The sequence below is a fragment of the Pan paniscus genome, chromosome 19 (assembly GCF_029289425.2).
Source record: "Pan paniscus chromosome 19, NHGRI_mPanPan1-v2.0_pri, whole genome shotgun sequence".
Lineage (NCBI taxonomy): Eukaryota > Metazoa > Chordata > Mammalia > Primates > Hominidae > Pan > Pan paniscus.
Window position 1 is genome coordinate 86,114,153 of NC_073268.2, and position 144,179 is coordinate 86,258,331.

The 144,179-nt window shown below is 38.1% G+C and overlaps 2 protein-coding genes and 1 long non-coding RNA gene across 6 annotated transcripts; 2 read left to right on the top strand and 1 right to left on the bottom strand.

Annotated features, from left to right (window-relative positions):
• Positions 1-11,362: 11,362 nt before the first annotated feature.
• On the top strand, positions 11,363-43,520 carry KCNJ16 (potassium inwardly rectifying channel subfamily J member 16). Of its 4 annotated transcripts, none has more exons than XM_034942792.3 (3): positions 11,363-13,032; positions 38,804-39,400; positions 39,916-43,520. In XM_034942792.3, the coding sequence occupies exon 3, from the start codon at positions 40,009-40,011 to the stop codon at positions 41,263-41,265; it is 1,257 nt and encodes a 418-aa protein (XP_034798683.1). In that variant the 5' UTR covers positions 11,363-13,032; positions 38,804-39,400; positions 39,916-40,008; the 3' UTR covers positions 41,266-43,520. The 4 variants fall into 4 exon arrangements, with proteins under 4 accessions (XP_034798683.1, XP_003808993.1, XP_008959344.1 ...); XM_003808945.5 differs by having other exon boundaries at positions 39,273-39,400; XM_008961096.4 differs by lacking the exon at positions 38,804-39,400 and adding an exon at positions 16,258-16,338 and having other exon boundaries at positions 39,916-42,233.
• On the bottom strand, positions 42,894-76,178 carry LOC129394445 (uncharacterized). Its single transcript, XR_010110578.1, has 6 exons — positions 72,830-76,178; positions 65,809-66,815; positions 65,003-65,163; positions 58,940-59,034; positions 46,269-46,404; positions 42,894-46,153 (listed from the first exon to the last, which is right to left on the bottom strand). It is a non-coding gene; the product is annotated as an uncharacterized LOC129394445 (long non-coding RNA).
• A 108-nt stretch (positions 76,179-76,286) lies between these two features.
• On the top strand, positions 76,287-99,780 carry KCNJ2 (potassium inwardly rectifying channel subfamily J member 2). Its single transcript, XM_003808946.5, has 2 exons — positions 76,287-76,477; positions 81,593-99,780. The coding sequence occupies exon 2, from the start codon at positions 81,810-81,812 to the stop codon at positions 83,091-83,093; it is 1,284 nt and encodes a 427-aa protein (XP_003808994.1). The 5' UTR covers positions 76,287-76,477; positions 81,593-81,809; the 3' UTR covers positions 83,094-99,780.
• The last annotated feature ends 44,399 nt before the right edge of the window (positions 99,781-144,179 follow it).

A 144,179-nucleotide genomic window follows, 5' to 3' on the forward strand; every position in this document is an offset into this window, starting at 1 on the left:
TCATTCTTAACACAGAAAAACGAATGCTACACAACACCAAAAAGGCTAAAATTTGTTTTGCATTATAAATAACAGAATCCTAAAACATCTACCTAAAAGCACATTGGAATGAACCATAGCAAGTTCCTAATTTTGTTTTTCATTGTGTTTTTATTGTTTTATGAGTCTTAGTTTCCATACAGGATCAAAATGACTCAAATCACATCTTTTACATAAGTGTTTTCTACTTTTAGCCTGTATATTTACAATTATGGAATAAACCATATATGCAAGTTTACCTTCCTCCAAGAAAATATGGATCTGTAGATACCATGTGAAGTCAAAGAACATCATTTTAAGATTTTTATCACTTCCTGCCCATGGGATGTTTTACAACCTAAGAATAGCATTTCTGAAAAACAAACTCAGAGCATGAGTTATGTAAGAGGCAGTAGGTTTTACAGTTCGAAATAACTGAAATATGTACTAGTCCATTGTATTAGTCAAGGTTCTCTAGAGAAACAGAACAGATAGATAGATAGATAGATAGATAGATAGATAGATAGATAGATAGACAGACAGACAGATAGATAGATAGATAGATAGATAGATAGAGATTCATAATGAAAATTGACTTATTCAATTATGCAGGCTAAGAAGTCCCACAATATGCCATCTGCAGCTGGAGAACTAGAAAAACTGTGCTGAAATTCAGTCTGATTAAGAAGGTCTGAGAATTTTGGGAGCCAATGGTATAAATTTTATTTAAAGTCCAAAGGTCCAAAAACCTGAAGCTCTGATGGCTGAGGGCAGAAGATGGATGCCCCATCTCCAGAAAAAGGAAAAAGATGTTTGTCCTTCCTCCACCATTTTGTTCCATCCACACCCTCAGCAGATTGCATGATGCCCCCCACATTAGCGAGGGCATTCTTCTTTACTCAGTCTACTGACTCAAATGCTAATCTCAAATGCCAGACATCCTCACAGACACACCCAGGAGTAATGTTTTACCAGCTATCTGGCCAACCCTTCGCCAGTCAAGCTGACACATAAAATATAACCAACAAGTCCATCAATTTGCAAAGGTTGAAAGTTAGTAAAAGATTCCTCAGAAAGGAAGAAATGGAAGAAAACCTAAAAAAGGTGAAATAACCTTTTGGACACAAGTGTGGATGCTCTATAGTATTATTTGTCTAAGGCTGCTGTGACAAAGCATTGCAAACTGGGTGGCATAAAACAACAGAAATGTATTTTCTCACAGTTCAAGAGGCTAGAAGTCTGAGCCAAGGTGTAGTGTTGGGAGGGCCTTGCTCCTTCTGAAGCCTCTAAGGGAGAATGTCCCCTTTCCACTTTTAGCTTCTGCTAGCCCCGGGCATTCCTTCCTTGTAGCAGTGCAATTCATCTTCACATGAATTCTTCTCTGTGTGTGTGTCTGTGTCCAGATCTCCTGTAAGGACACCAGTCGTATTGGATCCGGGCCCACTCTAATGACTTTACCATAACTTGATTACATCTGCAAAGACCCTATTTCCAAATCAGGTCTCATTTGCAGGTACTAGGAGTTAGAACTTCAAAATTTCTTTTTCTGGGACACAATTTAACCCATAATAGATAGTGATGACAAGAAAATGAGAGACTCCAGGAGATTCCATGCTTTCCTTATAAAAGGGTAGAGAAACATAGTGAAATGAAGGATGGCTTTGTTTTCATTTTCTTACTAATAATTCTTTCTTTTACTGTGCTTTTAGTTTTTTATGGCCATTATGGGGAGGTAAGATAATACCACATGGAAGCACTTATTTTTCTACTTATTATTTAAATCTTTCATTCTTTTCAAGAGGCTTGGCCAATTGTTCTGTAATTTGCCATAACTATTGGAATATGGTTAGGTGTCAGCAAGCAGGTGATCTTAGTACAGATAACAAAAAATAGAACATGTTTCACAAGGAGTAAGGAAAAAAAACAAATAAAAAGGGCAAATAAGGGGAAGAATTAATGATGGATTAGGGAAAGGTGAAAGACATGAAGCATTGTCAAAAATATTTATCCTATAAACTTGGTTTAAATTGCGATTTGGTATTGACGCAATGGCTCATGACTCAGGTTTTCTTCCATAATGTCTCTTGTGCCCCAGACAGCCCTGTGTTCTGAAGCTTCCTTTATATTTTCCAGAAATCACAGCCTAAAGAGAAATAACAATTGTGACATTTGCATTTAGTTAAGGCTTTGGAAAAACTCAAAGTGAAAATAAAAGTAACCTTCAAGAATTGTCTCCATGGAATAACTGTCTCAACTATTTTGGCCAAGACTGTCTTTAGGTCTTTATTTTCATGGCAGGAATAGCAATAGTTTCAAGCTTTGGAGGGTAAGAGAAGTGGGAAAGGTGGGAATATCAATTGAATCTTTCTACAAGAGAAAACATCTACATGAAGAAAACAGTAGTAAGTGTTGCAATTAGAAATTTGAGAAATTGTAAAAGTTGAAAGAACTTGAACTGCTAACAATTAATAAAAGTATGTATTTTATCTACAGATATCATCTAGAATGAAAGGATGGGAAGGTGAGGTATTTAAATTATTGTAACCATCCATTGCACTTATTTATTAGTCAATGAGGTGAAAGGTGGAGGGAATGATAACATATATTTTCTTAATTTTTTGTGATTAAACAAATTCGAGGTGGTAGATTTGATAGGGCTGAAATTTATTATACCACTGTCCCCCGCAGGTTTGAAACAATTTAGGACGCTACATAGAATTACACTGGAAAGTAAATGCACTGTAGGCAAATCATGTTTCCAAGAACATGACATATCTTACTGGCTAGAGTTAACCAGTCCTGAGAAATGGCAGGAACTCTTGCTCTCCAAATCCTATCTTGCAAGGCCATAGAATTTGTCCACAGAAAATCATCACCAGTCATCACTGAGCATTTGTCACAGTAGGTTTTATTAAGTTCAGACAGATTCAATTATAATTAAATCAATCAACCTTTAATATATTGGCTAACAGACAGACTTCTAAGAAAACCAAGCTTCCCTAAGAAAAAGCAATTAGATATTATTTTCTTGATTCAACTTATGTGAGCATCTGAGTAAATTTACTTTTAATTCACAAATAGCTCAATTTATAAGTATTGGTGTGGGCTATAGGCTTAAGAAACATGTTTGTGTAAAGCTGCTGTCCCACATAGCATTTACCAACATACTATGTTTTTTATCTTGAGAGGCTGAATATACAAATAAATACTGGCCAGACCATGTAAGACAAAACAACTCTGACCATAATCTCTGCAGGAACCAGCCCAGGAAGCCCAATCATAACCTTTGTAGCCATTTGGCCCAAAATGGTCAGAACTTGGTCAATGACTCTCAGCTTTCCTTATGCTTGCCTTCACTTCTAACCTAGAACCAACCAGAGAAAGAAAATGTGCTCCTCAAACCATTTATAGAGGAAGCCCGGCTTCCACATAGCCTACCTCCAGCTTCCTCAGCCAACAGCTTTTGATCAGGGCAAACGTGAAGCTTTTCTACTTTTTCTACTATAAAGATTTTCCACTCCTCTGCCTGCCTGTGAGTCTCTGGCAAACAAAAGTGATAGTGCCTGTCTTCCTTGCAAGCTCTGGATAAATAATGTCTGCTTGTTCTGGTTCAGATGATCATTGTTTATTTCCACAATCTTTATTAGGATCTCTATACAGAATCTTTTAAATGGCAAGATTAGCCCTGCCCAGATTTAGGAAATCATTTAGGGCCACTGGATATCAAATGTGGTACCAAAAAAATGTTGAAACTGATTCAAACTTGGGTCAAGATCCCTTTGATCTAGCTCAAATCTGTGATAATTTGGCATTTTATATTACTCAATCTTCTTTTTTTTTTTTTGAGATGGAGTCTTGCTCTGTCTCCCAGGCTGTAGTGCAGTAGCACTATCTCGGCTCACTGCAAGCTCTGCCTCCGGGGTTCAGCCATTCTCCTGCCTCAGCCTCCCGAGTAGCTGGGACTACAGGCGCCCGCCACCACGTCTGGCTAATTTTTTGTATTTTTTAGTAGAGACGGGGTTTCGCTGTGTTAGCCAGGATGGTCTTGATCTCCTGACCTCGTGATCCACTCACCTGGGTCTCCCAAAGTGCTGGGATTAAAGGCATGAGCCACCGCACCCAGCCTACTCAATCCTTTTTCCAGTCCATTTCAGCAAAAGCCTCACTGCTTGTGAGTGTCCTGCATACAGTCTGATTTGGGTGGTTGTTTTCTTTGTGGAACTACTTAGAGGTCATATGACATTTGCCTGTGGATAGTTCAAATTGGCTCTATTTTCTTAGGTCCATTTTGCCCTTATTCACTGAGAAATATGTGGTCTCTGATATAAGATTGTTTCCATTGAAATTCTGCCAATACCTTTTATTCATCTTGTAAGCATGGAAAAGTATTATGAACTTATTTAATTTTTAATTTGTTTATTTAAACATTTTTATAGTGACATTAGCACCTACCTTCTAAAGTTGTTTGAGAATTAAAGGATAATTTCTGTAAGACAATTACCGAAGTTCCAATATGTAATGCTTATTCAATAAATAATAACTATCATTATTATTATTACATCATAATAGGTGCCTATATTTCTAAATTAACAATCTTTTGTACTATTGATGTGACAATATGTACATTAAGTGGGGTGAAGAATTAAGTCATTCTCTTCATAATCAGGTGATAACAACCTTCTCCTTTATTGAGAATCAAGCATCTCAGAGCGAGTGTGAATGGATATTAGAGTTTCTGCCTCAGTGTTCTCAACAGCTTCTACTGGTAAAGCAAGTTACAGCTAGTAACTTGGTCAGGGTTTTTGGATATAAACTTTATTGTTTAGAGTGTAGACCAACCTACATTTAAAATGTGATACTTCAGAAGTGCAGAAAGGTACGTGACACAGCCAACTGAAGAGGTAACATGTCCTAACATATTAAATTTTCTCTATTCTCTTTTGAACCCTATTACAATCAAAGAAATCTCCATGGTGAAATGCTCATTTTGCAGACACGATATTGTGTAAGTTTAATTTCATAATCACACAAAGGAAAAATTCCTGGGCATTTTATGTGCACTTTTGTTAATGTGATCACAGATACAGAGTTAGCCGTTCAACCCCAAACGAGACATGACCTCACTGGGAGGTTTGTTCGTTCACTGCATTACGGGGATCCACACAAAGGACATGTCAATGGCACGACCCATGCGCCCCTGTCTCCCCACTCTTGTCAGGATTTGTCCTGGAAGTTTCTAGCAAACATTTTTGGAGCAAATATTTTGTGAGAATGTCACTGTTTTTGTTAGAAAGGCCATTTAGGGGTCTAACTAGGCACCAAGAATGGAATGAGTTACCTTATTAAAATTTTAAATCAAAAAGTGTTTATGTTGTTTGGTGGGTTTCAGTAGAAATTAGAGGAGCAGGTCAGGAGCAGGAGGATGGAGAAATAAGAGCTCCATCAGGAGCACCAGGAATGCTTTTTAAAAACATGCATATTCTATTAGATTCTCAAGGAAATGTGACTAAGAACAGGCCCTCATCGTAGCCCCATATAGCATAGTTTTCAATTTTTCTACAGTGACTATTTCAAATATTTTCTGTTCTCTTCAAATCTCTACTCTTGTCTCCTTTACCCACTACCCTTATTTAACAGGGAAAATAAAATCACAAACTTCTTGTCTACCATCCATAGACCTGATTGCATCTGTATCCACTCTTTCCTTGCAAAGAACCTTGACTCTTTCCCATCCTTCTACTCTGCTCCTTCACCTCCATTTTCTTCTCTTTCCTTCATTATGGATTTCTAATTATTGTTGATTCTGACTTCCAAGTCCCTCTTGAATCTGTTCCCTAGGTTATGACCTCCTCATCACTTGTCTGGCCAATCTGTTCTCAACACTAGAGCCAGAATCTTAAATACAGATCTTCAGTGTTTTATCTTTATGCTAATCAGATTGTGTTAGTTTCCTGATCAAAGCTCTTTAATGCTTTCCTAGAATAATACAAATTCTTTAACATGAATTACCAGATGCTGCTTACTACTCCAGCTCTATCTCATACTTCTCCCCATTTTAGATCCCAGGATGCAGCCAAGTAATAATTTTTAAAAAATTTTCCTGCTAACTCTCATTCAGTGTGAACACAGTTTGTCTCAACGAGTTTGGTTCAGTATGAATAGAGTAAGGGTGTAAATTGCACCCTTGGGGAAATGTGACTCAACAAGTAACTACTGCAGAATGGATTCACTGGAGAACAAAAGCAAACATATTCGTGCTTTGAAGAATTTAGGAGTCAATCAAGTGTGGAAAAGGCTAAACATAAAAATAATTTTATTCATGAGTACAGTTCTAACTTGAATATTCATAACATTTTATTATCATAAGGACTTAAATGCTGAGTTATAGGAAAACAATTTAAAAATTTAAGATAAATCATTTTTGCCATATGCCTCTTAACAAGACAGCAGTTGAAATCTTCTTTCTTTTCCCTTTGATTAAAAGAAAAAAACCTTTATGGCCTAGTGGCATATAATAATTGTATTACGTGTGTGTGTGCATATAGATATTATTAAATTATAATGTACACTGATATATGGGCTTTCCCCAATTTTATTTCTAGCACTGTCATCGAAGATTAATTTTTTTCTGACTCAAATATTAGAAGCTAGAAGCTTTTTCTATGACTTTATGTATTTCCTCCACTCATAGTAGCTTTGAAGTTGAATTTTGAGTGGAATGGAACCTTTGAAGTGGAATTTTGAACAGAATCTGGACTGATATGGGGCTGGTCAAACAGCACCTCAATAATTATGAATTAAAATATATAACATTTTTTAAAGACATTCAAAGAATAACCAGGTGTTGAGCAAATTCTAAGTGCCTGAGCCAGCTCCCACTAGCTCACAAGAGCTAACTGTTTACACGTCTTATCAAATCCACATTCTGAAGCCTCATATCAGTGACTTGACATCAGCCATGCGTGGAATATTTACACCACAGAAATGGGAAACTCTACAAATCAGTCCTTTTATTTCCTCCAGAGAGGCAGTTAAAATGCACCAGCACTCTGCTTCCTATGAATAAGTTGACCATATATCACAGCAGTATTGATTGATGCCAGTTGTACTTCTGACCCATGATTTTCACTTTTGTCCCCACCCTTTTCTCTGTCAAAAGTGACAGATTCAACAATCACTATAGATATCAAGGAAAATAATATAATGGAGATTTTTTACTGCAAGAAATGAAGACTGGGTTAGAAGGTAAAGAAGCAACTACAAAATGTTTATCTTTATGTGAAGAACAGGCTCCTGGAAGTAGTACGAGACTTGTTTTGCAGAGCTTCAGGGGACAGCATGAGGACAGGAAGATCTTGTGAAAGCTATAGGGAGACACATTTTTATCTGAGTTTAAGGAAGGACTTCCTCATGGGTAATGTCGAGTCATCATAAAATAGGAATAGAATGCATTTAGGGGTGAATGAGGTCTTAGTCCACAAAAACAGTCAAGTAGAGACGGACAGCCACCTTGAGGGGTGTTGTGGAGGAGCTGGGGCAATAAATGCTTGGGTGTTAATGCCTTTCTCATGATTCATATTGTGGGTTGAATCTTTCTCATGGCATTTCTTCACTCAGTCATTTTGGCAATCCTCAGAGGGTCTTTGCCTGGTGCTATGTGTGTTTGGGAGTAGATACAAGGAGAAGAAAAAAATAATTCACTCAAATTCACACAAAAAAGTGACCCAAACCAAAATCCTTATTAAGCCTCACTGTTAAGTTTTAAAATGATATGATGATCACTAATTTGAGAGGAACTACATGTTAGCCAACCCATCACTGATTTATTTGTGATTTCAGATTTTGAAATCTATTAGGATAATCAATTTCACTTCAGCACGGTTTGGTCAAAGAAAGGAAAATACATCAGAGGGATTCAAATAACTTTAGAATCATACGTAGTGTGAGAGATCTACAGGAGGAAAGTCAGTTTAGCAGTGAGAACTTCAGACACTTCCTCTATATCCTATGGTAACCAGGCAGTTAGAATAACAGGAAGCCCTCAGGCCGGCAAAAATGGCACCTGTGAAGTTTGTTTGGGTCTATCTGAAGGCAGGATTTTAGCAGGGGCTGAGGCTGTACAGAACAACTTAAAAATTTCAGTTGGATAAGAAAAATCGGTAAAACTTAAAAATTGTATTCATTTCCTAATGCCTACATGGTATTACATATAAGTCAGACAATTGTTTTCTCTATTTCAAATTACTGGATTAGTTTGATTATTATACGGACTATCAGAAGAATAGTGGTACAGCTTTTCTCCAAGATCAACGCCTTTCATTTGTGGATCTTCCATCTTACCTGATACTTCTCTGCCTGTGTCTTCAGTACTGGAATTTACTCCAGTACTTCTTATTTTCTGTTTGTCTTTTCACCACCCGAAAAACATTACTCTCACTCACCAAACTATGTATACCTCTCTTTATATTCTCCCAATCAGACTTAACAAACACTTAGATGACATTTATTTTTGCCTGGTACTGTTTTAAGTGCTTTACAAATATGAATTCATTTACTTCTGCTAAGAGCTAATATATTTCTATTATCTTCCTTTTACAGAATGGGGGATTGAGGCACAGAGTGTTAAAGTAGTGAGACACAGGATTCTAACTGGCAGACTGGCACTTTATCTCAAGTCTTAACCACTGTGTTGCCTCTCACTTTAAAGATAAGAAATTAAACCAATTTTAACATGATTCTCTGAAAAACCAATACTTGCACTCCCTCCTCCATGAAAATGTGCTTTATCCCTATGCATTTTTCCAGAAGTCCAGCTTTCTACTTATACGTTTATATTTTCATAAACTTTGCTACAGAGCAAATTCGGTGTTACAAACATTGCTTCCTTTTGTTCACATTTTACACGTTTACTGCCTCCTTAAATCATTCACCTTCACTGTATTTTAGGAAAGAAATGTTATTTATATATTTTGTGAATCCATAGTCTATTATACATTCTGCTAACTAAGAATAAAACTTGTCTACTTGGTTATTTGGGTCTAGAGAATGATTTTCAACCTGGAGTGATTTTGCTCACCAAGGGACATCTGGCAATGTCTGGTCACATTTTTGGATGTCTCTACTGGGGTTTGGGGTCATACTGGCATCTAGTGGGAAGAGTTTAGGGATGCTGTTAAACTAAATGCCATAACCAGAGGTCATCTTCCTGGTTAGGAAGAATTTTCTGGCCCTAAATAATGAAGTCGAGAAACCCAGGTCTAGGATATTCTGTGCATTTAAAATGATTCCATTCAGAACAATTTAGGTACTTTCTCAATAGTACTGCAAAAGCTATATGAAAACTATATGTATATAAAAATTATATCTATCTGTCTCTAGCTACATTAACATATCAATCTGCTAGGTTAAGTAGACTCAATTTAACCATCTGGTGTTTCATGTTTGCTTTTGATTTGTAAAAGACTCAGACCTATAACACAGCCTTAATGCTAATATCATTCTTGAGATAAATGATTATAATTGCAGATTTTTTTTTTTTTTTTTTGAGAAAGAGTCTCGCTCTGTCACCCAGGCTGGAGTGCAGTGGCACCATCGGCTCACTGCAAACTCCGCCTCCCAGGTTCAAACAATTCTCCTGCCTCAGCTTCCTGAGTAGCTGGGATTACAGGTGCCCGCTACCAATACTTGCAGATTTCTTCAGTGTTATGTTATTCAGCCACTCATCCATTTTTTTAAAGAATTAAGTATTAAGCATTCACTGTACACCAAGCAATGTTCTTAGTGAACAAGTAATTTAGAATTAGATTACAATTAAATTGTGGGTTTTAGGACATTTTAGTTAAGGTTTACTGAAAAGTATTATCACAGAATTTATATTTTCTATACTTCATGTTGTTTTATATGATTATAAAAGCAATGTTTTATTTAAGAATAAATTAAGTGAAGTATTTTACATGATGTGGAAAAAATGAGAGAAAAAGATGAAAAAGAGTTGATTGAATTATTCATTTTCACCTGATTAGTTGAAGCCAGTGGTTAGTAACATCACATGCACAAAGGACCCAGTGGCTGATTCAAAATAGTATTCCATTCTCTCCCCATGATTTTACAATGAAACTACGAGACCAATTAGGACACCTTCTTCTTTCTTCTTGTTCACCAAAAGTACTTTTGTGGTTTTTTTTGTTTTTTTGTTTTGTTTTGTTTTTTGAGATGGAGTCTCTCTCTGTTGCCCAGGCTGGAGTGCAGTGGCACAATCTTAGTTCACGCAACCTCTGCCTCCCCGGTTCAAGCAATTCTTCTGTCTCAGCCTCCCGAGTAGCTGGGACTACAAGCATGCGCCACCACGCCCAGCTAATTTTTGTATTTTTAGTAGAGACAGGGTTTCACCATATTGGCCAGGCTGGTCTCAAACTCCTGACCTCATGATCTGCCCGCCTCAGCCTCCCAAAGTGCTAGGATTACAGGCGTGAGCCACCACTACCTGCACAAGTAGTTATTAATAGCAATGACACACAAGAGTAATTGCAGGACATTTACTTAACTAAAAAAATTAATCAGTTGGCAAAATCTTATGTGAAAAATTAAAACAAAACAAATAACCATTTCCCTGAAAAATTAACCCCACTTGGACCTCCACATCCCTTCCCATCCATCACCACATTTTTCTACCCCATTTGACAGCGGAACTCTCTGTAGGCTTTCTGCATGCTTTCAACACTTCCTGTCACCGTTTTTACTCGTCCCTAGTCAAATCAGGCATTTATCTCCAAAACTCTGTTGTGACATCTTTCATCAAGGTCACCAGTGACATCACACTGCTAAATCCAATGGTCAATTCTTGTCCTTATCTTGACTGATTGTTAGTATCTAACACACATGATCACTGACTTTTTCTTTTTCCTTTCCCTTTTTTTTTTTTTTTTTTTTTTTTTGAGACAGGGTCTCACTCTGCCGCTCTGGCTGGAGGGCAGTGGCATGATCAGGGCTCACTGTAGCCTTGACCTCCTGGGCTCAAGTGATCCTGCCGCCTTAGCCACTCAAGTAGCTGGGACTACATGTGTGCACCACCATCCAGCTTATATATATTATATATATATATTTAATATACATATTTATATGTGTATATATATTTAATATATATTTATGTGTATATATATTTTTGTGTTTATATATTTATATGTGTATATATATTTATGTGTATATATGTGTATATGTGTATAATATATGTGTGTGTGTGTGTATATATACATATATATACACATATATATGTATATATACACACACACACACACATATATATATATTTTTTGTCAAGACAGCATCTCACTATTTTGCCCAGGCTGATCACGAACTCCTGGGCTCAAGCAATCCTCTCGCCTTAGTCTCCCAAAGTGCTGTGATTACAGGGGTGAGACACCATGCCCGACCACACTGCCTTTTGCTTCTAACACTTTCTTTACTTCGTATCACATGTCACAATTTTTCCTCCTACTTCAAGCAATTCTTTTTCTCAGTCTTCTTAGTTATAGCCTCCTCATTTTCCCAGACTTAAATTAGGCTGTCCCAGGCCTTCGTCATTGGAATCCTTCTCCTTTCTAACTACTCTGACTCTTGTATTGTTTCATCCATGTTCATGGTTGCAATTACTCTATGTACATTGATAACTTCCAATCTTATATTTCCATTCTGAAATTCTCCCCTGAGCTCCAGACTAATATATTGTCTCCTTGACATGTTCATTTGGTTGTCAGAAAGCATATCAAATTTTGCACAATAAAACACCAATTATTGATTTCCTCACTCCAAAACTCCTTTTCTACCAGCTCCATTATCTGAGTAAACAGCACAAGTATTTACTGTGCTATTTATTGGGTAATGGTTCATTTTTATTTTATTTTATTTATTTTTTTTTTTTTGAGACAGGATTTCATTCTGTCACCTGGGCTGGAGTTCAGTGGTGTCATCCTAGCAAACTTGCAGCCTCGATCTCCTGGGTTCAAGTGATCCTCCCACTTCAGCATCCCAGATAGCTGGGACTACAGGCACATGCTACTATGCCCAGCTAATTTATTTTTTATTTTTAGTAGAGATGAGGTTTCACTACATTGCCCAGGTTGGTCTTAAACTTCTGAGCTGAAACCATCCTCCTGCCTCAGCCCCTCAAAGTGCTGGGATTACAGGCATGAGCCACTGCACCCGGCAAGTAATGCTCCTTTACAAGAAACTTGCTCCCTCTCTAATCTGAAATTTAGAGGAAGCAAATGAACAAACAGCAAAACAAGACCAGCATGTTGAAAGAACATCTAAACTTTGTCCTTGGAGTCACTACTGAGGTTGTTGATAGTCTTTCTGGGGGCCCACGCTTCCTTGAAACCCAAATGAAATGATGTTGGGCAAGATGCTGTTTGCCATAGGTATAGGGTTACATAGTCAGACAAAGTGTGCATTTGCATAGAAAAATCTTTGCTGTCACAATCACAGAGCACCTACACTTAAGAAGAACACACTTGGAAGAGGTTGTACAAGACCTGGAGGTGTCAGTAAGAGAAAATCCAGCCTTCCAGGACAATAAGAAATTTAGGGGTAATGTGTGGCCACTTTTGTGATATGGAAAGATTTTTATTATTATATAAGCTTCCAGAGGTTTGATCAGAAAAAAAAGATGTAAATGGGCATGGAAGAAGGCTATTCTTGGTTCTTGTTTTCTGTCCGCCACCATTGGCAAGACTATCTACTATGCGTAGGCATGGGAACCAGTTAAAGAAAGTGTCGATTCACTAGAGCGAAGCTGAGAACTCAGTGGCCTTTGTCTGTGGTGAATGTATCCGGAAAGGCAAAGAAGAGAGAGATTCTCCTGTGGGGTTTCTCATCTCCATGGCGGTAGGTGCTGACAGCTTCAGAAGGGTACTAACAGGGCCAAGAGAAAAGGGCCCTGAGATGCTCAGCTACAGTGCTCTTACAAGATGAAAAGGACATGGGGTTCAGATCTGCACTTCATCATCTTTCACTAAGGTAAGATCGTGTCGTGGATTAAAAGTGTTCCAAGCCTGAACTAATTGCTTGTCTGCTCTTTTAAGCTCATCCTTTTTGCATGTATCCCCGCTAATATGCATCTTTATGATGCTTTTTTTGGCTCAGCAGTCATGCTTTATGGAGGCATGCTCTATGGCTGGGAATAGGTTTTCTTTCTCTCATATATCTCTGGGGAATGCTGAGCCAAACAGATTAAAAATGTCAGTGCCATTTGCAGATCCATTAAGGGAAGTAACATTCAGAAACAGAGAGAAACTAAAAGGATGATGACTTAGCCAGCTGACATAACTTACTGACGTGGAGCAACGTGGAAGAGGTGAATCTTTCATTTCCTGTGGAAAACAGTCATTCATAAAACCATCTTTTTTGTATGTCTTTGTCACTCTTCCACTGTTGCAAAGTGACAGCAAAGTAGCATCGCAAATTTGAAACTGTGTAATAAAATACGTTGACATCAATTTGGAATTACATCTTCACAACTAAAAATATAGACAGAAATGCCGTAAAGACTCTTTAGAAAAACAACTGCTAAAAGGTAACTTCAATAAATAATAAGCCCTTCAAGCATTGAAATCTGACTAAGTATAAAAGCACGGGGCTTTTGAACTTTTAATGTTTTTCTTCTGCTCATTGCTTTCTTTCAATTTGTAATCTGGACTGTTGCTATGGAGTAAATAACACCTACTACATTCCATGCCTTCAGGTTTCCATTTCACTAGAAGAAGTGGCACAAGTTGAAGTAAGGCAGCTTATCCATGTGAAAATTCTAAGACAGTATAGATGCCTGGCCATGGGTTTAGCCATAAATGACTTATTTATGAAACATGTTAAGCTTTTCTGTTTAAAATCCCTCCCCTACCTTTTAAAAAATTTCCCATGAATCTTGAAATAATCCTGAGAATTCAGATGGAGTGCGGGTATTTTTTCTAATTGTTGCTCAGAAAATCCTTGATCCAGTCTGAGTGTTTTGTTATCATTAAGCCATATGCAGAATTACAAAATGAAAATGAAAACAGGTCAGCTAAAATTAAGAAGTCAATGCAAGGAGTAAAGGCACAGATAGTACCAAAACATGAGTCAGGATGATCTGTCTTGTTGGCCTGACAAATATGGCTCAAAATTATTTTTTTAAAAAAAGATTAGAAGTTCTGAAAGTCTACAATCTGCAAGGTAGAGACCAAATTGGCTATGCATTGGCAGTGTGACCTTCCCCCAAATTACTAAGCTTCTCTCTGCCTCCTTTTCAAAAGCCTTTACTAGTATCTATATCTTAGATATTATTTAATTTCATTTGATAATTGTGTACCTGACACACAAGGAGCACAGAGTAAATGGAGACAATTATTGTTAGCTCCATTTTAGAGAGGAGAGAAACTGATATAGAGAGTGATGGGGGGTTAATAGCTAAGCTCTCAGTAATATACCAAGTGGTGCAGTTCCAAAGAATACATGTTTTGCTCTCAAGTTAAGAAAACACAAGCCAATTGCGATTTTGTGATGAGGAAGATGGAATACAGTTGCAATATCAAAGCTGCCTCTGACAACTAATACCAGCCCTGACCTGCTTCTGCCATGGTTTTCTGACCTGCAATATTTAATCTTCAGCTTTCAGACATCCACATTCCACCCCGGACCTTGCCTGTCTGGTAAGCCCAATCTCTGCAGGTCAGCCATGCAGCTGAGGTGAGGGAAGGTATGTTGGGATGGGCTGGCATGAGGAGTCATGGGGGTCGAGAAGAAAGTTATGGCAAGAGACATTCTTTTGTGTGTGCATAGTTTAACAGAGACAAATAATGTTCATTTTGATCTTTATTAAGAGGTGGCCTCTTAATAGGCCACCCCCTTATTAGGCCTCAGAATATCTGCTTTAAAGTGGCTTTTTCCTGATGGTTTCTTCTGCCATTGTTACAGTAGCTGCCTCAAATCAGCCAAAGCAGAAGTTCCTATTTTGCTTGAGAGCTTAAGCTTCAGGCAAAAACTACTGACATTTATGAGACACCTAGTATTTTACAATGCTATCTGGTTAAATTCTTATAATTGTCCTTTTAAAAAGACAGAGAACACAGAGGTAAAATAACTGCTCTGAGTTCACATAGGCAAATGTTGGAGACGAGATTCAAACAGAAACCAGACTGACTCAAAAATCAAATCTAAGTGATGAAAGTAAAGGTACTGTTTTGTTTGCATCACTTAATAATTCATCTGGAATCACAAGTCATGATAAGAACCTAATAAGCCATATCATCAAAACCTGAGCTTGGGTCACCTTCAAGATGCAACACACCCAACATCACAGTGGATTCAGGGGCACCCTGAAACACAAGAGTAAGAAACAGAAACATCTATCCTTAGAGACTTCCCTTGTAGCCATTCTACTGAGTTGTATTTTTTTTTCATTGTTGCTTAGAAGATCCTTGATCCTGTCTGAGTGTTTTGTTTTCTTTGAGCCCTATGCAGAATTACAGAATGAAAATGAAAACAGGTCAGCTAAAATTAAGAAGTCAATGCAATGAGCAAAGGCACAGACAGTACCAAAACATGGGTCAGGATGATCTGTCCTGTTGGCATGACAAATATGGCTCACAATTTTTTAAAAAAAAAAATTAGAAGACTCAAGTCTTTTGACTTTATTGAGAAGATGAAGCCTGACACTGTTTATTTCCAATCTTCTTGGAAAGACTTTCACCACTGTTTATCTCACAAAATTGGAGTGCTATTTACCAGTTAATAAGAAAATGGCATAACATAAAGCCTTTAAATACTAATGTTAAAAGAGAACTTCAGAGTTTTCTAGTTCAACCACCTAGCAAACTCAGGAAGCTCTTCCTTAAATTCTTCAAGTTGATTACCCAAATTCAGAGTTAATACTCAGTAGATTGCTTCTGTTGTAAGGTACTAACAATAAAAACATTCTTCATGATACAGACATTAAATCTACATCCCTGTAAAATTCATAAGCAGATTCTAGCCCCGCCCTTTGTAGCACCATAGAGCAGGGCCCCTGTCTCTACTGCATGAATACAGACTATTCGTAACTGCATTCAAGGGTGTGAACTAATTGCAGCCAGGGCCATGTTTTGACTATCTCAGCATACCTAGATCACAGTACAGGGAACATAGCTGGTGTTCAATAAAAGCTTTGAATATGCGAGTATATATCACCTTTAATAGTTTCTTCTGTTTTTTTCTTTTTCCTGATTTCAGACATCCACATTCCACCCTGGGCCTTGCCCGTCTGGTGAGCCCAATCTCTGCTGGTCAGTCACGCAGTTGAGGTCAGGGAAGGTATGTTGGGATGGGCTGACATGAGGGGTAATGAGGGTCAAGATGAAAGTCAAGGCTAGGGACATTCTTTTGTGTGTGCATAGTTTAATAAAAGACGAATCAGTCATTTTGCATGTTGATCTCTATAAATGACCACATCAACATATCTGCTTTAAAGTGGCCGTATCCCAGTGGCTTCTTCTACCACTGTCACTTTTGAAGGAGGGTCCTGTTCCACTCCTTCATCACTATAGTGACCTCTATTAAACAAAAGAGGTACCAGGAATCAAACATTACATTTCAGATGTGAAATATCTCCCAATAAACCAGCATTCACTACTTCCACTGGGAATTCTCTGTGGCTAGAAAACTATTTTTGTTGAATCTTTGCCTTGATTTTCTGGGAAAGATATATTTTTAACCCCATTCACCTTCCTCCCTCCCTTTCTCCTTGCCCGTTTTTGCTAGCCCTCTGAGCTTGACATTGATAACTGTTTAGTATAATCAGTTGCCTAAATTTCCCTGCTTGTGAGTTTCTCCAATCCCTAGAGCTGAGGGCATTTGATTCCACACGCACGCCCCTCTGCTCTGGGCCGTGGGATGGGTCATTCCTAGAACTCCTAAGTGAGTGGCTCTAAAACTCATCTCAGGTGACTTAGTGAGCATTTCTTGCAGTGAGTTCTGCTCTGAACCTGTGCTCCAGTCCTAGTGACTGAGTGTTGTTTTTTCCTGAGTTCAGGTCCAAATAGCCACCATCACTTGATTCCATGTCCAACAGTTCCTTTTATTATTAAGGCTTAAAACTTTAATAATAACATGAGATAAATTTCTCATGTTTTTTTTCCCCCAACATGTATTATCCTGTGACCCTGAATAAATATCCCAAACTAGTTAAGCTTCAATTCTTTATCTTTAAAAAGGGGATAATATTGATCCCTTGTTCTCAGGGTAACTGGGAGAATTAAACATATTTCATGGGCATAAAATGCCTGGCACTTAAGAAGTGTTTCTCTCTGGCTGATAATTGTTATCTGATTATCCTCTCTCAGTTTGGAGGTCCTAAACCCCAGCTCCATATCTGGATCTGTTACTTTTTTTTGCCATACCTATTTGATGCAGACTTCTTACCTACATAAATATCTACATGCTGCCTATTATCCCTTTTCCTAACTTCCCCAACACTGGGTTTTCCCCTCTTTCTCTTCCCCTGTTCTCTCACTGGGTGCCTGTTAAGCTGATTAACTAAAGCCCTGCCCCTCTTTACTCCCTGTTCCAGCAGCTCAACTGAATTTCCGTCCTTTCACAATCATAGCTGGATGCGTCCCAAGAACAGAAAATGCCACACTCCAGTGGGCAATCCTAAACTCTTGGCTTTCGACCTTAGAAGTCTGGCCATTACATTGCCTTTGAATCCACATGTGTCAGATCTAATAATACTTAGTTGAAGATTTACTATCCTCTCCCTAAATAACTGCTCCCGGCCACTGGGATGATCCTCTCAGCTCCCCAGCCCCACAGTCTGCTAGCATGGAGCTGTGAAAGCTGTATTCCATCAGCAAGGATCTCCCAAGGCTAAAAGATCCAGAAACCTTGCCATCTGCACCTACAATGTCAGGAGATATACCCTCTTCAAAGGGGAAGGCACTGCTTCTACTTAAACAGTTCTCAATTGTGATGACAATACATACTTCAATCCTGTAAAGTTTCTCCAGACACGAAGATGGAAATGTGCTTTTCTGCTTCCCAGTCTCAGGCATTCTTTTATCTCTAATTTGACATGACAAACAGACTCTCCATCGTCACCTGTTATGGTGTGAATGTCTCTTCATTTCATTAATGCAGGGCTGCCACTGACATAAAGGGCTTTTTTGTTTTGGGTCACTCTTCTGTACCCCTATCCTTCCCATATCTAATAATCACCATTATTATATTAAAAGGCAAATTTCTGATCACAGCTTGATAGTGTCCTTGAAGTGAACAGGACGATTTTCTGTCTACCCAGTGAAAACAGCCTTTGGTCCTTCACAGTGATTTCACAGACAACCTAGAGCCTACGAGGAGACTGGAATGTTGATCTCTCTCAGGTCAGGAACCAGACTTACACACCTACACACTTCGTGCGCGCGCACACACACACACACACACACACTCATTTCCGGCATCCAGTCTTTATGATGAGAGCTAGTTCTTCAGTAAGAGTCCAGCTTCTGGCTGCAGAAGGAATTAATGCCAAGATAATTCTGTGTACTTTGGATCCACGCAGTAGGAAGCTTCATGCTTGCTGCTTTCCTCAGGATGCCCTGTGACATCACCCACACTGGATTGTTTTTCCTTTTGTGTTAAAACACTTTGGCTTCATTCCAAAGGGTGTCTGAAGACAACAAGCCTTCCCTCCAGTCTACCCACTGGCCACGTAATCCCACAACTGGAAACATTCTTCTGCATGAAAAGGCATCACTCAATTAGCTCTCACTCAGAGCACCCCTCCCACGTCTGAGCTTCCTTTGACCTCTTTCCTTGCCGATGTTTTAGATTCTTAATGGTTTGGTCTGGTGGAGGTCTGCTACAGTCACTTGATACTCGTACTTGTGTCCCCCAGTGTGTATATCAAGGGCTGATATTATAAGGAGAGTGAGTAGATGTATCTCAGGAAAAATTAAAAATCACTTCAGATGCTGAAATAGTTCACTACAACCCTGGTGTCTGGAGTTGCAGGGAATAGGATATAATCTCCTCAATTCTAGAAAACATGGTTCAAGCTGTATACAAAAGATATGCACATCTGAGGGTATGAGTGTGACATTAACCATTATGCACCACTCACACCAGTTACAGAGATCTGGGTTGCAATGCTAGTTTTTTTGCTTAGCTTGTTAATTTGCAAAACACAAAAGATATAATACAACCTGCTTTTCAAGATGGCTATTAGGATTATGGGAGAGTGACACAGCACTGAGCCCCAAAAAGAGGAGATGGAGCTGGGCTAAGGGGAAGGTGTCACTAAAAGCAGAAGCGGGGAGCACACAGAAAAACCTTGATTAGCATCATAGATTGTCTGCAGGCTGGACCTTCAAAGTTGTACCACGCTGAATACTTGGTTGCACTATTAGACTTCCTGGCCATTACTGCTTGGATAGCTGAGATTTTGATTAGTGCTATTCTATTAAACTGGTAGTAAAATATCTTTGGGGAAAGGAATGGGGTACATATGCTCGCAGACAGGCAAGGTCACTGATATGGTTTGGCTGTGTCCCCACCCAAATCTCACCTTCAGTTGTAGCTCCCATAATTCCCATGTGTGTGGGAGGGACCAGATGGGAGATAATTGAATCATGGGGTAGTTTCCCCCATACTGTTCCCATGGTAGTAAGTCTCACGAGATCTGATGGTTTTATAAGGGGAAACCCCTTTTGCTTGGCTCTCCTTCTCTCTCTTGCTGCTGCCAAGTAAGAAGTGCCTTTAGCCTTCCACCATGATTTTGAGACCTCCCCAGCCACGTGGAACTGTGAGCCCATTAAACCTCTTTTTCTGTATATAAATTACCCAGTCTCAGGTATGTCTTTATCAGCAGTGTGAAAACTAACTAATACGGTCACCAATCTCAATGTGTTGCTTTCATACAAAGAACATTCTTTGATTCAAATGAGAAGAATATACATCAGAGTGGTCCTGCTCAGGAGAGGAAGTGGAGACCCGCTTTGCTTGATGGCACAGCATAGATGATGTGTTGCCACACTCAGGTGCCCCTGGGACCAAGAACCCAAGAACCAAGTATGAGTCCTGGAGGGCTAGGGGTTGATGGGCAAGGCCTTGCACTCCTTTTGGTTTTCACAAGGTTTTAGTGACATTTAGCCAAATATGAATAACAGGACAAATATTCCTTCAGCCTATTATGTCTTCTCTCGTAAATGTTTCTGGATAAGGGAGCTGGCAAGGGCATATTCACAAGTTGTTGACAATCTGTCTTTGAGGACTGGTTTCTAATTTTTTTTTTTTTTAATGAGGGCATCCAGTCTATGTTTCTAGGGGAAAATTACATGAGATTTGGGAGTTCAAATGCCAATGATGTTTATAATTCTCAGCTAAAATGCCAGTATTTCTTTCTCTTGTCTTGAACTCTATGAATGAAAAAAAAATAGTGTTGGTTTATAGTATAATCCTTCCAGTTATGTTTTAAAGCTCTGCAGTACTCCCAAACCCATCAGTTGAATGATCTTTTCATAAATATTATCTATCATTTATGTGTACAAAATGGCATTTTGATTAAGTTAAAGCAAAAGGTAATTTTATTACCAGAGAAAATATTCATCTCATCCCTGTCCCCTTCTCTAATCAACCTCAAATAAAACAAGGCCATGTGGTCTACAGTTAAAATTGTTATAAATAATATTTAATTAAATCAGTATCTAAAATTATTGATTTTTAAATACATATTGGAAATCTTTCTCCATGTAGCCATACCATACACATTCTTGGCTAAGAAATAATTTTGTTTTGGATGCAGGAAACCTACTTGTTCAAGGCAAGCACCACTCAAATTTTCATAGGCAGATTATCTGCCAGATGAATTAGCCCAAGGAATTAAAATTAAAATTCCTAAACTTCCTTCTGCTCAACAACCCAGAATGTTCTCCTTGGTTACATCTTTCTCATCTGATAGCTTGATTTCAAGGGAACAAAAAATCAGTTTTAATGGGGCATTCTTTTCAAAGCATATAATTTATTCCAAGTCAAATGCAAATTGATTTCTCACTACTTTCCTTTTATGGCTTATCTATGGCACCAACTTCCTTCATTCGCCTAGAAAATCAAGAAGTAACCACCCAAGCCAAATACCAGGGAAGCATCTTTGTTCCTTAAATGCTGGGAAAAGTCTTAACCCTAGTCACCTTTCTTTTGGATCTAGCAGCGTCTTTTTCACTTTGATATTATTCCACCAGAGAAGTCTATATTCTCAAAGAGCTGTACTGACAGCAGGGCTGTGGTTTACTTGGCAAGACTGAACTTCTCAAGGGCAGTAATATTGCTCATAATTCTTAATCATAGTCTTCACAATACTTCAGATATAGTTGAATGTTGATTGAATTTAAAAATACACAAAGATGTGTCCATAGTTTTTTCCAGTCCCTTACTGTCATTGGTGTATTTGGCTGAATGGTACAGAAACTCTTCCCGTGAAGGTTTAAACACCTTACCATCACGGTTTCAGGGAAAAGTGCTCCCATCTTCCCCAAACTCAGTTCTTAGTTGCCCATCAACATGAATATTCCAGACTGAGAAATACTGGGAAAGTATCACTTTTCTTTTTAAGGAAAATATTACTAACTTGGGTTGCCGCTGTGTGTATAGACATTCATGGATAATAAAATTCCAAACTTCCAAATCAGGACAGGATGATTCATTCTTCTTCTATAGCACTATCATGGAGATAAAAAGTGTGATTGGAAGAGAAAGTATTAAAAAAAACATGGAAATTCAAGATTCTATCAAATACACTAACTCCTGTCAGCTCTCTAAATCTTCTATTATCTGTAGTAAGTGGTAATGCTTCCCTGCTAAGAGGCCTTGAGAAGGCACACACTAATAGAAAGTTAATCTCATGTGACAAGCAACATATAGCTTAAGGTATTGTCTCAAGATGCTATCTATCTGGATCTTCCTAGGAAGATCTTTTGTCTTGTATTTTAAGGCCTTCTTAATTTATCTATATCCACAGGGAAAATGGGAATTGAGCCATCAGCCAATAACACTTACTTTATTTTCCTTTCCAGTAAAGATGTCCTGAGTTTTCATTGCAACAGCTTAAAACAGAAACCCAATCACTTAAAGGTCAAAGAAGTTGTAGACACTATCCAGGGAGTTTCTGGTCTACGAGTAAATCACATCTGTGAGTTCACTGATTCCCAGCAGATTGAATAGACTAATAAATAGACTCTCTGTAAATTGCCAAAGAGGACAGTTTGCAGGCAGTTCTCACAAATGGGAAAATAGCAACAGAGAGACAGGAGTTGGATTTCTGTTGGCATACCGTAAATACCAAATTTTGAGAAGGTCAAAAGTCATGACACATATGCCTTCCATAAATTACATTTGTTTTGAAATGCACAGTTAGGTTCAACCAAAGCAGCTCCCATACAAAACTACATGGGAGCTATTAAAGATTAGTCATAGGTAACCTGGCATTTAGAAACACCATGGAGAGTGTTATCATTCTGTTGAGAAACACAAAGCAGGTAACTAGTACAAAATGACTTCTATTCTTAGCAATACTCGTAGTTCCTCTGGGCAGTTCTGTCATGTCTCCTTGAAGGTAATGAAGGTCAAGGCAACTAGATGCTAAAACAGAATTCTGAAACAAGTCTGGGAAATTGCCAATTTTATAATTAATGGTGGGGGAAAAAAAATGCCAGTTAACTCTCTCCTCATTTGGGTCTACACTTGAATGATGATATTAATCTGCATAAGATAATTCCACTTTCCATTCGTTATTTGGTTTGGCTAAGACTGTAGTCATAGCTACATGCACTGTGATTAAAAACTAAACAATACCACCTAGTATGAAAGGAGGTTTAGAAACACAGCTTCTTTTTATCCTCATAGCAATCCACTGATGTGCATTTTCAGATGGGTAAACAGAGGCTCAAAGAGGTCGATTAGTTGGTGCAAACGTGCACAGTCTTACTAGCAATCAAGCAGGTACTTAAACTCAAATCCTTATGTATCAGAATCTAGGTCTCAATTTTTGAAACTTAAGGTCTCAATCTTCAAAACGCATAAGAATCAATTGAGGACCAATCAAATCAGGATTGGGGTGAAACTCAAGAATCTACAAGTGCAAGATGTTCTCCTAGAATTTGAAAGCAAATAGTTGACTACACTTTTAAAAACACCACTATACTATACTGCTTGTAGGGATATCTACATGAGGTGTTGGAGGTTATGAATATGTAGCTTGAGGTTATGAATATCTAGCTGGGGACAGCTATTTAGGTAAACCTGCATCATGAATACATAATTGCCCTCCTCAGAACTCATTCATTTAAAGGACCATTTACTTGAGTTTTGTACATCTAGCAATAGAGACCTCAAAGTAGGAAAGCTGCAAAATAGCACAATGTTTAACATTTTCTTTCCAAAGTTATTGAAAATATTAAGATAAAAGAAAGATTGTTAAAACAGACATTGTTATACAAGCCAAGAAATAAAGGTATTAACAGTTTAATATGGTTTGGAATGGGAAAGAGACAAAAGGAGGCACCAAAAAGGGGAAATGCATTTGGTGCCCATTTAATGCTAACTCTGCTTCATCCCTGATTTGTTACCCACTGTTTTCATGATTTCTCCAATTGCTCTCCAGTGGCCAAATGTGATCTGACTCCCTCTTCCTCCCACCTCCTTGTTTTAAATGAGATCTGGTTTTACTTAGATGAATTAAATGTCACTATATTTGTTTCTGTAAATTGTTCCAGCAAAAATTACAGCATCGATGTCTGACTTTAAATGTCTGTACGACTGTCTGCCTTGCTGGGCTATTTATAGCTGCCTTTTAAAAAGTCTAATAAATGCTTTTAGATTGCTATTGATTTGTTTCCCCTTTACAAAGCCTCAGAATTAATATTCTTCAAAGTATTAACTGAAAATACCTTTTTTCTTTCTGCAAAAGTCATGCATGTTTACTGTTAAATTTTAGAAAATATAAGTATGTGAATAGAAGAAAAAAGAGAAAACTAATCACATCAAAATTAACATTTTGTTGTATATGATTCTGTTTTTTCTCCATTTTTAAATATATTTAAACTTAAAAAATTTTATGGTATGAGAGTTTTTATAGCCCTGTTTTTACTTTCATTTAAAAAGCCCACATTTTTTTCCCGTCACTCTTCTACTCCATTACTTTTAATGGCTATAGAGTAATCATATGATTGTACCATTACCTATGAAATCAACTTCTCATTTATAAAATAGCTAATTCACATCCAGATTTTGTCCCTACAAATAGCCCTCCAATGTAGTCATGTCTTTGTATTCATCCATAATAATTTCTTTAGAAAAAAATTGCTGAGAATGGAATTGCTGCATTGGAGGTTGTACCAGATTCATAGACTATTGTCACACATAGCTAGCTTACCTCCAGAAATAGTTCAAATTAAATGTATACATTTGAATATATCTTTAAAGTGACAATATAATAACACATTAATATTGGGGAAGTCACATTTCTAGTAATTCAATTATAGACTTAACAAATTTAATTAAACACTTTTACACAAACAGACACTTTTCAAAAGAAGACATACAAGCAGTCAACAAACATGAAAAAATGCTCACTATCACTAAGCATCAGAGAAACGCAAATCTAAACCACAATGGGATACCATCTCACACCAGTGAGAATAGCCATTATTAATAACTTTAAAAACAACAGATGTTAGCGAGGCTGCGGAGAAAAGGGAGTGCTTATACAGTGTTGGTGGGAATGTAAATTAGTTCAGCCACCGTGGAAAGCAGTTTGGAGATTTCTCAAAGAACTTAAAACAGAACTACTATTCAAACCAACAATCCTGTTACTGGGTATATATTCAAAAGAAAACAAATCATTCACCAAAAGTTTCATGCACTCACATGTTGATAAAGGCACCATTCACAATAGCAAAGGCATAGAATCAACCTAAGTGCCCATCAATGGTGGACTGGATAAAGAAAATGTGGTCAATATACGCTATGGATTACTACACAGCCATAAAAAAGAACAAAATAATGTCCTTTGCAGCAACATTGACGTAGCTGAAGGCCATTATCCTAAGTGAATTCACATAGGAGCAGAAAACCAAATACTGCATGTTCTCACTTAAAAGTGGAAGCTAAACATGAACATAAACATGGCAACAACAGACACCGAGGACTACTAGAAGGGAGAGCGGGCAGGGCTTCAAGGTTTGGAAAACTAACCTCAGCATCACACCAAACCTCAGCATCACACAATATACCTGAACCAAACCTCAGCATCACACAATATACCTGAATAACAAACTTCCACATGGACCCCAGAATTTAAAAGCTGAAAAAATAATAATAATATAAAATTTCATACTGAGCTCTGTTATCAGTCCTGAGGAAGACGATACATAAAAACAAATAGTATCACCTTTGTGTTTTCTGTTTATAAGCTGGTATCTGCAACGGGGAGATGTAGGATAAATGGGTGTTTGGAGAACTGTCAACACTGATGTTTTTATAGTCTTAGGAGTACTAACTCTCTTATGAGTGATGAAATTTCCTTGAGGATAAATATCATCTTTGTATTATTCAATTATTTATTCATCTATTTCTTCAAAATATAATTAGTAAGTGCCTATACATCACATATTGCTTTAGCTGTTAGGGATACAGTGGTAAATAAGACAAGTATGGCCCTCGTGGAGCTTACAATTTATTTCACAGAACAATCTAATCAACAAAAAAGTTAATCAGTAGCAGAAACATCCTTAGGCTTTAGAGCAGGGTGTGGCAAACTCTTCTGTAAAGACTCAAAGAAACTAGGATAATATTTAAGGTAGTAAATATTTCAAGCTTTGTGGACCACATGGCCTCTGATGCAGCTACTCAACTTTGTAAGTTTGTGTGATGTAGGGGAGGGAAGACTTTCCCTCTAGCCTCAAGTTCAGTAATTCAGTAGAACTTATGATTGTTCAGAACTTGAGTCTATAAAATAAGCTGACAAGAGGCAGATTTTATCAGTCCATTTTTACATTGCTATAAATATCTGAGACTGGGTAATTTAAAACCTAGGTAATTTAAACCTGTTTTAAAGAAAACAATAAGAACACAGGGACACAGAGAGGGGAACATCACACACTGGGGCCTGTCGGGGGATCGGGGGCTAGGGAAGGGATAGCATTAGGAGAAATACCTAATGTAGATTATGGGTTCATGGGTGCAGCAAACCACCATGGCACATATATACCTATGTAACAAACCTGCATGTTCTGCACATGTATCCAAGAACTTAATGTATCATTTAAAAAAAGAAAAATAAATAAATAAACAAATAAATGCTGAAAAAAAAGAAAAGATGTTTAATTGGGTCATAGTTCTGCAGGTTCTCCAGGAAGCATAATGCCAGCACCTGCTTCTGGGGAGGCCTCAGGAAACTTACAAAATGGTGGAAAGTGAAGGGGGAGCAGGCACATCACATGGTGAAAGCAGGAGCAAGTGAGAGGTAGAATTGAGGAGGGAGGTGCCACCATTTTTAAATGACTAGATCTCATAAAAACTCACAATCGTAAAGACAGCACCAAGCCATGAGAGATGCGCCCCCATGATCAAAACACAAAACACCTCCCACCAGGTCCCCCCTCCAGCACTGGGGAACACATTTCAACATGAGATTTGGGTGGGGACAAATACCCAAACTATATTATTCTGCCCTGGACCACCCCAAATTTTATGTCCTTCTCCCATTGCAAAATACAATCATTCCTTCCCCCAAATTCCCAAAAGTCTTAACTTATTCTAGCATTAACTCAAAAGTCTGAAGTCTTATCTGAGACAAGGCAAATCCCTTCCACCTATGACAGGTTAGTTACTTCCAAGATACAATAGGGGCATTGTACAAACAGGTGTTGGATAAACATTCCCATTCCAAAAGGAAGAAATTAGTCAAAATAAAAGCTCTCCAGGGCCCACACAAGTTTAAAACTTAGCAGGGCAGTCATAAAATCTTAATGCTCCAAAATAATCTCCTTTGACTCCATGGCCCACATCCAGAGCACACTGGTGCAAGGGGTTAGGTTCACAAGGCCTTGGGCAGCTCCACGTCTGTGGCTTTACAGGGTTTAGTCCCTGAGACTGCTGTCACAGGTTGTTGAATGCATGTAGCTTTTCCATGTGCAAGGTAGAAGTTGCTGGTGGATCTACTCTTCTGGTGTCTGGAGGATGGTGACCCTTTGTCACATCTCCACTAGGCAGTACCCCAGTGGGGACTGTGTAGGTGGGCTCCCATCCATGTTTCCCCTCTGCCCTTCCCTAGTAGAGGTTCTCTGTGGAGGCTCCACCCCTGCAGCAGGCTTCTGTCTGGGCACCCAAGCTTTCCCATACAGCCTCTGAAATCAAGTAAGAGGCTACCAAGCCTCATAACTCTTGCATTCCATGGACCTGCAGGCTTAACACCACAGAGAAGCCACCGAGGATTATGGCTTGCACTCTCTGAAGCAGCAACTCAAGCAAGCTGTGTCTGGGGCCCTTTGAGCTAAGGCTGGAGCTGGAGTGACCTGGATGCAGGGAGCAGTGTCCCAAGTCTGCACAAAGCAACAGGGCCCTAGGCCCTGCCCACAAAACCACTATTTTCTCCTAGACCTTTGGGCCTGTGATGGGAGGGGTTTTCTAGAAGATTTCTAAAATTCCTTTGAGGCCTTTTCCCATTGTGCTGGATATTAGCACTTGGCTCCCTTTTAGTTATGCACATATCTCTAGCAAGTGGTTGCTCCACAGCCTGCTTGAATTTGGCTCCCCAAAAAGCCTTTTCTTTTTTGCCATGTGGCCAGGCTGCAAATTTTCCAAACTTTTACACTCTGCTTCCCTTTTAAATATAAGTTTCAAATTTAGGTCATTTCTTTGCTCTTGCCTCTGAACACAGGCAGTTAGAAGCAGCCCTGGTATATCTTGAACAATTTGCTGCTTAGAAATTTCTTCTACCAGATACCTAAATTATCACTATGAAGTTCACACTTCCACAGATCCCTAGGGCAGAGGCACAATGCAGCCAAGTTCATGCATGAGTCACCTTTGCTCCAGTTCCCAATAAGTTCCTCATTTCCATCTGAGACCGTGTCAGCCTGGACTTCATTTTCTGTATCACTATTGGCATTTTAGTCACAACCATGTAACACTAAGCAATTCCAAACTTTCCCTCATCTTTCTGTCTTAGAACTTCTGAGTCCTCCAAACTCTTCCACCCTCTGTCATTCAGTTTCAAAGCCACTTTCGCATTTTCACGTGTCTTTGTAGCAATACCCCACTCTCAGTACCAATTTTCTATATTAGGCTCTTCTTGCATTGCTATAAATACCTGAGACTGGGTAATTTATAAAGAAAAGAAGTTTAATTGGCTCACGGTTATGCAGACTGGACAGTAAGCATAGTGCCCGCATCTGCTTCTGGGGTTGCCTCAGAAAGTTTACAATCATGGAGGAAGGTGAAGGGAGAGCAAGCACTCCACATGGTGAAAGCAGAAGTAAGCAAAAGAGACAGAGAAGTGTCTGGGGGGAAAGAGAGATGCCACACACTTTTATATGACCAGACCTTGCAAGAACTGGTCGTGGTCATGAAGACAGCACCAAGCCATGAGAGATCTGTCCGCGTGATCCAAACCACCTGGCCCCACGGCAACCCCACCTTCAGCATTAGGGATTACAACTCAACGTGAGATTTGGGCAGGGATAGATATCCAAACTATATCACAGATTAACAGGAGAAAGTGTATATGCATTTATCAAGTGCATTTTCTTTTATAGGAAAGAAAAGTGAATACTCAAGAAACCAGGTAGACTTAAAAGCTTATTACCCCTTTATAAGGGAGAGGAGAGTGGGGATGCAGACAAGTTAGGGGGTATAAATGATTTGGGGGAAAGATGATGGGGTCCATAGAAGAAGAGGTGACAGTCTGTGACAAAGTTTGTCTGGGTGTGGCATGAACTTCCAGTTACCCCTTCTGGGATATGAGTTAATCTCTGGTTGATAAAACTGGGGGATGGCAGAGGTATCAATGACAATTAAGAAGTTCTTTTTGGAGGATCTGTCCCTAGGCAGATAAGAGGATCCCAGAGAAAGATTCTGCCTGCATCTGTTGTCCCACAGAAACTCCAATTTAATGTAATCAGCTACCAAAGTGGCATATTTTGGGGTGGCATTTCCTGAACATTTTCAGGAACAATATGTAGCCACAGACCTTAAACAATGGTCTGGCTGTATTCCAATAAAACTTCATTTACAGAAACAACTCAATACTCAGATTTGGCCCTCAGGCTGCAGTTTTCTGACCCCAGTGTTTGTTAGTGAAAAAGGAAGATACGGTGAAGATCTCTACCTATCACAGAACAGTGAGAATAGTAGTAGGAAATACTTTAGAGAGAGGGCCAGATGTTAGATGTATCAATCTGCTTACCATACAGATTATGCAAATTACTCTAATTGCAATGGAAAGAAACTGGAGAGTTTTAAGCAAAGAGTGACACGTTTTGGCTTTGTTTTAAAAGAGGGCTGCGTGTAGTGGGTCACACCTGTAATCCGAGCACTTTGGGAGGCTGAGGCCGGCAGATCACTTGAGGCCACAAGTTCAAGACCAGCTTGGCCAACATAGTGAAACCCCTAGTGAACATTTTGCTGCTTAGACATTACTGAAAAAAAAAAAATACAAAAAATTAGCTGAGTGTGGTGGCACATGCCTGTTGTCCCAGCTACGAGGTTGAGTATGAGAATTCCTTGAATCTGTTAGGCAGAGGTTGCAGTGTGCCAAAATTATGCCACTGCACTCCAGCCTGGGCAACAGAGCAAGACTCTGTCTCAAAAGAAAAGAATAGAAAATAGATTGACGTGTAGGAAGGGTAAAAATAGGAGACCTCTTAGGAAGTTGTTGCCATGGCCTACTGAAGACAGTGGTTTTGACAACAGTGAGAATTGAGTAGATTTAATATCTACTTAGAAGTGAACTAAAGGGCTTGCTGGTAGTCGACATGATGATTTAAGGGAGAGTCATGAGACCATATGCTTGCATATCGGATACTTTTTTTTTTTTTTTTTTTTTTTTTTTTTTGAGACGGAGTCTCGCTCTGTCGCCCAGGCTGGAGTGCAGTGGCACGATCTCGGCTCACTGCAAGCTCCGCCTCGCAGGTTCACACCATTCTTCTGCCTCAGTCTCCCAAGTAGCTGGGATTACAGGCACCCACCACCACGCCCAGCTAATATTTTTTACTTTTTTTAGTAGAGACGTGGTTTCACCATGTTGGCCAGTCTGGTCTCGTACTCCTGACCTCAGATGATCCACCCACCTTGGCCTCCCAAAGTGCTGGAATTACAGGCGTGAGTCACCGCGCCTGGCCAGAATACTTTTTAAAAAGGTACATGTAATTAAATTTTAACTGATTTTTGTTGTTGCTATTGTTCAAGCAACAGAAATTATCCCTGGTTAACACCAGCAGAAGAAAACATTATTGGAAAGATAACAGTTTGGCTTATAGCATCAAATATAAGAAGATACAATCTGATTTGAGCAGAAACAAGAGGAAAGGCAAAATAACAATCTTGTCTCAAAGACTGCCTCGTACGGAGCTGTGACTTGCTTCTCTCTTTCAACACCTAGATGTACACCACCTCACCACTGGCCTCTTGACTGCCTGCCAGTCCCTTAAATAACAGGAGTCAGCAACTCTGGATCACTTCCTCAAGATTCAGCCTAGTTCGTGAAGTTCTGATTGGGCACTCCTAGGTCATGTGGCCCTGCCGCACATGAAGGGTGAGAAAGCACTGTAGTGAGAGGTGGCTTCTGATACCTTCTCTGGCCTCATCCTAATCCCAGTCATGATCATCTCTTACCTCATTGTTGAAACAGCTTTCTGGTTTACCTCCCTCCTTCTGCTCTTAAATTTCCCCCAACTGATTTTCCAATGGACAGCCGGCATGATCTTGTTCAAATGCAAAAGTTATCATGCAATGCCCTTGGTTCAGATATTTCAACAGCTTTCACTGTTCTTGGGAGAAATATCCAAATCTTTACCTACGAGATATTTTATGCTCTGGCTCTCTCTTTCTAGCCTCAATTCTCCCTCATTTCAACCCACGCCCACACTCAGGTCTTTGGAAAGCATGTCCTATGCACCTTTCAAAAGATATTGAAAAGATAACCGTTTAGCTTATAGCATCAAATATAAGAAGATAGAATCTGATTTGAGCAGAAACGAGAGGCAAGAAACCTTTGCATGAGTCATGCAGCCTTTGCAAATATTGTTTTCTCTGCCTGGGAAACATTTTTGCTTCCTCTTCTTATTGAGTTAATTCCTCTTCCTCTTTCAGATTATAGCTTGGACATGCATCTCTCCCAGACTAGGTAAGGCCCTGTATGATAAGCTATCAGAGGAGAGAGATTTATTGAAGTTAAGGGATAAGGATGACTATAAATAAAAGAGCTTCCCAGGTGCTATTATGCGCTTTCATTTTATGTCATTTATTCCTCACAAAAACATTTTGAGATAAATTGACTATTGTCCCCATGATTTCAATAAATACAATGAGGCTTACAGATGCTGATTCCATGCAGCTAAGATGTGGCAAAAAATAATAATAATAATGAGAATCCAAGTCTTTGATCTTCATATTCCTGCCCTTTGACTATTCTGCTGTTAGACCACATTCTGGAGCTTGGACTGTACCCATGGTAGCAGGAGGAGAGATACTTACATTTCAGGTTTAGAAATGATCGCTCTGGATGAAAGAGGAAATAAATGAGTTGAAAGGCTGTTATGTAAACCAGGTGAAGCCAGGTGAGAGATCAGGAAAGCCTGCATTCAATGATAAAATGCAGATGCGTTCCTGTAATGATAACTTCTTATGAGAACCAGGTCTTAAAATTAGCTTAGAAAGAGGGAGGCTGCAGCCAAATCACACCTATCAATAGTGAGAGCCTTAACAACCAGATAGTGACTGTACCTCAAACAAATAAAATAAGATAGGGAGCAAGGTCTGAGTTGAGAGCATTTTAACCTAAGGCTCGGAATGAAGAGCTCACTCTGAACTTGAATGTCAGGCCCTAGGCCAAACCTTCTTGGATGGCCCTGGTTCAACAGTAACCTCCCTCCTTGCTCCAGGCCCTTCTCCATAGTATCACTTTCTTTTGTGTCCTCCATGATAGTTACTGCTATCAGAGATTGTTCCTTTGTATGGTTTTCATGTTTGTTGATACCCGCCTCTCCAATGTAAACTGCAATTCTGTTTTCCGGTGCCTAAAAGTGGATGGGTCTGTCACATAGTAGGAACTCATTTTTTTAAAAAAAAAAAAAAACTGAATGAAAAGAAAACAAGAATGAAAATAATTAGTAGCAACTACTCCCAAGGGGAATGTAGAGGCTGTTGGGGGAAGTGGTTTCCTTATACAACGAAAGGAGACTGAGCTGTGGTCTTTTAAAGGAACGTCAGATCTCATGTTATCTGACTTCTTTGCCAACCCAGATCCAGCTCAAGGTAAAAATCTAAGCAACTTGGGCTAACATCCAACCAAGACAGGGATGGGCAGGCTGATTGTCAAGATAAGAATAAGAGAAAGTTTCAGAACCGTCTTAGTAAAACATGTACACACAATTTAAGACAAAGAATAAGCATGATAATCACTTTGTGGATTTCTTTAGCCTGTTAACTTTGCTAATCTTGTCAGTCCTGTCTCCTTTAGGCTCGTTCCTAAAGTAATACATAGCAAAGGAGTAAGCAGTGATACAATTTTTAAACTGAGTTGAATAGATGGGTGTGTGTTTGTGTGTGTGTGTGTGTGTGTGTGTGTGTGTGTGTGTGTGTGTGTGTTCAGATATGAGTGTTGACAACAAGGAGCTGGGGATCTCCCATGTAGTGATGGTTGTAAAAAGAAAGGAAAGTTGGCTGGGCACAGTGGCTCACATCTGTAATCCAACACTTTGGGAGGCCGAGGCTGGAGGATTGCTTGAGGTCAGGAGTTCAAGACCAGCCTGGGCAACACAGCGGGACCCTATCTCTAAAAATAAATAAAAAATTAGCCAGGCATAGTGGCACACATCTACAGTCCCAGCTACTTACTTGGGAGGCTGAGGTGGGAAGATGGCTTCAGCTCATGAGATCAAGGCTGCAGTGAGCTCAGATCATGCCACTGCACTCCAGCTTAGGTGACAGAGCAAGATCCTGTTTCCAAAAAAAAAAAAAAAAAGAGAGGAAAGAAATAAAAGTCACCTTGTCCCTGGGGCTTTGAGGAACTAGTGAAAGGACAGAAAAGTGGCCCAGGTTGCTTTATGGTAGGAAACAGTGGTACTATTCCTGAGCTTAGATAGAAATATATACTGGGAACCACAGGCTCTCTGCCAGTGTCCTGCCAGTGGAGCACCCTTTGAGAGAGTGAAAGCAGGTGTTCTGATATTCTACAGAGGATGAAACTCAGTTCTCAGGGTGTTACTGGAAAAGGCTCCTGATCCAGACCCCAAGTGAGGGTTCTTGGATCTTGCGCAACAAAGAATTCGGGGCCAGTCCACAGAGTAAAGTGAAAAAAAGTTAATTAAGAAAACAAAGGAATGGGCCAGGTGCGGTGGCTCACGCCTGTAATCCCAGCACTTTGGGAGGCCAAGGAGGGTGGATCACGAGGTCAAGAGATCGAGACCATCCTGGCCAACATGGTGAAACCCCGTCTCTACTAAAAATACAAAAGAAATTAGCTGGGCGTGCTGGCGGGCACCTGTAGTCTCAGCTACTCGGGAGGCTGAGGCAGGAGAACTGCTTGAACCCGGGAGGTAGAGGTTGCAGTGAGCCGAGATCGCACCACTGTGCTCCAGCCTGGAGGCAGAGCAAGTTTCCGTCTCAAAAAAAAGAAAAATAGAAAACAGAGGAATGAAAGAATAAAGAATAGCTACTCTATAGACGGGGCAGAGCATTCCCAAAAGCAAGAGGAGGAACATGCCCACCTTGGGTGCAATGCTTTTATATATATAAGATAACAAAGCAAAAAAATCATGGGGGAGATGTGCTTTACTACAAGAGCTTTTGATAAAGAATTGTTAATTTTTGTGTAACTACAGTCTTCTGCAAGAATTTATATTATTATCTTTAAAGTGAAACTGATTCTTAGTTTAAGAATGCTTTTGTTCTTAAGATATCAGGACATCAGGACATTTCCTGGGTCTGTTAGGTTGTAGGTCTGTTCAGTAAACACCATTAACTTATTCTCTTAACTGTAAATATCCTGTTAACTAAGAATGCCTAACCTCCTGGGGAATAAAACCCAGCAGGTCTGAGCTTCATTTTACCCAGCTCCTACTCCAAGATGGAGTCCCCCTGGTTTGAATGCCTTTGACAATGGGGTTCAGATTCAAACAATAATTATTGAATGACTCTTGTGTGCCTGGCACATTAAAAGGTGGCTTCCCATTCATTATCTCATTCAAACTTCACAGTAATTTGGTGACATAGGTATCATAACCTTATTTCATGAATTAGTACCATGAGGCTCAGAGAAAAGTTATTTCCACAAGATGCCCAGGAAGTTGAGGGCAGACCTGGAACTGGGGTCCGCCTCCTAATTCAGGCCCTCTCTGCAATACCGAAAAGCATTTTATTTTAGACTATTTATTAGATTGGTGCAAAAAATTGTGATTTTAAGTTTTGCACCAACCTAATATTAAGGGAATTTGATTTCTAAACTCGGTAACTTAAAATTATAATTTATATTGTTTTGGTGCAATCCTGACATCCAGAACCATGGAGAAACGTAATCCCAGATTCTACATTTCTTCTACTTCTTTATAAAACAGCATTTGGGGAGAGGTAGGATTTATAATCAGATGTAGATACTACTTAAGGAAAAACTGGGCTAGAAACAGGATCTCCAGATAACGTTACTAGTGATGCTGATACACTGGATTTCTTCCCAGCTCCAGCTTTCATTTAGTTGTTTGCTCATAACATATTATAACCCCTTTCTATAGTAAACTGGCACAAGGTTTTCTTAAATTGATTCAGGAGGAGAAATTGTAAAGTTATATCAGGAGAGGGGTAAAATCCACATTTACCAAAATGGAGGATTAGGGTTAGGGGTTAGAGCTGAGAGGGAGAAGAGAAAGAAAGGGAAGAAAAGGTGGAGGACACCCTGCTCTGGGGATGAGAAGGGAACCTGAGAATGCCATTGACTTGTCACCAAAGGAGAAACTGAAGTTAGAGAGTCAGGGAGTATTTGGAGAAGCGTGGACAGTTATCTAGTAGGTTCTGGGTAAAGCAAGAGTTCAGTGGCCGAATGAAGAGCTCCACCTAAGCGGGTCTGAATGTCTTAGGAGGATTCCAGGCCTCAGGCTCCTGCATAATCTACGGCAAGGGCAAGAAGTTGTAAAACAGGTTTTGAGCAAAATAGCCACATAGACTAATTTGGCCTGGCATTGTCCTAACTCTTAATACCTCTCTCTCTCTGCTCCTCAGCACCCAAAGCCCACCCAAATGTACCAACGAACCGCACCTTCCTCTACCGGCCTACTCTTCATCTACCCCGGGTCCCATCCTCCCGTCTCCTCCTCCTCCTCCCTCAGAGCTCCACCCAAGCCTGTCTTCAAAGGCAATGACCTGCATACAGAATTAGGCCATCTCTTCTACTCTCTACCCCATCAGCTCTCAAATTTCCACCAAAACTTATCTCATCTTATAGTCGTCAGGAAAGCAACTTGAATAATGATGACTTCATGTGTTAACTACCTCAGGTCCTTTACACGGTAAAGAAGGCACTCGTTACCTCAAACACCACAGACATTCAGAATTGAGTTTTCTGAAGAAATTTTAGACCTTTTTTGTGGTGCATCTCAAAGTATACAAAGCACACACTTCATATTAACATATTATGTTAAGTAGATGCTAGAGGAAAGATCCAGTTTTATCACCAGTGTCTTAACCACTGTGTTGTACCCTCGGCATGAGCTTACCTTTGAAGAGCAATCTACAAGAGGAGTTTACCTGGTAAGTCGCTGAATTTGAGAGGAGGTGGCAAAATGGCAGAGGAATTGCTTCAAAACGGATGAGTCTGATTGAGACGCTTTTGTATATTGGAAACGGGGACAAATAAGCAGGATGTGCATTTGTTATGTTGAGAATGTTCCTTGCTGTGTTTATAGCTTATTTGAAATGTACTAAATTATTAAAAGTTTCTCCTTAAATACAAAGATTTAGAAAGCTGAGGCCTAAAAGTAGATACTACTGGTCACAGTAGATTAAGAAATGTTTCTGTATCTGAGCTTAAGACAATGAGTAAGATACGAGAAAAGTGGTTATCAGGGTTGGGGTTACTGACCCTTCTAACTTCCGCTCTCTCAGACCTCCTCGTGGGATGAGGTAAATCAGGGAGTCTCTCGCTGCTTTCCTCAGTGTCTGTGGGTATTTAATAAACGTTGATGGAAACGCTTCACCAACCTGAGTGCACTGCCTCTCTTCTCTAGCCTCATCTATAAAAGAACTCTAAGTCATTTCTAAGCCAAGAAACGGCTGTGCTTTTACTACCTTTGTCATTATTATATGTCAGAATAGACCTTACCTGATTCAGCGTTTTCCTTCGAACTTCATATTCTACAGCTTTGTAATGATAGTTGATAGTAATTTTCATTTGCAATAAAAAAAAAAAGTTTAAACCAATGAAATAGCTGCAAGCCTGCTGTATCCGTTCGAACCCCAAGAGCGCGGTAACAAACACCACAAGGCGGTGTGGAGCAACACGCTGTTCTAATGAGCGCCTGGGTACAGACGTGCTGTCGTCTACAATGGCGTCAGCACCAAATGAGTATGCGGCAGGGGTTTATAGAGTCTACCGTAAAGAGGAAGTGCCTCAGTCTGACGTAACTGCTACGCAGTACGCGGACGGCCTCTCTTTCCGTCTTCAGCGGGTGCGTGTCTTCCGGGCAGCCCTCTTCCTGCTTCTGCTATCTTGCTGACACAGGCTGCTGACTCAAGTGGTCTTGAGCCTTGGGACTGGGCCTGAGAAGGGAGGAGTTATTCACCCTCCACCCCGCAGCTTCCAGGCCCAGGTGAAAGTCTTTCAATAGCCACCATCAGTTTCTACGGAGCAACATGCAGAAAATTACAAAAGTAGGAACATTGCAAATGCTTTCTCATGGCGGAATTAATGGCGACAAGAAAATTACGAAAGCATCGAAGCACTTTTAAGGCTGAGTTTTAATCCTAAGAAACACAAATGCTAAATATAAAATTCCAGTCAATCAGCAAGTGCTAGCCTCGATTATTTAATGGTAAACAGTTGGAAAAATGCTCAAATTAACACGAAATACTAAATAAGAGACTAATAAATATTTCATCTAGTTAGTGTGACAAAAAGGCCTCCATAAACTTCTTTGCTTATTGGGTAGGCTGAGAAATGGGTCAGATTGGATATGGTTTATTTGGTTACAATTGATCATTTGGCCTAAAGACAACTGTCTTTTAAAAAATGCGTTATTTATATCGTTGGAGAGTCAAGAAAAGGATAAGTGTATAGACCTAAACAGAATCTGAATGCTTGCCTTTGGCTAAGTTGAAGTTAATGATCACAATAATGAACCACATCAGGAAACATGGTGAGCTTGGGGCCGAATTTTCAGTTGTAACTTGTACCTCTCAAATTGTTACATTATTCAACAATACATTTTCCACACACTCAAATTTGTTCACTTGTAACTTGTATTAATTGAAAATTCATTCACTTTGGAAGGTGTTTTGAAAGAGGCTTGTGTATAGCAGTTGCTGGTACCCCTGGAATTCAAAATGATGCCAACTGAATGCCATTTCAAATAAAACCTTTTATTTATTTATTTATTTATTGGCAGAAGAAAAGAGCAGAGTCACACAGTAGCTCTCGATTTATGAACAGTGTTTTCTAACTCTCAGACTCCCACCGTGTGTGTAGTTCCCTTGAAGGAACTAGGTTGGACACATTTAAGAAGAAAATAATTGTATCTCCATATCTGCTTTTTAATTTGAAATCATATGGACCTTTGATTATACTTCATCCCATTTTCATGCCTCCTATGACCAGTTGAGAGGGTGGACACTGAGAACCCTACAGCACCTTCTTCTGTTTGTAAAATATTGTTCAATGACAAGTCAGACAGATAGAAACCTCCAAAGCATGGTGGCTATTGTGGACAAAATTTGTGAAAATATTTTACATTGGACCTTCCAGTAAGCATTTTCGCAGCCCTAGGTCACATCTTGAAATTATACAATTGGATCCCCCCAAATTGGGTTGAAGTGCTGACAAAGGAGAGGATGTAACAGATCAAAACTGATCTGGATGATGGGTGAAGTGCAGGCAGGTAGAGGACAGAGATAAACCCATACATGCCTTACGGGAGTTTCTGGCTTTAAGTGGAGTCCATCCTTGTAAGTGGTGCATTAAACAAAGAGTTTATTGTAAAGTGGGCCTGATCCCTGGAGGAAAAGAAAATTGATTCTTTTTCACTGGAGGGAAGTTAACTCTTTCTGTCCTTTTGCAGCAGAGAAGGTGCTGAACACGTATTTAGTGATGAATTTCCCTGGTTCGTTCCAAGGGGTCTTTATGTCAGGAATAGTATTTATTCATACTGCATTTTCTATGTAATAGAGAGGCAGGATTCCCTAAAGTCCCCCGTTATAATCCCTTCATCCCATCTAGCACAGGTAGACTGTGAAAAACACATATTCTAATAGTTACTAAGCTGTTAAAATTGGCTACAATACTTTTATTTTTGTTTGTTTTGCATAGGAGTAACTCAAGATGATTTTGATGTTGCAGTTTTAAATTTCACTTTGACTTGAGCTGGGAAATCCTTTGGCCTATTATACCATGGATGCTAAAAATGATAAGAGCTGCATGTTCTGCCTTGATGTTTTCAAGACTGAATTTGGAGGGAGAAAAATTATTTTGCCTAAGGATGTCCATGAAAGTATCAGGAAAACACTGAAAAGCCGGAGAGAAGGGTTCAATTGTAGCGTGCTCCCTTTAAGAGGGAAACGAGATTAGCAACTTTGGCAAATTTTTGGGACTCTATTCAGAGGGAAAGAGAAGAGCTGCCAGTGTCAAAAAAAAAAAAGAAAAAAAAAGAAAAAAAAAAGGATGAATGTTATGAGACAAAGGCAGAGGCAATTTTACACCTTTCTGAAAGCTTACCTGGGAGTAGTTTTAGTTCCGTTGAGGTTAAGAAAGATGCATTTTTTTTTTCTTTTCTTTCAAGACTAAAGGTGGAGTTAGGGGGAAATGAGTTTAATGTGAAGTAGTACCCCTGTCAGTTCTGTTTGTCCTGGGAAGTATACAAGGAAGAAAGGCCTCCGTGGAAGAGAGAGCAAGCACCAGGTGCTGAAGGTGAGGGATTACCTATTACACTAACAATTATGAAAGTTACATTATGATATGAAAGTATAAACTCTTTATTGCATCCTTCTTTTAAGGAAAAACCTGATTTAAACAGTTAGGAAGCTTATGACTGCTAGACACATATCTGAATTGAATTTTGCCTTTTCATATTAGCAATTACTTTGTTTTCTAAATGCCCTCATGCAAGAATAGTTTACAAAAATAAAGCAGATTTTTTTTTTATATCAGGTCAGAAAAGTTAGTGAGGCATCATTTGGGATAATCACAGTGTTTACCCAAGCCTTATTCATATATAAAAATGTTATTTTCTCTAATTGCATATTTTGCCTCTATAATGACTGGTTAAATTCTAAACTGAAATGAGTAATCAATACTGTGCAGCTAATGTTCAGATGAAGTCGTAGCTATTTTAGATGGTATGACACTGCTCCAAATTTGGCAAATTGCTATAAAGATGGACATTGAAAGCTAAAAAGTGTGTTTTTGTTGTTGTTGTTTTTTAGGTTCAAACTGAAAACCCAAACCAAGAAATAGCAACAAGTCTAGAATTCTTACTACTACAAAACTCACCTGGATCCCTAAGGGCACAGCAAAGAATGAGCTATTACGGCAGCAGCTATCATATTGTCAATGTGGACGCAAAATACCCAGGCTACCCGCCAGAGCACATTATAGCTGAGAAGAGAAGAGCAAGAAGACGATTACTTCACAAAGATGGCAGCTGTAATGTCTACTTCAAGCACATTTTTGGAGAATGGGGAAGCTATGTGGTTGACATCTTCACCACTCTTGTGGACACCAAGTGGCGCCATATGTTTGTGATATTTTCTTTATCTTATATTCTCTCATGGTTGATATTTGGCTCTGTCTTTTGGCTCATAGCCTTTCATCATGGCGACCTATTAAATGATCCAGACATCACACCTTGTGTTGACAACGTCCATTCTTTCACAGGGGCCTTTTTGTTCTCCCTGGAGACCCAAACCACCATAGGATATGGTTATCGCTGTGTTACTGAAGAATGTTCTGTGGCCGTGCTCATGGTGATCCTCCAGTCCATCTTAAGTTGCATCATAAATACCTTTATCATTGGAGCTGCTTTGGCCAAAATGGCAACTGCTCGAAAGAGAGCCCAAACCATTCGTTTCAGCTACTTTGCACTTATAGGTATGAGAGATGGGAAGCTTTGCCTCATGTGGCGCATTGGTGATTTTCGGCCAAACCACGTGGTAGAAGGAACAGTTAGAGCCCAACTTCTCCGCTACACGGAAGACAGTGAAGGGAGGATGACGATGGCATTTAAAGACCTCAAATTAGTCAACGACCAAATCATCCTGGTCACCCCGGTAACTATTGTCCATGAAATTGACCATGAGAGCCCTCTGTATGCCCTTGACCGCAAAGCAGTAGCCAAAGATAACTTTGAGATTTTGGTGACATTTATCTATACCGGTGATTCCACTGGAACATCTCACCAATCTAGAAGCTCCTATGTTCCCCGAGAAATTCTCTGGGGCCATAGGTTTAATGATGTCTTGGAAGTTAAGAGGAAGTATTACAAAGTGAACTGCTTACAGTTTGAAGGAAGTGTGGAAGTATATGCCCCCTTTTGCAGTGCCAAGCAATTGGACTGGAAAGACCAGCAGCTCCACATAGAAAAAGCACCACCAGTTCGAGAATCCTGCACTTCGGACACCAAGGCGAGACGAAGGTCATTTAGTGCAGTTGCCATTGTCAGCAGCTGTGAAAACCCTGAGGAGACCACCACTTCCGCCACACATGAATACAGGGAAACACCTTATCAGAAAGCTCTCCTGACTTTAAACAGAATCTCTGTAGAATCCCAAATGTAGTCCTAAATTGCAATTATGAGGGCTACCACTGAATCATTTTATCTTTCAGCCAATCAAGTCGTTGTAAACGTGGCTTTTTTGAAAGTGTTTTGGCTATGTTTTATGATGATGCTGGGTAAGTAGAGTAAGTTAAACTTGGTAAAAGATAATCTAAAAATTCCATAGTTCTCAGTTATTAAAATTTTTCTTGTTCGCCAATTTTGTATTAAGAATGCTATTAAGCCTAATTGATTAAAATTTATCTTTTTTATTATCTTACATGCTTGTATCTTCAGTTGGAGGTGTAGTATTCAAAAATGGGGAATGAAGGCAGGAAGGAGGCTGGAATAAATAAAAATAAAAATAGACAAGTAAGACAGCATAAATAATACATTTTTAAATGTGTCAACATTGATAATACAATGAAGATTTACCATAAAAAGTATCATATCTAACCAAGATATGCAAAAGATGCATTCAGTAAGCTGTAACGTTGAGAAATGTAACTGTGAAATCAGCTCACCAGTTCAAGTCACTAGGTTCGCCACTTGGACTGTCTTGGTTTCAGCAAGCATAGCGAGTGGCTGTAAGAAAGTGTCCATGCCACCAATTCCACTACCACTTGCCCAGGTAGTGATCAGAGTTAGAAGCGATTTTTTCTCTAACCGATGAGGCAGAAGAAAAGTTAACAGTATTTAAAGCAGCATTTCTCTCTTAACGTCCCTGGGAGACTCCAACAAATGGAGACCAGAAACAAGGCAACCACGACCTTGCTAGGTTCTCTGAGAAGGGGACTTTCTATGTTCACGTCCCACCTTCTTCCAGGACATGACCAAGGGACAGGATCATACAGATGAGGTGAGGGGATGGTTAGCAGCGATAAACATTCTCAGACCCTCGGAGAGAAACCGTTGCTAGCTTGCTGGTCCCGAAAGATTGCAACTTTGGCTGCTACAGAAAGGATAGAACCTTTTTGGGGGGAGGGTGGGGAGGGAGATATTTATTTGTGCCCAGAAGCAGTTATGTATGCTTCTTGTCTTGGTTACCATACAAGATACAAATGACTCGAGTTGTGGATTGCAAGAAACTCTTTTATTAAACTTGGAATAACCATTTAAATGAAGGATTTTGTGAGATAGAATTCAATTAAAGTGATTTGAATGCACAGTAAGTGGATAATCTGAGTACAATGAAATTTCTTAAGTTTTAGAACATGAGATAAAGTTGTATACTTTCATGTTAAAATATGTTAATCATGATTACTTTAAGCCCACATCCACTGAGTCGAGTCACTTTAAACTTTATAAATCAAAGAGATATTAGGAACATTCAGAATTATTTGTGTTTTGTTTTTGTTTTACATTGTTGCTGCACTGGCAATAAGTATGTGGCACTGCTTTTATTTGTTTATTTTATTTAAATACACACCCAGACACACACACACACACAGTTTTTGCTTTTTCTGGAAAATCTTTCTTTCTCTCTCTCTCTCCATGTAAATTAAAACACACAAGCGAATGAAGTAATTACATAGTCCAAGATTAGAAATACAAGTAAAATATATAGGTATAGGTAGATAGAGTGCCTTTCTGTTTCTTTTCTTTTCTTTTTTCTTTTTTTGTTCTTCCTTCCTTTCTTCCCTCTTCCCCCTCATCCTTCCCTTTCTCCTTCTTTTCCCTTTTTTTTTTTTGACCTGGGAGTAATAAAGTTACTTTTTAAGTGCGCATATGCAATCTTTTATTCCTATTGTTTTATGGATAAGAGATTTGTTCAGGTCAAAAGTTGCAAAACTGTTCTGAAGCTTAATATTAGAGACCCAAGTAAGATTGTTTTTAGTCTTGCTTGAGGAATGCACACTCCATTTAAAAAATTGTGCGCTCTGTAGATTTGGATTTTACAGCAGCAATTACTTGGCTAAATTAGAGTACTGCAATCTTGTAAGTAGAAAACAGCCACCATGACAATAAACAAAAACACTTAAAAATATTTTTAGCTTGTTTTACCTACATCTAATTTCATTTCATCTTGCTTTGCTTTGTTGACTCTGCTACCGCTGATGTTTGCCTTGTCAATATCAGAATAGGGGCATCAGTGTCCCTTGAAATACATTTTGTTGTGCTATAAGCCTCTATAATCAAATGCTTGTACTCAGAGAGTGTAAAATCAGCATTTCTATGTAATATATATCTCTAATTATCTGTGTAATTTTATAACATACTTTGACAACCCCAATGAGTTACTTAATAATAAAGATCTTAAAATAATGCAAAAACTGTGTGCATATACCTATATTTTCAGTGGTATAAGTTCTCTCTGCTGATGTGGTCAGAATTGGGTACAGTGCACCAAAAATAAGAATGCTGCTTCATAGAAAGAGAACATAGGCAGCATTGTAAAGCATTTTTATGGGTTTTTTAACAGCTTGTACAACAGGTATAGCTGAAGTAAAAATTAGTTGCTTCTGTAAGTATCACAAGCAGGTTCTATGTAAAATGGCAATTCTAGTTTCAAATGCCCTGCCAATAACGAGAAGTTGGTTGAATATTTTTTCCTATGCCATCCACTTTTTCCCCCAAAATGAAATTATTCAATGAAGGTAAATAGATTTAAAATGAATTGTGGCATCAAGGTATTGCTCTACCATGTGCTATAGTTTCTGAAGGGGGCCCTGGAGAAGTGAGTAAGACTAAGGAGAGAGAAGAAAATATTATTTTCATGTGCCACCAGATTAGTGAGTATTATCAAGTGATTGATGCATGGATTTAATCCCCACAATAACATAGTAAGGTGGATTTTTTAAATTTCCATTTCATCGACTCTCCCATCATCTTCTTTTCCCTAACAAATTCCTAATTGGAAAATAATGTGTTCAGGTTTTTTTTTTTTTTTTTTTTTTTTTAAATACAGCTGTATTTCCAGTCCTGATGCAGGTTGCTGGAGGGTAGGGTTAACTGGCGTAGTTCTGGCACATAAGATGTTAGCAGGAATCTATGGGTGCGGCTTTTATGAAAGCTTTTAAGCTGACTTGGCTGGCTCATGCCCTGTTCCTCTCCCTGCTCACCTTTCTCTCCATCTGGACCTCTAACTTGGTAGCTTATGCTCTTGAAGCCACCTTTTAAGAATGCAAATCAAGGACACCCCCTACAAGGGAAAATAGAAAGGTAAGAAAGACTGCAGCCCTAGATTGCATATCTCCAGACGTCTTTTTCATAAGTGAAAATAAATATGATTTCTAATTGACACAGCAATATATCTAAGGGAAATTATCCAGGAAACAAGGCTGGTAAAAAAAAAAAAAAAAAACGATGCACGGCTTAGGTCCAACTTGTACTTGTCCATGACAGTTGATGGAGTTGATCACTGTGGAAACAGCTAGCTTTCTTTCGTGCTTTTTTCTTTCTTTCTTTCTTTCTTTTTTTTTTTTTTTTTGAGACAGTCTTGCTCTGTTGCCCAGGCTAGAGTGCAGTGTCATGATCTCAGCTCACTGCAACCTCTGCCTCCTAGGTTCAAGCCATTGTCCTGCCTCAGCCTCCCCAGTAGCTGGGATTACAGGCTTGCACCACACTCAGTTAATTTTTGTATTTTTAGTAGAGGCAGGGTTTCACCATGCTGGCCAGGCTGGTCTCGAACTCCTGACCTCATACTTTCAAAGGAGTTGAGGACATGCCACTATTGTGAGACACACACAAAGGATTGCTTTTGGCCTGGAAATCCCTCTGAGATGCTGGTGGTGGAGTGACCTTGATAAAAGGATTAACCAGGCCCACTGCTCTTTTGCTTCTTTCTTCCCCCCAACATAATTACATTCTGTGTTTTATTGGGACTTTCACTAGGGTGAATGGTCTAAAATCCACAGAAACCTGGATAAAGCAGGCAGTGTACAACTTGGGCAAAAAATAAAACTGCTAATACTGTCTCAGACCCTCTATCCCTCACCAAGACCAAACTGCATCCATTTAGAATATTTGAGAGGATTTTTAATACACACAAAGGAATCCAGATTTTTCTTTAAATATTTGTATTTCATCATTTCTGAGTTGGCCAGGACATGTGCTGAGTGGATTCTCTGGGCCACTTTTATGTAAATTTTTAGGCAACAGATTCTACTCAGTTTAATATATTCTATCTATTAGTCTCATCGGTTACAAGCCTTGATTCTTCTGTTCTGAATGTTCTGTAAGGCGTGTGCAAAGTCCTGTGTCTTTTAAGGTAAGACTTGCCTGTGGATATCTAGAAACCACGCCTATCCACCCTGGGTACTCTATAAATCACAAAGCCCTGACTCAATTCTAAAATCAGCGTGGCCTCTCTCTCTCTCTCACTTTCATTTTTAAAGGAGCAGTATGACCCAGGCTCCCGAGAAGAGAGCTTCTGGCTCCACATGCAAAATGCAAGTTAGTGTTAACACAGAACACACAGATTATGCAGCAGGCAAGCACTTGGTAAATTCTTTTCAAATGTTCCCCTAGATAGGAGGTCTTTGAAAGCAAAAACTAGTAACCGAGATTCAGTCCAGATAAATCTGTGGGCAGACAGCAAGTAAGGTCCCCTAGAAGGGGCATTTTCCTAAAAAGACATAATCATAATGCTGCCCAGAAACCATCATTGGTCTGCGTTACTTTGTACCTTTTCTTCAATCAGAAAAACCTTATCTACCAGTAAATTCCCAAGTGTTTTCTTTCACGGCTCTTGGTTTCCTAAAGCAACTGAACGCACTCCTCTTATGACTATGCGGTTGGGTCATGAGATTTGGCTTGGAGTAAGCAGCCTCTTGCCTCATCCTGCCACCCTGTGCTTCTTTCCTTGGAAATGTCCAAGCTTGTGGTTTGGGATTCTCTGTGCAGAGTTTTGAGACTTATGTCGACACCTCTACATGTTTTGAAATTCGATAGATTGAGTTGCTGAGCACCTAGCAGGGATGGTAGAAAAAACAAAAATAGAATGAATAAAATAAACTATGGCCTTTTCCTGTTGGGTCTCATTGATTTATTCTACTTTGTAAATATTGTAACGTAAAAGGATACCATGTCCAGGGTCTGTCTGCTGTCCCAAGAAAAAGCAGCTGGACTGAGCTGGAGAGTCTTCCAAATAAATAAGACAATCTGTGCTGGGTAATCACTCATCTCAGGCCTGGAATGGAAACTCTGGGGACGCTTCAGGCTGCAGAGAAACAGGTTAATTATTTAAAGTATTTCAGCAAGCCCGATGGATGAAAACTCAAACAAATAGATTAAGTCTTGCTAAATTACATAGCCAAAGAATGCTGGTTTTTGTTTTTTTTTTTTTTTCCTCTATGCTATCATTTACCACAGGGGCCAATAAAAGGTCTTTAATCACTGTCTAAGTAACTTGAACTTGAGATAGAAAGGGCCCCTGGAGATTTAGTCACTGTGAAAACTTCTTTACAGCAAGTTATCAGAAATCTTCAACTTTCCACATAAAATACTTCAGTCACATGCGATACTCACTGTGGTTAAATGCCCTTTATTTGAATTAGAAGCACATGTTGAAGATCAATTATTTATTGTGCTGCTGGTTGATTCTTTCTGACACTAGTTGGCCTGGGGAAGGGAGGCTAGTCATAGGGGCCGGGTTAAGGACAGAGCTAGCCTCTGCTAGCCGCCAATTCCAGAACCAAAGATTTTTAGGATATCAGGAGGACATCAGATCCCTTTTTATGTAGGAGGAAACCTCCAACTCGGGAGTTATCTGCCTGAAGAGTGACAGACATGGAGGGACGGAAGAAGAAAACACAATTACCAATGGCCAACCTGGGGCAATAAGCAGACCTGATGCTGCCCAAGGTTGAAGTATTGCTATTTTTTAATCAGTAAATAGCGCAAATGATCATTTCGAGACCCTTTGTTAAATAGCAAGCCAGTATTTTCTAGAAGTGCTATTGATCATTAAGTATTTAAAGAAGTGGCCGGGCACGGTGGCTCAGCCTGTAATCCTAGCACTTTGGGAGGCTGAGGCGGGTGGATGACCTGAGGTCAGGAGTTTGAGACCAGCCTGGCCAACGTGGTGAAACCCTGTCTCTACTAAAAAATACAAAATTAGCTGGACGTGGTGGCACGCACCTGTAATTCCAGCCACCTGGGAGGCTAAGGCAGGAGAATCGCTGGAACCCGGGAAGCGGAGGCTGCAGTGAGCCGAGACCATGCCGCTGCACTCCAGCCTGGGTGAGACTCTGTCTCAAAAGGAAAAAATAAAAAAAGTATTTGGAGAAGCTGGGAAAACAAAGGTAAAAAAAAGAAATGTGGGAGGCAGCTGGTAAGAGCCATGATAAAGGAAGATAAACTTCTTCAAAATGTGCACAAACAACGATTGAATAAAAAAAAAAGCTCACACCTTTTCAGGGAAATGCTAATGTACAGTGAGGCACACCTATGTACACTGATTTATTGCCACCAAACCTTTTACCTTGGAAGCAGAAATGTTTAGTCTTTTGGCAGGGCCAGCCTTAAAGCATAAGTAAACACAAGGAGCAACAGGTTTTTTTGGGTTTTTTTTGGTTTTGTTTTTTTTGGGAGCAACAGGGTTTTTTTTGGTTGTTGTTTTTGTTTTTATCATTAAATGGAAGTGCTCCCTTCTTGAAACAAGTGCTATGAAGAAAACAGCCCACCTGAGAGAATCACACAGATTTGGTCTGGATACAGCCACTTATTAACTGTGCCACCTGGAGCAACTGAGCTGCTGTCTCCAATTCTCAGTTTCCTTAGCTATAGATTTCCTTTCTGTATTAAGCTACAAATTTAAGGGTGCAGAATTAAGAATCAAATGCCTTAAGTTTGAATTCTAGTTCTTCTTCTTTCTTTTTTAAAAAATTAATTATTATTATTATTATTATTTTGAGATGGAGTCTCACTCTGTCACCCAGTCTGGAGTGCAGTGGCATGATCTCGGCTCACTGCAACCTCCGCCTCCCAGGTTCAAGCAATTCTACCACCTCAGCCTCCAAAGTAGCTGGGATTAAAAGTAGCTGGGATTACAAGCGTGCGCCACCACACTCAGCTAATTTTTTAAAATTTTTGGTAGAGATGGAGTTTTGCCATGTTGGCCAGGGTGGTCTCGAACTCCTGACCTCAGGTGATCCACCTGCCTCAGCCTCCCAAAGTGCTGGGATTACAGGCGTGAGCCACCATGCCCAGCCTAGTTCTACTACTTTCTTACTGTGTGACTTTGGGCAATTTACTTAACCTCTCTGGGCCCAAGTTTTCTCAACTGTGAAGTAAAGAAAATAACAGTACCTACCTTACAATTGTTAAAAGGGTTAGTGAGAAAATATTTATAAGGTCCTTAGAAGAATGCCTAGCACATAATGAATGCTAATACAGTGTAGGCAATTAATACTGCCAGCAGCAAACTCATCTCTTTTGGTGTTTCATAATTTACATTCCTTAACTTTTAACATTGACCTAATCAAAAAAACAAAAAATTAAAAAGGAGAAATCATGCAACGATTTAGTAGAAGAAATATAAATTATTCCCAATCCAAGTGTAAATTGTTTCTGTACTATCTGACCAAAATTACTTTGGATGATTTATATCATACATCCTTTCCATTGTGGGAGGCATGAGCATTCAGTAAAATACAGTTTTGAGAATAAAATACTACTCTACTCAGATACACCTAAGGCTTAGTGAATAGCAACAAACAGAGGAAAAATCAAACTGCATATAATACAGGATAATCCTCCTGCATTATCTACTTACCGGGCATTAAATTAAAGCCATTTCCAAAAGTACTTAACTGCTTCATATCATAATAACATGTGTTATTTTCAAACTGTTCAACATGTTCCTGTTAAATTGGAGGGGTCCTGAGAGGAGTAGGCTTATCATGCCAAAATAACATATCACTACTCAACTAAGCTGCTGCTCATTGAACTCGAAAAACCTCACCGGCCTATGCTGTGCCGGTGGACCCCACAGAACTAAAAACTGCTCACAAGACAGAACCACACCTCATGTTAGGAAAGAACAGGTGTGTTGAGCACATTTGAGATGGGAGAAGAACAATTCATCTTTTTCTCTAAAATATGACATACTTTTGTAGGAAGATCATGGCTAAATCAGGCAGAAGTGGATTCAAATTCCTTTTTTAAAGGTGTGGCCCTTGGCAGCTGTATGAACTTTGGTAATTTTCTAATTGTCATTGAGCCTTAGTTTCTTCATGAGTGTAAATGGAGCTAATCATATTTACCTGTGGGCTCTCTCAGTCCATGTTGTGCTGCTTATAACAAAATACCACCAACCAATTAACTTGTAATGAACAGAAATTTATTGGCTCACGGTTCTGGAGGCTGGGAAGTCTAAGATTGAGGGACAGCCTCCTAGTTGTGTCATCCCATGGTAGAAGGTGGAAAGACAAGAAAGGGCAAAGGAGAGAGAGGAAAGGTGACAAAGTCTCCCTTTTACAACGAATCCACTCCTGCGATAAAGGTGTTAGTCCACTCATGAAGGCAGAGCCTCCATGGCCTCATCACCTCTTAAAGGTTTCACCTCTTAATACTGTTACAATGGCAATTCAATTTCTACATGAGTTTTACAAGGAACAAACATTCAAACTATAGTATGGGCTAATTGCAGAGTACGTTAGGATACCTTTACACACAAACACATATACATGAACATACCTATATATATATGTGTGTATGTATGCTTATATACATGTATATATATGTATGTATAGACAGACACATATCTAACTATCTGGCAGATAGGAGTTATTCAGTAAATGAATGTTCTCTGTTTTCTTCCATATATATTAGTAATAGCAAGGTATTTCAGAGGAATTTGAAAGCAAAAGCATTATTAGTGGTAGGACAGTAATGCTCTACTGATTATCACAATTTTAAAAAACATCTTATGTTTTCATCTTGATATGTGGTTGATGTATGAGATCATAGTCTCCTCCTGCTCCCAAGGGAAATTGATTTCCATCTCAGGGCTGCCATTAATGAGCTGTGGGTTTTGGGGGAGTTAACCTCCTTGGTCCACTCTTTCTGAACATTGATGACACGGATGTTCTTTAAATTACTTTATGGTTCTTTACAGCCACAAAATGTGCTGATTTTTCCTCGCTCTACTTGTAGCCCTGATTTTTTTGTTGTTGGCTTACAATGCTTTTATTTCATTGCCACATTGCTATGGTCTAAATTTTTCTGTCCCCTCCAAATTCCCATGTTGAAATCCTAAGCCCCCAAGGCCATGGTATCCAGAGGTGTGGCCTTTGGAAGGTGATTAGCTTATGGGGGTGGAGGCCTCATGAGAAAAATTAGTGCCCTTTTAGAAGAGGCCTGAGTGAGACCGCTCACCCCTTCTACCCTGTGGAAACACAGTGAGAAGGTGCTGCCTCTGACCCAGAAAGTAGACTCTCACCAGACAATGAATCTGCCTTGATCTTGGACTGTCAAGTCTCCAGAACTCTAAGAATTAAATTTCTGTTGTTGATAAGCCATCCAGTTTATGGCATTCTGTTATAGCAGACTGAACAGGGTTAGATACATATGTATTTTAGTGCAGTATTTTCTATTCTCATAAGTACTGTACCATCTGAATTCAGCTGGAAAGTTCCAACTTTACAATACTTTGTGCAATTTTAAAAATCTTTCTTTAATGTACAACTCACTGTGATGTACATTTTATACATCCCATGATAATAATTTGACAATTCAGTTAAAGTTATATTTGTTGAATTTAGTTTTCAGTTCTGCTATTACTGCGCTTTTCTAAAATTGGGTCTATTTTAAACAGGAAAAGTGAAGCCATTTAAAAACACCACAAAATTTGATTTCAAAAAAGATGAAATATTGCTTTTACAATTGTAATGGCAGGAAGCAAGTAGCATCATGAAAAATGTAATAACCGTAGTAGAATACTAAAATTCTAATGGGGACACCTTACGCTCATGACATAAACTAATAAAAGGCATCATCATACATGTTATTTTGTAAAATGCCAGAATTCTTATTCTAGGGAAGTTGGGGGAAAATGCTCATTTATGGGATGCTACTAACCCTTCATGTTATCATAAAGGAGTGCATCAGGGCTGGGCGCAGTGGCTCACGCCTGTAATCCCAGCACTCTGGGAGGCCTAGGAGGGCAGATCACAAGGTCAGGAGATCAAGACCATCCTGGCTAACACGGTGAAACCCCGTCTCTACTAAAAATACAAAAAATTAGCCAGGCATGGTGGCGGGCGCCTGTAGTCCCAGCTACTGGGGAGGCTGAGGCAGGAGAGTGGCGTGAACCGGGGAGGTAGAGCTTGCAGTGAGCCGAGATCGCGCCACAGCACTCCAGCCTGGGTGACAGTGAGAGTCTCTGTCTCAAATAAATAAATAAATAAAAAATAAAAAGAAGTGCATCTTCAGGTGGGTGATTTGTCTGACGAATGGCAAACTGTACCTGGCTAGCCAGTATTTCATTTTAACTTGGGGAAAAGGTAGTTTCTCTTGTATACCTTTCCAATGAGTGTAGCTCACCATCATTGCAACACCTAGATTCCCAGGCATCAGTGGTCTCCCAGTCTCCTGAACATGATGAGAGATGGCCTGTTCTCAATACAAAGCCATCATGAAATAAATGCAGGGCACACTGGGCTATTCTGGGTTCTCTTCCCAATATTGTGCCTGGCATGAAATGCAGAAAAACAGCAACTTTCAATGGACAAATCTGAACCTGCAGTGTAAGCCGAAGTTTCTGGAATGGTATTTTTGTTCTTATATTATAAATAAATGTTAGCATGGTCATGAAATAAGTAAGACTTAATGGAGAGCAACATTAGATCCATTGAACAATATAAAGTTGTGTTTATCCTTCTTCAAAAGTGTAACTTATTATTTAAGTTATTACTGTTTGTTTTAAACCTTTGAATAATAAATAAAATGATAGCTCTGTGGACCTGCTTGTCCTGGTGGGGCTGGAGATTGGAGGAAAAAAAATATTAATGATGTTGCAGGCAGAAAGAAGACAAAAACTAAACAAAAGCACTTCGCCTTTTCCCCAAAGGTTGGGGTGATATTTAATTATGAAATGTCATAATTGTAGTGATAACAAGATTAATAATAACAATTATGTAAATGCCTCTGGTAATTGCAATTCTATTAGGAGGTTGAGTATTTTTGGTCACTATTGTGCCACCTTGTGGTCACAAAAGAACACATGTTTTTTCCATGAAGTAAATCCATTAAGTTTTAATTTATCCCCGACTGCTATGGAATGATATTTGGAAAAATAACTTGGAATGCTCGGTGTCAATAATACCGATAAACAAAATGTAATGGACACCATTCAAGTCAGAAAATAGCAGGCACTGAAAAGCAACAAATAACATTGTTCTAAGTATAGATTCCATGTGCTAGACTTCCCCCAGCTACCTCAACATGGATTACATATTTAGAAGATAAAATTGTAGTTTCTTTAGACTGCCATTCTCAATCTACAAATATAGACATGAAACTCTGGATGACATCCGTTGAGCATCTAATAAATAATTCAACACTCTATTTATTGCAAGAGAAGGCAGGCAAAATTTACGTATCGATTACCAATATTGTGTTAAAATAATCACTCTAATGCATATATAGGTATAGCTTAATAAACATGATTTTAATGGCATGAGTGAATATTTGCTTTATAAATATGTATAATTTCATAATTTATATGCATTTCAAAGAATTGTGATATTTGTTTAAAGGATTTTTCTGTTTTCTAAATCCTGCTTATGTCAGTATCCAGATGTGATGAACAGAGAAAGGTAGGATTAGCCACCTTCCCATAAAGTACTGTCTGCTAGAAACTAAATAATATATTTTGTAACAAATTCAGACATTTAATGGCCACCATCTTATACCATCAGTGATTATTTGATTAAGGCTGTGGTTTTTCTTTTTAATTAAAGATAAAAATATTAAAAACAAGAAAGTCTCAATAAGTCTGTCATTATAAGTAGTGTCTGTGGGTGTATGTTGGGGTGTGTGTGTGTGTAGAATGGGGTGGAGGAGGGGGAGAGAGAGAGAGAGAGAGAAAGAAGTAGTATATAAGATAATATAATGCATTCTCACAGATATACTGCCGTACTAGTATTAGTTTTAAGTATCTCCATCCATCTCTCTGCCTCTTTGTCTCCGTTTTCTTTGTTTCTTGACCTTATATGTATCTATTTCTCTCTTTTCTCTGATTTTTTTCTACTTATCTTACTCTCTACGTATTGGTCTCTCTTTCTCTGTCTCTTTCTGTGTCTGTTTCACTCTCTCATTTAATTTAGATTGAAATCTAGGTGGTCAGGTTTGAATCTAGATTTGAATCCTAGCCCCATGGATTACTAATGGTGTGGCCTTAGGGAAACTCCTCAGGCATCTATGCCTCAGTTTCTTGTTAAATAGGGGTTAAAGTACTTACCTCATAAAATTGTTCTCACAATTAAATGAAACATGACATATTGTAAAACCCCTTAAGACAAAATCTAGCACAGAGTAAATGGCCAATATATGGTGTTTATTTTTATTTTTGTTGTCTGTGAAATATATACATTTTTAGTATTCCAATCTGTACCATCATAAGTTGCTCTAATACTGCCTTATTTATACATATAATAAGTGACAGATGTAGCTCACAGAATTTTAAAAATGAATCTCCCATCTACCTCTTCTAACCACTTTATCAATGAATCACTCAAAAGAAGAAGGTGTCTTTCTTATAATCATATAATTATTTAGTAGATCTGATACAGGAATTCATATCTTCTCTATCCTTACACACAGTTCATTGCAATGAACAATAATTCCCAATGTAAATCATGCCTTTTTTAGTAGTCTGTCTTTTCTTTTCTCTTTCTCTTCTTTCTTTCCTTCCTTCTTTATTCCTTTCTTCCTTTTTTCTTTCTTTGTCTTCCTTCCTTTTATATTTCTTTCTCTCTTAAATTAATGCAGCCAGTGACATAATTTTCAACAAGTACTCGATTTTTATAAAATTCATTAATTCATGCATTCATATATACCATGTGTCAGATCATGTATAGACATTTTGAAGGTAATAATGAACTAAATAGAAAAAAAGATATTTCCCTCATGAAACTTAAAATACAGTGAGAGAGTGGCTAGGCGCGGTGGCTCATGCCTGTAACCCAGCACTTTGGGAGGCCAAGGTGGGTAGATCACCTGAAGGCAGGAGTTTGAGACCAGCCTGGCCAACATGGTGAAACCCCATCTCTACTAAAAAGTACAAAGAAAATTAGCTTGGCTTGGTGGTACACACCTGTAATCCCAGCTACTCGGGAAGCTGAGGCAGGAGAATCGCTCAAACCTGAGAGGCGGAGGTTGCAATGAGCTGAGATAGCGCCACTGCACTCCAGCCAGGGCAACAGAGTGAGACTCTGTCTTGAATATATATAAATATATATATATAATATATATATTTTTATATATAATATATATTATATATATTATATATGTATTTATTTGTATATTATATATATTATTTATATAAAATATATAAATATATATTATATATAATATAAAATATAAATATAATATAAAATACAAATATACATATATATTTATATATACATAGCGGGAGAGACAGAAATTAAAGAAACAAATATATTTCCTCCTGCTAAGCCTAATGATGTTTAATTATCAATGGACCACATATACAATGGTAGTCCAATAAGGTTATAAAACCATATTTTTAATGTGTTTTTTTCTGTATCGAGATGCACAAATACTTACCATTGTGTTGCAAACTCCTACAGTATTCAGTACAGTAACATGCTGTATAGGTTTGTAGCCTAGAAGCAACAGGCCATATCACAGAGTATATAGTAGGCTATATCATCTATTAATAGTTTTGAGTAAGTACACTCTATGAGGTTCTCACAATGACAAAAATCACCTAATGATGCATTTCTGACAACATATCACCATTGCTCAGCAATGTATGACTGCAATTTAATGTCAGGTACCATTAAGGGGAATGAAATAAAAAATAAAGAAACGTACCAGTGCAAAGATAAGTTGCCATTTTAAGTAGGGTAGTCAATGGAGGCCTCTGAGTAATGTTTACCCAGATAACCAGAATAGAGAAAGCAAGCCATGTGGATGCCTGAAGAAACAGAATTCTAAACCAGTGCAAAGGCCTTGAAGAAGAATTTGAGAATCTGGTGGGGGGGTGCAGTAAAAATGAAGATTCAGTTTTGGCCAGGTTATGTGTCAGATACCCATTTTATACTCAAATGGGGACAAAGAGTAGAAGGTTGTATATGTGAATTTAGAGTTGTGGAAGAAAGATCCATAAGATGCACATTTGGAAACCATCTGTATAGGTAGGTAGGTAGATAGGTAGATGATAGATAGATAGATAGATAGATAGATAATGGATAGATAATGACATAGGCTTGAATAACATCTCCTAGGAATCAAATGGAGATAGGGAATTAGGTTGTGAGATAGAGCTATAAGACATATAACTATATATATATCTTATAATAACTATATATGTCTTATAATTTTGTAAAAAATACAAAAATTAGCTATAACACTGTGAGGTTGAGGCATGTCTTAGTTTATTTAGTGCTGCTATAAAGAAATACCTGAGGCTAGGCAATTAATAAAGAAAAGAGGTTCATTTGGCTCACGGTTTTGCAAGCTGTACAAGAAGCATAGTGCTGCCATCTGCATTTGGTGAGGACCTCAGGTTGTTTCCACTCATAGCAGAAGGTGGAAGAGACTTGGCACATGAAGAGATCCTATGGTGAGAGAGAAAGCAAAAGAGCAAGAAGGAGGTGCCAGGCTCTTTTTAACAACCAGCTCTCATAGGACCTTAGTGAGAACTCACTCCCCGTCGGGCCGATTCCTCATGAATAGGTAAATAGAAAGGCATTATTTTATTCATGAGGAATCTGCCCCCATCACCCAAATACCAGGCATTAGGCCCCACCACCAACATTGGTGATCAAATGTCAACATAAGATTTGGAGGGTACAATATTCAAATGATCGCAAGACATAAGGGAAAAGGCAGAGAAGAATGGTTACTTAAAAGCCAAATAAAGAATGTGATCCAAGGAAGAGAGAGGTGATGGATTGTCAGTGACAGAACTAAGCATCAAATACTTTGGAAAGAATGTCTGGGGTAAATGCTTAACTGAAGAGGGTTCAATAGAGAATGAGAGATGAGAAAGTAGGGAAAATGTTTGAAAAGTCTTGATGCTAAGGAGGGAAGACAAATGAAGTAATAGCTGGAGGGAGATACAGGGTCATTAGAAGCTTTCTTTTTTCTTTCTTTCTTTGTATTTTGCTTTCTTTTGTTAGTGGGAGGTAGTTCAGTATGTTTATGAACAGATGGGAATGATCCCTCTCTAAGGAAAAAATAGATAATGTAGGAGAGAAAGGATAATTAAAGATGCAGAGTCCTTGAATACATGAGAAGGGATCTCGTCTACAAGTAGAGGGAATGGTGAGAGCTCATCTAAGCTACAGACACAGAAAGGGAAAAGCATGCACAGGTAGAGACGCAGAGGTGGATTTCATGTTGGGTGAGAGAGAACTGAAGGTTGAAGTTGTTCACTCTGCTTCCATTTTTTTTCAGTGTAATGAGAAGCAAGGTAATCAGATGAGAGTGCAGGATATCGTTAGAGGTTTGAATGCAGGCAGGAAAGGTTCAAATACTCATGTCAGAGACTAGGAGATGAAATAGACTAGGACCATTAAACAGGATTGTCAGGCAATATAATAGGATTGTGTTTTTATTTTTTTAAAAATTGAAACAGGACATCACCCTGTCACCCAGGGTAGAGTGCAGTGGTGTAATCTTGGCTCACTGCAGCCTCGACATCCCAGGTTCAAGTGATCTCCCACCTCAGCCTCCCAAGTAGCTGGGACTACAGGTGTGTGCCACCATGCCCAGCTGATTTTTATACTTTTTTTTAGAGACAGTGTTTTGCCATGTTGCCCAGACCAGTCTCTAACTCCTGAGCTCAAGCGATCCACCGACCTCAGCCTCCCAAAGTGCTAGGACTGCAGGCATGCATCACTATGCCTAGCTAATTTTTGTATTTTTTGCAGAGACAGGGTGCACTATGTTGCCCAGACTGGTCTTGATCTTCTGAGCTCAAGTGATCTGCCTGCCTCAGCCTCCCAAATTGCTGGGACTACAGGTGTGAGCCACCGGCCAAGATTGTACATTTAAAGTAACACAAGACTGAGCATGGCTGTATGTTTTTCTTCATCTGTAACATTTGTTATAAACTTTAGTTTCCAGGAACTGATCCATTGAAAAAAATCCAGCTTTCCAATATAACATGTTGCATTTTTGTGAATGACACATGCACTCACAATTCAATAAAAGAGATGACTAATTTTATCTGCCATTGAAATATTAATTGTGAGGATCTGGGAATACGTGGCTAGATCACCATTACAGCTCAAGAAGAACCTCTTGCTGCTTAAGTATAACAAAGAGCAGGATCCACTGTCTCTGCAACGTGCCAGCTCTTCATCCTTTTTTCTATTTGGTCACATATTACCACAACTGTTGAAGGGAAATAGGTAAAGTGGTTGGGACTCTATCAAAAACACTTATCCTAGCCCATGGATCTGTGTACTGTTTCACAACCTTTCTGCTATATCATATTAAGACATAATAGAAGGTACTAAGTGCTGAATACATGAGCTAGAGAACCAAGAGCTGTTTAAACTAAAATTGTCCTAGAACAGCAGCCACCTGGCTATGTGGGTTGATGCTGGAGCTAAATAGCAATCAATTGAGAAATGAAGATTTCAGTCAAATATTTGTTCATCTTCATAATAATTTTACTTACTTTTTCCATCCATGGATTTGCTGTGTTTTTTCTTACACACTCGTGTACAATGTCAAAACTGGTTCTTTCCCTTAAAGCCAGCCCCCCACTTTTGGCAGTGAGAGTAAAAGCAATTTTTCTTTCTTTTTTTTTTTTTTTTAAGTAGAGACAAGGTCTCCCTACATTGTCAAATTTATGAGCTCAAGCGATCCTCCTACCTTGGCCTCCCAAAATGCTGGGATTACAGGTCTCCCAAAGTGCTGGGATTACAGCTAGCATGCCAGGCCTCCTTAATGGATTTAGTGCTGCCTTCCTTTGGGATATATTCTTTGATATCCCTTTAGAACTAAAATTCGATTTTAAAATTTACTTTTCATGCTTTCAAAATTCACTATTATGGACATGTAGTTAAGTAATACTAAAATCTAATAGGGCTATTTGCAATCAATCAAAACACAAAGAATAAAGATGTTCATTTTTCACGAAAAGTAAGAATGAGAGAAAGGGATGGAATGGATTCCAGTCTGACAATAGCTTTTTAGTGAACAAATGAAGTATTCATAAAGGGGAGTGTGGGTGTATGTTAGAGCATGCATTGTAGCTACTGTCCCAATGAACAGTGTTCAATATATTTTTAAAGTATTGAAAAAAAGGCATTTATAATGGAAACAAATCTCTACCTTAATATACTTTTTGTGACTGCCATAAACTCAATTGCTATATGTGAATGAAGGATGTTTGATACAATATGTGAATGAGGGATATTTAGTTTTCAGTAAAGCTGATGTTTATCAGGTGGCTACAGTAAATCGTTGATTTTTATTAGCTATCATAGCGTATAAGCAAGAGAGAGGCTCACAAAAACTTGTTGGTATGCTTGTTTACAAATACTTACAGAGGAAACACTCTTGAAAATATAAAATGCACTATCTTCTTATTTCCTGGTTATTTGCAATGAAAGCTGCCAGTCTACTAGGTTTTTCCAGGAGCCTGTATGAAGGACACCCATATCTATGTTAAGAACATTGTATTGAAAAGATAGAAACACGGTTTTTAAATTCATATGCAGTTACTGGCCATGAAGAAAGTAAGTAATTGTCTTTAGTTTGGCATACTCTACTGAAAACTATAATGATAGTAACCATAGTAACAGCATCTTTGGGTGGATCCTAAGAGATATCAGATTAAAGTCACTACGTAAAAAAAAAAACAGAAGAAATAATGATGTCATGTTGAATGTTATAGGACAGGGATCCCCAACCCCAGTACAGGTCGATGGCCTGGGGCCTGTTACGAACTGGGCCACAAAGCAGAATGTGAGTGGCAGGTGAGCGAATATTACCACCTGAGCTCCACTTCCTGTCAGATCGGGGCAGCATTTGATTCTCGTAGGAGTGTAAACCCCATTGTGAACTGTGCAGGCAAGGGATCCAGGTTACATGCTCCTTATGAGAATTTAGGGATAGGTGTAATGTGCTTGAATCATCCTGAAACCATCACCCACAACTGCCCCTCTCGTGTCCGTGGAAAAATGGTCTTCCATGAAACCAGTCCCTGGTGCCAAAATGTTGGGGACCATTGTTATATGACTAAAAACACCAGGTCAGGGAGAATTAAGTTAATAACTGTTATTTAACTGTGCTTGTATCATAATCATTCACATTGTATAACTCCCAGGGGACTTATATACATGCAGAAGTGCTTAAAATTGATTTTAACGATGATATTTCTAGTAGATCAAATTATTAAGATGGCCAAATGACATAAGGTAAAATTTCTGCCATTTTAGTTGTACCGAAAAGATCACAGAGAAAAGTAACAAGGGAACCTTAAGGAAAGGCTTGTTCCACTCCCTCTTTTGCTTGGAGAATAAAATCAGGATAAGAGAAATGAATTAACTTGTCCATGGAGTCTTGATAAGTATTTAACCTCAATAATCACTAAATGCCTTTTTATTTTATACTTTATTTTATTTTATTTTATTTTTGAGATGGGATCGCGTTGTGTTGCCAAGGCTGGACTGCAGTGGCATGATCACCGTTTACTGCAGCCTTGATCTCCCAGGCTCAAGCAATCCTCCTGCCTCAGCCTCTTAAGTAGCTAATACTACAGGAACATGCCATCAAACCTCGCTACATTTAAAAAATTATTTTTAGTAAAGACGAGATCTCACTGCATGGTTCAGGTTGTTCTCAAACTCCTGGGCTCAAGTGATCCACCTGTCTCAGCCTCCCAAAGTGCTGTGAATACAGGTATGAGCTACCATGCCTGGCCACTAAATCTTTTTTTAAATAAAAATCTTTAGTCCTAAAATATAAAGGATTCACAAGAATCCCATTTTGTTTGAGGTAATTAGCATAACTGTTTCTATTTCATTGGAATAGATTCTGAAAATCAAGATTTCACCAAAACTTATGGGTCGGTTTTATTTATCTTTAATGTTTGATAAATTTTCTTCCTAGAATTTCTCATGAAATGCAATCATGTATTATTTTTTAATCCCATTCATCTTCATATTTGATTTTTCCCCCTCTGTTGTGTTTTACTTTAATTGATTCCTCAAAGCTGTTCTGAAATTTTTACCCACATCTGCCACCAGATTTGATTGGCTAATTGTCCTCTATGGAAGCACACCCATTATGCAACTGTTACGAAAACTTTTACAAAAAATCAATGTCAGGTCAACAAACCCATCAGCCATGATCTCACTGAGAACTAATATTTTCAGGAAGCTTTTCACTTATTTTCAGGGGCTGTCTGTGGGTTTAGCATTTCATATTATTAACAGTGCAATGACAAACCTACGGCAGGAGAGTTAATAATGGGATGTGCTTTTTCCTCTTGCTTCTAAAGAAAATATTCAAATGAGCAGAAGTTTTAAAAGCCCTGTTCAATACTGAGCTTTTGATATTAAAATAAACTGACAACCTGACTCTGACAGAATAAGATTCAATTAGGCTTAAAGGTAGGTCTAAAGGGGCTCAGGGAGAAATAAATGAACTTCTACTAATTTTTAGAAATATCTAGTAAGAACAAGTCATTTATGACTTTGTAGTTAAGTTCCTAGAGAAAGTTTACCAAGAATTGCTTTCTATGAGGCATGGTGGTAAAAGCTGCAAAATGAATTATGGTGAAAATATGCATTCTACTTTTTATTTTTCCTTATTAAATCCAGCAAGGGAATTTTCCCGAGCCTCTCCCACTAGTGCATTTTGTTGGTTTAGAAGTGTTTCTGCTTTCACTCATTAAATAGCTAAAGATCAAAATATTATATGAATGATTTAGTTGTTTCTAGACAGATAAAATATTTTCTTCTCCTAATGAGTAGAGAAATATGATTTCTGCATGTCCCGAAAGAGCATTCACCCAGTATTCTTTGTAGTCATCTAAACAAAAGATCAAAATTGTATCATGGTCTTAATAAGAAAAACAAACATAAAAGGTAATGAAAATGGAATCATATCTCTTTTGTATCTGTAAAGTAATAGAGCGTATCAGGGTTTGTTCCTTATTATGAAATAACAAATTTTTAGAGAAAATAGAAAACAAACATAAGAAAATAAAAACAAATTGTAATCACATCAACTAGGTCACTTGTTAAATTATATATACACATGTGTGTGCCTGTGTGTGTGTGTGTGTAATACTGGAGCGAAGATATGGGAGCCTGACCTTCACAAAATGCCATGGGGCCCCCATCGGCCATGGAATACCCATCTCTAAATGTTTTTTCATGAGAGAAAAATATGTCTATTTGGTTAATATATTGTTATTTTGAATTTTTCTGTTGTAGACAACTCCAACTAATCTATATACACACATACACATGATCTATTTTGCTTATTGTAAGTTATTTTGCATAATTTTTTATTTAAAAAATATTGCATTACAGTATTATTTATCTTGATTACTGGTGGGTTTTTTTTTCTTTTTCTTTTTGATGCCTCTTAAATTTTATACCTGAGGAGAGTAGTGCCTTACTTACCTCATCCTAATTCTGGCCCTGAGGTCAAACATAGCAAAAGATAAAAATATAGACATTGATATAAACAGATATAATTTTTAATCAAAAAATAAAATCAAACAATAGTACAATATGCATTCAAAATTAAGTGAAGTTCTTAAACACTTTTCAGGATATAATTTTTATTGCAAAATAATCCAATTTATTCAATTATTGCTTTTGCACTAAGTACTCTTAAGTGCAACATTTAATGATCACTAATGAGATCATATTCAAGGTGTTTTGAGTTCTTAAATGCAGTATTTAATGATCTCCAATGAGATCAAATTCATGATGTGTTTAGTTGAAACAACCCAAAGTTAAACATTTGCCTGAAAACTTCACAGACTCCTCTATCCCTCTATGGAACAGCAGGCTTACAACAGTCTAGTGACAGATTTGCAAAAATCAAGAAAATATACAGTGTCGAAAAATAGATCAAAAATTTACCTTCATGGAATCATTCACCTTCATTGATTTTATTGACTGATATTGATAATATCTCTAATTCTATTTTATGAACCCATTTGGAAGCCACTTAATATGTAAGGGTACTTGATCAAAGCATGTCAACAACAATCAGTTTGAACAGAAAATAACATGTATTGGCTGGGCACGGTGGCTCACACCTGTAATCCCAGCACTTTGGGAGGCTAAGGTGGGTGGATCACGAGGTCAGAAGATCGAGGCCATCATGGCTAACATGGTGAAACCCCGCCTCTACTAAAAATACAAAAAATTAGCCAGGCATGGTGGCAGGCGCCTGTAGTCCCAGCTACTCGGGAGGCTGAGGCAGGAGAATGGCGTGAACCCGGGAGGCGGAGCTTGCAGTGAGCCGAGATTGTGCCACTGCACTCCAGTCTGGGTGACAGAGCAAGACTCCGTCTCAAAAAAAAAAAAAAGAATAATAACATGTATTAGGTTTTCGTGCTGTTTTGTTTTGCTTTTGAGACAGGGTCTCACTCTGTCACCCTGGCTGGCGTGATCACAGCTCACTGCGACCTTGACCTTCCAGGTTCAAGTGATCCGCCTGCCTCATCCTCTAGAGTATCTGGGACTACAGGCACGTGCCACCAAACCTGGCTAATTTTTCTATTTTTTGTAGAGATGGGTTTGCTGTATGTTGCCCAGGCTGGCCTCGAACTCGTGGGCTCGAGTGATCCGTCCACCTTGGCCTCCCAAAGTGCTGAGATTACAGGCATGAGTCACCGTAGTCAGACACATTTATTGTTTGTGTACATATTTACAATCATTATTTAGTTCATCCTAAAAAAAACTATCTAAATTTTTTCTTTTTTTTTTTTGAGATGGAGTCTTGCTCTGTCGCCCAAGCTGGAGTGCAGTGGCGTGATCTCAGCTCACCGCAAACTCCGCCTCCCAGGTTCAAGCAATTCTCTGCCTCAGCCTCCCGACTAGCTGGGATTACAGGTGCCCTATACCACACCCAGCTAATTTTTGTATTTTTAGTAGAGATGGGGTTTCACCATCTTGGCCAGGCTGGTCTTGAACTCCTGACCTCGTGATCCACCCGCCTTGGCCTCCCAAAGTGCTGGGATTACAGGCGTGAGCCACTGCACCTGGCCCTGAATTTTATCTCCACTTTAATGAGGAAGCACCAACATTTAAGTAACTTAGTCAAATTTACTCAGCCTCCAAGAATCAAAATGAGAGACCGTTCTCACATCCTTTTTACTCAATTCAGCCTGATGTTTCATAGCATTACTCTAGGTCAGCAATCAGCAAACTTTTTTTAAAATAAAGGATCAGATAGTGAGTGTTTTAGATTGTTTGGGCCCACATACAGCCCCTATGTCACCCACTCAACTCTGCTGTTGCAGCTGGGAAGCAGAGACAATCTGTAACTGAATGAACATAGCTGTGCCCCAATAAAACTTTATTCATGAATACACATATCTGAATTTCATAAAACGTTTAAATGTCACAAAATAGTATTCCTCTCTTGATTTTTTGCTACCGTAAAAATGTAAAAACATTCTTAGTTCACAAGCTGTATGTATAAGTTGTGAGCTTGATTTGGCCTATGGACACAGTTTGCACATCCTTGTTATTCTTTCCAGAAGGGAACATGTGGTGCCCTTACTTCAAAATATCAGAAAAGTGCAGAGTTTTCTTTTCTACAGGTCTAGTAATATAAGGATATTCTCTGGTAAAGCATAAATCTCGGTTCTGGGTCATTTTCCTGACCCAGATACTTTTCCGTCAATAATTATCTTCCTCGTATTGTTTTTCATGAAAAAAAGAAGACAGATACATTTTAGAATAGCCCATATATATGGTGTAAGGAAAGTCACTCCACACAGAAGAATTGAGGCTGTCTTTTTTAAGAATGGATTATTATTATTATTATTATTATTATTATTATTATTATTATTATTTTGAGACGGAGTCTTGCTCTATCCTCTGGGCTGGAGTGCAGTGGTGCGATTTCGGCTGACTGCAAGCTCCGCCTCCCGGGTTCACGCCATTCTCCTGCCTCAGCCTCCCGAGTTGCTGGGACTACAGGCGCCCGCCACCAAGCCCGGCTAATTTTTTGTATTTTAGTAGAGGCGGGGTTTCACCGTGTTAGTCAGGATGGTCTCGATCTCCTGACCTCATGATCCGCCAGTCTCAGCCTCCCAAAGTGCTGGGATTACAGGCGTGAGCCACCGTGCCAGGCTTTAAGAATGGATTTTTAAAATAAAAATCTTCCAATTATGCTATTTCTAAATGTCTACTTTTCTTTGGATGTCTACCTTTTCCATTTAAGTTAGTTCTTCATCGGAACTTCTAATACCATCAATTGCATTCAAAAGTCTCCAAGATGGCCCTTCTAAGGTATCTGCTACTCCAGATATTTCAGCCCTGTTGTCAAGAAGCATAGTAGAGGGTTTCCTTGAAGAATTTGTGTGTGGATAGCAGGAAGGAGGAGGAGAGGGGAGAAAGAGAACAGCGTACCATTGATGGGCTATTGTCAGAGCAGCTGCTGTGTCAGTGGCACCTGTGGGCTCTCCAGGCGAATACACGGCCACCCTGATACATCCATGGCCAAAGGCAAAAGAGCAACTTCTCCTCTCTGTGGCAGCAGATGCCCCTGTTCTTCAGCTGATGAAAAAATCCTAGCAGAGGAAAAGGAAAGACAGAGGAAAGGAGATTGTTGGGTTGTTAAGAGATATGAGCAGGAGGGAGAGGTTGCAACCCACTTCTCTGCGTCCTTGCTGCTGGCCCCAAAGAATCCTATACTGAGAGCTCAGTTTGTAACTAGCTTATTCACCTAGGGATGCCTCTATTGCAGGGCTAGGACAGAGAGGACTGAGGCACTGGCTTCCTTTAGTATTTGGTGCATTTGATCTCACCTATAAAAGGAAACAAATGTGTGTCCTTTATTTGTCCCCAACTACTTTTCACTTGCTTAAGACAATCCTCTTCCTATATTTTGCAAAGAAAAAAGGCAGAGCACTCTGCCTCATGGAAGGCAATGGTATCAGGGCCAGCTTTTTTTTTTTTTTTTTTTAACTAAGGCCACTGCAGTAGCTTTTATCTACTCACAGTTCTTTCTGGAGTCAAGGCCTCTGGCTATTCAAGCCATCTCCCTTCTTAGCAAGTTAAGATTGGGACAAAACAATTAAAATTCTAGAACTTGTCAGCTTGAATCGAACCATCACAAACCAATCACACAAGGCTGCTCCCTTCAGCCCAATCGTTGAGATGATTTTCCCACGACCTGGAATGGACTTTTTAGATCCTTTGGAAAGAAAACTCACCGGCAAGTACATCTCTCTGTCTATAGGTCCTTTCTATCCAGAAATTTGTTGAGATCATTGGTAGTGGGTGAAAACATGTCCTTTAGGGAGAAGGTTTTTTAGACCAGAAGCATTAGTTATGGAGGTTGTCATTGTTGTTGTTTCTTGCAAGGAAGAGAATAAAAGTGTAATCACACTAGGTCATGTGTAAATTTATGCTGTTTTTACTGGCTCTTAACCCTTTTCCTTCCAGGAATTGTTAAGTTCCTTTGCAGTCATATATCAGCCCTTGGGTATGTTCTCACCAAGGGTGACTGTTTGACGGTAAGGTCCCCTCAGTAGACCAACAGAATACAAGCCAGGTCATGGAACTGATTCCCTGGAAATTACGTAAGAGAAATAAATACCCTGGTTTTTGTACAGAGAGGAAATTATGAAATCGAGCCTGAATCCATAGACTCTCTTAAATTCTCCTGTGAGAAAATTCTTGCTTGGTTCGAAGGGGTCTTCAGTGGAATTAGGGGTAAAACCTTTTGTATGAGAGATCTCCAGTTTCTAAGTAGCTTGAAAGGGGCTGCAGGTCAGGCTGCCTTCTGATGGAGACTCGGAGGGGTTCAGGAGACAGGAGCGAGCACAGAACATCTGTCAATGCTTAGAGCTCTTTCTTTTTTTCTTTGGTTTTATGTCATGACCTGTAACTCAACTCACAGAGAATTGCTTTCCATTATGGAGAAATAATTCCAACAATGATTTTTTTTTTTCTTGCTGACTGGACTGTCTCACCCTGTGGGGGTATGGCTTGGTTTTATATTATCAGGCATGTTTGGTGCTTTTTCTGTGTGTTGCTTTGATAGGCAACGCTTTTCAGCGGAGGCTGTGGCTCAAATCATGCAGGTCTTGAGCTGTATTTTCAGAGATGAACCCAGTGCTAAATCGTGGTAGTAATATAATTCACAGCATTCTGCGTGGATCACCGGCTATTTTGGGGTCCCAATCCCCTTTATGTAGGACTTGAAATAATGTACGGACTATGGAGAGAAAAAAAAGGAACAAAGGCAAGCAATGCTTAAGGAAAGAAGATAGAATACAGGGAGGAGTAAACTCATTTCTGTTTAATTCACTTAGAGAACAGCATTGATTCATTTTGAACCCAGGATTAAAGAGACTTGTATAAATTTCCATTATACTGTCTGGATTTTGAAACTATGGATACGGCATTGGGGACTAAGCCTGTTGGGCTAAATGATACTTTGACCAGGTAGATGTTCAGATTGCTTCTGAAAAAAAATTTAAATAATATGTGCATTGTCTTTTAGTCTAAGGGAACTGCTTAGATTATGTGTATTTAGCTCATGTTTTACTGACATGTTGAAGCTGTTTAGCCTTACAGCTTTACAGATTGTTCTACTTTTCAAAAATACTGAGAGTTGCCAGTGTCTATTTTGAATGTTTCGTATTTTAGTGCATAATAAATATGTGTGTAATGAGTGAATAGGTGACTTTTTAAATTGCAAAATGTAACTGGACTCTAAACACCATAAAATCAAGATCATGAAGGCAGGTTATGAGAAAGAGTCTTAGAACTGACCACAGCTCTTCTGTTAGAACTAAGCAACTGCAAATCAAATCTTAGCCCTCTTCATCTTTTGATAAGGTTTTTGGATGTGTCATCATTGGGTCAACAGATATAATTGTATATGTGCATGTGTCTGTATGTGTGTGCCTGCATGTTCATATACTTTTTGAATTTGCTTTCTGTCAACTAAACTATTAAGTATATACCTTCCTTAGCTTAATCTGTGCAAAGAAGGCATTGTATTTTTATATAAAAATAATATACAGTAAAAGCAATAGCTTTGGACTTTGATAGGTAGGACATCTTATTTTTCAAGGTTTTTTTTAAAGCATTCTTCCACATGCTAACACATAAAAGAGGTTTAACCTCAGTAAATGGGAAAGCTGGCTCTCCTAATTATTTTTTTCCCAAGTTGACTTAACAGGCAAAATGTGAGTATTCACATATTTCTGTTTACATGCAGGGAAATGGCAATCAGATTACAAAAAAAAAAAGCATTATTTATACTGTCAGTTCCTGCCTTACTAAAACTTGGTGACTCAGTTATGCAAACCATACAAAAGAATAGACTTTTGTATTACTACACGTTTTGAAATGAGATCTTTGCTGATAAAAAGATCAGAAGCTGAAACACTGGTGATATAGTTTAAGTCTATGATATAAATTCAGAGTTGCTCTATCGCTAATCCTAGAAACAATTTCTGAAAACATTTGCTTATAATAGTAATTCACTTAAATTTCTTTAACACTTAAAATGAATTGTAGGTAGCTCAAATCCAAATGATGCAGATGAAATGTCTGGATTTGAGCCTAATAGGTACATTAAAAAATCTAATTAAGCACCTATTTTTTTTCAACCTTTTAATTTCTGCTTTAATGGCAATCAAGTTAAAAAAATGTACAGTTCCACTTAGTCATACCATTCCTTTATAAAAGGCAGATTTCAAGTAAACTTCTAAATGCACATATAATGTAGAAACTAATATTTTCTGACAGTCCTTGGTTCCTGAAAGTTGAACTTCATCATATGTGTTTTAAACTTTTGTCAAAATAGTTATGAAAGATATGTTACTTTTGCATTATGAGGTAATTTATTAGGGGCGGGAACTCATAAGACAGTATAAATCCACTTGTCTAAACTTGCATGAGGCTGTGTGCATTGTAAAATGTCACAAAGAGTTTTGGGTCAGTGAATATTTTGCTGAAGGAACAACGCTTACTTTTAACTGAGTACTTTTCTGCAATAAATAGCAAAGTAGGTTTTTGTAGCTGTAAACTGTGTACACAGATAACTACAGGCTGGTCTGTCATGGAGCTAAAAGTTTCACCTGAAAACTTGTATTTTCTTTTAATAGTCATAATGCTATGAATATTATTGTGCTATCATAAATCACTAATGTTATTGGTAGTAGTTGGGTACAGCATTTCATTTTTGCATAGTTGCAATACAAGTTTTATTTATTTGTAATTTATACACTAGGACATTGAATATTAAAACATAAATTTCTTGGAGCACTGAAATTAAATCTCGATTGAGGATAAGTGCCTACAGAATGGAAGCTGGTCAACGATAAAGGAAACATTCAATTAAACCTGTAGATACTGATCAAATTTATTTTTAAAATGGAAGAAACTCTTAGACAGAGAGCCATGAAAGTTGAGCCAAGCATTTGGAATTTGGTCCTGCATAAGGAGCAAAAATTCAAATTTCATATATTTTAGAGTTAGGAAAGAAATAATGTGGAGGAAATGTAGGGGAGAATTAGAAAGTGGCTTTGAAAAATAGAGGTCTTATTTTAGGTTTCTAGATTTGTCTGAGCAGAGATGCTAGGAAAAGTTATACTCTGCAGAAAACAGAGGAATAAACATTGAATTTGATATCAGCAGGCTAGGAGTCCACACGTATAGGTCCCATTCACATGAAGAGATGGAACATAATTTCTATATCTCTATTTCCTTTTAAATAAAAATTGGAATGTTGGAAATCATATTAAGAAAACAAAAATGGAAGCAAAGATAAGATGGTAGGGCTGCATCCAGAGGCAATGGATGAAGAAATGACAGTTCGATTAATGTTCCAACAGCCTTGTTTACACATCTTATCCTTCTGCTCAGTCATCTGTAGATCTCTCCCTGTGTAAAGAATCCAAGTGTCAACTCAAGATCTTTGTCTTGAAAGACTAAAATCTGGTCCAAGTTTAATGTTCAATCTTAATATTTCTTTAAATACCTTTATGAATTTATTCAAATTCTGATCATCAATTGTGAAATCCATTTTACTTTTTTCTCTGTTTCATGCCAACCTGTACTATCAAATATAGAACTAATATGTTGCTAAGTTCCTCAGATGCTTACCTCTCCATTTATGACTTTAGCACTTATTCAAGCACTACAGAAAATTCTGTTACTTATTTATAGACTTATTGTATGCATGCCTTATTATCCTAGCTAACATGTTTGATTTATTCACTTTATCATTCTCATCATCATTAGTGGCAGTAGCAATAGTGACAGAATAAAAAGATACCTTTGATTAGTTGATCACAAAGTGTTAGGCATTTTACATATATTATTTCTAATTCCTATTACAATCTTTCACGACTAGTAAGTGGCAGGTTGCAAACACATGTCAAGTTGACCCAAAGCTCAACCTCTCCCCACTGGGCAATACTGCCACTATGCGAAGTCACATAATTTAGAACATCCTTGAGATTCAATCCATTGGGATTTCGTTAGAAAGAACTGCATTAAAAAAAAAGAAAAAAAAAAACCTTTAAGAGTTCATAAGCTTTGACCTAGTAATTGTACATCTAGAAATCGATAATGAAAGGAGAAAAATATGAAGATAAAAAATCTCCAAGGCCAGGCAAATGCATACTTATAAGGGTAAAAAACAAACAAAAAAAGAATATAAAGGTATAAGGATAGGTGACAATTAATTATAGTTCATAAAATATATGTGAGCATTAAAATATATACTTTCAAATAATTTTTAGTTGCATGACAGATGCTTGCATAATATAAAAAGTGTGATGCTCATGCACTAAAAATATGACACAATTGATCTTAAAATTACAGAGGCTAGGCGCAGTGGCTCATGCCTATAATCCCAGCACTTTGGGAGGCTGAGTTTGAGGATCGCTTGAGGTCAGGAGTTTGAGGCCAGCCTGGTCAATATAGTGAGACCCCATCATTAAAAAAAAAAAAAAACCCAATATGTTAATTTTTAAAAGTTATAAAACATAGACTTAAAAATAGAAACAGAAATAGAGGAAAAGGAGAAAGATATATCAAAGTATTTATAATGGTTATCTTTCAATGGTAGGAATATGAATTTATATTATTTTCCACATTTATCTACATTCTTCTACATTTTCAAATGCTTATCTTTTACATTTTCCAAAATAGACATACATCATTTTAGCAATGATTTTTAAAAATACCAAAAAATACTCTTTAAAAAAACCCACAAATTCTTAAAGCCCACATCTGAAAATCTAGACATTCAAGTATGTACATTTTCTTTCAAGAGTATCATTACAGTGTTGTTACTGAAAATATGTTTTGCATTTTCTTCGTAGCTTGTGGCATATTCCATAAATATCTACAATAGTGATTAGTTTTGGCTGTCTGAAGTTTGTGTTGTTTGTTTTAATTTTTTGTTTTGTTTTTATAAGTTCTGGAAAAAGTCAAGTTGCATGACTCTCATGATCTTCCAAAGATGTATTACTAAAGCAAAGAGACATTCTTACAGGTGTTTTAAACATGAGATTCAGTTTGCTAATGGTGGCACCTCTCACTGGAAAGCATTTCTTACTGTGCTGTAGAGGGTGACTATGGATGCTGGTGGCAGTCTCACTTTCCCTAGTGGCTACTGAACGTGTTTGTGTCTCCTTTAGAACCAATAGTTTCTAATGAATATTTTCTGGTCTCCTCTACTTCCTCCTTCCTTCCTATCTTCCCTCTCTTCATTATTTTCCCATGCAAATGTACGTGCAATACAGAACATCAGAATAGCACATCCTGTAAAGCACAAAAGCAGTGTTTGTTTCCTGGAAAACCCTCCGTAGAGACTAGCTTATTATTAGTCTTCTTATTACTGCTTGATTACTATGATTAAATGATGATACTACACCCTTCCAGTTATAAGGCTTGCCTTTCCCCAGTGGCAGTGATGAGTCTGTGCATAATGATTGATATTTTCTCAGCTGGCACCTCTTCTAACCAATGACGTGCACTTAACGGCAAGGCTACCTGATCTAAGGAACTGCCATCCGTGGTTATAGAGGGTAAACCGAGGCTGTAAACTCATTACCTTTGGGAGACCTAATGTATCCCAGAAAACACAGATGAAATGATCATTGTAATCACTGAATCAAGAAACATAGTAATGTAGGGTCTGGCCCTAAAATGAATATGGTATTTTCAGAGTGTAATTGTCTCACTCATGTGAGATAAATGAAGTCTTCCAGAGCATGAGAGAATAGGTAATTTACTAAATAATAACATGGAGGCTCTGGAAGTGTGAGCTTCTTAAAGAACAGCCCTACTTATTGATTTTGGTTTTAACATATTTGATGGAAAATAAAGGTCATAATAATAAACGGATAAAGTAAGCACTGAAATATCTTCTGAATACATCAGTACATGATTTTGTTTTATGTGTACATATAAACATATGGATAGTTGCAAACACACGGGTATCTCACTTACTCAGAAGTTTTCCTCAGCTATTTATAACAGCAAATACAAAGACTAAGCCATTTAAATGCTCTGAGAAGCAAAATAGATGCCATAAATCCAAATCCTGAAGCTTTTTTACCTGAAAAGGAGGTTGACCAAGCGAAGGTAACTCCAAATTCAGCATCTGCTCATACTATTTCAAAAATGCATCTTTAGATATGTTAAATCATATTTGCTTGTACATTACTTTAGCAACCTTGGTTACATAATTTATCAGCCCAGCACAGATTAGAATCAACAAATTAGGCAGAGCATGGTGACAGCCTGACAGATTCAAGGCACATTATCAGAAGCAAAAATGAGAACGGAAGGCTCACATTGATGGAGAAGGGAAAACAAGCAGAAGGGCTTAAATAAGCTTAGTCTAGGGTCATTTAATGCAGGAGAAAAGGCTCTACTGTACCCTGATAGGCCTACTGTATTGCAGGTAAAAAATGAAATAGCTTATGTTTATTATAATCATACTGAGTAATCATCAAAAGTTATACTAAAACATACTGTTCCTTTCATTCATTTCCATGTAACTGACATTTATTCTTAGAAACAACTTATAATTCATATGCTTGATTACCTGTATATAGAAAGGTCTGGGGCATAGCAGGCATTTAGGAAATTAACTGAATGAGGAGCCACTCCTATCTTCTGATGTGTTCTCAGCATCCTTAATACCACTATACATAGTAATATGTCATATGTATTAAATCTTCCATTACAAAGTCTTACCCTGCTTCATTCCATTCTTCAAAATCTAAGATTATTGTTTTATTTGTTGCTTGATCCATTTTAGTGCATAATCATAAGCTGTCTTATATTGTTGTTTGATCATTTAAATGTTTCACTTCTGCCTTGTTCATCTTCTCAGTTAGACATTTTGAACTCTTAAGAAGAGGAATTACTCCCGCTAGGACACTTCTGTCTTTCATCTCACCTAGCATATAGCCAAAGTACAACGTAGTTATTTCAACAAATACGTTCACTGAATTTAAAAATATGAAGATTAAATATTATCAATGCAGTAAGTGAAACTAAAGGCCAAAACTGTTTTCCAATAAATAAGATTACATACAGTGCCTTAAAATACCACAGTAAGTGGCTTGTTCTCATAGCAGCAGATTGCAAACTCAGCCTGTCTACATTTCCGGGCAATCTGACAATGATTTATTTACTATTTATTGCTAATGATGATTACTTTGAAGATTAGAAAGTGGTTTTTAATATCCAGTGGATACAAATGCCAGGAGCGTTTGATGTTTTACCATTGTGAATTTGAACTGCATATACATGGTTAATGGAAGTCTGAAAGTATGTCTAATTGTTGGGGATCTTTATATAAATGCAAAGGAAAGATTTGTGCTTCTAGTGAAACAATCACCTTCTGCGTCACACAGCTATTCACAATCTGACTGCAGATCCAGATTGTGACTAATATTTGGCTCTAATATTATAGGTGGTTACCGTGGAGAGAATCAGTAAGAGCATAATTGTCATTTCCTTGGAAAAATTTAATCCACAGATGGATCCCAACACCCAATTGCATTCGTGTCCAAGACTAATGGGGATTTTTGCTAAATAAGGCCTGATTCAGCCAAAAAAGATAGACTCTGAATACAGAAATCTGTATCACGCATCACTTCAAAAGATGTATTAAATCAAACACTGAAAGCATTGGCACACAGAATTTTCCTAATAGAGACATGATGAAAAGTCATTTATTAATTAAAATGCATTTATATTTTCTTTTTTTAAAATGAAGCAATGGGGGTATTCTACGCTACCATGCATTTACAAAATTTCATTTGCAAAATTTCATCCTTCATACTTCCTTATTTAGCTAATTAAGGTAATGATTCTACTTAGATTGGAAAGTTCTAATTAAAATCATTAATTTTTCCCGAACCTTCTCCTTCAAGATATAAGCTTTGCTGCACATCCTTCAGTCTAAGTCTTTGGGAGGAGAGAATGTTGGGGGATGTGCTGCTGATAATTGATGAGAGAGAGCAGGATACATTTATTATGACCTTCCTCCCGCTGCCCAGCTAAATTTATACAGCCAACCATAATCTAATAACTCTGTGTTCCTTTCTTTAAAGATTTTCCTATCATATGAAACTATTTCGGCCTGTGGTGTATTCTTTCTAATTAGAGTAGAATACTAAAGCAAAACCATTTCAATCCAAGTTGCATAAAAATGCCATCCCTTTCCGAGTGACTGGTTTTCAAAGCGAGCTCATTACCTGGAAAAACAACAACAACAAAAGTGTTGCCTCTCTGAATTCACATGGTTTGGAAAATTCTTAGCCATCTACAGATGCACCAACTGAATCATAATAAAGAAGAGAAAATCTATAAATGATTAATTTCCTTTTTCTATTTAGGCTTAACATGTTTTAAGGGATAATTAAACTTTTGGCCTGTTTCTTAGACGTCCAGGAGGAAGCATATTTCAGAAGAAGCTTATTGAACTGAGCGGTGAACTCATTCATTATCCTTCGGTTAATACAGAGTGAACTTGTCTACCCTCAGGTTCATTTAGCTTTAGGCTACAGCCTAGATTCTTAGACATCCGTCTATTTTACAGTATTAATTCAAGCTGTTTATAAATAACACATGACTAAACAGATGTTAAAGAAGACCTCCCTTGGGGCAGGCATTATTCCCACGTGCATGGCAACAGAGTTCGTAACAGGGCTTGGTGAACAGTATAATCTCAACACATTAACTGGGACCACATCGCCATTTGGCTATCAGAGCAGCCACACCGAGTGCATCATCTCTTGCACACCCTTTTAATTTAAGTACCTTGCTCAGTGCTAAGAAAAAAGGCACACTTGGTAAGGCAGGAGTAAGTGCGGATCTGCAAAACCTAAGCAAGGATATTTCACCAGCACCTCCTAGGGGCCACGTGTGGATATGAGGATGGGAGGTGGGGACTCGCACAGAACCTTTCCTTGAATTGTCAGTTTCACCTCTCCTACACACAAAAATCCACCCCGACTGCGCCGTCCACAATACCAGCTAGTTTGCTGAATTAGTTCAGCGACTCAAGGAGGCCTTACGAGGTTTAAATAAACTGCACAAAAGACACATTTGATCGCTCGAGAAAATAAACATTTAAAAAACTCAGTGGAAAGAAAGACTCCTAAAATATATCCTGTCCTTTAGAAGCAAAGCTTCGTTAGGACACCGAAGTACTCAGAAATAATAGGCACTTACTCTTCGGTTTACACACACACACACACACACGGATTAGTTTATAAAGTTCCAGGATCCAGACCCGGTTAACACTGAAGTTGCTTTTTAGGGGTCTGCGCGCTCTCGCCCGGCTGCTGGGAAGGAGGGCTGGGAGGCGCTGAAGCGAGGGCAGATCTGAGTGTCTGTAGGAGTTGCTATTCCAAAAAAAAAATCATTACTCTCTAATTGTTCTGATTTTAGATCAGCAAAGCGTGCCGGGCGGTGGTGGAGAGACTGAGGGCGGACAAGGCGAGAGGGAACGAGCCGTCCACCCTTCAGAGAAGCCTAGGCGCCTTGTAAGTAATTCGCGAACAGTCGGGAGAACAAACAGCCAAGCGGCGCTGCAGTGGCCGCACTTGCGCGCGTCTCAATCCTGGGGGCTCTGCGCGCCCGCCCCAGTCCCTCGCCCCATTGACTCAGTGGCTTCTCCGGGCGCTGCAGCCTCCGCGGAGGGCTTCCAAGGGCCGAGGGGCTCCGGCAGAGAGGGAGTGGAGAGGGAGACGCGCCGGGACCGACGAACAATCCTGCCCCGGCGGCAAAGGTCTCTACCCGGCGCTGGCACCTCGCAGGCCCCTCGAGGAGCACGCAGGGCAAGCGGCCCAAGAGCGGGGGAACCGGGAAGTGTGTGGGGCTCCAGACGGAGTAGGAAGCTTTGCCCAAGGCCAGGCTGCAATCAGGCAGCCGCAACAGCCGGGCGCGGAGCTTCCCACCTGCTGCTGTCCCAGCTGGGCCGCAACTTCCTCCTCCCCGGCCCGAGCCCGACTCCCCGGCCGGGCTCCGAGGGTGGAGGGGGACGAGGCGGCGGCAGGTTCCCTCCGCTGGCAACGCCTCGCAGCATCCTCCCCTCCCCGTCGCGGTTCCCGGGGCCGGCCGCGCGGCCAGGCGCGCTGCGATTGGCCGGCAGCGGCCGGGGGCGGGGCCAGGAGAGCCGGTGTCGCACGGACCGCCTCAAAAGAGCCCAGGATATTGCAGAGCGCACTGGAGCCCTGGCCAGCGCGCAGCCTTCCCGGCGCCGGCGGGCTGGGTCTTGGGAATTCTGGTTTGCTTTGGCTCACTCGCTTTTTACAAACCACTGGATCTTACATGCCTCTGTACCCCCCACTTCCACTCCATGTCCCCATGCTCCTGCGCCAGCAACAGGTAAGGGCTGCTGTGTTTTCTTCCTTTTCGCTCGCTGCCGGTGTGTCCTGGGGAATGGACTCTGGCCGCCGTCCCCTACCCTACCCTGCCCCGCTGCTCCAGAGGTGCCCAGCTGTCACACTGCTGTAGCGCTCACCCACACTACGGAGTCCCAGATCATGCCTATATAGTTTGTGTGCGCACCAGAACATCCCCAGAGCTAAAAATACTGAGACATGCTTGGAACAGTTGAGCAATAGAAACAGATTTCTCTGCAGCATCTGTTTGTGCTCATAACTTCCAATGCACCAGCTGTAGCGAGATACTGGGTTTGGAGGCAAGGGCGAGAGCGTCTGTGTTCGGTTCTCACTCTAAGTGGGGAAAAAAAGAAAGAAAACGTGGTTGCGGGTTTGGGGGTGCGTCTTGAGCCCTGGTCTTAAACCTTGGCAAAGCTTGGGACTCAGCACTATTCTTGATCCTTGGCTTTTTTTTTTTTTTTTTCGTCATTGCTTCAAGTATAGCTGTGAGTTTCAAACAGAGTGAGTGTCTCAAAGTTGCCTTCCTGAAAGAAGAGCGGGAGCCCGAGTTGGATTTGAGCCTGAGGATCGCAAAACTTTCACATTACATATCACTCTCCCCTAACCAATTTGTTATTTTCAGTAATAATGGTATTAATACCTGGCTTGAAGACAGTGTGGTTTTAGGAAAGCAAAATAGTCAAAACGACTTGATTCTGCAAAAAGATTGCATCATAGCATGGATTCATCATGACAATTGGAAAAAAAATAGGGATAGGGAATGGGCAGTTTAATGTCTGTGTCTGGGTAAGGATATCATAGGATGATCACTAGGATAAGGCTGTGAGTTCCGACGATTTTCATAAATTCAGATTTTACCTGTTAGGAAATAAGGTGTTATTTGAAAACCTCGGATATGCAAAGAAACCATATTGCGTTTTACCATTTGTTTTCTTTTCACATTAATAATCAATAGGCTGCCAGATTTCCTCTCGCCAACCAATGTTGTGTGTCTGCTGTACATTATCTGTACACTTGTTAGCGTTTTCCTGCTCACTTCCAAATGTTTCATTTCTATTTGCCATTATCTGGAAAAATCCTGGTGCTCAGAAGGGGTAAGAGATGTTAATTGAAGCATGGTGGAAAGGGTGAGGATAAGGTCAAGGCCATTTTACTTAGCTTCCTCCTCTCTCATATTTTAATGACACTTTATTTTTTAATGTTCTTGGTCTCCATAAGAAATATTTGATCTAAACTCATGTGAATTTTGCTTTTAAAAAAAATAAAAGAACACAGTCTTTCTACATCCTTTGGACTCCTGAGTTGTAGAATCTCTGGTTAGCTGTAGCGTCCTTGTATGACTTTTGCGTAGCCTGAAAGATTGAAAACAGCTACCTGCACAGATTGAGTGTTTCAGATTTTTTTAAGTGTATATTTTTATTTACCAAACATGTCTGTTTTTCAGCGTATGCAAATGCTGAGCAGTGCTACAAGCCAAGTGTCGTTGAGTATAAATGTTAGACAGGGGGCTCACACGTAGATAGATGGGTATCCCCCTCCCCTCCCCACTTCCCCCTCCTCCTGCCTCATGTTTATTGAGCTTCTAAGAGGCTGCTTTCCTAGCAGTTGTGCTCACATAGCAACATGTGCCCAGAGCACACTCAGGCTGTTCTATATGGCGTCAGCTGGGGAATAGCTGCTCTAAACACTCATTAGCAGACCTGTCTCTCAGCCCAGTATGTTTTCTTTTGCTACCTTTATTTCCTATCCTTAGAAACTTTCTTATTCATTGCACACCATGACCATATTACAGGACACATTTACTCTCATTTGATTTTTTTTTTAGTTATTTATAAGCCATATTGGAAGTATTACCTATATAGTCAAAGCAATTTAGATCCCCCATTTGTACCATGTGATCTCCTTGACCTTACATTTATCCATAGCTCTTTCTCCTTTAACATCTACCTAAGTTTAAAACGCTGAACTATTTTTTTCCATTGCTTATGCTTAATTTTGGCTCAGCCTATAAATAGTCTTAACATGAACAGCACCACATGTAACCTCTCAATTTCCCAAAAATACTTTCTACATCATGGGTTATGGCCTGGATAAAAATGATTATTTGTGTCCATGAAATTTACATCTAGACCCTTAAATATTTTGGCTGGAAGGGAGATTTACACATTGTTCATCAAATCAGATTTCAGTTCTCTGGATTTGTATCACTTAGTTTTCTCATCTACTCCTCATTGATTGCATCTCAAACATTATTTTGAATATATGCTTGAAATAAAGTTGCATGTAAGCCCTGTTTTTTTAATGATAGCTTTTCTCAGCTGCTCACGAATTGGTAATTGCTAGTGAGAGGACCGGGCAAGGAAGTTTTTTGCTTGCTTAAAGTCGCTCAGGCATGTGGGCAGGTTAACAGTAAAAGCAATTTTTACCATGAAACATTAAGACCGTTACCCCATCAAACCCTGACAGGTTCTAGACTTTAGCTATGTAATCAGCTCCACAAAAAGTCTGAATACATATATGTGTGTGCACCTGCATACACACATAAATCTGTTTGGGGGCATATCTATTTGAAGTGGCAAAAGTTTTCATTTTGCCAAAAAAAAAAAAAAAAAAAAGCCCCAAACTCCTCTTTTTCTCTTTCCAGGAAGAAATGGTAAAATTTCTAAATGATGCTCCACATGTGGAACAAATTCTGTTATTAGCAATGGAAATAAGACAATAATAGTCTCTCAATACAGGCTACTTTCAAGATTCTAAATGTGGAAAGCTATTCATAGGAAGCTGGTATTGTGTGATTTGTGGAATTCAAACAAATGTCCTGGGGTCAAGATTTTTGGAAAGTCATAATTCAGTCTTTAGATTTCATATGGTTGTTATGTTTTAATCTGGAAGGAGTACAGAAATAAGTCAGAAGAAATTTGAGACTGTCTACTCATGGCCCCTAATGGTAACTCACATGGAAGGATTGTTTTGAATCATGAAAAGGGAATTTCTTGGTGTCAGCTTATAATACAAAGTTCTGAAGTCAATCAGAACTCAAAAATACAAAGCATTCATTGAATGAAGTTCTTCTCCTTTTTTTGAAATGTACACCTGCGTTTGGTGTTGTTGCTGTCTCTGTCTGTTTAGTAATGTGAGAAAACTAAGATGAAATAATTGCTTAAAAAATGCTGTCCATGTACAGGATCTAGAACCTTGAGGGGTAGGATTCTTATTTCTTTGGTCCAAGTGCAAACTTCACAGGGAAGCAGACAAAACATTGAAGCAGGTGGAAGGTTAAGAAAGCACAGTAACTTCTTTTTATAAAGTAATTCAAAGGCACTTTCAAACTGAGCATCATTTAGGTGTCAAAAGCTGCCAAAATGTAACACACATTGCAATTTTCATAGATGACTAATCTCAGGAAAAATGTGTTGGGGCACATTCTTGCATAATAACTTGGATAAAGAAGAAGTCAAAAGACAGTAACAAGGCATTTTCAAAGGCAATGCACCTTGCCTCTTCTTAAGGGAATGCACAAAAACAACATAAATGGATTGCTTTATTTGTTTGCGGCTGGCTTGGCTGGTATCGGGTCTATTAACTATTTAATCTTAATGGATTTAGAGAAGAAAAAAGTGGAGTCTTCATTATCAGGCATCAACAAATTTCTGACTCTTTTCATGAGTTATTCATTGCCCCCCTTTGATATAGCAGAAGGATTTGGTTGTATGGAAAGTTGAAGATGGGCTTTATTTTTCAGTTCTAACTCTTATTAGTTTTGTTATTACACATTTGGTAAAGAAAACACCTTAGACTTTCTCTTAGCTTTTTGTTAGTTAGTCAAGGGAAATAGTTTCTTAGGAGTGAAGATGGAAAGTTAAAGTACATAGATAGTTCTTAGCTAGGGAAGACTGAGGCAATAGGAGAAAACTGAGAACTACTATTTGCACATATTAAGTAAAGGTGAGTGCCTTCTCCATAGGAACCTATACCAAATAACAGCGCTGGAAGTGAAAGTAAGCGGACTGGCATTTATGATCTGTCCTTACACAGTTGTCTCTGTCTGAGAGAACACAGCACTGGACTCACATGAAATGAGTTCCTGCCTTATCTCAATCCGCTAAAGACCTGGTCCTTTGGCACAACGGTGCTTACTTCCTAGCCTGTCATTACACATGACAGCCCCATCTCAGGAGAATTTCAGGGCTCTTATTGCTAGGCAACAGAATTGCTCTCTATCCCCCAGAGCAAACCTGCGTCTTCAAAGTCTTCAAGCCAGAATTACCTGTACTAATAGAGACTTAGCAGGCATTTCTGCATAGTGGTTGCTTAAAGTGTGAGAAGTGATGAAGCAAGCCCAAACAGTATCCAGAAACTGGGATCCATTTCAGATTATTATAAGCAATAGGGGCAGTATTCACCATCGTAGGAGGTTTTGTCCACTGGTTCCCTCTATTTTCAGGATACACACTCAGTCAAGCCTACTCCAAAATCCACTTCACTATTCTATTTGTAGGTGGGAATCTGACTTTCTTCCTCTAGCATTTCGTCAGCCTATCCGGTCTGCTCAGTTATATCATTTAAACAAAATAGTCTGTCTTCCGATTTCAACCTTGCCATCAGGGACTCTAATATTCTCCCGTAATGCACATGCAACTCAGTGGATATCAATGCTGCGTCCACGTGAAGTTTTCTAAACATGTCCTTTTTCCAAAAATTTTACGACAAACCTTGGAATCAGACAGTCTTTCATCTGCTTAACAGGGATCCTAGCAAGTGGGGCAGGCAGAAGAAGAGAATAAGAGAAGGGAGAGGTAGACCTGAACAATAGAATATTCTAGATCCCTGGCCAATAAGAAGGGAAAGGGGACCTGACCTGACATTTTGGTTGAACAACTGTCACAGACAACTCTTCTATGTTTAACGACTTTATGCTTTTAGATAAAAGTTTTACAAAGCATGCTTAGGATACAAAGAAATTTAAAACCTTATAATTTAATGTAAATTATACTTATCTTTACCTGATTATGTGTTTTTGTTAGGATATATTGTCTTAGACAGTAGAATTCTTTAAGAGTGGCTTATTTTGTAATGCACAGTCTCTCTTTTCTTGCAGGACATGTTCTCTGGATGTCAGCTGAGTCATTAAAGTAACTCTGCATGTCAGTAGACAGACCTTGGTAGAACCACAAGGCTCCCAGAGACACCCATCTCTCCTCATTTTTTTTTGTGTGTGTGTCTTCACCGAACATTCAAAACTGTTTCTCCAAAGCGTTTTGCAAAAACTCAGACTGTTTTCCAAAGCAGAAGCACTGGAGTCCCCAGCAGAAGCGATGGGCAGTGTGCGAACCAACCGCTACAGCATCGTCTCTTCAGAAGAAGACGGTATGAAGTTGGCCACCATGGCAGTTGCAAATGGCTTTGGGAACGGGAAGAGTAAAGTCCACACCCGACAACAGTGCAGGAGCCGCTTTGTGAAGAAAGATGGCCACTGTAATGTTCAGTTCATCAATGTGGGTGAGAAGGGGCAACGGTACCTCGCAGACATCTTCACCACGTGTGTGGACATTCGCTGGCGGTGGATGCTGGTTATCTTCTGCCTGGCTTTCGTCCTGTCATGGCTGTTTTTTGGCTGTGTGTTTTGGTTGATAGCTCTGCTCCATGGGGACCTGGATGCATCCAAAGAGGGCAAAGCTTGTGTGTCCGAGGTCAACAGCTTCACGGCTGCCTTCCTCTTCTCCATTGAGACCCAGACAACCATAGGCTATGGTTTCAGGTGTGTCACGGATGAATGCCCAATTGCTGTTTTCATGGTGGTGTTCCAGTCAATCGTGGGCTGCATCATCGATGCTTTCATCATTGGCGCAGTCATGGCCAAGATGGCAAAGCCAAAGAAGAGAAACGAGACTCTCGTCTTCAGTCACAATGCCGTGATTGCCATGAGAGACGGCAAGCTGTGTTTGATGTGGCGAGTGGGCAATCTTCGGAAAAGCCACTTGGTGGAAGCTCATGTTCGAGCACAGCTCCTCAAATCCAGAATTACTTCTGAAGGGGAGTATATCCCTCTGGATCAAATAGACATCAATGTTGGGTTTGACAGTGGAATCGATCGTATATTTCTGGTGTCCCCGATCACTATAGTCCATGAAATAGATGAAGACAGTCCTTTATATGATTTGAGTAAACAGGACATTGACAACGCAGACTTTGAAATCGTGGTCATACTGGAAGGCATGGTGGAAGCCACTGCCATGACAACACAGTGCCGTAGCTCTTATCTAGCAAATGAAATCCTGTGGGGCCACCGCTATGAGCCTGTGCTCTTTGAAGAGAAGCACTACTACAAAGTGGACTATTCCAGGTTCCACAAAACTTACGAAGTCCCCAACACTCCCCTTTGTAGTGCCAGAGACTTAGCAGAAAAGAAATATATCCTCTCGAATGCAAATTCATTTTGCTATGAAAATGAAGTTGCCCTCACAAGCAAAGAGGAAGACGACAGTGAAAATGGAGTTCCAGAAAGCACTAGTACGGACACGCCCCCTGACATAGACCTTCACAACCAGGCAAGTGTACCTCTAGAGCCCAGGCCCTTACGGCGAGAGTCGGAGATATGACTGACTGATTCCTTCTCTGGAATAGTTACTTTACAACACCGTCTGTTGGTCAGAGGCCCAAAACAGTTATACAGATGACGGTACTGGTCAAGATGGGTCAAGCAAGCGGCCACAAGGGACTGAGGCAAGCACAATGGTTTCAAAGAAAGACTGTAAGCTCCATGATTAGCATAAAGCACTAACCATGTCTCCATGTGACCCGATGGCACATAGATGTTGTAGAATAAGTTATGGGTTTTTATGTTTTGTTTTGTGTTTTTCCAAAACTTGAACTTGCAGGCAAGCCTTGGTTGGGTATTTGATTTATCCAGAATGCTTCTCTTTAGGGAACAAGAATGTTTTTAATGGCATAACAAAGGCAAGACTCTGCCTTAATTTTTGAAAAGCTGCTAACTACATGAACACAAATGTGTATTTTTGTTGCAGTGTAGTTTTCCTTTTGTGTAATTTTAAAGTCAGTGTTGAATTTTATTGAAAGCTCATGATGCGCTTCAAAGTGGCAAGTATTTGGCTATTAACTGCCAAAACAAGAGCCTGATTTTTTGAGGCCAGTAATTTGTTTGCTAGAATTGATTTTTTTTCTCTCTCTCTTTGTTACATAAGGGCATTATGTAACACTAGCCAAATGGTAGCCTCTGGGTTGTTGTTGTTTTTTTCTTTTCCTCCATGATGTTAATGGGTTATCTCAAATTTTAAGTTAAACTACCTAAAATAAATACCAAAGATAATGCATATTTTTGCACAGTGGAGCTTACACTTAAAAGAAAACAAAGCCCCATGGGCTGCCTTGAAATCAAGAGACAATAACTTTGAACCTCAGCAAGACCTTGAACCGCCGGTTCATTTTGCACCTTATTCAGAAAATAGAGCATCATACTCACCGAGTCTAGTCAGTCTAGTGCTTTTAAAAATTTTGTCCTTTCATGTAACTTTTTTATTTTAAGAGGAAGAAGAAGAAAGGGGCACACACACACAATACCGACGTCTATCCTTTCCTGCTAGGCAGTGCTGGCCAGGCTCATGTGTAGTGTGTGAGATGGTGATGTACTCTTATATTTTTCTGGGCTTTTCCTTTTGCACATTCCAAAATTCATTTCATAAGACAAGATCTTCATAGGACCTCCTTGGCATCCTGGCATTCTCAAAACTGAGCCATCCAGCATGAAAGATAAATGGGTTTAAACCCTTGCTGCTGAATTTATTGCCTGGACTGTCAGGACATCGCCAGCCCACCTTCACCTTAGAGAAGATGCCACACCTGGCCTCCACGCTTGCTCTTCTGATCAGTCTGTCTGGATTGAGTCCTACAGTGTCAGATAGGGCGGCAAATGCCAAAGCAGGGAAACAGGGAGGTGTGGACAAGCCAGTTTGATGCAGCACTTCAGATCAAGTGCTTAGGAAGAAGAGGAAACTTGCCTTTTTTATGGCAGAGGATAGTCATGAAAATGTCTCAGTATTTTAGGGTCAATGAGAGCCATAAAAATATAACATAATCACAAGTAAAGGAGATAATGGTCTAAAACAGCTATTTCCCTTTTCTGTGTGCATACTTATGACTGAATGTGAGCTAAGCATTTTCTCCTGTGGAGCCCTAGAGCAGGTTACTAAGGAAGGACACATTGTTTTCCAGAAGCCTCCCCTGCCTGGCTGACTGCCTTGCTAGAAACATAATTTTTTTTTTTTCTCACTGAAGCTCAATAATGGAACTCTTTTTTTTTTTTTTTAATTTAAAGTTCCCTATTTGTGAATTCTGGGATTACTGACTTTTCTTTTTAATTGGAGTCTCAAAATCAACTCTCTTATGGTATTATATCTCTGTATGCCATTAAAAAACAGCTTGTTCTAGAATCATGTATTTTGTAAACTGATGTTTGTGATGGTCTCTGGTTCTTGAACAGCCATATCTGAATGCCGTGCCTGCAAAACTATGACAATTTTTGCTGTTTTCAGCCTTCAGATTTGATGGCTTGGAAAACTGAGGTGTTATTTTCAATGAAACAAAGAAAGAGATGTTAAGCAAGTGGTTGTTTTAGATCCAAATGTAAAGGCAGGTTTGGGAAGGTGTTTAAAGAGTTGGAGGAATTGGGGATTGAGTGGACAAGAAAACTACAGAAGAGGCAACAATTTGGTTCTTGACAGTGAGAGGATATTGAGGGCTTCAGCTGCTGCTATTATGATGTTTTGCAAAGGAAAATAATCAAACCAAAGAGTATTCAGTGATATGTAAATTAAATGAAGATACAGTGGAGAATGGGGGTGACCACAAAAGAGGCTCCCCCTAAACACACAGTGCTGCCACTTAAAAAGACTTGAGAAATTTGAAAGGGGGTGGGTATGGGGGGGGGCAAGAAAGAGGGAGGGAAATCTTTCAACTTATTTCTGAAAAAGAGAAAAAAATATAAAATTTCTGGTGCACAGGTTTGTTTTTTCAAGAAAATTTTGCAGAAGCTATGTTTTTAAAGTGTACATTTTATAAAGTTTATCAGATATTTTCATATTTAAAGCCAAATGTAAATAGAGGTCTGTAAAGAAAAATAATTGCCATAGAAAGTATAATTTCAGTGCAGTAATTTCTGAGAGCTAGTACCTATATGCTACCGGTTAGCATGGTTTTAGCAAATATATACCAGCCTTATAAGGTTCGTATTGCTATGTTCTTCTGTTATTTATTTCAGCATGGACTGTTCATTTGAAACCTTTTTCTAGTTATTAGCGTTTTAACAGTTACAAGCTTTAAATGGCAATTTTTTCTTTCTTTCTTTTTTTTTTTTTTTTTGTCAAGAGCCAAGACACAGGTAATGCACGACATTGATTGCTGCATTTTACCTTCAAAATATTTGTCCTTATTGACTGGGTCTCCTTAATTAGTGTACACATGTCATTAGAATGCAGACGGAGGGGACTCACCATGAATATCTGGGGTCGATTCCCAGATGTGTGTTGCTTCTCTATTGCAAGCAGATTCGCTGTTGGATTTACTTCGGATTTATTCCCTTTTAAAGAATTTTTGCCCATATCTGGAAGGGCACTATATTTTTGGGGGGAGCCATAGATTCCTGGTTATCCTATTTTTAAACAAAATGTAGACAAAGTGAACTCTATTTTGATTATTGAGAAAGGAGTAGTTTTCTATCCCTCTAAGAGTATACTTGAATCAGACATTTTAAGGATGTCACTATGGCACTGTTGTCATTTCCAAATTCCTAGAAAAGTTTGTTTTACTTTGTTTTTATTCTGTTAATGCATTCTTTCTTCTCTTTACTTCCTTTCTTGCCAGTACACTCCTATCCCAACTCTGTTTATCTGATGAGTTGTGTCCCGTAAATCATATTTCCCTTACAATTAATAAATGTCACTTCATATTTTATAATAAACCACTCAGTAAAAGCAAAAGCTTGTCCTGAGAAGTAGAGTGAGTTCTTTTTCACTCTGTGTGTAATAATGTTAAGGTGGGGAAAAAAAAGTGTGGCATAGCTACCTGCCCATCCCCAACCCTCAGCAAAGTAGAATCTCTTTTCTAGTAATTTTGGGTTTCCGCTCTGGGCTCTGGCAAGTTGAACAATCCTAGCCATTGACAATCGTGATAGTTATTATTTTCCCATTTGCTGTCTTTTTGTATCTAAAGTCTTCCTATTGTACTGCACAAACCATGGATTGTACATATTTTTATATATTATGTCTTATTTTATTATTTCTAAATAAAAAAATTAAAAATTGAAAACAAATTCATGGAAGAATCTTTGGGCTTCCTGTATGATTACTCTAGAAACACCATAAAGCAAATGTTCCCAAACAATGGAACATAAACCCTGATAGGTTAGATGAATAGAGCCATAGAAATGGCCTCAACAGACAGGTGCAGTGGGGTGGCAGATTAGTTTAATTCAAGTTAGAGGAAGTCAAGCTCATATTTTGTTTTTGGATAGAATAGGCTAGGTAGAAAGGGAATACAAAAGACCAATAAACACGCCAAAAAAAAAAAACTAACAAAAATATTATCAAGTTTAGATTTTGCTTCTCTCTTTAATGGGTGATAAGGTGTAGTTGCTCTTTATGGAGCCTCAACTATGTGTAGAGTTCTTGCATTACATATTATTTTTATCTCATTCCCACAGAAACCAAATCAGGATATTATTATTTTGTATTATAGACTAAGACTTGGCAAATAAGTTCTGTAAAGGGCCAGGCAGTTAAGTATTTTTTGGCTTTATGAACCAGAGGGTCTTTGTCTCAACTATGCAAATTCAGCCTTGTAATGTGAAAGCAGTTACAGACAATATGAAAACAAATGGTATGGCTGTGTTTCAAAACAATTTTACTAACATCTACAGCCAGTGGGCTAGATTTGGCTTATGGCCAGTAGTGTGTTGACCCCTGTTTTGGGTGAAGAAACTGAGTATGAATTTTAAAGCTAATGAATCAATGAGGTAGTATTTGGATTCTGGTTTTACCTGCATCTAAACCTAGTTTTATCCATTAAACTATATATCATTTCAGGTCACAAAGCTACCAAGGATATGTAGTCCCGCCACTTTCTCTGGCAAATTTGAAATAAATAAATGTTTCTCAAGGTTGGAAATATGGAGAAAATTTGCATTCTAAAATATGGGTTGCACCTTGCTCTTTTTTCTTTAACTAATATGGCAATTATTATTTATGTTTCAAATATGACTCTAAGTCCTTTCTAAGTACTAAATAATTTAGTCTTAACAGCAAGTCTATGGAATAGGCTGTATTATTGTCGTCATTTAAGAAATGAAGAAACTAAGGCTCAGAGAGGTTAAGCACCTTGTCCAAGTACATATGGGAATTATTAGTGCTGAAATTCAAACTGAGGCCATTCAATACTAGGCTGTGCTTTTTGTGACTACTCTATGTGCTTTCTTTTTGTACATATTCTTGGTAAAAGCTTCACCATTTAAGACCTTTCTGCTTTTCAGTTTTTATCCTTTTCGGTAATGAAAATACATCCTTTTTGTTTGCACAGCATACGTTAGTGCAGAATTCTTGCCTCGTTCATAACTCGTTCCTAAATTCCTCATTTAATGTTTGGTGAGAGAGAACAACTTACAAGGAGTAGAGTAATTACAAACACTGGTTGTGGGATTTGGGTAAATTTCAAACTTAAGATTAATTTCAATTAACGAGGAATTGTTTAGGTCTGTCTCCAGGCGAAACCACAAAGTTCTGTTACTAACCAAGCTGCAGGAACCCGACCACATCCACACTTTTGCTTTCTGCCCATGGTAGGCAGCCAAAGGTGTAACACAATCCTCTGGGCAATTGAGATAATTAAGCAAGACCGGTTATGGTAACGCCAGGCAGTGAGTTGCATGCTATACAGGCCTCTATTTTTTATTTTATTAAATACGTATACAAAAAGAAAAGGCAGGGGTGGAATTTCAGAGTCCTTTTGCTTGGACTGTCTTTTGAGTGACAAGTGAGGCAAGACCTCCAAGCTCTAGCCTTCAGAAGCAGCAGCTTCCCAGGTCATACTTGCAAAGAAAAAAACAAAATTCCATCTAGAAATATTCATTTTCAAGCTAGCAAAACTGATTAAATGAATCGTATTTGTTTGCCCAAATTTGAGTGAGTGAATAAATGCATAAATGAATAAAGGATGGCTAGCTCTATGTCCTTTAAATGAAGTAAAGAACCAAGTCCGTGATCAGCTTATTTCAGGACCTCAGTGTTTCTTCAGAATATTTCAGACCATGGAGCTAAGTGACCTAATGATTAGTCACTATCTGAGGGTTGTTATAATGATTTTATAAAAAGAGAAATATCTAATTACAGGGTAGTACCTGCAAAGCACAAGTAGAATAAGAGTATCAGAGTGCCTGGCTTAGGAACTGGGTGTCCAACTGTCCTGATTTGCCTGGGACTCAGGGGTTTTCTAGCGTGCAAGACTTTCAGTGCTGAAACTGGAAAAGCTCTGGGCAAACCATGGGAGTTGGTCATCCTCCTTTGGAAAGTAGAGAAGTAGAATGGCTGGGGGAAAGGGGAAGACCCAGTAGATAAGAATTCGCAAGGGAGGAATTGAAGCAAGGTAAACCAGAGGCAGCACGTGAGTGTTACTAAACAGAATAATAATGGTGAATAATTACTTAGGAAGTGGCTCTCTCCAACTAACTGAAATTTGTCACCTCAAGGGCATTTTTTTTGTTTTGGAGGAAGGGTTTTCTAAAATATTATACAATTATCTGCCTTATTCAAAAGATGATATATATTATTTAACATTTCCTTATGTGACTCAAGCTAATATGTGCACCTCTTTCTGATGGGATATGCTTTTTAATCTTTTTTTTATCACGAAACCAGCAGCTAATATTTTGTCCACTGCCAGAAGTCCCCTAGTGCTAGTTTGTTTTCTGCTTCTTATTCTCTGGGTCAAATAAATCAGATCAACCCATTATGATATAGATTATTGTATCATATATGTCATAGCATATATGATGAGTTTATCATATATCATCATATCATATATAATATAGATTATCAGAGAGGATATCACATAATCCTCTATGACTAATATCATAGGTAATAGCAGGGAGGTTCAGAAGGCCCGGAGGAGACACAAATTACCTGGCTTCTGCGCAGGGATTTTATATTCATTGTACTGATTTTCGGAGATCTTTTTAATTTCAGGTTTGAGATTATATTCGGAGAGGTTGAGGCCATTAAGGAATTTGACTTTAGAAAATTCTATTCAACTCAACCAAAAATTTGTTAAGCAATTATTATGTAGTACTGGGCACTCAGAGTTTTCTTTATGGACTTGGTCTCCAGTCACAACTTAGAAAATGGGTGGTATGGTTATATATTTATTTTGTCTTAAAAACTAAGAAAAGTAACTGGGTTTTAGATATAAAAAGTTTGTATAGAACAGTAACTACCAATTACTGAGTACTTAGGATCTATTAGGCACTGTACAGACACACTGTTCTTTTCCTCCATGTGTGGACATCTTCATTTGGAAGATTAAATATCTTTGCAGGGAGGTCACTGTGGATTCAAGTGTTTTTGAAACACCCTACTGGGAATCGTTTTCAGTGCACATCATTTGAATATTTTATTTGTGACAAAATTTTTTATAACTTTTTGGTTAAGGTTAAATTCTATGTTTAGAAAAATCCAGAACTCAATCAGAACCACATTTAAGTGACAAAGTTGGATAATTAAGATCGCAAATATCATGTCCTACAAAACAATCAATGAGTGACTATAAAGAACATGTAATTAGTGAGATGGTTTGGTTGTTTAATTGTCAATGGTTCTGATTTGGCTCAAATAACCCAAGAGGCTTTACAAAATATGCAGCACCGGGAGAGTGGACTTGGATTAAGTAAGCAACCTTCTGCTATGATAACTTGGAAGGACATCTCAAATGTCTATAAATAATCTTACCTGGCTTAAAAAACTCCTTTCTCTCTCTCTCTCTCGCTTTCTTTCCCTCTCACTTTCTTTTCTAATTCATGATGGTAACTTCTACCTTTTGTTTTGATTTTTACCCTTGAATTCTAGATAAACTATCTGCAAACGTTCACATTAATGTGGAAGTTTGGTGAGACAAACCTGTTTTCTCAACTTCATAATATCTTAAAATTAAAATATGTAAGACCTTTAAAATATAATACATACCATTTTCTTCCCCTCCTAGCCTCCTTCTAGCCACTTCTCTTGAAACCATTTGCCATATATCAGTAACAGTAACCTTAAAATCAACTTAGTTAAAAAACAACTATTTACAAACATAATACTTGTATAGGCACACAGTCATAATCAGAAGACATCACTTTATAACCTATATTTTTTTACTCTTACAATGGAAATTCTGTAGGTAAAACAGTCCCTCAATGAAAAATTAAATGTTTGTGTATATTTGGTTTGGTTTTGATAGACTGCTTTCTGACAACAAATATACACACCCAAGCAAGCTTCTACTGCTATGAAAATTATGGAATTGTGAGGTAAAAACGTTATGACAATTTCTTGGTTTAGGGAAATGTAAGAAAATTAAGCATAGAGAAACTCCAATGCCAGAGACATTTCAAAAATAGCATGTATGTTCTCCTTCCTCCATCCTTTCCTTCCTTCCTTCCTCCCTCTCTCCCTCCTTCCCTCCCTTCTTCCTTCCTTCCCTGTTTCCTTGTTTCCCTTCCTTCTCTTCCTCCCTTCCCCTCCCCTACCCCCTCCCTCTCCCCCCCTCCCCTCCCTCCCTCCCTTCCTTCCTTCTTCCTTCCTTCCTTTTTTTCTCCTCCCTTGCTTCTTCTTTCCTCCTTCCTTCTCTCCTTCTCTTCCTACCTTCCTCTTCCCTTCTCTCCTCTTTTCTTCCTTCTTCCCACACATTTGTAATTCTCTATCATTTGCCTGCCACTCTGTTTGTTGTTGCTGTAATTAGTAGTGCTCACAAGTGACTCTTAATAAAGTTACAATAATAAAGCATGGTTACCTAATGCAATGTTTAACCTAAAATTTGAAAGTGTTTCTTCTTACAGTTTAAGTTGGTTTTGTAAGGACTTTGCTCCGGTGAACCCTGTTCTTTCCCTCCCTCCTGCTAAATGACTGCTCTGACCCCGTATTCTGCTGCGATTAGTTCTGTGAATCATCTTCGCCTCAGCATTTCCCCAGTCCTGACACAGGGACAGAAAGACATCCCTTGGCAAACATTCAATCTAGTACAACAAACAAATGAATCAAGTCTCAGACTTTGTCATTTTACTGGATTTTGTTTTTTTACATTTTTGCTAATACAGTTTTACATCTAAAGTCCCAGTTAAGCAACTCTTCATTTGGTCCTGCAAACAGAGTGTCTCGTCGAATAGTATATAGGAGGTGCCTTTGCATTAGGAACTTTCTCATAAAAACAGATTATTTACCAATAGAGAAATTTCAAAGGCAAGTATACACACATTTCTAACAAAACACTCCGGCAAAAGCACTGTCAGATGGCAACCATATATGACAAAATAAGGGAAAGTTGAATGAACATGTCAGAGGTTTTCTTCAGTCCTATCATGAGTTCTTTTGGTGGCCATAAGGTCAACAAAGCACTCCTCCCTGCCTTTTCCAGGGAGGAGCTGAAGTCGCAGCCAGCATCACTTGGGCACACTCAGTCAATGAGGCAGCTGAATAAGATGCCCCCGAGTTGCCATAGAAACTGGAAGAAGCATAGAAGCACCTTCTCCTGCACACACTTTAATTTCATCTGAGTGACTTTAAGAACCAAAAATGAAAAGTGCACAAGGATGTAATTATATAAAAAGCTGTGTTCGATTATAAATACAGTATGTACTTTTGCCTCAGTCTACAGCTCACTTCTCCCTTCCATTTCGAGGCATTTGAACCATTCAAGGAGGAGTCTTCACTTCAGCTTTAATTGAAATGAGGCCCAGATTTACCAAGACAGGGGAGCGAGACTTTCTGCATTTCTATCTTTCCCTGGTTCACATTTGACGTCTGCATGTGGAGTCTTTTATAACAAAGTCTATTTCCAGGGGATCTTCATATTGGGCCATCTGGGTTCACCAGGGCTTACTGAAATTGCTCTGCCTTTTGGCATTTGTAGTCTAAAACATTGTATAGGTTTATGATCATTTTGCAGGATAATAAAAAGGGGTGGACAGGAGAATGCCAAAAAAGCAATTAGTGGAGAAGGGCAACAAAATCCTTTTTTAAAGAAATCCTGTTGCTACTTGCAATAAACAGCTAGTTTCACAATAGAGCAGGATGGGAGGAGAGTACCTCAACAGTGGTCCCATTGCAGTGTTCACCTGGGGGAAATTGTTCAGAATTTAGAGGGTCTGCCTCTGGTCTTTACACCTTCCTGAAGGGCTGATGGGTTAAATTTGCTGGAAGAAAATGACACATCTTCTTTCTAGTATCCTTTAGTGAAACAGGGCAATCCTGAACCTGCATGAATCCTGGCATGATTTGAAATGTACTTGCTCTTAGGTTCCTACTTCCTGCTAGTGATTTGCATGAAGTTGAGTGCAATATAGAATTTACTTAAAAAGGAAAATGCAAAGGTACAAGGTGTGTCCAATGAGCAAAAATGCAATCCTATGTGTTCTTCGTGAATATGCCTTGTCTGTTCTCTTGATTTGGAGGACTACACGTGAGAACCCGAGACTGAGACTTTCTGCAAGGCAAATAAGTCTTTTGTATAAGTAAAATATGAAAGGATTTTTCCCTTTTTGGAAAGCTGGCAGCCTGCAGGTAAAAAATGTGGCTGGTTCAGCTAGTGCTGTTTGTAAAACTAGACTGGCCATGTTTCTTAAATGCCTACTGAAACCAGTTACATGCTTGCAAGCAAAAAAAGAAAGAAAAATAATGGAACTGAAGAACGTCCTTGGCTGTTTAAGGTTGGAAAATTTTACTTAAATGAATCTAGAATTTCCAGATCTTTTTACCTAGAGGTACATAACAACCACAAAAGGAGTTTCCTCAAATATAGCTTTAAATGTCAGCCGTGTCCTCTTCCTGGCTTTGAGTTCAGATGTATTGTTTCTGGGGTTTTGTTTTGTTTTATTGTTGATTGTTTTTGGTTTTTGCCTCACATCAACCCACGATGAGAACTCAACTCCTCTTAGAGTTTTTCCAAAATAACATGAAATTGCATTATTAAGAAATGTTGGTTTTATAGAAAATTTTATACGGAAGACAGAAGAGGGGTTCTCTGCACACACTCCACGTGAAACATCAAACCTATCTTGCAAGTTGGATTTCTACAGGGATTTCGTTCTCTTATCTCTCACCACCAAGAGTGAGATTTACTCTTTTTACCTTTCGAAATCCAATAAGGTGCTGGGCAAAACAAGGGACCCTGTGGTTAGCAAGGCCCTTGTTGTTAGAAATGGTCAGCTTTAAAATGCCACAGATTAAAAGAAAAATTACACAATAACTGTGCCACTAAGATGCATAAAGTAATAAAGTTTAAATAACACAGTCCAGCATTTGCCTCCAGTCTCAAAAGCTCAAAAGTCTGATTCCATCAGCACATCTGGCCCTGGGAGCCAGATGTATGGACTTAAAATATTTATTTACAATGAGAAGTATGAATGCTAAGGGAACCACACACTTGAAGACTACAGTCAGTGTATGTTCACTGTCTGTGAATTTTTCATGGTGCTTGGGAATAGAGCAAGGAGAAGTCACGTGAATTAATCGTAGGATTGTAGGATGTTAGCAAACAAAGACAGCATCTTTCATCTAACTCAACTGGGAATCAGACTGAAGAACTGGTCATGTTGAATCATCAAATGGAACTCTCTTGCCCTGAACAATGCTTGGATCAGCACTATTCATTTTAGCTTGTGGGATTCTTCTTTCAGATACTTCCAAGGCCGACTAGTATCATCATTCTCTGTTCCCTTTTAATTAAAACATTCTTTACTTACATAAGTGAATATACACAGTCCATTTGAAGTTACATTTCAGAGGTCTGAAAATCTTTCTCTTGTTTCATCTGTGATTTTTTTATATAATTATCTCTTTATGGTATATTTTACATGCAATAAAATGCACTTATTTAAGTGTACATTTCTATGCTTTGGATAAATGTATATATTCTTGTAACTATTACCACAGTCAATACCATCATCTTCCAAATTTATTTTGTACCCTAATTCAGAGAATCCTCCCCTATCAGTCCCACCCTTGGCCCCAGGAAACCACTGACAAAGTAAGTTTACCTTTTCCAGAGATTTCATCCTATCTTTTTTTCTTTTTTTTTTTTTTGATTCCTTGATCTTTATTTTTTTAACTGTTAAATCGATACATTGTCATTGTACATAATTATGGAGTACAATTTGGTGTTTCAATAAATATCTATGTTGTATAATGATCAAAACAGGGTAATTAGCTTATATATCACCTCATGTATTTAATATTTCTTTGTGATGAGAACATTTAAAAGCCTAGCCCTAAAACTGTCCTCATAAAATTAATAAAACTAAATTGTCAGTTTTCTTACCAAAAGCATAAGCTTTGAGTAGAAGCAGGGCTAAGCATTAATCAGGTTTCCCTAGAGCCTACTTCTTTCTCGCTTCCTACTACTTAAAATTCACGTAGCCCCATCACAAGCTCCTGACTTCTACAGACGTCTTTAATGTTAAGAAACCTCAAAATTTCCATTAAGAGATGTTTTCCAGATCTTGCATTCTAAGGATCCACTGACACCAGACAGTCTGAAGAACTCTCCGAGGAACTAAGTGCAACAAGGCAGTTTCTACATATTTATGATTTTATCTCCCATGCCCTAATCAGTGACCTCCTGCTTCTCAGCCCCATACGTGCCAAACTTTTCTTAAAAAACACAGTCCAAATCTCCTCAGGGAGGCAGAGTTGAGGTTCTCTCCTATCTCCTCATTTGGATGCCCCTGTGATTATTAAATTCTTTCTCTGCAGCAACTCCCGCTGTTTCGACGTATTGAATTGTTACTGCTCGATGAGCCCTTGAACATGGCAGCCCTATAACACCTTCTAGCTATGTTGCAATATACAATACTTTACTCTTAACCATAGCCATCCTACTGGGCAATGGACACCAGAACTTATTTCTCCTATCTAATTGTAACTTTGTACCCACCGATCAATCTCTCCCTATCCTCCCCTACCCCTACTACCCCTCCCTAGTCTCTGGTAAACACTCTTCTACTTGCTGCTTCTATGATGTTACTTTTATTTTAGATTCCACATATGTGAAATCATGCAGTATTTGTATTTCCATGTCTGGCTTATTTCACTAAACATGATGCCCTCCAGGTCCATCCATGCTGCCACAAGTGACAAGATTTCATTTTTTTTTAATGGTTCAATAGTATTACATGGTGTGTGTGTTTCTGTGTGTGAACATTTTCTTTATCCATGCATCTGTTGTTGGACACTTAGGTTGATTTCATATCTTGACTATTGTAAATAGTTGTGCAATAAACATAGGAATGCAGATATCTCTTAGACACACTGATTTTATTTCTTTTGGATACATATCTGGTAGTGGAATTCCTGGGTCATACAGTCGTTCTATCTTTAATTTTTTGAGGAATTTCTGTACCATTTATGTAGTGATTTTACTAATTTTACAATCCCATTACCAATGTGTAAGTGCTTGCTTTTCTTCACGTACTTGCCAACACTTGTTTTCTCTTGTTTTTTTGATAATAGCAAGTCTAACTGGAGTGAGGTGGTATCTCATCGTGGTCTTGGTTTGCCTTTCCCTGATGATTAGTGATGTTAAGTATTTTTCATATACCTGGTGGCCACTTGTATGTCTTCTTCTGTGAAAAGTCTATTAAGATCTTTTGCCCATTTTTTAATTGGGATATATATACGTATCCCAATTTTGTATCTCCCATGCCCTAATCAGTGACCTCCTGCTTCTCAGCCCTATACCTGCCAAAGATTTTTTAAAAAACACGGTCCAAAACTCCTCAGGGAGGGAGAGTTGAGGTTCTCAACTCGAGTACATATATATTTGCTGTCAAGTTTCTTATACAAGTGAATATTAATCCCTTGTCAGATGTAAAGTTTGCCAATATTTTCTCCCATTCTGTAGGTTGTCTCTTCATTCTATTAATTGTTTTCTTTGCTGAGCAAAAGCTTTTTAGTTAGTTGTAATTCCATTTGTCTGTTTTTGCTTCTGTTGCCTGTGCTTTGAGATCTTATTGTTAAAAATTATACCAAGATCAATATTATGAAGCATTTCCCCTGTATTTTCTTCTAGTAGTTTCATAGCTTTGAGTTTTACATTTAAATCTTTAATTCATTTTGAGTTAATTTTTTAAATGTTTGAGTTGATTTTTATATATTTATGTATACTCCAATTTCTCTTCAGATTGCATGCATCTTTTGTCTTTGTTATTGTGTCTTTTAAAGGACATGCCTATCTCTGTTTTGATGCAGCATGCCTTGATTTTGCTCTCTAACTCTTAGAGAAGAATTTTACTAATTTTCAAGATTTTGGAAATTGAGTGCTCAATATATATTACTTCTGTCCAGCTCCCTACCTACTTCCTGGTCCAGCCCTCTGTACCACTGACACCTTTTTTGTTTGGTAGCACAACTTTTGAAAAAATATAATTCTGATTATATACATTAAATATAATCATATATATACATATATATGTACATATGTATATCTATATACATGTGCACACACACGTGTGTGTATATGATTTAACATATATTCTTCCTAAGGAAATCTACAATTCTAAGAAATTCTCAGATGAACTTCTACAGGTTTTGTGCAACAGGTTTGATGTCTCCCCTTTTTATTTTGTAGTAAATATATTTAGTTCCACTTAGTAAAATGTTATATGCAAGCTCATTCATTTTCTACAGAGAAATGGCTGTGAAAAAAAGCGGCCTTCCACAAGTTCCTTAAAAATTTTGAGCCTTGTTTGGCTCAAACTAGAAAATAAAAATAAAAACGGAATTTGTGAGATTTAAAAGAAAATAGTTTATGTAAAAGTGCTTTACAAATGATATAGCACTATATATATTATTTTATACTTGTAGTAGCAATTTTTTATTTTCTGATATAGACAGTTTTTACCCTAAATTCCAAATACTTAAGTCCATCAAACAGCAACAACAACAACAAAGGGCTTTTCTCATTTTGAAAAATGCTTACCAACCATCCAATGCCTAGAACTATGAGAGGTGTTGGAGATTCAAAGGTAGGCTTGTCAAAGAGCTCTCAGTGGCATGAGAGAGAATGAGAACAATTACAGTAACCTAATTTTGAGTTTCTATGTTTGTCCTCTGACCTTAGCAATCAAGGCAAAAGACCTCCAGTAAAGTGTTTGTGCAGTACATGTAAGCACACTCTTCTCCATCCTTGCTGAGAAAATCCATAGTCACATTTTATCAAATGTCAAGAGGTTTCACTCTTTTTTTTTTTTTTTTTTTTTTTTTGGTACTTGAGTTTATAAGGCTGGAGTTTATGCACCTGGACCCTGGCACTACGTGAAGGGAAGGTGTTGTTCTTGGCAAAATGCTCAGTAACAAGCCTATCGGATTACAGAGTGGATTTCCTTTATCTTGGGGCATTGGACTCTATTCAGGGAGCAGGAGGGATAAGATTTCACAGCTTGTTTGGACATGCTAGTTACTTCTTATTCTCATTCTTCTGAAGAGTGTAGTCTTCTGGCCTACATCCTAGTAGAATCAATGTCCAGACAAGAAATGCCTTCAGTGTTTTAGATGCTCTCTGCTGAACCAAATGACTTTATTTACCAAAAACAAAACTACTGCCTTCCAAGAGGAAGGAGGTGGCCTTTCCCAGAACTTCTAGCCAAACCAGAGTGTCCTGCTGTTTGACAGAGGTTTAGTAGTGTTTCTATCAGGATTCCTTATATAAGAAAACCTTTTTTCTTACATTGTGTCCAAGGTGGTTTTTTCCTCAATGGGCTTCAGGGGATTCTTTTCCTACTACTTCTTTAGGTATATTTTTTCCCTTGCTGTTTTCATCACTTCATTCTGCAGGCCAAATCTTTACCAAATATTCATGTCACTGAAATCTTTCTGGCAAATCTGCTAAAATGAATCATTTATTTTCCTTTGCAAAAATCTCTTAAAAAGAAAGCAGTATTCCTGAAAAGAGGTTTGAGGAGGTTCAATTTTTCCATCACTTCACCATAACACATGCAGACACAGACACAGACACACACACACACACACACACACAACTGCTATGTGTACATGCATGAAACTAAAGGCACACCATAGCGATTGTCACAGTCCTCATTCTTGAGTCTCTCTTGTGACTTTGGTAAGATCAAAGGAGAAATTCAGCCCTGAAACTGTAGAGACATCACACAATTTGGGGCATTTGTCCTGATTTATTTATTGTCCATTATATGTGTTATAATTACAGGGGAGGAAAAAAATAATGTCCATTATATGTGTCATAATTACAGGGGAAGAAAAAAATAATTGTAGGTGATTCTTATTTCTTCTCCAATAACTTATTTATAATTTTAATATTTTCTACAATGAAAATATATAACTTTTTGTTTCTTATCCATGATTGTTGAGTTAAACACATAGTTGATATTTCCTATACTCTTTTTTGTTCAATAATAAATGCACTAAAGTCTCTAAAATATCATCTGAGTACCATTTTGAACTAAAATCATAGGTGTTGGCACGTTGCATTCTCATGGTTTTCAAAAATTTCTAAGTAGTTTAATAGCCCAAAGATTATTTAAAAGAGCATTTTAATACATCCAGTTGGATATTTATTTATTGTTTTGTTTTATTTTTGTGAAAGGAGGCTATCTCTTTCCTTTTATTTTTATTATCTAGTTTTATTGAACTGTGTCAGAAAATATGAAATATATTATTGTATTTAAAATCTAATGGCCAACTTTAATAAATATGTCATGGCTATTTGAAATTAAAGTACATTTCCTTTTGTTAGGTACACATTTTAAATATCTATATGGCTGTTAACTGTATAATTCAAATATTCAAAAGTTTAAATACTTTTTATCTGTTTAATCTCTTGAGTATTGAGGTAAGTATGTTTAAGTCTCTACCATGATGGTTTAATATTCTATTTTTACTTGTATGGCACTTGCTTCCTGTATATTTTATTGATATTTTATTAGGTACATCCATGTTCATGATTGTTAAATCTTATTAGAGTATTGTAACTTTACCAAATAAAATAACCCTCTTTTTACTTTTTATCTCAGATTATTTTTCGTCAGATGTTAATATGGTAATGCTATTTCAGTTTTCTTGGTATTGGTCCAGTATAACTTTTTTTTGTCTTCCTTCATTTTTCTACCTCTCTATGCCATTTTTATATTTTAATATTTTCTACACAGAGAAATACAAAATTTGAGAAGAACATTTATAATTATTATAAACACTGACATGTTTTGTATTTTCCTTTCTTCTTTCTTTCTTTCCTAGTCATTACTGTATTGACATATTTGCCTTTATTTTTTCTTTTACTGGCTTATAAATACACTTTTTTTATTTTAGTGGCTGTCTTATATTTACATTGTATTAAAACAAATCATTCTGAAGACGCCTATGACTTGTTAGCATTTATATCTATTTTCTTCACTAAGACGAAAGCTTAACATGCTTTCAACTCTCTCTCCTGACTTCATATTCCTAATCTTAGAATTTCTGCTCCCTGTAGTACATGAGAAAAATCAACATCAAATAAATTTTAGATCTTTATTTTAAACTTGATGCAAACTTATTATGCTATCTTAAGATGGAACAGAAACTACCATATTAGAGTAAACATTTTTATTGTTTAAACAGAGGATCTCTGGATTAAGTTTTACATTTCAAGAAATAGGTCAGGTTGTTAATTTGATATTGAGTGCAGCTGCCTTTCACAATCTGGTCTTGAGAATCCACAACAATTTAACTTTCACTAAATATGGCACGTGGTAAATAACCAGTCTATATGAACAGATCCTCCAAATTTTCCTGATAAGCTCAGATTTGAGGACCCCCACACTATACCAAACCCAGATAGATGGGCCCTATCCCCAGAGGTTTTTGGTTTTTTGTTTTTGTTTTGTTTTGTTTTTTGAGACGGAGTCTCGCTCTGTCGCCCAGGCTGGAGTGCAGTGGCGCAATGTTGGCTCACTGCAAGCTCTACCTCCCGGGTTCACGCCATTCTCCTGCCTCAGCCTCCTGAGTAGCTGGGACTACAGGTGCCCACCACCACGCCCAGCTAATTTTTTGTATTTTTAGTAGAGATGGGGTTTCACTGTGTTAGCCAGGGTAGTCTCGATCTCCTGACCTTGTGATCCACCTGCCTCGGCCTCCCAAAGCGCTGGCATTACTCAGTACATTGGGGATGGGCCTGAGGATTTGTATTTCGAATAAGTTTCTAAGCTGCGCATATGATGCTGGTCTGAAGACCCCACATGAGGAACAACTAGTCTAATGCAACAAATTCTGAGCAGGCCCCGTGGGTAAGAGACTGGATCTACCACCTGGGGAAAGCCATTTGTCCTTCCAATATTCCTATTCCCATTACCTCAAGTAAAGGGGAAGATGAAGGACCAGATGGCTCCTAAGATCCAGCCAGCTCTAGTTTTTGTGTATGTTCTTTTCTTTCTCTAAAGAGGCTGTGGTTTATTTTCTATCACATTTGATAAAAGAGAGCATCATATAATTGCAATTATCAGTGAGATAACTTTAAGATAATTACATAAGGACTATTACTTTAGTACTTATATACCCGTAAAAATTTCATACAAGAAGGTCCAATAGGCTTGTTAGGGGCAAAAAAAAAAAAACAAAAAAAAGAGAAAGTAAAGTTCAAGCAAAATATAGAGTAGCTTACATAAGTCAGGCTATAAATATTTATACATTTAAATAAAGGCCAGAACTTTGCTTCTGTGTTTAATTTTTTAGCAGCCAAATTAAAAGAAAAATGTAAAAATTAAGATAAATGTTTTAAGAACTATGTAAAGTGTTGGGCATAAAGATGGGAACAACAGACACAGGGGAATACAAGAGGGGAGGAAGGGAGGAGGGCAAAGGTTGAAAAACTACCTATTGTGTATTATGCTCACTACATAAGTGACAGATCCATTCATATACCAAACCCCAGCATCATGAAATATACCTTTGTAACAAACCTGCACATGTACCCCAATTCTAAAATAAAAGATGAAAAACAAAAAACCAGAAAACCCCAAAGTAAATACAGAAGTAAATAAATAAAAAGAAATATGTAAAATGTTATGTCATTCCAAAGGAAACCACTTGTATTAAGGGACAGTGGTTAAAACAATGAGAGGACTTTGGTAATAAGGAGCCTTGTGTTAAACCACAAATGATGGATATGACTTTAATAGGTAGATGTGGTAGGGAAGACCTTCCAAGCAAATGGCCCACTACAAACACACATGTAGACATAAGAAACCTAAAGCATATCTTGATAACCACAAGAGACCCATTTTGTCTAGGGCAGGAATTTTGCCCCCGGGAACATTTCACAATGTTTGAAGATAATTTTGTTTGTCACAACTGGGCAGTTGGTGCTCTTGGCATCTAGTGGCTAGAGACCAGAGATACTGCTAAACTTTCTGCAATGCACAGAACAGACCCCAACAACAAAAAATTGTCTAGTCCAATATGGAAATAGTGCCTCCTTGAGAAACCCTGTTCCAGGGAAGCCAAATTTAGACGTTAATGGGGAATGCAACTGGAAAAGTAGCTTGCAGATTTTAAATGGTAGGCCAAGGAAAAGTTACCAGAAATAGAAGGTTCTGAGCAACGACTGAAGTTTTTTTTTTTTTCTAATAACCATAGTGCCTTGTGGGAAACTTCAGTGTGAAATACATAGAGATGGCTGGGCACAGTGGCTCACACCTGTAATTCTAGCACTTTGGGAGGCTGAAGTGGGTGGATCACTTGAGCCCAGGTGTTTGAGACTGGCGTGGGCAACACAGGAAAACTCCATCTCTACAAAAAATCACAAAAATTAGCCAGGAATAGTGGTGCACAACTGTGGTCCCAGCTACTTAGGGGATTGAAGCAAAGGGATCACCTGAGCCCAGGAGTCAAGGCTGCAGTGAGCTAGGATTGCATCACTGGACTCCAACCTACGCGACAGACGGAGACCCTATCTCAAAAAATAAATAAAATAAAATAAAATAAAATAAAATAAACAACAACAACAAAAAACCCCCACACAAAACATAGAACTGATTAAAGGAATAAAATCCCAGGAAATGGGATGATCAATTAGGAGCCTATGGCAATATTTCAGATGAGGGGTAAGAAAGACTTTAGAAAGGAAAGGCAATGATCAATTCCAGAGACATGGCAGAAGAGAAATGTATATGACTCAGCAACTGTTTAAATCATGGGAAGAGAGAAGGTGGCTGGAAAAATCACAGTGCGGTTGAATTAAGAAACAGAGTCAGGAGAGAAGAGTGAACTGAAGAGGAACAATTATACTTTGATTTTTGAGGTGCGGGCAGATCATTTATAGGTGGACACACCAAATAGGCTTCTAGAAGGCAGATTGATTCAACCTACTATTTTTGTCTACATTCCTGAACTCTTCCATTTGAGTTGAATCCAAGTTACCACCCTCATTTGCAACAACGTAATCTTTTCACTCTCAGGTAAGGGTGGGGGCACATGCTTTGCCCTTCAGAGAAATTCAACTAGTGGGGCCAACTAATTCAAGTCTCATCCCAGCAGCATAGTATTGGAGTTCACTAAATATTTAACAGGAGTCAAAAGGAGTAATGTTTTGTTTACTATCAATTGTGTTTGCTTTTGTGTGCAGCTTTCATGATCCCAGGGTTGTAAACTTGCAAGTCACATCTGTGTTCTGGGCATGAGCTCACATTTATGTAAATCACCTTCACATGCTGCTACAAATCCACTCAAGTCAACGGTTCAGCACATCCCAACATGCACATTGGAGAGGTTTCCATGAATTACATTCTTTGTTTTAATCCGACATTGACTCATTCCCATGTATTTGCCATCACTCCTGCTGCAACTTGACACACAGTGCTTTGTTAGCCTTGTTTTATATGTCTTACTTTATAGCTGGTAAAGATTCTTTCTCCCCTCCTCTTATGGCATGAGAGGAAGTAGAGGAGGCCAGGAGTTAATCACTGCCCACAGCTGATGTATACAGCAGCCAAAAGCAGGCATTTTCATATGTTTATTATAAGGAAGTATAGCCAGTTGAATTCCCTCTGACTTATGCAGGCATAAATCCTCCACTGCAGGATTTCCTCAACCTTCCAGCTCCATAGAATCCTGCAATGCTGGCCAGGTGTGGTGGCTCACGCCTGTAATCCCAGCACTTTGGGAGGCCAAGGTGGGTGGATCATGAGGTCAGGAGTTCAAGACCAGCCCGGCCAGCATGGTGAAACCCTATGTCTATTAAAAATACAAAAATTAGCTGGGCATGGTGGTGCACACCTGTAATCCCAGCTACTCGGTAGGCTAAGGCAGGAGAATTGCTTGAACCTGGGAGATGGAGGTTGCAGTGAGCCAAGATCGTGCCACTGCACTCCAGCCTGGGTGACAAGAGCGAGATTCCATCTCAAAAAACAAACAAAACAAAACAAACAAACAAACAAAAAAATAAAGAATCCTGCAATGCTAAAATCCACGAATTCTACTCATTCCAACTACATTCTTGCCATACAATTTAAGTCTATGCTACAAAGAGTAAGCATGATATAAGGCAACTAAACTGGTCAGTTGCAAAACTTCCTTTTGTCTGTCCTGTGGGTTTTCTGTCAACTGAGTTGTTAAACTGCTATACCAGTTTCAGGAGTACATCTATTCCATGAGTTTTGTCGGCTGGGTGGGGTTCTGTACTGAAGGTCTTTAAGGTACTCCTCCATATGCCCAACAGTCAAAAGTAAGAAGAAGAACATAAACCAGGGTGATCCACTGTGAAACCTGCTGAGAGAATGTTTTGATGTGAAGCCCTTCCCAGAAGTGAGAATGACCACGGAGAAATTACCTCCTTCTAGTCTCTCACCTTCCATCTGCCATGAATGAAACAACTGCCAGGCAGAGAGACTGGTCATTGGCATTGGTCTGCCATGCTTGGTATGGACATTTTTTCTAGGGACACATCAATCCCTCGCCTGACCCCAGATCCTGAGAAACATCTTGTGAGGTTATACCTCTTTCACACCATTGAAGAATCTATCTCTTCGATATTTTTGAATGGCTTCCAAACCATAAGTCGCTCCTTTGACACTTTCATTTTTGGCACGAACTGCATTATTTCCATACTCAGAGGTTTACAGTAACCAACAGCAAATGTTCTGCAAACAGAAGCAGAAGGTAACTTAGTAGGCGGTAGGAAAGACCAAGACAAGTTTTATCAACCCCACGATTCTCCAGAACCAGCCCTGATTCTCTGATTCATTTTAAGTTTGTTTGAAAATTCTGTTTGAAGAAGACAAAGAATTATTAAATACAATAAAAAGTAGGATGTTTAAAAAAGAAAACAAAAAACCTTGGATTCTTGGAAAGCTATAGAAGAAATTGAGATTCTCGGTCTAAAAGGATTAAGAGAATACCTGGGTGCATGTTTTATTTAATATCTAGACTTATGTGCAGACAAAAGTTTCCCTGGGGCTCTGGGAGGAAGTTCCAGGATGGTAAATGTAACAGATGAATTCTATAGGGCCTAAAAAAACAAAAAAAACCTTTAGAAATTCTTCTTTCTTTCACGTAAGACCAACTCAGTCATATTCTTTCTTCCTACTTGTTTCAGCAATTGGAAACATCTTCAAACTCATTCTGTAAGAATGATACAATTTTCAAGAGATGAAATTAAAATTATGCCATTAATAATATCTTAGATGTATGGCATGTATTTTCAGTGGTCTTCCTCACCCAGTGAGTGCTTCTATTCAGATTTTGTTGAAAATGACCACTAGGGCTGAGCTGGGAACTCTTGCCTATTGGTACCTAAAAAGCCTCCTAGTCTGACTGCTCCTGGGAATCACCAAATGTGTTTTCCAACTTTTCATGCTATACACATGCTTTACGCACTCACATATACACAGAAACACAACTTAAAATTAGCTCTGTTAATGTCTGTGTTATTTTCCATTCTGTCTTCAACAATTTCCCTATCACGTTCTTCCCTATGACAGTCTTGGATGAAAAAGGTCTATTTGATGTCATCACATATATTTTCACCTAAGAATGGAAAATTTTTTTTTTAATTTCAACTTTTCTTATAGATTGAAAGGTACACGTGCAGGTTTGTTACACGGGTAGACTGTGTGACTCTGAGGCTTGGGTCCCTAACAATCTCATCTCCTAGGCCATAAGCATAGAACTCAACAGGTGCTTCTTTAGCCCATACCCGCCTCCTACCATCTTCTGTCTAGTGACCCCCAGTGTCAATTGTTCCCATCTTTACAATCATGCGAGTCCAATATTTAGCTCCCACTTATAGGTGAGAATATGTGGTATTTGATTTTCTATTCTTGCGTTTTGTTGCTTAATCTCCTCCAGCTCCATCCATGTTGCTACCAAGGGCATGATTTCATTCTTTTTTATAGGTGCATAGTATTCTATGGTGTATATGTACCCCATTTTCTTTGTCCAATCAACCGTCGATGGGCATTTAGGTTGATTCCATTTGTTTTTGCTATTGCTATTGTGAATTGCACTGCAATGAACACGTAAGTCCATGTGTTCCTTATGACAGAATGACTTATTTTCCTTCAGGTATATACTCAGTAGTGGGATTGCTGGGTTGAATGGTAGTTCTATTTTAAGTTCCTTGAGGAACGAAGTGCTTTCCACGGTGGATGAAATAGTTAGCATTCCCACCAACAGTATACAAATGTTCAAACAGGGATTTGTTAATCCCGTGATTTAATGAAATTACCTAAGGTTTCTACTAAACGTGATTATCATTTAACATCCATAATTAGTAAGCAATGTACCCTAAGGACTTTAAAGCAATTTTTAAATAACCTATGGTAATCTAGAAACCATTAGAAAGTGTGAGTCATTATTTCAGGCCCTATTTATAAGGACCCTGACTACCTTAATTAAACCAAATGAATCTAAACTGTCTCGTGTTACACAATTCATTGTATCTTAGGATAAAGATACGCATTAACTAAATAAACTGCATCTACTATATTCACCAGATAATGAGTTAGTGAAGTAATTAAACATAAATATTTTTAATGCCAAGGAAAATGAATACTCAAGGCCACCAACCCAGCATTCGGCAATCTTGTTAACTTTATGTCTTCCTTTTAAAGAATTACAGGAAAGGTTAAATTGTTCAGGATAATTCTGGATAATCTCTGAAGAAACTGTAATAAAAACATCACTTGTGAAAGGGGCCACCATGATCTTTGAAAAAGTGTGGTCAGTAACATGGTTGTGAATTTTAAGTACTCCTGACCGTTTGCTCTTTAGTGAGTAGTACAATCACTGAGAACTAAATCATTTTGGCTATTTTATAAAAATAACTCAACAAATACTAAATAAATACTGATTTCAGGGTAAAGACAAAGCTTTGTTACAAAAACTACAACTTGAATTTATATATGTGCAATGTCAGTTAAATTTGAACAGTGGCTTGAGTCTAGGTGATTTAAAGTTTGAATATAAACTCATGAAGAAGGACTCAAAAATTAGGCCTTCCACAAATTTTAATAATTGGCTTCACCTTGTTTATTCCTGTCTTCATATATATATACCTTTATTTACGGTGCCCAGAATGAAGGGTTACCTCTCACGTGGATGTACATTTAAATATAGTCATATAATATTTTTACTACTTTTTGGTAACTATAATTTTTATTCTTTTCCTGTATTTAATCAAATAACTTTTTTTTTTTTTTTTGAGATGGAGTCTCGCTCTGTTGCCCAGGCTGGAGTGCAGTGGTGCGATTTCAGCTCACTGCAAGCTCCGCCTCCCGGGTTCACGCCATTCTCCTGCCTCACCCTCCAGAGTAGCTGGGACTACGGGCGCCCGCCACTACGCAGGGCTAATTTTTTGTATTTTTAGTAGAGACGGCGTTTCACCGTGTTAGCCAGGATGGTCTCGATCTCCTGACCTCGTGATCCACCCACCTCGGCCTCCCAAAGTGCTGGGATTAAAAGTGTGAGCCACCGCGCCCAGCCTAGTCAAATAACTTTTATAACAGCAACAGCAATGAAATAAAAACAACTTTGCTATGTGCCACACACTATTATGAGCATTTTACATACAATATAGTCTCATTTAATCCTTAACAAAACCTTTAAAGTAAGCATTACCACTACCATTTTGCATAAAGAAACTGAGTCAGAGAGATGTTAAGAAACCTGCTTAAAATTAAATTGTTACTGAGTGGCAGAGCCATGATTTAACCCAGATCTTTTTGACTCCAGTTAATCCTATCCACTATGTTATACTGTATAGAACTGCTATGTGTGTCTACACTAAATGGGGGAAATGATAATTCTCTTATTTGCAATTTATCTGGGTTGATAATGATCCATGTTTAATATTTTGCATTGTATTGTGAGTCCCTGATCTTCTTGTTTTCTTGTCCTACAAGGTATAGGCTTCTTTGAAAAAAATTATTATTACCAAACTTCTATAATAACTCTCACTTTCCATATGTGTATATATCTGGCCCTCAAAATAATTTGTGGCAATTGGTGAGTTATACAATTGACAATTATTTGTTTAAATCAAAGGAGACACAATAAATACAGGAAACAATCTTCAGAAGTCAATTTAAAAGTCTCTAGGAATAAATAAATTACACAGTATCACAGGACACATACGAAAGAAACTTTCAAACACCGGCTACAAACACCAGCTAAGTGGAGATGTTACATGCATTGCAATTCCAATGTATAGTGCAGCTGTTTTTATGAAGCTGATGTTCACAAAGTTAAAAATAATTGCCGGAATTAATCACTGAAAGGCTAATAACCTTTAAGAAATATGTAATGAATGGTTTTGCACACATTTTTATTTTTAGTTTAAATAACTTTTTTTTATATTCTTCAATTTATGCCTATTAAATTCAGGGCAGACAATATATTAGCTGAACCCTTAACATTCTTAGGTTGAGATTTATAATTCTTATAGCTGTATGCAGCTCAGCAGGGCTTCATTAATACACTGGTATTTAAGTCATTAGGTTTATTCTACTGTGTGTAAATAGGCAGAGGAACGGTTACCTTGGGTAACATTTAAGTGCAATAAATAACTCTACATCTATTTAATCTGCCTAATTGGTATTTTTCAAAGGAATGGCAGCGTAACACACTTTTATGTGGCAGTCTCTCACAAGACACCCAAAACAACAAAATTAACAAGAAAAAGAAAAGAAGAAAAAAAAAAACCTTGCCCAGTGAAATGAAAAGATGAACACAGCTGTGACAGTGACAGTGATCAGTATCTGCCAAACACAAAGAAAGAAGGATCATTCTGCAGAAGGCCATTAAAAGCAAGTTATATCTCGATCTTAAGCAAGGTTGCTGATTTTTTTTTGCTTCCTAAAAGCCATAAAATCAAAGGCCCAACCTATGACCATTTTCTTAGCAAACCAAAATGTAGAGGTACTAGCTGACTAAGGGAAAAATCACATATTCACTTAATTCTAGAGCCCCATTTCCAGCCACAGAGTATCACAAAAGCAGGGAGAAAGGGCACCCGAGCCCATTTCCCAAGACTTAACATTCTAACTCAGAGGAAGGTCTTAAGGGAGGTAGTGGAGGATAAGCAGAAAGTCAGCAATTCTCTTTGCAGTTCTCAAAATCAGACTAATGAAAATAAAACTAACAATAAAGTACTTATGGAGCACAGAACTTGTGATAGACCAGAGAGAGAAGATCAGAAAAATTAAGGGCATGCTCCCAGAGCAGAGAGAAGACAAAGATTAGTTGAGAAAATGTTCTGAGTAGGAAACCTTTTGGGGGAGAGGGCAAACTGACACTACCACAAGGCCTGATATTAACTAGGTGCTCAGTAAATATTCCTTGAATGATTGACAGAAGGGAAGAAAAAAGGAGGGAAGGAGGGAAGGAGGAGGGAGAGCAGGCAGTGACAAGCAAGTGGCTGTCCGTCATTTACCCTTCCTTTTTACCATGTTTACACTCTTGCCACATATAGATGCAGTCTGTTCCTTTTTTGGTTTTTCTACCAAACATCTAGAGTCCATGTGATATTCTGGGTGTATCTACATCTGGGCCAGAATAGTACATTGTGTTCTATCTTTAACTCACAGGACATACAGCAATAGTCTAAGTCTCCTGAAAAGCCCTAGAATAGTCAACAGATATAATTTCTCTTTCACACTTTTTTGAGCAATCATTAAAAATAACCGAAGCAAATGTAATTTCAGTGAAAGGGGCTATCTTTGGATGCCATGAGAATGTGATAGGAGAATATGTATTTACATTTTAATTAGTGTCAAAATAAATATTTTTATTGGTGTCAAAGTTAGAAACACATTAACTTTTAAACCCATGCATTCTAAAAGTGACTTATAGCTTACTAATACTTTATAGCGTTTCTTAAACTTTGTTTGGCTTAGTTTTCTCATGTGTAAAATGGTGATAATAGCATCCGCCACGCAGGGCTGGTATGTGGATACAAAGAAAAAATTTATACAAAGCATCTAATACAATGCTTGCTACATTGTAGGGGTCTAATTTCTCCCATTTTAGACAACCCTAATTTATTAATATTTTCTGTGTCTGTCTTTCCCAGAATACAATGGAAGAATATTTTTTAAACCACATTAAAGAAATTTGAAATCTACAAAATATAGAAAGTAAAATCTAACATTTCTAAAATGTTTGAAATAATTCATTAAACGTCAAAACATAATACCGAAAAAGGAAGGGCCATCTATCTAGGTTGAAGTTTGAGGTTCCAGTTTGTTTTTTATAGTTTTACCATAATTCGAACTTGAACTTTTTTTTCTCTGATGGAGAAATTCTCTGCAAACCTCCCCTGGACACAGAGAAAATGCTGTAAGCAGTGAAGCCAGCTTCAAGATACCTGTACTTCAAAATGAAACAGTCTGCAACTTGCTTATCGGCAGTTCATGGAACAGTTCTCAACCAGGACGTTACCATTCTCCAGGAAGTGTTTGGGGATATGTGAAGATGTTTTTGGAAGCCACAACCATGGAAGGTATTTCTAATATTTATTGCCAGGGAGCCAGGGATGGTATACTCCTGCATCCATTGCCATGGAGCCTGTAAATGGAAAAGCATCCCATCCAATTCGCACACCCATGCATTCAAAAATATTACTATACTCACATATGCCTATGCATATGTGTAGTCATATTTTTAAATATTTCTATATGCGTGCAAAACAAAAACAATATCCATTTCAAGATGTTAATATAAATAAACATGCAGAATGATTGATGCCCTTCTTAACAGCTGAGGGTCTTAGGAATTAATCTTGTCTTGCTGAACGTTGATTCTCAAATAAATTGTTCTGCAAAAATGCATCCCCTTAGGAGTAGTATGACATGCCCTGCCACGCCAACTCCTATTAAATATTTAGACCGGCAAAAAATATCTAAGAGTCATGTAATTTGCTTTTTTTTTTTTTTTTAAACAACAACAAAAGAAAACCCTCAAGTTTTAAAATTCTCTCTCGAAGAAGCCATTGTCAGAGGCCACTTTGGGTTGGGTAGGTAGTAAATCTGTGTGTGAGCCTACATGCCATGCATCTTCTTTAGGAATGGATGCTTTTTAAGGAAAGATTTTTGTAGGTGGTTCTTTTTTGTTCTGACATTGCATTTATATTCGGCTCCACCCCCACGGTCTTTCATTTAGTGGCACTTGCAGAAAGCCAACTCCTAAAAAGATGTATTTTTCCTTGTCCTGTACTGGAGTGGAAACTCTTCTTATTTATATACACTGTCATAAACAGATGCTATAGAAACATAAACTCTTTTTTTTTTTTTTTTTTGGTAGCACCTTGTCTTTTTTGCTAACCTCATGCAGACATGAAGGAAACTATATCCTGGGAAAATGGAAGATGGCAACACATTAGTGAAAATGTCATTGGAAGGGTGCACTGCCCCAGAGCTATGTTGCTGAAATTTCTAAGCCTTTCTTTAATAGCCTTCTTGGGTCCCTAAGCAGGGAGGTTTTGGATGAATTCTCCCCAGCCGTGGTATGCCATTGTCTGATTCTTCCAGCCAAAATTTACAACAACAAATAAAAAACAGTGGATCCTTACGAGAAATTTTTTCCTGGGAAAGCCATATATTGTGGAAAGGGGGAAGAAATTGTAATGTGGACCAAACTCTTTCAGGTCATTCAGAGTATCTATTGTAGCAACTGAAAAGCTCCAAACCAGTCAAAAAGGTGTTTTTAGGTCCGACATACGTTATCAAACATTCGCCTACATATTATTAGTTTATTTATGAGAAACAAATATAAAGATGCTTGCATGTATTTCTAGCAGTATCCATATAATTGAATGCTTTACTTTTTAGCAAAAGGACTGTCTTTAAATTGAGTATGAGCCTACCTTCCCCAGAGTCAAATTCTTTATTAGACATATCACAGTATTTTCATACTCATATTCTAAGGCAGATATGGAGTTCCCGAGATCACAGAATGTCAGAATTTACTCAAACATCTGCCCATGCCCCTGGGCAAAGTTACATCAACGATCAGAAATTATGTTCCATGTTTCTTTCTCTTTCTGTTCTACCCTGTTTTCATATTCAGTTACACTTCCTGGTTCTATTGAATACTGGAAGTGCCAAAATGTGGCAAGAAAGACAAGTTCTAGCCTTACCAGAAACAAGAAGTATTTAGAGGTAAGACTCGTATTGTGAAATTTCTAATCCAGTTGCACAAATTGAAAAGTTTCTAATTTAAACTTCCCCTACATAATCTCATGTGGGAAAAACCTGTGCTTTTGATGTAATTTAATGAAGAGAGGTTAACTGGAAAGAGGCATTAGGAAAAACATGGAGGACCCACCCAAGGGTAACTGGGGGTACCTCAGGGGCCTGCCATCTCCTGCTTTGTTCTAGTCACACATCTCAGAATATGTCTGGCATTCTGGGCTCAACAATGTGACTTATGTGACTTATTTCTTTGTTTTGTTTTGTTTGAGATGGAATGTCACTGTGTCACCCAGGATGGAGTGCAGTGGCACGATCTTGGCTCACTGCAACCTCTGCCTCCCAGGTTCAAGCGATTCTCCTGCCTCATCCTCCTAGGTAGCTGGGATTACAGGCATGCACCACCATTCCCGGCTAATTTTTGTATTTTTGGTAGAGACAGGGTTTCACCATGTTGGCCAGGCTGGTCTCAAACTCCTAACCTCAAGTGTTCTGCCCGCCTTGGCCTCCCAAAGTGCTGGGATTACAGGCTTGAGCCACTGCGCCTGGCCTCATGTGACTTATTTCTCAAATGTTAAATGAAGTATAATATCTATTTTTATAAACAAATATTTATAGGTATATCAACTTTTTCCCTCAGATTATACATATCATTTTAAAACTATGGTATCCCAAAACCTACAGAAGTCATGGGCTTACCACAGTTTCCAATTTGGTAGCAAACAGAGACTCTTTGAACTGTGAGCATAAGGGTTTGTTTTTGTTGTTGTTTTGTTTTTGAGACAGGATCTCACTCTGTTGCTCAGGCTGGAGTGCAGTGGCACGATCATGACTCACTGCAGCCTTAACCTCCCAGGCTCAAGTGATCCTCCCAACTCAGCCTCCATGGTAGCTAGGACTACAGGCACACACCACCATGCCTGGCTCATGTTTTGTATTTTCATGGACACGAGATTTCGCCATGTTGCTCAGGCTGGTCTCAAACTCCTGGGCTCAAGCGATCCACCTACCTTGGCCTCCCAAAGTGCTTGGATTCAGGAGTGAGCCACTGTGGCTGGTCCTATAAGGGTTTATTTATTGCAATAAAAAATGAACGTGTCATATTTTGCCTGTAAAGAAGTTTGCATTAAAGAAAGAGGAAGTATTATCTTCCAGCAGTGAAGTATTAAGATTTAAAGCAATATTACTACTTTTCACCTTCTTATCCAAACCAAATCAGATCCAGATCATGTGAATTAAAATGACCAGAATATTAGCACCCTTAATTATAGCAATCTATTCCTCTCTTTTTGTTTTCCATGGATTCTGTCCAACCCAGGAATATTATGTTTGCATTATCGCTATAGAATTTGCATCAAAGGCATGGCTTGATTTTTCTTTTTTATGTCCTCTGGAAATCTCAAGCCCCAATGACTAAAATCCTGAAAGGTTTTAAGTTTTTCCACTAGTTAATACAATAAGAAATTAGTTGCATCTACATATTTAGATTATTGTAGGAAGTCATACACAATTTTCACTTTGCAAAACATGATTGTGTAGACAGAACCTCATGTTCCAAGTAACTGTTTGTCGTTAGGTAGCTAGTATCATCTGTTCATCTAGCACTCTTGGCCTTTTTTACTCTTTAAACACAGAGCTTCCAAGAAGAGTTATAGGGCAGAGCTACAATGCAGTTATTTATTCCAGCCCTCTCACAAGACAACTATATTTAGGATATGATTTCACCAGTCTTAGACTCTGTACTTTGTAGTCTGGTACATAAACACAATTCAAATGTCCTCACAATTCTTCATATGAGCAAAAAGAGAAAACAGATCTGAGTTAGTTCTATAATTAAAATTATTGAAATATAATATCAGATACAATATATTATGTGTGAGTGTGTGTTTGTGTGAGATTCTTCTAAAAATATAGCAAAATGTTGACAGTGCTAATCTCTGGAAAAAGGGGTCGTGAATAATTCTATGCTCTTCATTAAAACTGTATGTATTTTACAGATTTTATAATGATTCACATGCTACCATTATTGGAAGTAAATAAAGACTTAGGGTGTCCTCATTGATATGCAATTAACATTTATTTGCTGTCTGAAACTCTCAATCTTGTAATCAGAGCACTAAATGATTTATTAAAGGTGTGGACTGCTTTTCAACCAACAGAAGCATAGTAATATACGATATATAGCAAGGAAGGAAGACAAAGCCACAGTGCAATTAGGCAAAGGCAAAGAGGTAGTTACAAATATGGGACATATTTTAAGAAGAGCTGAAGCCACTGAGCAAAATTTGTTCTTGTCTGGGGAAACGATGTTAATCTACAGTTAGTCTTTTAAGGGTGGTACCTGAAAGTATGAACATGACTTTGAAGATGAATTTCTGTTTTAATGAAAAACCTGGGAGTCTACAGAAGAAGACTGCAGTGGTTTGTGGAGACTCCCAGATTGTCTATTAAAACTGTAATTCATTCTTAATTCTTCCTTCTGCCTCGACACCCAGTCATTACATTTTATCAGCTTCACGTCCAAATCATCTCAAGAATCTTCACTGCCTTCACTCCCACTGTCACTGTCTGAATAGAGACTCTCATATCTCACCTTAGCCACAGGTTCTTTCTGCCTCCTGCCCTGCTCCAACCAGCACATTTTCCCCCTGTGGCTGCCAGCTTTATTTTCTTTAACATAAATCTGCTGCTGCCACTCTCCTACTTAACAAAACCTTCAGCGTCTGCTCATCACTACATAATAAATCCCAAAAGTTATCACTAATCCACCTTCACTCACCTCCGTTCTGTTTGTGCTCCAACATTTTTTCTATTTCTTCAACTATAATGGGTGTTTTCATGTGTCCCTGCATTTGTATATGTTGATTGTTCTGACTGAAGGCCCCTCCCTTACCTTTCTTTCATGCTGGGAAATTCATGCTAGCTCTACTGAAATCATTTTCCTTACTTCCTTGAGTAGAATGAATTGGCTCTTCATTTGCACCCCCACAAAACATTTTCTAAATTTAAAAAATAGCACTATTTGAAAACTGAGAAATGGCGTCTGATATTCAGGATACACAGCAATGCTTGGAAGAGTTACAATGAGTAATTGTTTAAATTTAACAAACACTGATATAGTACTTATATTCAAGGTTCTGTTTTAAGTGTTTTACAAATATCAACTCATTTAATCTTCATGGAAACTCATGAAATAAGTACTATTAGTATTCCCACCTAATAGAGGAAGAAAACTTAGTTGTAGAGAGTTTCAGTAACTTGCTTAAGGTTTCACACAGGCCAGGACTTGAAGCTAGACAGCGCAGCTCTTGAATCCATGGCCTTGCCAACTTCAGCACTCTGCTATGTCCCTGAAATAAATGACAGTCATCAGGGCACACGCATCAGTAGAATTTCAGACTAATGAAAATGCTTCAAAGGAGTTAGTAGGATATCAGCCTTCTAAGGTTTATTCTTCATTAAACCATATAGCCACAGAATGTGGTAACCAGAAGTTTCCTTCGAATCACAATGCTTGATTCAGGCAGCTGCTCAGAGTCACACAGCTTTACAATCTCTTCATTCACATAGTGCAAAAACCAGAACACCCTGTTCTCATTGAACCTAGTCTCTCCCAACGTGGAGGAGATAGCCAGTTCTCATTAAGCTTTATGAAGCTACATGCTAAATGGAACTCAGGTTGCTTGGAGACCAGGTGTCCTTATATCTTTCGGTTGCCCAGGGTATTTCCTGGGGCAGAGCTCAAGAGTTGAAAGTCCACAGCTTGGGGGTAACTTTTTTCTTTCTGAACAAATTGGCTTTGATGTGGCTAAATCGGTTCCAAATACTGAGGCTACACACAAGCCATGGTCTTTGGGGATGTGTTTATTCTCTGATGGAATAGCAGCACTTCATAGTTAAGCACCTTGGTGCTTATATCTGCTTAATATGCTTGGTGCTTAACTTAGCTTAATGGTTAAGAGATTTGGACTGTATGTAATAATATAGTTCAGAATTTAGATTATTATTCCTTTGATAAATACTAAGTTTAATGAAAAAATCATTGTTTTACAAATCTAGACTAATCATGCACTTAATGTATTAGCTGTTTTCTTTTCTTCAGATTACACAAGTGTTATAATATACAGTACATTCATTATATGCTATTTAAACATTACAGAAAAACATAGCATGGACTAGAAAAGTCCTCTATAAACAGCTTCTAAAAGAAAACTGTAACCTAAAAGTGTGGTGTATGGCTCTAATTTTGAATCTATATACACACAAATATTATCATAAAATTATTAATAATGTTTAAAAAATTAGATTATACTTTAATATCATTTTAAACTTTGCATTTTAACTGAGCAGTAATTATTGAGTGCAAAAACTACTTAGGAAGTATAATATCACGTCATTTCCCTTGTATGTGGGAATCTGATAACTTAACATTGCCTAATTTCATATCTCTGCAATGTTCTGTATTCTAATAAATTAAAACAACTTTTGACATAAATTACCCCCTTAAATAGCAGAAATTAAAGCTTCCTCACACTTCTTTTACATCATTCTTGGAATTTTCCTGACTACTAAATTGACATAATAAGTTATCCAAGAACTTTGCTATTTCTCTTTATTTTAAACACATGTGCAAACCTATCGATCAAACTTTATCCACATTACCTACTTACTTATATGCATTTCAACACCTCACCACTCTGGGAGCTCTTGTTCCTAACATTAAAAGAAAAAAATCTCTCCCTCCCTGCAAACAAACAACAAATTTTTATGTAATTTCCCATTAAACTTTCATGGCAAACAAATTTAATAATTTACGTTTAAAGCGAAAAAATGGCCATGCACAAAGAGACTGGAAAAGAAACACTTCTACAGCTAGGACAACAATGACTAGATTTGACAACTGATTACTCCCTTCTCAGGCTCTTTGCCATGCTCCACAGTTATTTTTAAACACTTTAGAACACCTGGGAAAATTGTTTCTGTACAGGGTAATTCTCCTGTACAGGGTAACATCTCCAAGAGGTGCAGCAAAAAATTAAAATACCGTCAGAAAAAAACAAACAGAATAATGAAGGGATCATGTCAATGGAAGGATATTTAAAGAATGTAGACATATCTAGAAAACATAAGAGAATAGTAAAATAGAAAGCCTCTCCTCTCCCTCTTCTTCCCTTCTTGCTTCTCTTCTTCTCTGTCTCTTTATTCCTTTTCTTTCTCTCCTCCTCTCTCTCACTGTCTCTTTCTCTCTCTCTCTGTCTCTCTCCATTTGCCTCTGACACACACACTCTCTCTCTCTTTGTATTTAAGTTTGAGGATATCCTAGAGCAGAACCAAAACAAAAAAGTTGCACCAGGGGCGTGTTAATAACCAAATGCACCATGTACAAGATTGGCTTTATTTATTTATATAAACCCTGAGGCACTACATTAGAATTAATGGGAGAAAAATTCAAGGAACCGGATTTCTGTATAAGAAAATTTATTTCCGGCCGGGCTCGGTGGCTCACGCCTGTAATCGCAGCACTTTGGGAGGCTGAGGTGGGTGGATCAAGAGGTCAGGAGTTCGAGACCAGCCTGGCCAACATGGTGAAACCTCGTCTCTACTAAAAATACAAAAATTAGCCGGGCGTGGTGGCAGGCACCTGTAATCCCAGCTACTAGGGAGGCTGAGGCAAAGAACTGCTTGAACTCGGTGGGCGGAGGTTGCAGTGAGCCGAGATCGCGCCACTGGACTCCAGCCTAGGCGACAGAGCAAGACTCTGTCTCAAAAAAAAAAAAAAAAAAAAAAAAAAAAGAAGAAAAAAAGAAGAAAATTTATTTGCTGTCAGAGGTGTACACAAATCAATTGCACTGAATAGTAGTGGTTGTGGCAATATTATAAATAAAATTAAAAATAATGATTAATATTTATTGATCCTTGTCAAATATATTACATGTATTTTCACATTTAATCCTTAGAATAACGGCATGAATTAGCTACTTTAATTATCGTCATTTTACAGTAATTTACATTTTACATTAATAACTGAATGCACCATATGATATTAAAGCTTTTTAAATTTCTTACAGGTGAAAAGGTTGAATGTAGGAATTTGACTACAGACAGACACTAGTTAAGTATTGTAGGGATATATAGCATACAAGAGACTGAGCTCATAAATACTTTGCTACACTGAATGGTTGTGAATCATTTATTTCTGAATTTGCCATTGTATCATCTAGACAAATATTTAATAATCTCTCCAGCAAATGCTAAAAGCCATTGTGATAATGAAAATGTAGCAAGGTTCAGGCAACTGGTAAATTGTAGTAGAGTTCATTGGTTTCTTGTTTTATGACCAGTCAAATACAATTGTCACAATTTCTGGGTTGCCAATTTTGGAAGCCTTCTTCAAACGCCTTTATAATTATTATAATTATACACTTCCCACTGGCCCCCCCCCACCACCCACATTTATTCCAGGCAATGTCTGTTTCCCACTCATGGTACACAAGCACAGCTTAAAAAGCAATGGACTTTGGAAGGCTCCATCAGCTTTGCAGGCCCAATATAGTACATGAAACCTTTGCTTGTCCTAAGGATTCCCTCTTTAAAAGTCTTTCTTCACATAGTGACAGTGAAAGCTCCAGCTCATCTTTGATCTTGCTGTATTCTATTAATTTGAAGTAAGGAAAGACAAAGATTCATAAAGTGCAGCAGCTGTGGTGACCCGAATCACTACTTTAAATTCACTTGAGGACTCAATGTATAGAATTCTCAAAACAGTTTGTGATACGGTTTGGCTGCATCTCCACCCAAATCTCATCTTGAATTGTAGCTCCCATAATGCCCGCATGTCCTCGGAGCAACCTGGTGGGAGGTAATTGAATCTTGGGGACAGGTCGTTCTACTGATAGTGAATAAGTCTCACAAGATCTGATGGTTTAATAAAGCGCAGTTCCCCTGCACAGGCTCTCTTGCTTGCTGTCATATAAGACGTGTCTTTGCTCCTCCTTCACCCTCAGCCATGATTGTGAGGCCTCCCCAGCCATGTGGTACTGTGAGTCCACTAAACCTTTTTCTTTATGAAGTACCCGATCTTGCATATTTCGTCATAGCGGTATGAAAATGGACTAATATAGTTTGTTATCAAGATGAATTAATAAATTATAACATTTTATAATTAAAATAATAAATGTAATAAGTGTTACATAATATCAAGGTTTCCATGGATGTAGTGGCTTCTCAGCATGTGAAATATATTTACCTTCAGATATTTATATTGGGATGCTATTGGGAGGATTTATTAAAATCAACAAATTAACCAAAAATGATACTTGAGTTCCTCCCATATGTAAATGACTTATTTATTCATTGTTTTAACTCTAACTTAAACTGAAATCCAGTTTCTGGTTTGTAATTATTTTCTTTTGTCTATGTTCTAGGGTGTAGATGAATGTGACACTGTGTGTGTATTAAATGATATATTTTCTGTTTCTTTTATTGGAGCATAAGATTTTTAAGGGTGGGACTCAGTGCTTGTATGTATGGTTCCTTACAGTGGCTGGTAAAGTTTTGTCTAAACAAGCTCTCTCATCTTGAAGAAATATGACAAAATATCAACAGTTAAAATTTATCATCAAAATTTGTTTAAATTTTTAAACTTCTGAATCTCATCACTCTACCAAAAATATTGTGCATTTGCATGTATTTTACAGGATAAACTTGTATGTGTTCATTAATTGAGGACTCGTTTTCAATACCCTGGAGGAACCCATTGCTTAAAAGGAACATGGCAAGAAACCCCTCTGCATTGTAACATTGATTGGGTATTTGATTATTTTTATGGCTGGTGCATTTTTATTTCAATAAGATGATTTGTGCTAATTCCTGAAAATATTTTTGCAATGTGATTTATGAGAATTAAAGTCAGCTCTGAATACTGGATTTTGGATAAGCTGACAGCAATGCAGTCTGATAACATGTGACTATGCCTATTCTCTAGTAGCCGCAGGCTATTTTCCATGTCATTCAATAAAAGGAGTTTCCATTATGACTAATTTTATGTGTTCTGAAGATCTTTCATTATATGGCACAGTGCGACATCATTTAAAAATAGAAATGCCTATAAGACATTTCTTTATTTTCTTCCTATTGTGACACGTTCTTTTTTTAAGTGTGTGTACACCACCCAGACACTCTTCGCTTTATTACCTGATTCTCTGTGGTGTCCGTAATTCCCTAGCTCTGTAAGGTCAGCCTTCAAAGTTCAGATGAGAAAAGAAACAGGCACATTTGTGCATATTTCAGTCGGGCTGAGGGGAAAAAAAATGAGCTTTGAGCTGGCTACCTCATACTCTTTCTCTTAGCATGCCCCACTTTTCTACTCTGACGAAGAAACACAAAATACAATATTATTCAAATAACTGTATAGGGAAAAAAATGGCTTTCTCTGTTCCCCAGACTTGCCTGTTGACATAGGAAGACATAAATAAATTCCTAAATTAATTACGGTAAGTGATTCACAATGTTTCAGTAAATATCTTACCTAGATGAGGTTCAAATTACTTCAGAGGATTTATTAAAATCAACAAATTAACCAAAAATGATAGTTGAGTTCCTAACATATGTAAATGACTTATTTATTTATTTATTGTTTTAACTCTAACTTATACTGAGATCCAGTTTCCGGTTTGTAAGAAATAGCAAGATAAGGCCTAGTAAGTTAGATCAAAGAATTCCTTTGGCTAAAGTTGGATCTAACTTTCATACTTATTATTTTACTATATATGTTCACGTATAAAACCCAGAATAATATTATGTGTATGTATAAAACCTGAGAGACACATAAAAACAATTTTAAAAAATCGATTTTGATAAACACCCATTTTCTGAATTATACAGACTTCAGTTTTGCTCCAAAATGAAAGGTGTGATAGTTAACTCAAATTTGTGATTTTGCTTTGAAGCCAATGCAATTGCCAAATTGATGCCTCTGAAACCTCCTTCACCAAACTTTGTTTTAAACTGAAAAAGCTTCTCCATTCCTTCAGCTCACAGCAGTGACATGGTCTTTGGCTTTCAGTTATTCTTAAACTAGAATTTCTCAGGAAAGCTATTTACATCTAAAGGTAAAGAAGCCCATTTGTTAGCAGATATCTAAGAAAGAAAGTGAAATTTTGTATTGATGCTCTCCCGTTCAAATTCAAAAGGGGATACATTTGGTATTGATGCTCTCCCATTCAAGTTCAAGAAGGGATAAAACAAATATCTTTATGAAAAGGCCTCCGTGTTTCATCAGCTAATACATGAAATTTAGATGAGACACATAAAAGCAGATCCCTTAAATCCTAGAGATTACAAACCATTTGAAATGACAATTGTTCTAAATAAACATGTGATTCACATGGAAAATTTTTGTATTTGCTCTATCTATTCAACTTAGTTCACTTTTCAGTAATTGGTAGTGTTCTTCTAATGTATTAATCCATTGAATAACATGTGTTAGGTTACTTTCTCAATATTTTTGGACATTTTGTCCTTACTTCAGACCAGTTCAGTGTTTTGTTTTTTTAAATAAAATAGCACTCTTATATAGTTTCATGTAATATTATATTGCCATCAATCACATTATAATGATTATATTAATATGATATATGAAAAAGTTGTTTCCCAGTGCCATTCAGATGCAAGTAACTCCAGTCTAGTCCACCAAACATATTTTTGTTTGTAATATAGCTTTTTATAAATGGCTTAAATATGGAGAGCTACTTAACTATATTCTTTTTATCCCCCAACCCACCTGTCTCAAAATGCTCCCAGTAAACAGTTTTGCTCATAGAACTTTCTTTCTTTCTTTTCTTTTTTCTTTCTTTCTTTTCTTTCCTTTCTTTCTCTCTTTCCCTTTTTCTTTCTCTCTCTCTCCCTCCCTCCCTTCCTTCCTTCCCTCCTTCATTCTTTCTCTCTCTCTCCCTCTCTCCCTTCCTTCCTTCCCTCCTTCCTTCTTTCTCTTTCTCTTACTTTTTTGATGAAGAGTTGAGTAAAAGATCCTTTATGTGACAACAAGTATCCAGACTGAAAATTTCACTTTAACTTCCTCTTTTTGTTATCAAGTTGATACCATTATACAGTAAAAAGAAAAAGGGTATTACTTTCATCCAACTCTGTCTATTTTCAGATGGAGTTTTTTTTATGAAAGAGTCAAAAATCATAGTTTATTGAGACATTACTTGGTATCAGGGTGTGGTATTAGCTAATAAAATCATCCAATGGAATTCTTGCCGGGTTCTAACAGATTAAAGCTTGCAAAGAACTTAGCACAGCATCTAGAATTGGGTATCGTTAATTATAATTAACATTTTACTGAAAAATGTGTTGCTTTCTGGACAGTTGTTACCCTTATGGGCTATATAGTTTAGATATAATCCATTGGAAAACATGTTTATTTTCTCAAAAAAATCCCTTAAGTGGCCATTGCTGAGGATTATATATGCCTCAGGATACTGTTCTAAAAAGTTCTTGATCCAATTTATGAGTGAGATAGTCAAGGATCATAAAGTATTCATTCTTATGGTTTTACAGGTTTATATATCAGGAGTCTGGAAACTAATTTCTTGTTTTTACAAATAATATTTTATTGAAACACAGCCATATGCATGTGTTTACATGGTATCCACGGCTGTTATCAAGCTACAATGCTGTAGTTAAGTAGTTGTGGCCAGAGACCACATGTAGCCCACAAAACCTAAAACATTTACTGCCTGGTCCTTTAAAGAAAAAAATTGCCAATATCTGGTATAAATGGTCAGCAACTATTAATTCAGCTGAAAGTTAAATGATTTATTCAACAAAGATTAGCAAATATTTACAAAGTTTTAGAACTAGGAAGCAGGCAAATACTTTTCTTATAGAGCTTAAAGTTAATCTAGTTGAAACAGACGAAAGTGTAGAACAAAGTAACCTAGACTGTTTATTTTTTTGAAAGTCCTTAAATATTTCAATGCTTCTCTTTAATAAGACTTCCAAGAAAAAAAATTTCCCAATTTATTTTACAGATGGGAGTGCATTTTGGCAGAGTCGCTATCAAAACTCGGCTGTCTTTTGGGGGCAAACAGAGGAATCAAAATAAGGATTTATCTCCACTTTGACAAAGGGAAGAGAATAAGCCCACTTTTGACAAATCAACATGTGCAAAGTCCACATTTTGAACCACGAGGCAAAAATTAGTATGAGATGTTAGTATTATCTTAATTGCGGAAGAGTCAGATACTCACTCATAGTACCTCTATTACTGAGTCTCAGATTTATAAGAGGCAGGGTATGTGTGGATTGTGCTTCTATGAACAACTAAATTATCTGTTTAATCCAATGCAAGCAAAGTGATAGGAATTTTTCCAATGCTATTATTGATTTTCTTCTTCATGCTACAGTATTAAGGCTTATGATTCTAAGGTGCTGCACAACGGTGGGGCAAAACACAGGTTTTATAAACCCTATTAGTGCTGAGCATACTGTGCATTGGGAAGACAATGAAAAACAAAAATGGAGGTCCTGTGTTTTGAAGATATTAATGGATGCACAGGCAGGTTCATGGCTACTCTTTTCATTTGAAAACTAAAAACCCTTCTAGGGAAGTGAGTTATCCAGTTAAATCTTTCCCTACCAGAGCAAACATAAAGACAAGATGTAGTGCTCAGAGGAAAAACCATTAATCACCATTGTCATAACATGCCCCTCGATTCCATTGCTTCATTTCAGAAGGTGACATCAAGAATAATTATCATCAGTCATGCAGATTTCAAGACTCTTATAGGAGAAATTATGTTAACATCCAACCTCAAATGTAAAGAGTACTTTAAAATGTTTGTGTATCATGCTCAAAATCAGAAAAAAAAAAAAATCTCCCAAACTCCTTAAGGCATTTTCAGCCACATAAACTAAAATAAATTCAGCAACAGAAACTAGTTCTCATGAGTTCTGGCACTAAATCAGTGAAGACTATATCAACAAAAATATCACTCTCTGGTTTTCAGACAAGAGGTGAAAAAAATTACTGGAAATATACAACTTTGCTTGACTTCCTATCAATAGTTATTCTTACCGTCAATAGACATGATGAGTTGGAGACACAGGTCTGGACAATATTGTTTCCTCAGTGCCTAGATACATCCTGAAAGAACAGATTGGCCTTTTCTTGTATTTTATTTGAGAGATATGAATAAGTTTTGAGCTTTTTCTAGTCCCTCAAAGCCTTCCGCTTGGTCTAGCTGCCCTCTGAATGCACCAACGATCAATTATCTTGGATCAAAGACAAATGCAAACAAGAAGAATGCAGTTTCCTAACATCTGTGGGATACAGGGTGAGAATATGGAAGGCCATATACTGTATATCTAAATATTTAAATTATAAACCAAGTCAAAATGATTAGATAAAATCTTTTCCATTCAACTGTCTTGACAAATATAGCTTATAGCTTATTAACGATGTGGATAATCAAGCTCAAATTTAGAATTCTCAGATTCTTTGCAGTTTCCTATCAGCACGTAGGAGTAAGGAAGTGACAGTCCCTAGGGCCTGGCTGTAGGCTCACCTGGTGTGTCTCTTACTTCTGGTTCTGTGGCAACCGTGAGGGTACTTGCAGGTATGCCTGTACAGCTATTCACCTATAAGGTGCAAGATCCTTTTACACTCCTCAACGTCTCCACCCTTATACATTATAGCTACCTTGGTCTACCTGGACCTAGGGTTATGGGTTATATCCATGGGTAATGGTCTTGGAGGATTAACCTAGAAGTAGGCTCTAGCTCTTAGGGCAAGAAATTCACTGATTCTAGATGCCTGGAATACAGTCTAGAAAAGAAGCATAGTTCCTAGGAGGGCCTGTTCCCTTATTCTCTCTGCTTCATGAGGAAGGGTACATCCAGACAAGGGACAGAATTGGGTCCTCTAAAGTATGACCTTGGCACGGAGACTAATTAATATTTCTCAAACCTAAGGGTAGTACCACTGATGTGTTTCTACGTCAGAAATGCATACTTCTACAATCTTCCATCATACGTGTTATTCTTGCCTATAAAGTATAATCTAGAAAATATTTAACTCTCAATTGGAGGGGGAAATATCATTCTTCCATTAGGTTATTGCACAGCATTTTGTAATAACTTTGGTCAACGTTCTAAATTGATAAGATCAAATCAAATGGCCCATGCCTTTTGCAATTGTTTTCTGAATGATTTTTTTAAATTGAATTTAGCATGTGTTATTACATATAAGCCATAGTCAAACCTGCATGGACTCATCTTCATCCCCAATGAGTCCCTTTCATTATATTTTAGGAAATACTCTGTACATGGTATACCATGCCTTTATGTGAGTTTGGTCTAGTTTAGACTCTTTCCGTTCATACTAATGTCTTATATGTCAGACTGTTCACTGCAAAATGAACCTCCCTTATACACGTGCTTTTTCAGGGAGCAGCTCTGTGGGGTTTATTCACTTTCTTCACTTTCTATGATCCTCTTGACATTTTTGAACAATCTTCTCCATCTATTCTTTACTCTACAAGTCATTCTGATTATACAGAAATGCTTTTTGCCTAGACACAAATGTCAATTCACAATTATTCAATTTCCCAGAAAATTGACCTCACAGATCTTAAAGGCATTGGCTGAGGCAGACTGTTTCCTTCTGAATTGGAACCTCAATGGGGTCCATCATTTGTATATGCATGCTTCATTTTACAATGTTGCCAAACAAGGTTGATTGAGGTGTAAGGGGATAAGCAATTACTTTAGCATCTGACTTCTACAACTAACATTACAATGAAATATAAAACTTGGGGCTTGCTGTGGAAACACTTTGAGTCAGCCCCTTACCTTGAATGACCCTTCTATTCCATCAGATACCTAACTCAACACTCACTTTGGAAAGAATCTAATGATATATCCATTCTCATAAATCCATAGACTTAATCTGTGTTGTATTCATTTACATTTTTAACCAAGCAAAGCTACAAAGTAAATAAATATATAAAGGATGGATGATAAAACCAAGTAACTTTAAGATAAGCAAGTTAGACTTTTCCTGGGTTCACGTGTAAACTATGGCAGTGATAATTCCTAACGCATCCTATGAATGTCATTGCAAATGATAAGGATAATGCCCAAACATCAAACAGTTTTATTTTGGGTTCTATACATATTTTTATAGCTGGTATTTAACAAGTAAGACTGACTATTAAGTAGAATGCTTACTCAGACTTATCTTAAATAGAGTTAAGACTCTTACCAGAGGAAACAGTCCTTCCTTTTGCACCAGCTTAGACCAGCTGCAATTTGTTGAGTTGAGAGGACTGGCACAGCTCTCATTTTCAACATACCCACATAAATTGTAAACGATTCCCTGGAGGTCAATAAGTCACAATGAACTAAAATCTCCATTTTTCCCTTTCTGCAGGACTACAGTGTTCTTCATTTTTTTTTTAAAGCTACATTCTATTCCAGGAATCTTGGGAATAAGAAATCATAATAGCTATAATTTATTGAGTGCACCTTATTGTGTGCTAAGTCCTTTACACATCTAATTCAATGCTCACAATAACAATGTAAACCAGTACTGTGAACACCTTCATATAACAGATACAGAAACAGAAGATCAGAAAATTTTGGTGATTTGACCAAAATCACGCTGCTTAAAACATGTAGAACTGAGATTTGAACCTAAACCTGGATGACTCTAATAATTCATGTTTTAACTACTACATGAGGTTTCTTGATTTTTGTTTTTTTTCCCAGTAGACCAAAATATTTGGCCCAGAATATAGTTATGTTTCTCTCTTCTAGGATGTAGCAGTATTCTTATTGTGTTCTTGAGTGCCAATCATGGAGTTATTCAATAAGACCAAAAATCTGAGGTCCTTTCTAAGAATTGTCTTGATGGCTTGTTGAAGCCACTGTGTATTACATAACACAATGACTTATTCTCTTCTGTGGTTCACCAAAGGGCGGCACAAATCTATGAACACTCCTATAAAACAGCATTGGTTATGACAGCCCTCTGGGTATAGTCTTCAGAATATGGTTCCAAAACGTTAATCTCCCCCTTCTAGCAGTTTCCAAAATCTGGTACCTAATAAGCAACTTAGCAACGATTCAAATATTTAATATAACTTGTAAAACCAAGTCTGGCTGGGTATATTTGCACATAAAATCCGCAATATCACCTGCTAATTAGATCTTATTTAATTGACCGTAGAAGAGTCTAATGGAATGAATTAGTGGTGTTTGAATTTCTGTTGGCGCTGACGATAATGACAATACAATCTTATCTAATTTAAGCTCAGCTTTGGGAGAACTGTTATGGCTCCTAAATTACTAAAACCACTGGTTTCCTGCTTTTCCCTAAATCTAAATTAGAGTACATGGGATGCTCTTTTTAAATAAGTCAGTGGTTTTGAGAGCTGGCCTTTATAAACCCAGAGGAAGCCAATGATAACTAAGTCAAGGGCAATTGTCCTGTATGAGTACATATACCTGCCTCAAACTGAGTTTGACATATGTCTAATTTATTAGAATCACTAAGAATAATGGCACATAACTTTTCAGAAACAAAGGAGAGCAATCTGTTCTTTTGACTGTCTGATGAAGCAACTATAATTGTTTAATATGATCACTATAATGAATGAGTTTTATGCATACTTTTTAAGCTGGGGAATATATATATATATAATTATATTATTATAATATATGTGATATAATTATATTATTCTTTCTCATATAAAACATTGTCACTAAAGAGGCTTATAGATATTGCTTTGGTTTTTTTCAAATGTGAAGAAAATTTATTTTAAGTCATTAGTATGCTTTTACTTGGTCCCTGTTTATTTTCTTATAAAATTCCAAACTCTATAAAGTTTAATCAATCATTCTCTGCTGGACTCAAAAAGTTGGCCACTGGGTAAAGTTAAGCCCAGGCTGGTGGGTAAAAATTTGTCGCCTAGGCCAGGCACAGTGGCTTAAGCCTGTAATCCTACCACTTTGGGAGGCTGAGGCGGGTGGATCGTGAGGTCAGGAGATCGAGACCATCCTGGCCAACACTGTGAAACCCCGTCTTTACTAAAAATACAAAAATTAACTGGGTGTGGTGGCGCACGCCTGTAATCCCAGCTACTCGGTAGGCTGAGGCAGGAGAATCGCTTGAACCAGGGAGTCAGACGTTGCAGTGAGCTGAGATCTCACCACTGCAGTCCAGCCTGGCCACAGAGTGAGACTCCGTCTCAAAAAAAAAAAAAAAAATTACCTCCTCAAGTTAATCAGAAGTTAGTCCTCTGTGTGGTCATTCCACTTTTGAGGTTGGTGACACCATATTTATCTTCAAGAATTACCCCTTGATTATGACACTACTTTAGGAGTTCAGAGGTATAATGACCAGTGCATGGATCAGTGTGGAAACATATAATAATTTATCTTGAGTGGTGTTTGTAGTTCATCTTTGCACTGTTGTATACATTGTATACACTACACATGGATTGTGATCCTTCCTCTCTCTGAATTTTTAGAGGCTGACCATTAGCAGCAAGATGTAGAGCTTTCCATTGTCCTAATCCAAAAGAAATTTCCAAAATGCACACGATTTATTAGTATTATTAAGAATGTGGCAAACATAATAACAGAAATCATCTATCATTTAGTTATCAAAACAAGACTGTAGGCAATTCTGTTTAGTTACACTTTGGAGAATCCTTGATCTCATTTTAATTCAAGTATACAAATTAAATACAGCTCCTTCTTTCACACAATGCCAGCACAGGCAACCCTCAACCACACTTCCAGATTCTTAACCGTTTATTTTAAGCTGTTGAATAGTGATGACACAATATCAGTCCCCTTAAATCAGTATTTTTTCAAAAGGAACCAAGAAGGCATTTAGCCTCAGACTCAAAAATGATCCAACCCACATCAAGGCTAGCAGTTCTTGGTTAAAATGGAACTGACTCTGAGAGTCTTCCAGCAACCTCTCTCTTCAGTAACAAGTTATTTACCAAAAACCAATGGAGCTGAAATGTCATGACATTGAATTTTTAAGACAACAATTTCTCATTTCCTTGCCAGAATTGGAAAGAGATAAAGTAAAATAAAGAGCATTAAAATAAAACAAGTCTCACTCCTGGTAACCTCTAATATTAACATCATTTTCTTTTCAGCAAAATCTTCACCCTACTTATCAAAGAACATGAAAAGCTCAATTGATGGGACAAACAGGAAATTATTATTCTTATTATATACTTCTTTTACAATGATAATTATGGCATGGAGACATCTTTTACATAGTAAAATGAACATCTTAATCTTTTGCAAATAGTGTGGTTATTTCCTTCCTGGGAGTGGAAGTTCTGAGAGAGCGAAGAGAGAAAGGAATACTGATATTTCTGAGAGTCTGCCAGGAGAAAGCCTGCCTGGCCAGTTTAGTGGCGGAGCTGAGTCTGAATAAGGTATTTTGCCGCAGAAAAGAATGCCAGCTTCTGTCTTGATAACTTCCCATTTGGCAAGTACAAAGTGTGTTGATTTTTACAGTTGATATTACAGAAGTGTATGCAGGAAAACAAAACAAAACAAAACAAGAAAACAAAAAACACAGGCTGCTGAGCTCAATATCCTATTGCAATCACAGTATCAATGTATGTTTTCTAAGAATGTTACCATTCATGTTCTAGAATCATATGATTAGAAAGTGCAGGCTCTCATATGGTTTGGTCGCCCAGCTCAGGGCTGAATGATGTCTTGAAAGGGATATCAAAGAATTGAAAGAAACACAAAACCAAGGTGGGACCACTCTAGGCACATGCCTTTATCCCTTAATCAAATGTTCAGTGCACTTCTTTTGATTAATTAGATTCCCAATGATGCAATCACATTGACATAAATGTATTACATTTAGTATCAGTCTAGGTTCTTCAATTTCTCACTTTAGATACATTTTTGGACGTGTTCAAAGAAAGTTTCACACAGTCCCAATTCATCACCTTCCCCCCTTCTGTTAACAGAAGGAAACTTAGTAGGTTGCCTGACTTTGCCTAATTTCCGTATCCCAAACAGCAAGAACAAGTTGAATTGCCTAAAAATTTCATCTCATAGATGAAATTTCCTTGGGATATTAGCTTTCATAATTAAAAAACTCACAGGTAGGCATATTCTAGAGCATGTAAAAACCAACATGATCTCTCATCAGCTGCTACAGAATTTATTCAACCATTCATGTGGACAATTATTGATTCATCTGATCATGTTTTTGACAATATCTCTGGGACATCTTTTTGGGTAGAATGGTTGGGAAAAGAGAGTAACCTCCGTTGGAAGATATGTTTTCACATCTAGTTTTAGTAAATAGGTTTAAATGTTTACTCTAGTATTAAATGTTACTTTCCCAGTACAGCCATCTTAAACAATGCAATTTGTCTTCATGCACACACATGTGTATGCACACACTTATCCCCATCAACCATTATTTACCTGTATACGTAGAGAGGAACGTTGATGGAGAAAATTTCAAACAGAAGAAAATTCAAAAGTTGTTCATGCTTATAAAGTACATATGCTTTGGTGCTGGGTTTGCCTTCCAAATTATGTTAATATTGAAGTGAATTTGCATTCTCCAAGCATGTACCAGCTATAGAGTGAGACAGGAGAGGCTTGATGAGGGACAGAGAGGAGGAAAAAGTGGTGTTCAAAAATCAGAGGAGAGGGCAGAAGGCAAGCAGCATTTATTTTTTCTGAGGCAGAGACTCACTCTGTCACCCAGGCTGGAGTGCAGTGCTGTGATCTCGGCTTACTACAACCTCCACCTCCAGGGTTCAAGTGATCCTCCCACCTCAGCCTCCCAAGTAGCTGGGACTACAGGCCCGTGCCACCACGCCCAGCTAATTTTTGTATTTTTAGTAGAGATGGGGTTTCACCACGTTGGCCAGGCTGGTCTTGAACTTCTGGCATCAAGTGATCTGCCCACCTCGGCCTCCCAAAGTGCTGGGATTACAGGCCTGAGCCACCGTGCCTAGCCAGCAAGCAGCATTTGAAAGTGTTCTCTGGACTATCTACAGAACAAATAATACATGTGCTGAACCAAGTATTCATTGTCATCTTTATTTTATATATATATAATTAAATATTAAATAATATTAATATTAAATAATATTAAATATTAATATTAATATTAAATATATATAGTGTTTCCATTCAAATTTTTTTTCAAAATAATTTTTCAAATATGTGCTCCGCACTTACATAAGCACATGGAAAATAATCTTCTGACTGAGGTTTGTCCACTGCGTGAATGACATCTTCACATATAAACAGTCATGGTTATTTAGGCACCAAATCACTTCCATCTCATTCACCAGTGTGACTCAGGAGTGAACCAGGGAATAAAATAAATGATGTTGGCATTTTCTCCTTATGACCAGGCACTTGACCCTGGGAAAGGGAGATGCGGTTGTTAAAACAACAGACTATAAACTGCTGTAGTGGTCTAGGAAATATCATTTAAGAAACTCTTTGGACAGGGGAATCGGAGTGAATTTGCAACATCGCTTGAGCTCAGACCTCAGCAAGGAGAATCAGAAGGGGCACTGCATGTGTCCCAGCCTCCCCGCTGGCTGCTGCAGAATTCTCTCTGGAGCAAAGTAGTTCCATTTGATGGTCAAAAGGCCAGGCCAGAAAAAACCTGCTGCAACTGGGTTTGGACAGTGCAGATAATTTCCCGGGGAAAACACCACTGTATTTCTGCTTTCCCTGAATCTGTTAAAGACATGTTTGTTTTGGCATTTTTCAGCTCTTGTGTGATTTTCAGTATTCCACAGTTTGGGAGGATTAGATTACACCTTGTGACCAAAATGAGGGCTAGGAGTAAGTTAACTCCGCAGCCTTACAATCCTATAATTTTGGGTTCAAATAGAAGGAGTAAGGTGAGTCTGGATAAACTTTGTTTTAAGGATTTAACACAATATACTGAGCAGGGCTTAAGACATCATATTTCTACATTATATACTAAAGGATAGCACATGATATCTGTGCCTTAAACATATCATGTGCCAACACTTGTCAAACCATGGAAGGGTTGTGTATAAAAGAGCTTGGGAATGAAAGAAAAGCAAGAGTTCCACCCCCTCACTTCAGAGAGGAGACACCGCATCAAATGAAATTTAAGGGATTTTTTTTTTTTTTCAGAAACACACATAAAAAAGTAGGGCTCCCAGTAGAACTCAGATCTCCTGACTTTTGGCCCAATGAGCATATATGTGCATGAAGACACATCTGCTCTTCAGATCAAAAGCTTCTGTTTGAGACACACACACACACACACACACACACAATTATTTAAAATATAACATTTTATAGTTTTGTTTTTTGAGATAGGGTCTTACTCTTTCACCCAGGTTGGAGTGCAGTGGTGCGATCTCTGCTCACTGCAGCCTCCACCTCCCAGTCTCATGCCTTCCTCCCACCTCAGCCTCCTGAGTAGCTGGGACCACAGGTGTGCACCACTATGCCCAGCTAAATTTTTGTATTTTTGGTGTAGATGGGGTTTTGCCATGTTTCCCAGGCTGGTCTGGGTTTGTTTGGTTTTAGAATACTGACCGAAGTAGCTCTGAATTGCTCACAGAAGCTCTGAAAATAAAATAGAAATGAACTGGAAAAAGGATACTAGATAAATATCAATTCTTCCTCTTTGGAGCAGATGAGAGAGAATCCTGAGCATTTTTCTAAAACATGAATGCCTTTTCTACCACTACTGGGGAAAGCTCTATTAGCAAATAAAGAGTAGAAATCCTTTGATTTAACAACTGTCTCTTCATTAAAGCTAGTAAGTATATTCCCTCAGATAATCATTACACTAAAAATATCAGAGAAGACATAACCACCCTAAGAAATAATCATTTGTCCAGTGTCAGAAAGAAGAAATAAAAGCATATTTTTACACACTTGTATTTATTTGTCAGGTTCTTTATAAACGTATAAGAAGGCAAAAAAAAATCACTCTAAAAGCAGAGATAAGGTCTGTAAAATTAATAAAAGCTATGTTTATGGAACCGTAACATAGATGGATAGTAACATGTCACACATTGTTTCACTTTTTTTGGATGAGGTTAATGATGATTAATGTTTCATAACTGTAATCATTTCACAATCATTAGCAAGCTTAGAAAAGGAGGAAAAGGTAAAGGAGTATAGCACATTGCCAAATGGCAGATCTAACATGAAACCTTGTGTATTGTGGAAAGAACAAAAAGGAGACAATGATGAGTGTGTGTGTGTGCACGCATGTGTGTGTGTACGCATGAGAAAGAGACAGAGACATAGATGAGAAAGAAAAAGAGAGAAAGAGAGACAGACACAAATACACATACACAGAGACAGAGAAAGAGAAACAGAGAGGGAGAGAGACAGAAGCAGACAGACAGAGCCATAGAGACAGAGAGAGACTATCATGTATCAAGAAGATTGGATCTAAGTGTGAGTAAAGATATGGCTACATGATGTAGCGCATTTCACTTGACTTTTACTAGCAGGTGTGGAATTGAGACTGATGCCATATAAGATGCTGAGTGAATTTACAGCCATTTGGCTTGGTTTGCTGCTGGCCCAACCTTCTTTTTCAAAATTACCTATATGAAGCCTCTCTTGTGGCTATTGACTGATTGTGTATTTTACTATGTCCACAAAAGATGGGAAAGAGCAAAAGCCAATGTGTTGAATCCAGCCATGGACAGGATGTTAGCAAAGACCCCTTTGTGGCTTGTTATTGGAGACAGAGGGGAAATCATCAAGATTTTAGGGGGAAATCAGCTCTGTAAATAAATTACATTGAACTATAGGGATTGGCAAACAAAATCCATTTATCTGCCCCATAAAGCTGGTGTCATACCCAATAAAATCACAAGGTTAATAACAAATTATTATAAATCGTAGGAAATTGTTGGTCATAGATACCTTTTAAAAAAGAGGATTTATCAGGGCAATTTCTAGCAGAGATAGTTATTCTCCCATTTTTTCAAGGAAGTATACTTTAAAAGAAGTATGTGAAAGAAATGTAGGTATGTAAGAAAGGTAAGCAGAAGCAACTTCTTTTGGTTATCTGTTGGCTGAATTTCCCTTGCAGGAACATGATGCCTCATAGAATTTATAGTCTTGAATCTTATCTTGCCTGCTAGGGAGAAAATAAAATAAGATTCGCAAAACATTTAAGTTTACTAATTCTTTAGCTAGATGGGTTTCTGAACTTTTCTGCATACCTGGATATGAACAGAGAAGAGGGGATGCCGCACTCCAGGGGTTAAGTGATGGGGTGATAGGAAAGAGTGTAGGTAAGGTGTCAAAAGGGAAAGATTTGTGAGACTAGTCTACCCTGCTTCATGTTTTATCTAAGGATTTTTAGACCATGACTTAGGATTGTGCACCCAGGGATTTTTGTTTTTTTGTGTGTGTGTTTTTTTTTTAGACTGAAGATAGATAATGCACTTTTTTTTTTTTTGACAGAGTTTCACTCTTATTGCCCAGGCTGGAGTCCAATGGTGCGATCTTGGCTCACTGCAACCTCTGCCTCCTGGGTTCAAGTGATTCTCATGCCTCAGCCTCCCGAGCAGCTGGGATTACAGGCATGTGCCACCACGCCTGTCTAATTTTGAATTTTTAGTAGAGACGGGGTTTCACATGTTGGTCAGGCTGGTGTCGAACTCCTGACCTTAGGTGATCCTCCTGCCTCTGCTTCCCAAAGTGCTGGGATTACAGGTTTGAGCCTGATAACGCACATGTTAATAGAAGAACTTTAGTGGATGCTTCCCAAACTTCACTCTAAAAGATAAATCAACTTGTGATCTCTGCCTTTCAAACCACCTCTGCCACCTCCTTTTCCTCCATTTTTAAAGAGTATTCTCTACTAGAAAACCTAATTGTTACTCTTAAGTATTCCATCATTACAGATGCTTTTCTGAGAAAAACTAATGATGTAATACCATTCAACTACAGGGAGCATCAAGACACTGGCATTTGGAAATCTCGAAGCAATTCAACTGAAGATGACTTATCTTTTCATTAAAAGGAATATCCATTCACTGTTTCTAGCACTTCACTTAGTGGCAACATTAAGTCTTTAGAGAAGTTTGAGTTAGGATGAGTGCAGCTGGTTATATGCATTGTTTTATTAATTCAGTCATTCATTCACTTTAATGGCAAGTTACAATGGCACTTACAATGTTTCAACAACTCTGCTAGATTTGGGAACAAAACACAAGGGTAAAAGACCCATCCCTGGTCTTTGACTGTGTAAGGTATGGCAGATTATTTAAATAATATGATAAATAGTAAAGTATCAGTAAACCTTCAGGATTAGGGAACATGAAATGTGAGCTCAAAACCCATACGTGGCTAAAGGAGAAGATGTGAGGAAATACTTCCTCTAAATATCCAAACTGTGGCTTTGTCATGAAAGGAGATTAGAGTGAAGAAAAGTGGACAGTAAGGGAAGATATTCTTGTTCCTGGATAAGTAGAGTACATAAAGGATTTAGTGGTTATATTTTACCTTCAAAATGAGAATATAGTGAAATATTATAATTGGAGAAGAATGATCATACTCACGCTTCAGAAAAGTCAGTGTGAAGAATGAATAGAATGAAGGCAAACACACACACACACACACACACACACACACACACACACGCAAAACAACAAAAACAATTTGAGAAGCAGTATATCCTAGCAGTTAAGATCAAAGACTCTGGGGAAAAGACTGCCTATCCTGGCTGCTCTAAATAATAGCTGTGCAATCCTTGCAGAAGTTCTCTCTGTGTCCTGGTTCTTTTTTTCTGTAATAATAATAGTACTAATGCTGTAAAATCTTATAAGAATTAGAAGAGTGAATACATGCGAAATTGCTTAGAACAGTGCCTGGAACTTAGAGAATGTTCTATGAGAGTAAACTTGTAGAACAAAGCGGTGACGCATGGGATAAATTAGGCCGATCCAGGTTGATAGTGCAGTGAGGATGGAGAGCAGGAAGTGATTTTGAGAAATATTTAATAAGTAGAATCTATAGGAGTTGGTAACTGTATTAATTTGTTCTCATGCTGCTAATGAAGACATACCTGACACGAGGTAATTTATAAAGGAAAGAGGTTTAATTGACTCACAGTTCCACATGGCTGGAGAGGTCTCACAATCATGGTGGTAGGCAAGAGAAAGCTTGTGCAGGGGAACGCCCCTTTATAAAACCATCAGATCTTGTGAGACTTATTCCTTATCACGAGAACAGCATGGGAAATACCCACCCCAATGATTCAATTACCTCCCACCAGGTCCCTCCCATGACATGTGGGAATTGTGGGAGCTACAATTCAAGATGAGATTTGGGTGGGGACACAGCCAAACCATATCAGTAACTTATTAGATGTAAGAACTTAGAAACAGAAGGCTTGAATAAACCCCAGGTTTTTCCTTTTGTGTCTGATGGATGGTGTGTCTCTCTTCACTGCAATAAAAATACAGGAAGAAAGCCCATCTAAGGAAAAACATGATGAATTCAGTTTTGGATGCAGACTTGGAGATGTCTTAGGATTTCTAAATAATAAGGTCCAATGGGAGATTGATTATCATGAATTGTAGGCAAGAGAAGCTTGCCAGAAGATATAGATTTAAGGGGCCCTTAGAATATTAACGAAAATTGAGGCCATGGGAGCAGATGAGATCATTCCAGAGAGTGAATCAAATGAGGAGAAGGCCAAAAATAATCCACTGCAGAACATTTAAGATGAGAGTAGAATGATAAAACTAACAATAGAAACCGAGAATGAAAACAGAAAGGAGAGATTCCAGCTTCTGGTCATGATGGAGTAACTGCACTGCATTCAATCTCCCCTTGTAAACAACCATAAAACCAGACCAAAATCTGTACAATTGTTACAGATGTTGTAGGTAATCTGATTGTTATAGATGCTGGATTATAGAAATTATAGACACCAGATCATGTAAAGCCATTCTGTGAACCCTAAGAGAAGGGAAATGATGACCACCAGGGAGGCCCCAGCTTTCTGCCTGAAGGCATTTTCTGCAGTGCAGTGCAAGAAGGAGAAGCCCGATCAGAAAACAAAGGGCTTGCTTAAAGAGGGATGGAGTTCAGGGCTAGGGATGCAGCTGGAATTCGTGGGGCACAGCTCTAGAAAGAAAGAACTGTGTAGTGAACGAGCTCCTAAAATATTCACAGGCATCCTGTCAAGTATTTGGCTGAATAGTAAGTTCACACATGTAGGAAGATACTCCAAAAGTCTAGGCGAAAAATAACTTACTGAGTAAAGAAAAGATCCTGGGGAGCTGTAAGCTGTAATGGTCAAATCTTGGACAAGGCTATGAGATCTTTAATTTTCTACTAGCTAGAGTGAAAAATCTTGTTGAAGAGCATAAACATTCAGTAGATGTACCAGCAAGTTCACTCATTAGGAAAAGGGCACCTCTAGATGAACCCTAACAAAGCTTAAAAGCAAATCTTTAAATAATCACACTGATGGGCATGTAAACTAACTCCTCCTCCAGAACAAAATTCAAGGAGTGAACAAAATCCAAACACTCAATAACTTGACATCCATATGTCTATCATATATTAATGGTAAATTTTTAAAAAAATATAAACTAACAGGTCCCAGAAGCTCAATACGACCCAGGCAGGATAAACAAAAAGAAAACTACAGCAAGAAACATCATAACCAAAACAATTAAATCTACAATAAAGCAAGTAAATATGATGCTAACAAAGAAAAAGAAGTCAGTAAATATAAAAAGATTCAGAAATTAGACAATAAAACTAAAAATCAAATGCTTTAAAAGTACAATTATAGATATGCTAAATAATTTTAAAGTAAATATAACAACAATGCAGGAAAAATGAGACAATCGATAAAATGGAAATTATAAAAAAAGAAACATGAAACCTTTAGAACTTCAAAATATGGTATTGGAGTGAAAAATTCACTATATTGCACAGTTGTTTAGAAACTGCAGAAAAAAAGATAAGTAAGCTTGATTTCTCAAAAATTTAAATGTAGAATTAAATCACATAAGCCAGTAATTTCTGAGTATATACTAAAAAGAAACAAGAGCATGGACTTGAACAGATATTTGCACACGTGTTTATTATGACATTATTCATAATAGCCAAAAGGTGGAAGCAACCAAAGAGTTCATCAGTGGATGAATGGATAAACAAAATGTGGTATATACATATAATGGAATATTAGCCTTAAAAAGGAATGAAATTCTAACATATTTACAGCATGGATAAACTTTGAAGACATTATGCTAAGTGAAATAAATCAGTCACAAAAGTACAAATATTGCATAATTCCACCTAAATGAGCTATAGAGACTTGTCAAGTTCATGGAGACAGAAAGTGAAATGGTGGTGTCCAGGGACCGGGGAGAGGGGGCAACAGGAAGTTAGTGTTTAATGACATTGGAGTTTCAACTGTAAATGATGAAAAAGTTTTGAAGGTGGATAGTGATAATATTTGTACATTATGAATATACTTAATGACATAGAGCTTTACACTTAAAAATGATTAAAATGATAAATTTTATATTATTTATATTTAAATAAAATATTCTAAGTGGATAGTTTCTTTGTAATTAGATTGCAATTTATTTGCCCTTCTCTATCTTCTAAATTTTTATAATGAACATATTGAGAAAAAAGTAAACAAACAAACTGAAAAACTAAAGTACTATGATATTTATCCCGCTCCCAAATTTGTAAAGTAACATTTAAACCAAATATATATGGGTTTACCTTTCAGGGAAAGATTTTTCCTAAGGGATAATACATATGGTTGGAATAAAATGTGAAAGAATTAGTTGAATTAGTGACTGAATTTTATGATTCCAGAAGTACATCAGAGTTTTGCTTTGCTTTTGCTTTCCTTGGTTTAGCTTTTACATAATAAAAATTGCCCTATTGAAAAAATCAGTAAACTTTAGAAAAATAAAAACTATCCAGGCGAAAGTACAAAGAGAAATATCTATATTTATACCTATATCTATACCTGGCAAAAACACTGAACCGTGGCTCAGTGACCCATATGACAATATCAAAATAATCAATATCAAATAACCCAATGCACATATAATCAGAGTACCAGAAAGAGATATTTAGGGCTGAAAAGGTACTTGATGAAATAGCAATGAAAATATTTCCAAATTTGCTAAAAATATATAAACTAGCAGATTCAGGAAAGCAACAGCTTTCCCCACATGGAATAAATGGAAGGAAAACCACAGCAATGCCCATCATAAACAAATTTGTAAAAAAAAAAAAAAAAAAAAAAAAAAAAAGGTACTATGGAAGACAAATCTTAAAGGCATTCAGTAAGGGGAAGAAGACACATTACATACAGGACAACAATGGTAGGAAAGACTGCTGATTTCTCAACCGAAACAATGATAGCCAGGAGACAAAAACCTGTCATCTTTCAGGTGTTGGAAGAGCAACAAAAAGCAAAGATAGCTATCAACATAGAATCCTATATCTAGTAAAATGAATTCTTCAAAAATGAAGACAAAAATAAAGATTTTCTAGGCATGAAAAGCTGGTAGAATTCATTGCCAGCAGAACTGATTTATAAGAAAAGCGAATTTCATCAGCCTAAAGGAAAATGTTAACCTATGAAACTGTGAAAGGAAGCCTCAAGTGCTCCTGCACGGTTTCCAGATTCTCTTCCCATTCTTGGTGACCATGATGTTCCAGAGGAGAGAGGTTTCATCAACATTGTTCTCTGAGTGAGGATACCCTCTTCCCTACAAATAATTTTTATCTGGTTAACTGTTTCTCATCCTGTATTCAATTCAATAATAACTTGTGACACTCAATACTGAATGTCAACTTGATTGTTGAAGGATACAAAGAATTGATCCTGGGTGTTTCTGTGAGGGTGTTGCCAAAAGAGATTAACATTTGAGTCAGTGGGCTGGAAAAGGTAGACCCATGACATTTGAGTCAGTGGGCTGGGAAAGTCGAACCCACCATTAACCTGGGTGGGCACAATCTAATCAGCTGTCAGCACAACTAAAATATAAGCAGGCAGAAAAATGTGAAAAGAGAGACTAGCCTAGCTTCCCAGTAGGGGAATCCAGCATCTTTCTCCCATGCTGGATTCTTCCTGCCCTTGAACATCAGACTCCAAGTTCATGTATATATATATGTCCCATTAGTTCTGTCCCTCTAGAGAACCCTAACTAATACATGACTTAATCTGGAATTCTTCCCTTACACTCCAGACTATGTTTAGTTATTCTGCTGCAAGTTTTCATAACACCCTATATTTTACTCTCTTCTTACTTATCTCAGTTTGTAATTATACAGTTTTGCAAAGATATTATTTTAGATAATTGTGTCTCCCTCCACTGGGAAATTTGCTCCATGAAAGCAGAGACTTACCTTTTAAGAACGTTGTTGTATCTCCGAGGGTTAAGATCGTTAATGTTTAAAAAAATGTTTGTTGAATGAAAGTTGAATGTTGTTAATTAAGAAGAATAGTATTTGAGTTTAAAGAATCAGAGTTAATAAGACTATTTCAAGTGAAGCATCACAAGATGCTGTGATGAAGGTAAGTGTTTTGAAGAAGGGAGGAACTTAGAATATTAAAAAGTCAGTGGACTTTGAGACTACAGTTGAGTCACCTATATGACTATCTAAGTTCCACGAGATCATAAAGATTCAAGGGATGGAAAAGCAAGAGCATAAACTAACGTATTAATATGGAACGACACAGTCAAACATATTTTTTTCAAGATGTTTTTGGCTGCAGTTTGGAGAAGTCTGTAAAGTAGAAACAGAGGAAGTAGGGAGATCAGAAAGAGTGGCCTCTTGCAGAAACCAGAAAGATAGTGGTCAATGGCTACAGTGATGACCATGGAGATGGTCAAAAGCACTCAGAGTCAGTGGAACATTTTGTAGTTGGAGCCAACAATATTTGCCATTAGACATGAGATACAGGATAAAGAGAGGAGTCAAGAATGAGTCCATGATATTTAGATGAAAGCAAAGGGAGACTTGTCATTAACTGAAGTAGGGAAGATTTTGAATACAAGATCAGAAGTTTCTAGACATTCTTTTTTTAAAATTTTACTTTAAGTTCTAGGATACATGTGCAGAATGTGCAGGTTTGTTACATAGGTATACCTGTGCCATGGTGGTTTGCTGCATCTATCAACCCATCATCTAGATTTTAAGCCCTGTATGCATTAAATATTTGTCCTAATGCTCTCGCTCCCATTGCCCCCACCCCCCAACAGGCCCCGGGGTGTGTTGTTCCCCTCCCGCTGTGTCCATGTGTTTTCACTGTTCAACTCCCACTTATGAGTGAGAATTCCAGTGTTTGGTTTCCTGTTCCTGTGTTAGTTTGCTGAGGATGATGGCTTCCAGCTTCATCCATGTCCCTGCAAAAGACATGATCTCATTCTCTTTTATGACTGCATAGTATTCCATGGTGTATATGGACCATATTTCTGTATCCAGTCTATCATTGATGGGCATTTGGGTTGGTTTCATGTCATTGCTATTGTCAATATTGCTGCAATAAACGTATGTGTGCTTGTGTCTTTCTAGCGGAGTGATTTATATTACTTTGGGTATATACCCAGTAATGGGATCGCTGGGTCAGATGGTATTTCTGGTTCTAGATCCCCGAGGAATCGCCACACTGTCTTCCACAATGGTTGAACTAATTTACATTCCCACCTACAGTGTAAAAGCGTTCCTATTTCTCCACAGCCTCGCCAGCATCTATTGTTTCCTGACGTTTTAATGATTGCCATTCTGACTGGCGTGAGACGGTATCTCTTCGTGGTTTTGATTTGTGTTTCTCTAATGACCAGTGATGATGCGCTTTTTTTCATATGCTTGTTGGCTGCATAAATGTCTTCTTTTGAGTAGTGTCTGTTCATATCCTTCACCCACTTTTTGATGTTTTTTTTCTTGTAAATTTGTTTAAGTTCCTTGTAGATTCTGGATATTAGACCTTTGTCAGATGGATAGATTGCAAAATTTTTCTCCCATTCTGTAGGTTGCCTGTTCACTCTGATGCTAGTTTCTTTTGCTGTGGAGAAGCTCTTTAGTTTAATTAGATTCTACTTGTCCATTTTGGCTTTTGTTGCAATTGCTTTTGGTGTTTCCATCATCAAGTCTTTGCCCATGCCTATGTCCTGAATGGTATTGCTTAGGTTTTCTTCTGGGGTTTTTATGGTTTTGGATTTTACATTTAAGTCTTGAGCAATTCTAGACATTTTTAATTTGAGACTCCCATTATGCGTCTAGGTGAAGACTTCAGATAGGTAGCTGGAAGTATGAGTTGAGATGTCTATGGGGAAGTCTTGGCTGGGGTATACATTTATGCGTCATCAGCATTTCTAAGTGAGTGAGTGTAGACAGAAAAGAAGTCCAAAGTCTGATCCCCTGAGCTTGCCTATATTTACAGGTTGGGAAGATGAGGAGGAATAAGCAAACACCACTGGAAAATCCCAGAAAGATAAAACTATGTGAATATAATGTCCTGGAAATCCAGGGGAAGGAAGTGATCAACTGTATCAAATAAAATAATTGGCCACAGCATATAGTACAGAAGTCATGGATGACAATGATAAGAGCAGTTTGGGTGGAACGGCAAAAACAAAACCCTGACTGGAGTAGTTTTTTTAAAAATGGGAAGCAAAGAAGCTGAGGCTGAAAGGAGAATAGACGACACTTTGGTGCTGATCTTCAATCCTGGTGTAAATATGATAGCATCATTAGCCTGAGGAGGCTTCCATTCCTTTACTTACAGTGACGGATTCTCAAACTGAAAGTAAGGATTTAGCCTTGAGGGGTCTTCCAAAGCAAGCCCTGAATAAAAAGCTCTTTCTGTTTAATCTCAAGGATTGCCTGGTTCTTTTCACTTTAATGTACTAAAGGTGTCACAAACCAGATAAGAAAAGAAGTTGCTGACAGTGTTATCGATCTGAAACTTCTGTTTTAAATATCAGAATATGAAAGTAAAATAAAATCATCTCCTACTTAATAGCTAAAATAGTTGTATAAACAACACCTTATTTTTTTATCCAGTCACAACCATTACTGGCAGAATCATATTTGTATTATGTTAAGTCTGAAATATTCAGCCCAATATCTTGATTTATGAAGAGACCATTTTACTTTAACAGGCATTGTGCACTCATGTGGTTGGGACGCGACTTAGAATACTCACTGCTTTTAGAGTTTGAGTAATAAGCTTTATTTACCTATAGTTTGGTATCCACCCACCTTAGAATGAAGCAGCCGTGTAATCCTCCTTAGTTGCTAAACTTTGAATCTTGGGAGTATTACAAATGGAGATTGATTGCAAGAGTTCATGGGAATCTCAGACACCCTGGCTGGGGTGAAGAGAGGGCAACATTCATCTGAGGAATGTATTTCACATTCAGTAATATTTGACCCCAGATGAAATAAAATGTGGCTTCACCTCCAGTGTAAATATTGCTCAGTTCCTATCCCATTAAGTGTTCCTGCTACTTTCCCTAAAGACAAAGATTCTGGCCTATCAATCATAATAATACTCCCATTAGCCCTTGAGCAACATGTTTGAATAGGAAACTCTCTCTCTCTCTCCCTTTTGTCTGTTGATGATTTAGAGACAGTAAGATCTCCAGGCTTATCTTGAAAATATTTATCCAGCTTCTTTCAGTGATCATTTCAGAGC

Bases quoted from the DNA above. Each gene is read 5' to 3' on its own strand.
- KCNJ2 (XM_003808946.5), top strand. From the start codon at position 81,810: ATGGGCAGTGTGCGAACCAACCGCTACAGCATCGTCTCTTCAGAAGAA.
- KCNJ16 (XM_034942792.3), top strand. From the start codon at position 40,009: ATGAGCTATTACGGCAGCAGCTATCATATTGTCAATGTGGACGCAAAA.